General features: G+C 41.6%; 1 protein-coding gene across 5 annotated transcripts; it reads right to left on the reverse strand.

The window, feature by feature from the left end:
- Positions 1-247: 247 nt before the first annotated feature.
- Positions 248-103860, reverse strand: BTAF1 (B-TFIID TATA-box binding protein associated factor 1). 5 transcript variants are annotated; one of them, XM_050959278.1, is made up of 39 exons: positions 103517-103859; positions 94812-94935; positions 93700-93814; positions 92356-92502; positions 83759-83922; positions 83306-83442; positions 82147-82258; positions 79660-79728; positions 72766-72855; positions 70194-70289; positions 69924-70100; positions 69197-69337; positions 68893-69017; positions 63868-63988; positions 63294-63398; positions 62885-63034; positions 61368-61510; positions 61025-61199; positions 60205-60408; positions 55186-55612; positions 53753-53943; positions 51523-51676; positions 51333-51442; positions 49861-50062; positions 40443-40591; positions 28200-28352; positions 21605-21726; positions 21347-21514; positions 21045-21122; positions 20841-20970; positions 20284-20388; positions 19923-20064; positions 19615-19745; positions 19003-19128; positions 17567-17719; positions 15947-16158; positions 12801-12960; positions 2986-3156; positions 248-2639 (listed from the first exon to the last, which is right to left on the reverse strand). In XM_050959278.1, the coding sequence occupies exons 1-39, from the start codon at positions 103528-103530 to the stop codon at positions 2487-2489; spliced, it is 5646 nt and encodes a 1881-aa protein (XP_050815235.1). In that variant the 5' UTR covers positions 103531-103859; the 3' UTR covers positions 248-2486. The 5 variants fall into 5 exon arrangements, with proteins under 5 accessions (XP_050815235.1, XP_050815237.1, XP_050815236.1 ...); XM_050959280.1 differs by lacking the exon at positions 40443-40591 and having other exon boundaries at positions 49985-50062; XM_050959279.1 differs by lacking the exon at positions 20284-20388.
- Positions 103861-126556: the final 22696 nt, after the last annotated feature.

A 126556-nucleotide genomic window follows, 5' to 3' on the forward strand; every position in this document is an offset into this window, starting at 1 on the left:
TGAACATGCAGTAGGAAAAACTGAGGCAATGTACATGAAGATACTTGCTATGCATCTGAGGGAGAAAGATAGATACTTCATTTTTACAGTGATTAACCAATCAGGATCATCCCTACACCAAAATATTCACCACTAATGACCCAACTGTACTTCTCCAAAGGATTGTTCACTATGCATAAAACTGGTCTATTTCTCCATTCATCATTCTTTTACACACACACTCCATGTACATACAACATACATAGAATTACTTATTCCCAATTTTGTTTTTATTATTCTTTTCATGGAATGCTAGTTTAATATTACAATATGGCAGTTTGTAACTACTGAAATATGACAAATTCATTTTCAAATGCAGCAGAACAGTCTTACTTTATAGGATAAGTGGGGTGGGGGGGTTTAAAGCAATCTGTTATTTTACATAGTTGAGGTCTCTAATGGTTTTTAGTCTCTGACGCTTAAGTGCACAACAAACTACAAACTGTAGATTTTGATATCTATACATATATCCAATACATGTATTCATTCAGCTTTGTAAATTTATCTATAATTTAATATATTTATAAAATTGTGTACATACATGCACATCTATAAACATTCATACCACCTTTACTATTGACTCCCTTTTATAAAAAGCTGCTTAATGTATACAGTAGCTGTATACTCACTCCCAGCTATTAAAGCCCTTTAGAACAGGGGTGGGCAAACTTTTTGGCTCAAGGGCCACATCTGGGTATGGAAATTGTATGGTGGGCCATGAATGCTCATGAAATTGGTGGTTGGTGTGGGAGGGCTGAGGGTTCCAGCTGGGGGTGTGGGCTCTGGGGTGGGACCAAAAATGGGGAGTTCAGGGTGTGTGAGGGAGCTCTGGGCTGGGAGGCTCAGGCTGGGGGTGCAAGATCCGGGGTGGGGCTGGGGATGACTGATTGGGGGAGCAGGAGAGTGCTCTGGGCTGGGATGGAGGGGTTCAGAGGTTGGAAGGAGGTCAGGGGCGCAGGCTCTGGGTGGCACTTACTTCAAGCAGCTTCTGGAAGTAGCGGCATGGCCCCCTCCAGCTCCTATGTGGAAGAATGGCTAAGTGCCTCTGTGCGCTGCCCATTCTGCAGGCAGCGCCCCTGCAGCTCCCATTGGCCACAGTTCCTGGACACTGGGAGCTGTGGGGGTGGTGCTTGGGATGAGGGCAACACGCGGAACCCCCTGGCTGCCCCCACATGTAGGAGCCAGAGGGAGGACATGCCACTGCTTCTGGGAGCCATGTGAAGGCACAGCATGCGTGGAGCGGGGAAAGCACCCAACCCCACTCCCCAGCAGAAGTGCCAGAGCGGGGCAAGCACCGGATCCTCCTCCCCAGCAAGAGCTCAAGGTTAGATTAAAACATCTAAAAGGGCCAGATGCAGCCCCCGGGCCGTAGTTTGCCCACTCCTGCTTTAGAATCTTTGTCACATGATTAACTCAAATACTCCATTCCCTCAGATTGAGTGGAGGTATTTCTCTGATGATATGTATGTATATCTATATCCCTAAAGAAAATATTTCCCCATCTTCTGTTTAAGAGGTTTTAATTCATGCACTAGTATAGTAAACAGTCTCTTCAGCATGGATTTTAGAATTCTAAACAGTGCAAAATCTACTTCTGGAAAAGTTCTGTTTGTATATTTGTTTTTAGTTACAAAAAGTATATAAGATTGAAACCTATTGAATACATAGGTCTCTGAATGGGGCTATATTCTAGCCTGATAGATAAATTAAAAAAGCACACCCTCTTAATGGGATGCATAGATGGCCTTAAACAGACCATTACCTGTATTTAGTATAACACATTAGATTAAAAAGTTGAAATCAACTGCTCTCAAAGTGATGTCAAAAGATTGAAGAGCATCATAGATTTATATTCAATATACAGAGGTGGGCACACATAAACCTAGTTCCATTTAGTTTCCCAACACTCTTTCTAGCTTCTAGGGTTTGCCATTGGTGATGTACATCTTGAAATGATCTGAATGAAAGATTATAACTTGTTAAGTTGAATTTTTTTACTTTAATAAATCATAAAAGCAAGTTATGTTTAAAATAAAAAATGTAAACGAACAACCTGAAGTACTCACTGAAACATATTTGTACAAAACTACAGATACAGCAAGAAACAATGGTGGACTTACTTCAAAAGGAAGTAACACTTGTTAGCATATGTAAAACTTGCTGTGTTTTATTCCTCTGCCAATAAGAATTTGCATCTGTTTAGCAAGTAAAATTCAAACCACCTTACGATATGTTTACATTTAAATTTTTATACAGTGCAAATATTTAAGACAGAATAATTCCCCCAGTGAAACATGACACTATTCAGTGTCAGTCTTTTGCTGATTCTTCTTTCAAGAAGTCTATTTACATATTGAGCTATAGGTTCACTATATATGCTTTGAAATTTGCTGAATATCAGCAGAAAAATGTGAACTAGCAGCAATTGAATCAAGAATATAAGATGGTTACTTGAGTGAATGCATAAAGCTTTCTAGACTGTATTCAGAATCATACTGTTCTGGATCCCAAAGTTCTCCCAGATTTTCAAGAACTGATTTCATAGAGGCTTTCCCAGAAGAAGAAGAAGTAGTAGTATCTGCTTTTTCATTTTTTCCATCCTTAAAAGAAAAAAAAGAAGGATATATTTAAACTGTAAGTTTAAAAAAACACAAAGTGTTCTATAATATTTATTAATCACAAGCATCTTATTTATTCCTAGTTTCCCTTTACACACATCAACACAGGAACATCTCTGAAGGATTGATATTGGTGCTTTCTGGAGCATCGGGGAGTCGATTCCAAGAGGATGAGGGTAACAGCTACTTGGGGAACATCTTGGTGTTCATTATTCTATTTCAAATGCTTGTCTGAGCAGTAATCTTAGGATTCACATCACATCATTTTTTATGTTTGCAGCTCTAAATGCTTATTTTTAGTAGATAATTTTGCAAAATGATTCTTTACCTTGTCAAGAGTGAATAGGTCAAGAAGCTGATCTGTTCCCATGCTTTGTAGGCTAGCATTCTCTTGGCTAATCACTGTATTTGCAATATTCATTTTGAACTTCTGCAGACCCATAATTTTCTCTTCTAAAGTTCCTCTTGTTATCAAGCGATACACATTGACAACACGTTTCTGAAAGGAAAAATCATCATTATACAAATATTAAAACGTGTCTAGACATGGTTTTAAAATGTTAATTGCAAACCAGGGCATGGGACAGAGGATTTGGGTACGAGACAGCTTTTAGTGAGTGGAGCCACACAGGTAAAGGCAAAAAAACAGTCTCAAAAACAAAGTGCCAACCTGCTGAGTTAGTGCTTATAATGACAGGAGTTAGATTTCTTAGACTCTTGCTCTCTCCAGCTCACAACACAACACATGGACCAGGCACATAATGTCCTTGAGGGAAAAGGGAGAGAGTCTTGTTTTCAGCAGTAACATTTCTACTTGTTCAGGGCATGATCCTGAACACACAACTCCCATTGAAGTCAACAGGTATTGTGGATGCTTGATACCTCTCAGTATAAGGCCTTTATGCCCAACTTCAGCAAAACAGGTAAGGACATGCTTAAATGCTTTTCCGAATTAGCATCTTTACAAGCAGTACTTCTAGAGATAGCCAGTTTCAGGCCTTTGTTGATACTGGATGCACCAAGGGATGATAAGTCAAGATGAGAAGAGTACATCGTGGAAAAGTATATGAAACTAAACTCCCAACAAAAAGGCAGACCAGGGGAAAATAATGAAAAATAAGTGCTTTACAAGCATGAATTAAACCTTAAGCTCTGTTGCTGCTCTGGTGACGCTTTCTGTGGCTACATCTTGCTGAGGGCCTGAAGTCCTCTCTTGATATGAGGAGTTCAGTAACTCAACCAGAGATTATGGGTCTGCCAGAGGTTACAGGAGTGGGTGATCAAGGGGCTGCACTGTGGCTTGCACGGTGCAGGTCAGACTAGATGGTTATGATGGTCCCTTCTGGCCTTGAAGTCTTCAGAGGACAGCAGGTCCACCTTGTAGTGCTTGATAAAGACAGTAGGATTTGACCAGATGACTGCATTATAAATTTCTGCTGCGGGTGCATTAGCTTTTTCAGCCTATGAGGTCACCAGCAATCATGTAGAGTGTGCTTAGATCCCTTCTGGAACCAGAATCTCCAGTGCCTTGTACGCTTCCACAATATATCATCTAATCCACTGAGCAACAAAGGAGACGGAAGCTCCGAATCCTTGGCTGAAAGGCTACAAACAGGGCACCTGCTCTCCTTGTGGACTCTGTACTTGGAGGTAAATTTTCAGAGACATCTAAAGCAGGGGTTCCCAAACTTGGTTCGCAGCTTCTTCAGAGTAAGTTCCTGGTAGGCCGTGAGACGATTTGATGACCCAAGCATCTGGAGGTACGGCCGCTCGCAGCTCCCAGTGTTCCACGGTTTGCCATTCCCGGCCAATGGGAGATGCAGGAAGTGGCACCGGACGGGCTACCGCTTCCCACAGCTCTCATTGACCAGGAACGGCAACCCCCGGCTACTGGAAGCTGTGAGCAGCCATACCTGCGGATGCTCAGGTAAACAAAGCATCTGGCGGCCCGCCAGGAACTTACTCTGACGAAGCTGCGAACCAAGTTTGGGAACCCCTGATCTAAAGTGTGCCCTCTCACCTCAGAAGGCTATGGCCTTGGACAGAATGAAGGTAGAACCACCTCTTGTGAATCATGGAAAGAGTTCACCTTTGGGATCAATCATTCTGGAGTTCTGAGCACCACCCTGTCCTGATGAAATATGCAGTAAAGTTCCTGCACTGAGAGTACCACCAACTCAGTCATCATGTACAACAGGCAAGTGTCAATCAGAAACCAAGTTTTGATGAACAAATAAAAACAGACACCACTGCTTTGAATGGATGTACTGAGAGCCCTGACAAACAAGTGGCGTGCTACTTAGGAAAGAGAGGTCTAATATCTGGATTGACTAACTGCACTGCCATAAGGAATCTGGCTACCCAAAGGTTCTTTGTCAGAGAACCCACGGATCCTGCAAATATCATATCATGCTACTAAAAGGCAGACACTTGATGTGTAATGGTGTTGAGGTAGAGACCTTTGTTGAAGCCCTTCTTCAAGAAAATCCAAGATAGCTGGAATTCCTGGATTTGTAGGATTGGCTTCATGTTCCCAGCACCAGCCACAAAACATATTCCAAATACAAGAGTATGCTTTCAAGGACGATATTCTTCCAAAATAAAGAAGTGTTCCGATGACTTGAGGGCAGATTCAGTAATATCAGTGCTTCCTTTTCAAGATAGAACCATTTCAGGTCTGGATAAAGCAGAGGACCTTGTGAGAAAAATTGATGTCCTATCTCTTTGGGAGCTATACCAGTGGTCTCAATTTCCATCATCAGATCCAAAAACCAGGATCTTGTTGGTCAATGCGGGGTTATTACTGTCACCTGTTCTCATTTTATTTTCTGAAGCACCTTCCCGTAATGAGAAGGGTGGAAACACATACAGGAGGCCCTGCAGCCATCTGTACGATAGGGCCTCTCTCCCAATGGATCTGGGGTCCACTTATCTGGTGAAGTACTTTGGTCTCTTCACATTCATGTGGTTTATGAATAGGTCAGTTAATGGCAGGCTGGGGGGCATGGTTCAACATTCACGTCACGCTCCTTGTCAGTACCAAGCCGGGGAAATTAATGATCCAACCAGAGGACCAAATTCGGTGTTGAATCCTGGAAGTATGCCACCTGAGGCACATTGCACATACATGAAAAAAAATGGCAGGCTGAATAATTGGATGATTAACATGAAGACTTCCTGATTCATGCACCACCAGGAGTTATTCACTTTGTGCTTGCTGAGCCACTCTGCCTTCTGGTTGAAGTCTCCCTTTATCTGAGCTGCCTTAAGAGAGGAGAGAATGCTCAACTCACTGCACAATTTTTGTTGTTTTAACGTGTAGTGCTGGGCTTCTTGTTCCCCCTTGGTTGTTCACATATGCAACAATGGTCATGTTGTCTGTCTGACTGAATCAGGATGTGGTTCCTCTCTAGGCTGGACTGGAATCTTCATAGCACAAACTTGACCATTCTTAGTTCTAGGAGGTTTCTACTGTGGATCCTTTCCTCCAGGTTCCATATGCCTTGAGTTATTTGGGACCCAGGTGCAGTCCCCAGCTCTTCAGGTTGGTGGCAGCTGCGAGGATTGGGGAGCTGGAAGTGCACGGGCATGCCTTGCAAACATTTAAGGACTTAATCACCTGTTCCAAAACCTTCACTTGATCTTCCATGCATTCTGAGGAGTAGTCCCATACCTTTAAGACAGCCTTAAAAGGGGTCTGATGTGTAATGAAGTGATCTCTATGCATGATACTAGGACATCTAGCAGTTGAAGGCTCAATGTAAAAGTGAGCCTCTTGCAGTTCCAAAACAATGTAGAGATGTTCCAGAAGATTCAAGACATCCTCAGAGATGGATATTATCCTTGTTATTGATGATAATAAACCAATGTGCCTGCAGGAAATTCAAGGTCAGGGACATAGTTCTGCATGTTGTTGGTGGGGATGGAGCTATGATTAAAATGTCATCTCCAGGAAGGGGTACAGGTGGATCCCTTGTGACCTGAGTCTGGCTAGGATTACCACCATCTCTGTAAAGACTCAGGGGGGCTGAGGATCAGCTGAATGGAATGTCATATTGAGCATGCCTTCTGTCATAAGTAAACCTTAGGAACCTGTGATGGCACAGTCTGATTGGGTTGTCAAGGTATGCATTTTCAGATCCACTAAGTCAGGGATGACATTGTAGTGATTAATATCTCCTTCCAGAACTTCATTTTCTTCATCCACTTGTTGAGCCTTTTGAAATCTAGAATGGCTTGGTTTCCTCCTATATGCTTCTCAATGATAAAGAAGATTGAGTAGAACCCCAAGCAACTTTCTTCTGAGGGACCACTATTACTCCCATATCCAGGAAGTCAGAATCACAGAAGGAGTAGGACCGAAAGGGATCTCAATAGTCCCCCGCACTCAAGGCAGGATTAGAATAATAACTAGACCATTCCTGACAGATGTTTGTCTAACTTGTTCTTAAAAATCTCTAACAACTTAGATTCCACAACTTCCCTAAGCAATTTGTTCCAAATCTTAACTATACACAGTTAAGAAGTTTTTCCTAATGTCCAGCCTAAACCTCCTTTGCTGTAATTTAAGCCCACTGCTTCTTGTACTATCATCAGAGCTTAAGGAAACCAATTTTTAAAAAAAGTCTGAGATCTTAAGAGTCCCCACCTGCTGGATCCCACTCCACCAGGGAGTGGGGGAAAGGAAACACTTCCAGAGCCCTCTTGGCCAAATTGGGAAGGAGGAGGGTGCTTATGAGCCCTGCTTTAATTATGGTGCTCAGGACCCATTTTAGGACTTTGGGGGAGCACTTGTAACCCCACAGTTCTGTTCCCTCAATTCTCCACGGGCCCTTGTGTCAGCTGACTGAGGTCTACCTCATCCTTTCATGCTCTGCCCGCAGACTCCTAGTCCTCTCCCCTCTCCCGCCCCTGCATATTGGAGTCACAGCTGCTCCAGTGGGTAGAATCATAGCCTTTAAGGTCAGAAGGGATCATTATGATCATCTAGTCTGACCTCCTGCACAACGCAGGCCACAGAATGTTACCCACCCACTCCTGTATCAAACCCCTAACCTATGTCTAAGCCACTGAAGTCCTCAAATCGTGGTTTAAAGACTTCAAGTGCAGAGAATCCTCCTGCAAGTGACCCATGCCCCACGCTGCAGAGGAAGGCGAAAAACTCCCAGGGCCTCTGCCAATCTGCCCTGGAGGAAAATTCCTTCCCGACCCCAAATATGGCAATCAGCTAAACCCTGGGCATGTGGGCAAGACTCAGCCAGACACTCAGTAAAGAATTCTCTGTAGTAACTCAGATCCCACCTCATCTAACATCCCACCACAGGCCATTGGGCATATTTACTGCTAATAGTCAAAGATCAATTAATTGCCAAAATTAGACTATCCCATCATACCATCCCCTTCATAAACGTATGAAGCTTAGGCTTGAAGCCAGATATATCTTTTGCCCTCACTGCTCCCCTTGGAAGGCTGTTCCACAACTTCACTCCTCTGATAGTTAGAAACCATCTAATTTCAAGTCTAAACTTCCTGATGGCCAGTTTATATCCATTTGTTCTTGAGTCCACATTGGTACTGAGCTTAAATAATTCCTCTCCCTCCCTGGTATTTACTCCTCTGATATATTTATAGAGAGCAATCATATCTCCCCTCAGCCTTCTTTTGGTTAGGCTAAACAAGCCAAGCTCTGAGAGTCTCCTTTCATAAGACAGGTTTTCCATTCCTCAGATCACCCTAGTAGCCCTTCTCTGTACCTGTTCCAGTTTGAATTCATCCTTCTTAAACATGGGAGACCAGAACTGCACACAGCATTCCAGATGAGGTCTCACTAGTGCCTTGTATAACAGTACTAACACCTCCTGATCTCTACTAGAAATACCTCGCCTGAGGCATCCCAAGACTGCATTAGCTTTTTTCATGGCCATATCACATTGGCAGCTCATAGTCATCCTGTGATCAACCAATACTCTGAGGTGCTTCTCCTCCTCTGTTACTTCCAACTGATGCGTTCCCAGATTATAACAAAAATTCTGGTTATTAATCCCTAAATGCATGACCTGCACTTTTCACTATTACATTTCATCCTATTCCTGTTACTCCAGTTTACAAGGTCATCCAGATTTTCCTGTGTATCATCCGCTTTTCGCTGTATTGGCAATACTTCCCAGCTTTGTGTCATCCACAAACTTTATTAGCACATTCCCAATTTTTGTGCCAAGGTCAGTAATAAAAAGATTAAATAAGATTGGTCCCAAAGCAGATCCCTGGGGAACTCCACTAGTAAACTCCCTCCAGTCTGACAGTTCACCCTTTCAGTAAGGCCTGTTGTAGTCTCTGCTTTAACCAGTTCCTTATCCACCTTTCAATTTTCATTTTGATCTCCATCTTTTCTAATTTAGCTAATAATTCCCCATGTGGGGGAATGCCTTACTGAAATAGAGGTAAATTAGATACACTGCGTTTCCTTTGTCTGAAAGCATCTGTTACTTTCTCAAAGAAGGATATCAGGTTGGTTTGGCACAATCTACCTTTTGTAAAACCATGTGGTAATTAGGACAAAATACAATTGACCTCAATGTCCTTAACTGCTTTCTCCTTCAAAATTCTTTCCAAGACCTTGCATACTACAGATGTCAAACTAACAGGCCTGTAGTTACCTGGGTCACTATTTTTTCCTTTCTTAAAGATAGGAACTATGTTAGCAATTCTCCTGTCATACATTACAACCCCGAGTTTACAGATTCATTAAAAATTCTTGATAATGGGCTTGCAATTTCATGTGCCAGTTCCTTTAATATTCTTAGATGAAGATTATCTGGGCCTCCCCGATTTAGCCTCATTAAGCTGTGCGAGTTTGGCTTCTACCTTGGATGTGGTAATATCTACCTCCACATCCTCATTCCTATTTGTCATCCTATCATTATTCCTAAGCTCCTCATTAAAGACTGAGGCAAAGTATTTGTTTAGATATTGGGCCATGCCTAGATTATCCTTAACCTCCACTCCATCCTCAGTGTTTAGCAGTCCCACTTCTTTCTTTGTTTTCTTCTTATTTATATGGCTATAGAACCTTTTACTACTGGTTTCAATTCCCTTTGCAAGGTCCAACTCTACATGGCTTTTGTCCTCTCTCACTTTATTCCTACATGTTCTGACCTCAACAAAGGTAGCTTTCCTTGCTTATCACTCCCATCTTCCACTCCCTGTAGGCTTTCTGCTTGTTATTAATCACCTCTCTCAGTTGCTTGCTCATCCAGCTTGGTCTACAATTCCTGCCTATTAATTTTTCTCCCCTTTCTTGGGATGCAGGCTTCTGATAGTTTCTGCAACTTTGACTTGAAGTAATTCCAGGCCTCCTCTGCCTTTAGATCAACAAGTTCTTCAGTCCAATCCACTTCCCTAACTAATTTCCTTAATTTTTTTAAAGTTAGCCCTTTTGAAATAAAAAACCCAAGTCACAGATCTATTTTTGTTTATCCTTCCATTTAGTTTAAACTGAATTAGCTCATGACCGCTTGAAACAAGGTTGTCCCCTACAACCATTTCTTCTATGAGGTCCTCACTACTCACCAAAACCAAATCTAAAATAGCATCCTCTCTTGTTGGTTCAGCAACTACTTGGTGAAGGAATCAATCAGCTATTGCATCCAGGAAAATCTGAGCCCTATTATTATTACTAGCACGTGTCCTCCAGTCTATATCTGGGAAATTAAAGTCTCCCATGATCACACAATTCCCATTAGTATTTACTTCATTAAAAACATTAAAGAGGTCTCTATCCATATCCAAATCAGATCCCGGTGGCCTATAGCACACCCCAAGCACTATCCCAGAGGAGGCTCTAGTAGTAGCAGCTTTCTTTCTCAATGTGATTTTTGCCCAGACAGACTGTCTTATCCATTCCATCCCTTCTTATTTCTTTACAGTCTACCTCATCATTGCTATACAGTGCTACACCACCACTTTTGCCTTTATTTCTGTCTTTTCTAAACAGCACATAGCCTTCAATACCTGTACTCCAGTCATGACTACTATTCCACCATGTTTCTGTTATCCCTATAATATCCGGTTTCACTTCCTGCACCAGTAACTCTAGTTCCGCCATTTTGTTACACAGGTTCCTCACACTGGTGTACAAACATCTTAGTTTTTGCTGTTTGGCTTCACTCACATTCTTTACCCGATGAGGCCCAGACATTCTACTGCCAGTATCACCTATTAGACAGGTATCTACACTACCCTTCCTCCTTATGTCTCTTCTCCTACCCACAGCTGTATCCTCTCTTACTTCATTTTCTTCCCTCTCAAATGTTAAAATCTGCCGTGGAGATTACCTGGACATCTCCCAACCATCCCCCCCAAATTCCTAGTTTAAAGCTCTCAATCAGTTGTGCCAGCCTCCATCCTAGACGTCTATTTCCTTGCCTACTCAGGTGAAGTCCATTCCAAGAGAACAGTCCTCTGTCCATGAATGCCTCCCAATGGCCATACACCCCAAAGCCCTCCTTATAGCACCATAGTCTGTTGATCGTCATAGTCTTGTCACACCTTTGTTGCCCTTCTGCCTGTTCCTGGAGAATCAAACTGAAGATCACCTGAGCCTCGATTTCCTTAAGTGTTTTCCCCAGCCTGGCATAGTCTCCCTTGATACGTTCCAGCGAGAATCTAGCCGTATCATTTCTTCCCACATGAAGGGCAATAAGTGCATTCTTTCCCGCTCCTGTTAGGATCCTCTTCAGCCTCAGGTCCACATCCCATATCTTAGCACCTGGCAGACAGCATACCCTTCTGTTCTCTGGATCAGCTCTGGTTACAAGCCTGTCTATTCTTCTCAGTAAGGAGTCCCCAATCACGTAGACCTGCCTTTTCCTGGTGACGGTGCAATTCTCCAGCCTGTTTCCTCTGGCTGCAAGTCCTCTTGATTCCTATTCCCCCTTGCAGTCCTCTGCAACCCATCCTGTATCCTCCTGGGACTCATATTTGGTGTTATCTCCATTGACTCTTCCCTTCTTCCTATAGGACTAGTTTGCCCTTTTCTTCCTTGTCCTCTTACCTGCAGCGACCACCTGCTGTGCCCCTACTTTGTTTTCCAACTCTGTAGACCTGTTCCTGAGCTCTATTTCTCCTTCACTAGCCAGTCTTTTCCTCTGCCCGGTTCTCTTAGTCACATGCTTTCACTGTCCACTTTCCTCATCCAGCAGTCTCCCCTCAGAGTTCTTTAGTCCTGCTTCTATCTGCAAGTGTGAGCTTTTCCCTTCAGACTCCTCATGTCTTTGCTCCATCATCTGCTCGAACCCCCTTCTAAACTCAGAGTTTCCACCTGAATCTCTAATCCTCAGATCTTTTCTTCCATCAGCTCTATCAGGCGGCACTTCATGCAGACAATTCTTTTCAGGTACCCCCTCCAGGATCATGTACATGCCGCAGCTTCCACATCCGGTCATCTTCATTGTGTTTTCCACTGCTTGGGTCACTACCACTGCTGCCTCTGTATTTGTCATAGGCTTTTCACCTTCTCCTCCAACAGAAGTCCCACTCAAACTCCCCTGTTTACAGCTGTTTGCTGGCTCCTGTGCCGCTGCAGCCTGTCCAACTCATAGCCCTGGGACGTAATAGAGTTAAGGACAGAAGGCTGGGCATAACTGACCTTCTGCTGAGCCCAGGAGGGCAGTCTCAAAGATGGAGCACTGTTTGGTGATTTTCAGGCTGCTCTGCTGTACTTCCGCACCTTCCAGGTACAGCAGAGCAGCCAGCAGGGAGGCACTGTACCTAAGGCTCTGTGGGTTTCCAACACCTGGCTAAAAACTGGCCAGAGGGGGCGGGGAAGGGGGAGTAGGGAAATCATTGCTCATCACTACCCCAAATTCTGATTAAAAAAAGCCCTCTTAGCCAGATGTGAAGGCAGGAATTGTAAAAACCATTATCCACATGCTGCCACGAAAGCAGAGAAACTGAAATCAAGCAGGAGCTGAGAAGGTGTGGCCAGATTATGCAACTCCAAAACTCTTGTCTGTCCATGAGTTTCCATGAGTTGCAGAGAGAAGAGAGCAACACAAACACCAAAACTTGTGGGAGACCCTGGGCTGCAGGAACAAAAAAAGGTGTCTCTCATAACTCATGAAAGATTAACAATTGGTATTTTACCTGCCCAATACGATGTGCTCGATCCATTGCTTGTAGATCTCTCATTGGATTCCAGTCATGTTCCACAAACACTACTGTGTCAGCTCCTGTTAAGTTAAGTCCCAGTCCACCAACATGAGTGGTAAGCAAAAGAACATCTATGGATGGGTCATTATTAAACCTATGTATACACAAATATACAAAAAAAAGAATCAAGTATTTAGAAGTTCATAAGAGTGACTGCAGAAATGAAATGGAACAAAACTACAATTAATTAATGTTGTATATAATCACTTTTGACATATTTTTCACTGCTTGTTGTAAAGCTTTTCTTTTCTTTTCAATTTTAAGTCACCCGAAAGAGGTTAATTTACACAGGCAGAGATTGTACCTCACCAGAAGAGGAAATAATTCAGTAAAAAATAATTTACAAAATAACACATCCCAAAAATCAAAAATTAGTTAAGGTAAAAGTTAATGTGAATGAAGGCATTTGTTTCCTTAAAATGATTCTCAAATCTGTTTCCTAAAAATCAGAAAAAGATTAATTTTTGACACACTGCTACAATGCCAATAATGCTGCACCAATTCACTTTTGTTAATGTAGAAAAGTTTGCCAGTAGTTGGGGTACAATGGTATAAACCACCTGCAACCTCCATTCTGCTTGGAGATTCAGAATCAACTGGCACAAGCTTTTAATGCAGGTGGGGTTGACCAGGGCATGTAGATACAGTACACTGACTAGGCATAGCTCCTTAGGGATCACTGGCTGGAACTTAAAGCTGCCTTGCCTGCTTGAATTCCCAGGGGATGGTAACAGTACTGCTGCCTGCCCTCTCCATGGGAACTCTTTGTCCTTGGACACAGCTGTCGCTATGGATTGACAAATGGCTTCTATCTGACCTATAGTCACCAGAGACAGCCATCTTGTAGGTGACTAGTGGAGGGTACACTAGTCTAAACAGAGCCTTACAATAGGGTCACACTGCTATAATACCGGGGGGGGGGGGGGGAACAAAGAACAACCACCCCCTCCCCCTGCCATTGACATGGACTGGTGTTAGGCAATTTAAAATTCTAGTGGGTCTAAAAAAGGAAGTCTATATAATACTGCCATGGATTATTTTTTGAAGTACAAATATGGGATCTAGTATACTATTCTAGTGACATTGTGTTACAGGTAAGAATGTTCTTTTCACCAATCCTCCTGCTTGAACCTCCTGACTGGGGATCAGAAGTCCAAAGAGAAACAAGGATAGGAAAATTGGTCGCTGTCACTTCGCTGTTCTCTAAGCCTCCTGGGCTGCTAGTAATACTGCTCCCATGTGTATGATTTACTCTATTCTGCCTCCCACAGAAACTACTATGCATAGTTTCCCAAAAGCAGCAGCAGATTGAAAGTTAGTTTCATTGCTGTCCTCAGTGTTCTGATAAGCAAAAATGAAACAATAGCAGTCTTGATTCCCATGCTAGGTTCTATGAAAGCCCAGTCTTGAGCCAAACAGCTCCACACTCTCAAGTTTAGCCACTGCAGTGCTGGCTTCCTTAGTTCAGAGCCATAAGAGTCAGAAAACTTAATAAAAATAAAATAAAAGTTAAATCCGCAGACACTCTACTGTTTAGGGAAAAGAAAAGCTTTCCTAACTGTCATTGGCAAGTGGGCTACTGAATTTACAAGTCTGTGTTTAAATCTAGGATGAACTGGGTTTATGAGTATTATCTTGTGAAGTTATTGGCTGGTCCTTTCAAAGGCCATGTTAATTGTAACATGCTGTTGGGAATACCCAGAACTGGGGGCCACTGTGTTACTTCTTTGCCTCTGCAAGCGCGAGCTTTACTAGATATAAGACTCTCGGCTCCCTGCCACATCAATTGGTCTTCCTCACCAGCCCAAATCTTGCCTAGCAAATAACAGTAAGTAGTGAACTCCAGCTTCTCCGAGATGTTTTCTTTGCACTATTAAAGTACGCCGCTCTGATAAAGAGACAGTACATTACAATTTATTAAAATAACGGTTAAAAACACCCTTCCCTTCGAAACACAACACTGAATTGGTTTATAATAGAAGCAAAATGCATGGATTAAATGATACTAAGTAAAAGAGATAAAAGGTGGATATGGTTACAAACAAAAGTGAAAATATGCACCTAAAAGTCAAAGAATATGGAGTCTTTGTTCAAGACGGTTTCTCTCACAGCTTGGGGGAGGGGAGATGTCAAGAGTACATGGAAGGCTCCAGTCCTCTTCTTGAGGTGCACCATACAAGGACCAGCAGGTACAATTTTGAACAGAGGGCCAAATGACCTATGGGTATAAGGCTCTGCCAGAGTGACAAAGTACTTAATCTCTCTAGCGACAAAGTACGATAGTAATATTGTAAGTGTTCAAAAAAACAAACCAACCAACCAACCATGAACATTTGGTTATTTTTATTTGCTTTCTGGTTGAGTATCACATTTGTTTCATGTTTTCAAGATTTTTTTTTGCAACAAGGAACAGAAATTTTAATTTTTTATTTTACAGGAAACCTGAAATTCTCCCCTATTCAAGAAAAAACACTCATCACTGCAAGAGTTGGAAACATTGCAATAGATCAAGACAGCAAGAAACCAGGAATTAGGATTGTATCCAGGTCTCTGCATGATGAACAGTGGACAAAAGAGGTAACCAAACCAGCTCTCAAGTAAATGTTTTAGGCTTTACAAAAAAGATCTGTTTTCATACTTCAATTGTTGTTATAAGTATATTCAGTATATTCTGAGTACACTTGAAATTTTAGTATCTCTTTTGTAGTAACAGCAAACTGAAGAAAGCCTATCATATGAAGATTTCCTAACCATTTAAGCCTAGTGTCATTCAGAATTTAATTTAATTTTTTTTAAAAATGCGATGCTTATTTTATGACACATGGTTCCATGCTAATCAGTTAGTATTTGTGAACACATCTTCACACTGGTTCATTTAATCTGACTCAAATTGCAAGATAAATTATGCAATGATAGTCTGCCAGTAGAATCTGATCACACGAGTAGAAATTATAGTACCCTATCTTATTAAAAACTGCAAGAGCTCTCATGAGACAAGAGCCACTTCAATTTTGTATTCAAGCAAGTAATGCCATCCATTGTAGTCTGCCTTAAAACAGGAAAAGAAGAGAGGAACTTACCGTGAAACAATGGAATGCCTTTGACCAGCAGGTATGCTGCCATCTAATCGCAAATATGTAACAGAGGGCAAGTGAGGTTTGAGAAGGTCATGTTCTACTATATCCAACATGCTCTTGAGCTGACAAAAGATGAGGATCCTGTGCTGAGCCACAACAGCTTCTGTGCCATTCTCTGAAGAGCCACTATTTCCCAAACCACAGTCGAGTAGTAGCTTCAAGTAAATTTTAAAATAAAAATTACCACAAAGGATTATCTCTCTCTTGTAAATAGTTATATTTACACTGCTGGCAGAAGTGAATACAAATAATTTACACTCACTCTCTCACCCCCTTTAAATTAACAAATTCCTGCAGGGTATGTAATGAGCTATGAGTCAAATTCTGTAGGAAATAAGGAATATTGACTGTAGATCCTTTCATACTATGAAGGACCTGCAAAATCTGGCAGAACACATTAAATTTCTTATCTTGGTTCCACAAAAATTGGTTTTAAACAAGAAGTTTTCTATCCATACTAGATTAGTAAGAGGGTATAGCTTACTTAAAAATACATAACTATGTGTGATTATATAGAAAATTGAGACAATGTCTTCAATCACCAGAGGTCTCTTCTATAATAAACAGGAAAACAATATTCTGCTAAGAGTAAAAGGAAACAGTAAAGCAACAAAAACAGAAAAAGCCACTTTCATACTTGAGATACCCTAAAGCACTTGGAAAAAAACAATGACTAAGGCCTGATCCTGTACTGTGATTCACATGTGCAGACTGCTGTGCCCACACAGATTACAATGCAGGATTGGAGAGATAATTACATCTCCATGAAATAACTACATAACTTCTGTATTTGTACAAAATCAACACTTCATACATTAGAAAGATGGGACATGTATGTCTATTTTCTTAAGAAATGTATTATTTTCTAAAAAATTAAATTTTAGCAAATATATAGAAAGAGCAGAAATGCCTTGGATTACAACCTGTAGAGATAAGTTATAGCTACTTGCCTGAAAATGGTGGTCCCATGCTAAGAGTGAACACTTGGTTAAAAAAAAGTGCAGTACATTCAATTTTACATGGAAATTGCATTTAACCCCCCCCCCCATCAATTAAAAAAAGTCACTTCTGCCTGAAACTTTTAAACTTGCTATTACTTGTAACATCTTTGCTTAATATAACAAAGATTAGAGGGACAAAATATCTCCCCCTTTTTCCAGATTGTTTGCTAGCACTTTGTTATATAACTGCACTTTGTTTATGATCACCTTCACTGTAAAATCAAATAGTCCTGCCCAAATTCAGCATCACACATTGACTGCAAGGGGTCTGTTTCTTCTGCTTGTGTGGATTCTTTTGCAAAGCAATGACAGAGAAATTATTTAACAGTTTCCTCCTTCCCCATCCACCCCCAAAATAACCAAACACACCAAAACAGGAAAGTGGGACTGTAAAACCAGAAATATGGCAGACACTCAAGGACAGGTTAACTAATTTTTTTAATAAACTAAATTTCTAATTGATTTTTTTTCAGAAACACACTGTGATTATTGTATAACTGTAACTCCAGAACACAGACATTTATGAACTTTGGAATACATAACACGTTTTAAGTATACTTACTTGTTTTAAAGCAGACAGTTTAGGCGCATGCTGGATATCGCGAAGGGATGAGTTATGAGCTGCCAGCTGCTCTGTGGTTCTCTTGTATTCTGGATGCTGGGTTGTTAACACTAATGCTGGATGGTTACATAGTTTTCGTAAATATTGTAATGCCTTTTAAATTTTGAGAGAAAAGTGGTGAGATTAGCAGCAACTAAAGATTATGGAAAATGGGGTGAACAAAATTGATATTTAATGTTGTAGCCCACTTGGCCATAATTTCACAAGTTTAACAGATTTTTAAAGATGTTTGTATCATACACTTATTTAAATAAAAGTTAATTCCAGCTGAAAAAACTTGCCGCTGGCTACTATTAAAACAAACAATCTTAGTTCCAGCTCTGGGGACAGTGCATGAAGCCCTCTCAGAGAGTGTTATGTGACTGGGAAATAAGATTCGGATTTGGAAGTGTGTGAGGCCCTTCAGAGAAGAAGTTTTGCCAAACCAATTTACCTTAAGTTATTTTTGGATCCAAATTTATGAAGGATTGTGGTCATGCACAGTTTCAGTCTGGTGGGGAAATTCCCTCTCCCCAACCCAAACAAAAACATTACCTGCCTTTCCATTAGAGTGGAAAAATAGATACACTGGGATAATTTATATTTCTATATACAGATTTCACTGTTCGAGACTGTTGTAGCGAAACTAACATTGACACGACTAAAATTATTCTTACCTGCACGGTTTTTGATATTTACTTAAATTCACTGATAAAAAGAAGAACTTTTAATACTCCATTTCCAATTTAGAATAAAAACTCTAGCAGATAGATATACATAAATATAGATTAATTCAGCAGAATATGTAAAAATATTTAAACTACAGTAAGTTTTTTAAACAGGAAGTTTCACTCTAAAATAAAACAACACGTAATTTAATCACCATAGCTCTTCACACCAAAGCCAGACAAGTTGATTACAGCTATGGAAATTACTTCATTTAAACCAGGGGTAGGCAACACGTGAGCTGATTTTCAGTGGCACTCACACTGCCCAGTCCTGGCCACCGGTCCAAGGAGATCTGCATTTTAATTTAATTTTAAATGAAGCTTCTTAAACATTTTTAAAATCTCATTTACTTTACATACAATAGTTTAGCTATATATTATAGACTTACAGAAAGAGACCTTCTAAAAACATTAAAATGTATTACTGGCATGCAAAACCTTAAATTAGAGTGAATAAATGAAGACTTGGCATACCACTTCTGAAAGGTTGCCGACCGCTGATTTAAAGAGGAGGTTCAGGATTTAACCAAATTTACTTTAACTATATTTCAACATCCAGTGTACAAAATTACTCTTTTCAGTAGGCTAGGATTTAAGTAGGATTTACTAGAATATAATCTATTAGAAATACATTAACAAGAGAGCAAAAATTATTGAAGAAATCTGTACCTGGAACACATGTCCTGTAGCTTTAAGCTTTGGCCTTTCAGTCTCCTCACTCAGTGAAGCAGATGAAACAGTTTCATCAACATCACATTTGGCACGAGACTTAGCAAAATCTTCATAAAGTTGAACCTGTAAGGCCCCCGCAGGTGAAAGAAAGAAGTAAGTGTGGTGTTTTATATTAAACAAGAATGAGAAAATTTAAAATTCCAGACTGCCTAATAATGCAACAAATGGGAAGGAAACTTTTAAAGTTATAATTAATCTCATTCAACATAATCTTGATATTACAGTTTGTGTGTAAACTCATTACTTGAAAATTTTACTTTTCAAGTTAATATGCATGAATTTGCAAATCTGTCTAAGTAATTCATGCTAGGAAATTATTTCCTACAATGACCCACATTAGTGATGGCAGAAACATACTCCGCGGTGATTTTAAATTTTAAGCCTTATAAGAAAACATTTTCAAATCTGGGTGGTCTAAAATATGTCAAGGCTCACACTGAACTGATCCCAGGATCATGGACCTACAGCTGGCTTCTTTGTAGTCCCAACTAGTGCAGAGCAGATGCCGAGTACCAGAGAGAGATTCTATATCTTGCTTTTTAAACTTACCTGTAGAGAACTGAGAGTACAGTAATAATCTTGAATAATTTTGGGTGGAAGATCCTGTAGTACATCCTCTTTCATTCTTCTCAACAAAAATGGCAATACTTGACGGTGAAGTGCTTCCATTGCAAGAACTCCTAGGTGTCAACAGCAGACACAGCAAATAGTTTAAAAACCACAACAAAGCAGCAAATTACTTCAAACATCACAAACAGAAGACTTTATACTGGGATATTGAAGCATTTGATGTTTTCAGTAGCAATTTTGAGTTACAAAGAAACAAGCAAGAAGACAGATTGGAGCTTGTGCCTTACCTGCCTCTTGTTCTCGACTGGAACTCCGAGCATCTCTACTTGCTAATATTGGTTTGCCATAACGAGCTGCAAACTGGCGTTCAGTACCCAAAAATCCTGGCATAAGGAAGTCAAACAGTGACCACAACTCTAAAACGTTATTCTGAAGACAAGAGAAAGATTTGTTAAAACATTTCCAAAACTGAGAACAGTTTCCTATATTATGGAGTATTTCCTTATTTTTGAATTTTTACCCTACAATACAGTGCAATGAAGCTCTTGACACCAGTTATGATCCTTTAGCTGTTTTGCATGTCTGGGAGACTGACAGCTGGGTGGGGATGAAATTGAGGATTAGGTAAGGGGAAGGCCCCAATGGTACCTTCATAGGCCAGAACCAAAGTGACTTCAGAATGTGTACTCGGTAATTGATGACTAGATTTCCCCAACACCTCCAGGCATCAATCAAACCGTGCCCTCTGGATAGCTGCAGAGAGAGAGAGTGGCAGTACCCTAAAGGCATTGGTGACTCAACTCAATCTGAGGCAGACATCCCGAGGAGAGAGGTCTTATACACCACATGGGGCCTCAAAATGTGAGGGACTTTGAGTTGATATGATGATCATGTGCCACGAGTTTTTGGAATGGAAGCCTCTGGGTTCCATAAAGGTGGAAAACCAACCCACTTTGAAAGAGTTTGGAAAAAAAAATGGAGTGGGAGTACTTCGGTCCCCCCCGCACCACTATGGGTTTTTCCATATGTGAAATGGTGAGCACAAGCCTCAGATGTTCAGGAGAGCAGTCATGGATATTTCACAATAATAAGCTATATACTGAACAGGACAGCTAAGATCATGAAGATAGTGAAGTAACTGCAAAAATAATTTCCCTTTGCCTCTTCCACTCCCACCCTCTTGAAATAGTGTGTGTAGCAATTACCTGGATTGGTGTCCCAGAAAGAATTATCCTATAATTGGCAGTCAACTGCTTTACTGCTTTTGACAATTTTGTTTTTCCATTTTTGATTACATGGCCTTCATCAAGAATACAGTAGTTAAACTTAATATTTCTAGGAAATAAAGGAAGTCTGATTTAGTATTTTAAAAATATTAATAAAGCAAGAAAGCAAACATTAGTTCTTACCTGAAGAAATCAATGTCATTTCGTACAACATCATATGAAGCTACTATGAGATTGTGCCTTTTCACCTGGTGTTGTAATCTTAAAACAGATATGGAGAAACAGTGTTCAGGGCAAATATAAATAAATAGGTCTTCATTTCCACCCACACACGTACTTTAAACATTCTATGATTTACTGTCCACATAAAAAGCTAAGTTATTTTTTCAGCAGTATACAAAGAATTGTGAATCAAATCTTTAATCTTAATCAAACAGAGAATATATTTTCAAGTCAAAGTATTTTTTCTGCAATGCAGTGTTTACCTTGCTCTTTCAGTGGGAGGTCCGGTATAGTGCAAAGGATTGAGATACTCTTTGGAGCAAAATTTACTCACTTCATCCACCCAATGACCTGTAAGCGTTGGAGGACAAACCACCAAGGATGGAAGAGGAACACTGTCTACCAATTTAGTTCTTGCATATTCTTGAGCCCTTCAGAGAGTATCAAACATTAAGAACATAAATGTTACTTTTAGTATCTTAAAGAAAATCCTCAAAGTGCATGATAGAACAGCAGCTTACCTGAGGCAATGATCTCCTGCAAGAATACAAATGGACTGCAATGTTTTTCCTAAACCCATATCATCACAAAGAATTCCATGAAGTTTGTACTTATTGAGAAATGCCAGCCAATTCACACCATCCTTTAAAAAGGAGAAAGTGCAGGAGACAAAAAGTGTAAAGAGTCAGGTGTTTTGATTAGAGCAATCAATTAATCTTTCCTTCAAAATGCTTGTGTGCTGCATATGCCATGCACTGTCAAACTCCAGCCTGATTTCATCAAACTTGTAAACTACTACTATAGATGTCCATGCATTGTTCTGGGTGCCTCTCTCATAATTAACCCCCCCTCCCCACACAGCCCCAAAGGATTGCCCATAAAAGTATCCACTTCAGCTCACCATCTCCTCAACAGCCTTACAGAAAAGAGGGGGAAAAAAATGCTCCTCAGGTGCTGGAATATGGACAAGCAAAAACACTTGCAAAGAAACTCAAATATCCTAGTCAGTTTCCCTTTGCAGTCTTCATCACTGTGTAATGTACAACCACTTGACTATTAAAACACGCAGAGGGCAGAAAACTGGAATATGTTACAGTTGGAGGAAAATCATCAACTAACATCTTCCCAAATCCATGACGGATGACCTCTGCCCTTTGTTTGCTTTGATATTCATTACCACCAAGCCCAAGATTCAAAAATCATGAGTCAGAATCCCCCCAAAATCACAGGATTCATAAATAAATAAATAAATAAATAAATAAAACTATCTATCTATAGGTTTCTAAACCTCTCCCACCCCATGCATGTGACAGATTGAAAATTCAGCCTTAACTGCATATAAGTATATGGCATCACAGACACAAACCCCAACTCACTGACTCAGCCTGTCCCCTCCCCACCACTGGATAAAAGCTGTCCCTTGGACAACCACTATCTGACTCCCTCCTGGACTTTGCAGTCTCTCCACTCTTGCCCCCTTTCTTCAGTTTGCAACTGGGAGGGGAAGGGGAGCCATAAAGCTGGCCTGGGCTCCCACTATCATTAACTACCCTTCCTGGATTTGTTGGGGTGGGAGATTTGAGGGTGACGCTCCTGCTGCCACCAAGCTTATGGGGATGAGAGAGTCTCCACTGCGCATCCCCTTTATATATTAATTATGTCATTAACAGCACAATATTAAGGACAAACAGTAAGTCTCAGCATCTCTAAACTTTACAGTAAACACCAGACTCTATATAGGATAACGCACTACTAAAAAGTGTCATAATTTAAGCAAAATTATACTATACTTGTTTATAGCTGGCTAAACAGTTTAGTTACTAGTATCTTGGAGACACTAGAATAGTTCAAGATTTTGCTTGTGACTTCTCTAATCAGAATCTGTCTGAAAGATTCACAATTTCTGGTCTGCACTTTTGTTATGATCTTCATGTACTTTTAAAATTGAAGATTTGCACTAACTGAAACATGCTTCTCAACCTCTTTCACACATTAGCCTGTTTCTTGATTTTGCATGTTTATTTCCAAATATCAACCAGTCTCTTTTCACGTGCTGCAGAAGATGGAAGAATCGGAACGCAGACGAGAAGCAAGAGGAATCAGAGGTTGTGTTGTATAAAGGCCTTGCCATCACACTGTAGGAGTAATATACTTGGTAGATTCCCAAATAGCACTCCTGGACCACATATATTAAAAAGGTTCTGTAATATGCAACATTTGAAAGTACTGTTCCAACATCTAGTCCTAAATGTGATGCTTGTTTAGTAATGCAGTCAAATGCTATCATCACTAACATAGAATGTTGATTCAAGAGGTTTGCAGCAACATGTACTAGCTTGCAGCTAAAATTCTTCCCATCCATGAATACAGTTTTTCATTTCTTCCTGACTTGTGAGTGGAGATTAACTTAGTTTCTCAAAAACAGTTGAGTTTTATCTTGGTCATAAGCTGACGAAAGTCTGAAAAAGGGGCTTTGTGAGAGTCAATTACAGTGATTGCAGAAGCAACTGGCAATAAAATCTTCAGAGTTCTGCAGGTGAACCCAAAAAGACATCCTCATTAAAGTACAGTGTCATACACTTTTAGCTACTTTAAGATCTTCAATTATCACTGTTTCTTGAAGATTTTTTTTTAAACTGAACTTTCCAAATGACATCACCACACTTCCCAGTCTTATTTTGCTAGAAAGCTTCAGTGCTACCATTATATTCCTACCATGCTTTTCTCCCCGTGTTTTCATGTTTTATAACTTCTTTTGCTCTTTTAAAGATCTGATCCAGTGTACCCAACTTCACATAGTCATTAAGAAGCAGGTTTAGGCCATGGGAAGCACATCCTTTTGCAGTAATATGTAGATTTTGTCCATTATGTCGTCTTAGGCTGCTTTCTTATTACTGGCATTATCACTCAGCAGAGGAGCAAGTATTTTCCCTCTTCCAGTCTTCTCTGGTACTTCACATATTTCACTAATATATACTCTGCTGTATGTCTGTTCTCCTTTTTCAGTGCTCTTGTAAAAATAAAAAACAAACAACAAAAAACCACACACACACACACACACACACACCTGGTTGAGGTGTTATCATACAGTTGAGGATTTCTTCCCCCCCCACATCCCATGTATTCGTCCACAAATCTGTAACTACTGCCAGACAAAGTGCTTCCTTGATTCTTTTTCTTGAAGTTTGCATTAAATGTTCATATTCTGACTGTAGACGAGGCTTGCTCAAAGAATGTCTGCTGGGTGACTGGCATGACTGTCTTAATAGTTTAAATGGTACCTGCCAATAAGTCTTTTCCGTGACTTATAGTGAGGAACTAGAAACATGTATCACCCTTGAGAGAGTTTGGTCAATTTTTTGTTGCAATTCAAGCATCACTTTGTCTGTAATGAAGTCATTTTGGATATATCTGGCTGAAATGCTTGTTTTCCTGATAACTGAAGAGCTGAACTTGAGTGTATAACAATTCCAGATGGTGGTGTGTCAGAAGCAGGACTTCTGGATCGAGGATGATTGTTGCAAGTGCAACCACTGTCAGTGTCATCTCTTCTTCTTGACCTTCATTACCACTCATGAAGGATTTTTTAAATGTCTGCAGGACATTTTAGATGCAAGGATGTGTTTGGCCATCCTCATAGCATTTGAAAATGCGTATTTCACTCGCTAGTATTTGCAAGATACAGATCCCTTTTTGTCTGAATGACTGTCAGTGTGGAAATGCTTCCATGGTCGTGTCATATTTTTTCTGAGGGAGAAGAAAAAGAGTTCCTCCATGCCAGGTGCATTTGGTTCCTCCTGCAGATCTCTGGGTCAGGAATTGGAGGCAGAATCCATTCCAGTCCCCCCCAAATTCTCCCTCAAGGCCCTGGATGCACAGGCCTCTTGCTCTCTAGCCGAGTGACTATGCAGGCATGCTACAGATTGTTAGGTTCCCTGCATGACAGAGGGTGTCAACCTCCTAGTCCGCTGAGAGGTCTCTGGGATGAGTGGGCTGCTCATCAGGGCCAGTCAGGAGGACAGTAGCTTCAGGGTAGCAGCTTCTTCCCCCTCATGCTCACATTGTTTCCACACCAAACTCCACTTCCAGGACAGAAGTCAGAGACAGGCAGGCAGTTAGCCATATATTGTATATAAACCTACAGTATATAGTAATTGTAATTATTTCAAAACTTACAGTATTGGGTCAAGTAACTTCATTTGAAATATTTAATTAGAAGAATTCTGAAGGACGGAAGTGCAGCAGTAAGAAGACTACTCTAAACACTATAACTGTTCATTCTGAAAGAAAATATTTCACACAGAAGTTTCTTTTCAATTTTTCCCAGAATTGAATCAGAAGCATGCAGAGGTCCAGACTATCCAGTCCAGGTCCATTTGGGCATTCTGTAACCGAACAGCTTTTACGTAGTGGATACACTGACTTATTCCTCAGTTTTGAATGGATGTATCCCAGTTTGAAAAGATTAATTTTATGCTTGTTGAATTCGCTGAACACAGATGCAACTGCATCTTAAGTTCAATGAAGACAAACAGAATGTCAGCATTCTTCAGATTTTTTTTCCCATAATGTTAGAGGGGAAACTTTTTCCTTGATAGTGGATGAAAACTGACTTTAGACATGGAGCTGCTTCTATTTTAATTGTAATTAAATATGGGAGAAAGTCAGGATATTTGCTGAACAACCACTACCTTGCAATTCCTTCTTGCTCAGCTGACAGTTTCTTTAGTTGGCCAACATGTGCAAAGGACTAATTGTACCTTTTGTCCTTTTGCTTTTCACTTATCAGTAGATCAAATCATACACTGCATGCAACAGCAACTGGTTTCGACTGACTTATTGAGTTCTTTGCTTCTTGGTAAATCCCTTGATTATTAGTTACACTGATCATTTTATCTTCAAGTTCTGCCTGATGATTAGGGCCCTAAAAAAAATTCGTGACTGTGAAAAAAACATGTCCCGGACCATGAAATCTGGTCTCCACCATGAAATCTGTACTTTTGTGTACTTTTACTCAAAATGGGGGGTGGGAGGGTTGTCAAGATCCAAACAGGGGGTTGCAAGGTTATTGTAGGGGGGCCACCCTGAAGAGCAGCAGCGGCTAGCCAGATGCCAAGCGCTAAAGGCTGTACTGCTGCCAGCAGCAGCGCAGAAGTAAAGGTGGCACGGTATAATATTGCCACCTTTACTTCTGCGCTACTGCTGGTGGTGGCTCTGCCTTTAGAGCAGTGCGCCCGGCCAGCAGCCACCACTCTCCAGCTGTCCAGCTCTGAAGGCAGTGCAGAAGCAAGGGTGGGAATACTGCCTACAATAGCCCTGCAACTCCTTTTTGGGTCAGAACCCTCCAGTGTGAGAAATGCTGACTTAAGGGCTGTGAGTGTTTAGGTTTTTAAATACATATTCATGCCTTGTTACAATACCATGAAATTTAAGATTTAAATATCTGAAACTATGAAAATTCAATATTTTTTAAGTATGACTTCGAAATTTACCAAAATGGACCATGAATTTGGCAGGGCCCTACTCATGATCACTCACAATCTTGAAATAATGCAGCCAATTATGTTTCCAGGCATATTATTTGACTGTTTCTTTGAGTGTCACCAGGAATTTGGGTGTTTACATGCCCTGGGCATTCTTTTAACAAGGCTTCTGGATAATTGTGATTATAAAAATACTTCTGTAAATCTACAATGTTTAATCAACATACTTTGTGCAAGAACTTGTCCAAGTAGATTTAGCCAATGTGACGTACATCCATACGTAACCAAAGTGTCGTCATCTTGTTCCAAATCACTTCTCACATATTGCATCTTTTTCTCATTGTCTGCCAGGTAGCTCTTAGCAAATGAACTTTATGGCTATGGTGCTAATGCCTTGGCTTTTCTTGCTAGTGTAGCACAGTATGTTCCAGGTCTTGTTACTTCCAGTATCAACCACTGACAAATAACCCTCAGTTTCCCCTATCTGCACACAGTTATCTCTGGGTCATTGTGAACATTACTCCAGCCATCCTGTATTAATGTGACTGCTTTGCTTGTAATCCGTTGCATGCTTCTACCCTGAAGTCAGCAGTAACTATGTCTAACAGCTCACCTGCTTTCAAATGACTGCTTTGTAGTCTGGCCTTACGCAGCTGATCATTGCTTGAAAAGTTGGATGCTCAACAGATAAGGGAATATCACAGCCATAAAAAGTTGCAATTTTCAAGTTTCTTTTGCTTCAGTTCTGGAGTTGTTTTTGTTAAAAAACTTCTTTGCTGTATTTGGCCAATCTGGATCCAACTTTCTTTTGACACACTCAGCAATGGCAATGTAGTACTGTCAGTACCTTCATCCTCAGAGTCGGATTCTAATACTCGCATTTCTGTAGCCAAAGCCAGTCATTCTGGTGTTTTTGTTCTTTCCATTGTATTTTGCAAAATATTTCTCAGACAATCTGCCTTCCAACTCACGTTGTCTTTGCAATTTCTAAATGCAAGACTCCTTGTCATCTTCATGAACTTTTTCAAAATTAGCCATGAATTGGATCAAGTGTTTTTCCACCTTTGCTCATGCTGAAATATTTTACTTGAGTCACTGTATTCACCGAGTTCAGTTGCACTATAGCCAGCCAGTTCAAGAGAAAGTACTGGACGGGACAGTTAGTTTGGTAATTTTCCTCAAACAGAAACAGCAGCTTCTGAATCCGGAAATCCCTCTTTGCTAAACATTTTCATTGCTAAACAAAGAAGGGGAATTCCCAGATTCAGAAGTTTCAGTTTTTGTTTCAAGTATCCAAGGCAATAGCATACAGCCTTAAGTTGAGGCTCTTTTTTGTTTTATCGTTTTTAATTAAAATTAGATCATATTATTGCAAAACTATCCTCAAGTTGCTATTTTTCAGTAATTGTCATTAATTTATTCTAATAGTAATATTCTTCCCAGTTTCCAATTAAAAGGGTTTAAAACAGTATTTACTAATGCCTTGTCCTAAACTATTTTTTTCAAGGAAATTATCAACCCTGAAAGTCTGTCAGTTTACTGTCAGAGTTTTAGTGTACAAAATTTGTTATAATTATGCACTATAAGTCATCATGATTTTCTTGTAAAGTAAAGTAAAGGTGGAAGTTTTTACCTGCTGATATTTTCTGAGCTCTGCTTTGATTGGGACCGGAATTTTATAGTTTTCCAATTTTTTTCCATCCAATAGTTGCTCCAGAAAATGGCGCTCTTTGGCTTTCAGTAGGATTAATTCTTCAGACATGTTCGGTGGATCTGGAATGCCAGCCTGAAATGATAATGATTAAAAAAATACAGTAACCTTGTACAAAACCTTATATAGAAAGTGAGCAAATGCAAACTAGAGTCTCACATTCACCAGAAGAGTTAATAAGCATATAGCATTTTTGCAAAGTATTTTTTAAGATTGCATATTCCCAAAGGCTTCTCTTATCACACATTTGAAAAAAGGGCACTTGCTTGATCCCCTGTAGGCTAGCTCATCCAAAGTTGGAGAATTGACAAAAACAGAACATATCCTGAACATTTACCAAAGGAAAACTCCACTAAACTTTTGTACACAAAAAAGAGGAACATAATTATGTGGAAGTTAGATTGTTCTGCCTTTACTTAATAAGGTAGCTTCATCAGTCAGCTGATAAAAAACTGACACCTTTTCTTCCCAAGCTACAACCTATCCCCAAAATCTAGTAGATAACTTTCCAAGGAGTACTCAAATTCCAAACTATAACCTAAAATGAGAACTAAGTAGAAAGGTAAGATTCCAATTGTTGGAGGGATGTGAGAGAGTACTACGACAAACCAATATCAGGACCTTTGATAAGACTGTCAGTTGCAGTTCTTAGGCCAAAAGGCAAAAGCAGAGAATTGAAAACACTGAGAATCTATGGTGAATCAGAGAAATATGTTGAGAGGAGGTTTTAGGTTGAAGGTATGAAAGCCTCCTGGCTTCATGACAGCTGTGATGGACCAATTGCTTGCACACTGCAGGCTCTATATGAGCAGTCCACAATGAATCAAAAGGACTTTTTGTCAGCCTATGAAATTTACACGTAGCCTTAGGAAAGGCAGGTTTTACATCAGATTTCACCTGGATTCTGGAGATTAATGCCCTAATATTTAAGTGAACCGGGAAGCAAACATCAATCTCTGCCTGTGCTTATATGGGGGGAGGGAGAGAGAGACACACACACACTTTGTTTCTTTGCCTCAGAGAGGGTTAGGGTAGATGTCACTACCTCCACTACATGTCTCAGTCTTCTGAAGGAAATTGTCTGGCACACTACTGAGCAGAAGGCTCTGAGTATTGGTTAAATTTCACCTCAGGATAAGGGTCCAAGTCCAGAGAACAATTCCCTTCTTCTGAGCTTCTGAGGATGGTGGGTCTACAAAAAGTGGTGGTTGGGGCCTCTGTACAAGCTTCAGTGTCACTCACCAATGAGTGCAACAGGACTAGTACTAGATAGGGAAATGAAGAATCAAAGAATATGAATGAAGCCAGTCCCAGACCATAGCTTGGCAGTTTCCTGTCTACTCCCCCATTGTTTTTGGTGTAGGGAAAAGGAGAAGGCAGTGATGTCTGTAGCTGCAATGGACAGAATGGAACCCCTCTCTTACTGAGCAGTATGCCAAGCCTACTCATGAAGCCTGACTGCCTGAAGAAGGGAGGAAGACAAGAGATTCCCTTCTGCCTTGGTCTCCTGGAAGTCAGAACGTAAAAGCCACTCAATGTTCAGACTCAGGTGGGGGGGGAGGGGTGTACGCATAATCCCTTCCACAGTCGTCAGTAACCACTTCCCGGATTGATTCAGTGCTGGGTAGGCAGCCCCATAGCACCAAACCTGGGGGCAGAGTGAACTCAGTGGACCTCCCTACTGCCTAGAGGGCGAGTGGCTGTAGATGGCCGGAGAGTCAAGCACCTTAAATATGTTTAAAAATCTGGCCCAAAGGGTCTACTCTGGTCAGTGCCATGTCTGTCACCTATGAAGTGCTTTGAGATTCCTCTTTGACTAGCTGCCTACATCTTTACTTAGCTGATTGGTTGACTCAAGTGTCTGACCTCTGTCAAGGTACAGAAGTGACTGATTAGTGGGGGTGGGGCTGCTAGCTGAAGTGAAAAAGGCTCTGAAGTCTTGTATAAGCCACATGGTAGCGTTATCTAATAAAGGAAAGGCACATGCAACCCAGTTTTCAGATTTTAGTACTCCAATTAGAAAAGTATGCAACTTCATTTTGATTTTTTAAATGCATTACCTGTTCAATCACCCTTTCTATTTTATACTAAAAACAAAAAGAAATGGAAGTCCTGTGTCAACTTATAGCAAAACTATTTATCATGAAGATGTACAATACAGTAATGATAAACTGAATTGTTTACTCTGTATTCTCTCTTCCAAGCATAGTTTCCTAGCCTTATATTTTCATGGCTCGTTGGAATGAATATTTGAAATTAAGTGATCAGAGAAATACAAGAACTGTGCACACTGAATTAACTTCCAAATACAATCTCACAACCACTTAAAAAATATACATTTCACTGTTCTGGTTGATTGGGAGCCAATATATATCAGAAATCCCATGTTTGTTCACAGCTCTTTTACTGACTGGAAGGGGCGGGGGGGAAGGAGAGGAGAAGAGTAGACAGATATCCTACTTTATTTTTAACCGTATAATACAAAATGAAAAGTCTGTTACCCAATTTTCCTTTCTATGACCTCACCTCCTAATTGGAGATATTTGGGTTGCCCTTATATCCAGAAAACACTGGAGGCAGTTTGCACTTGCCCAAGACTTTGATATGCCCCTTCGTCCCTCACACAAAAGGAGTACTTCCAAAGCTATATTAAAACACTGAAGTGCTATTAATAGATCAATTCAAATGCTTACTCAGCTCAAAGCCTTATTCAACTAGAGCTGAGAATATGCCATCACAGAAATCCAAGAATTTAACTCTGATTGGATGCATCGGGAGGAAAAGAAAAGTTGAAGAAAGAAAAAAATAGGTAGCAATCCTGACATCTACTCCAAACAAACATTTGGGATACTAATTTTTCCTTTCCACTCACTGGTACTAATGCCTAGACTGCTGTCCTGATAAAAGGATACTGCTGCTGAAGATTAAAGGTCCATCTTGTAAGTAATCTATCAGCACATTTTGTAAATGCCTAAGTAGCACCTTTGCTTATTTCTTCTGTGGCAGCTACTGACCTTTCTACCCAATCCTTCTAAATCTACTGGGCCCTGATCCCTTCTGTAATCAATCAGTCTGTCTGCAGCTGCATATGCTTCAATGAGGCAGTAACTGATCCACGTAGTTATGTAGGATTTAGATCCTTTTAAGAACAGATGTTTAGAATGGAAGGAAAAAGAAAAAAAGATGTAACCCTGAATTTATCAGTTCTAAGTTAAATCTTAACAGCTTTTTTCCCCCCACTTCTGATACATGTAGCAACTTTTCTTTCAGCTGAGGCCCAAACAAAGGAAGAGAAATCTCCTGTAACATATGAAAGAAATGACTAGAGTATGAAGAACAACCTTGCCCTTGTGTGGAAGGCACATTAAGGTGCATCTTCTAAGAGAGATTTCGGAGTCATCTTGTCCAGTGGTTCTCAACCTTTCCAGACTATTGTACCTCTTTCTGGAGTCTTGTGTACCTCAAGTTTCACTTCCCATAAAAACTGCTTGCTTACAAAATCAGACATAAAAATACAAGAGTGTCACAGCCACTATTACTGAAAAATTGCTTCCTTTCTCATGTTTACCATATAATTATAAAATAAATCAACTGAAATATAAATCTTGTTCTTACATTTCAGTGTATAATATATAGAGAGAAGTATAAACAAGTCATCTGAAATTTTAGTTTGTACTGACTTCACTAGTGCTTTTTATGTAGCCTATTGTAAAAATAGACAAATATCTAGATGTGTTGCTGTCCCCCCTGGAAGACCACTGCGTACCCATGGGGGTACATACACTCCTGGCCAAGAATCACTTTTCTTGCCAATGTATTTATTGGGAGGAAATATAGGGAATTAGGTATCACCAGCATGAGCAGATTGGCTGTTACAATGTATAGCCCTGCAGAGGGGTACTAGATTGAAGAGACAGTCAAAACTGTTCTGTTAGATAGGCACGCTTGCCCAGGCTTCCCCCTCCCCCACAGCTAGATCTCAAATTGACAAGGTAAGGTCCACAGAGGTGCCAGAGCCCTATTTCTTCAGCTTCTGTGATGGTCTCCTCCTAGATAGATTAAATCCTGCCAAAACCCAAGAGGGCTTCTGTTTGGTCTGCTCCACCATTACAAGTAAGGAGTGGTTTGTTTTTTTTAGTTCCTGCTAGAATCCAGTTTTTCCTGTTTGTTCAATTATTTCATGCTACCATGCTGCACCAGTAAGTGTTCACAGACGTTATAATAAATTAATTCAAACTCTTAGAATATTTTAATTAATTTTAGTTAATATTTATTTGAAAAAAGGAAATCAAGAAGGAATTAAGTGCTGAGATAGGAGTTGCTGGGTTCAAGAACCTATGTGAGCACAGTGTCCTTAGTCTTCTTCCTCCACTCCCACAGTTTATGTATTCTCTTTTTCTACATAAATGATGGCTTGCCATCCAGTCATTAACACAGATATCAGACAAAGCCATCTCAGTTTCCTGGGTTTTATATTTTAAACAAATTAAAAATAAAAAGAAGTATTAAAAACTTTCAATTCTAGTCTGAATGCGTATACCATTCAAAAAAATCTTGTCTTTAATAAAGTTTTAATATAAAAACTTAAAGTGCCTTATAGAAGGTCTAGCTTTTAATTTTAGTTCCACCGCTGAGCACAGCAGTGCTGTGCTAATACCAAGGGTTTCAAAACAAACTTGAGCAAAAATAACTAAACAACGTAGGCCCAAACTATTTATCTAGTTATTAAAACAGCTAGTGAGGGTGCTCAAGTTTCTCTATTTTTTAGAATGAAAATGTTGCAGCTTTAGTTTCTTATTACAAGATCTTCCTTTAATTTTTTGGATATTGGCAAATCTCATTCTAAAATGTTTAATGTTTACATTTAGTTAAATTCGACAGGACACATTTGTAGAATTAAAGCAGTTCAGATAGTTTCTTCAAAAGATTTTTCTAATTGAAACTGATAATTGTCCAAAGGCTCAGATATAATTCCTCATGAATTATCGAGACATTTAATTTATTAATGAAGAATTTGGTTTCACTTATTTATAACCTTTACACTGAATATTTAATATGAATACATGCAATTGATACCATTGTCTAACCTTACATCCTTGTACAGTATATTCATTAAATTTCATCCAATGAAGAGTTCCCCCCATACTTTTTCTAAGTCAGAGTGGATTATTCCACTCATGCGACAGTCCTACTTCAAGGTGAGATCAGAATGAATTTTGCTCATTTGTACCGATTTGTGACTACTCAATTTCTGTACCTCCTTTCAAAGCTCCAGGTAGGCACATTTTAAAATGAAAAGAAAAAATTAAAAAAAAAGGTAATTTATACATAAGCATTAACAGTGAATTCTTCTTAGAAGTTCACAGACAAATGGTTCAGAGGAAGAGAAGGAGGAGAGTACCAAGTATAGGGCCCTGGGGAACATCGTAGGGTGGCTGAACCCTAAAGGAAATGCAAATGAATGGCTAGGGATACAGAACCACCCAAATAAATAAAAAATAAATAAATATAAATACAGTACTCCAGAAGAACAAGGAAGAGGAGTTGTGGAGTAAAAGAGTGATGGACAGTGTAGTGCAGGGGTTCTCAAACTGGGGGTCGGGACCTCTCAGGGGGTCGTGAAGTTATTACGGGGGGGGTCACCTCGCTTTGCCTCCAGCTTTTATAATGGTGTTAAATATATAAAAAAGTGTTTTTATGGGGGAATGTCACACTCAGAGGCTTGCTATGTGAAAGGGGTCACCAGTACAAAAGAGTCTGAGAACCCCTGATGTATGTCAAAGACAACAGATAGGAACAGCGGCCGGGGGGGAAGGACTCTGCCAAGAGAAGGTCACTGCAAAATTTTAGTGAAGACAGCCTTTGTGGAACAGAAAGCCTAAAAGCCAAGTCGCGAAAGGTTAACGAATTTTAAAAGGGCAGGACCAGACTACCTCCTGCTCACGGAGTTTAGGAGGTGAAGAAAGGGGCAGTAGTTAAAGAGAAGTCAAGTGAGAGTTTTCTCAGGGCAGGGGAAACCACATTTGTTGTTGTGATCGCTGGAGGGAGCCGATCACACCACTCCTTTCCAACCTCTTTCATAAGCTTTTCCCCCAAGCCTAACGGTTTCTTCACCAAAGGTATCTAAGTCAAACAAACAGTTCTGAATCCCTCTTATATTGTTGGCTTATTTGTTCTGAAAGCTCACACACATTTGGTATCCAACATTCTCTAGGGATGCGCTTTTGGGCAGTCTTCCACATCAGGAGACAAATTCTCTATGGTGCTCATGTGTTGCATTAATATTACAAAGTAATTCATCTAATTCAGAGGGAAAGTCTTTCCAAATCAGAAAAAGTTAAGATATTAAGTTATACAAAATCTTGTTGACAATTCTCAAAAGGCTGCAATTCAGTGATTCATACATCAATCACTAGTGAAAATCCAATGTAAGTGAACTTTGAAACTGTGTTTTATTACCATCTACTGGTGAAAAAAATAAGTTTCACACAAACATAGCATTTTCTAGACTGCAACACTGGGGAAAACCTTAAAATATCTTAAAATATACAGAACTAAAAAGTACATGAGATTTAATGGTTTTAATGATAATTAAAATCAAGATCAGATAAAATGGTTACCTACCTTTTGTAACTTGTCCTTTGAGATGGGTTGCTCATGTCCATTCCATTCTAGGTGTGTGCACACTCATGTGCACAGCTGTCAGAAACTTTTGCCTTTGCAGTATCTGTGGTGTCGGCTACAGCGCCCCCTTGAGTGCTGCACTCATGGGTCAGTATATTAGGCGCCGCCGACTCTACACGCTCTCAGTTCCTTCTTGCTGGTAACTCCAACAGAGGGTAGGAAGGCGGGAAATGGAATGGACATGAGCAACACATCTCAAAGAACAGTAGCTACGAAAGGTAGGAAACAGTTTTTTCTTCGAGTGTCTGCTCATGTTGATTCTATTCTAGGTGACTCACAAGCAGTATCCTCAGAGGTGGGCTCGGAGTTCACAGTTTAGCAACTTGTAGTACTGCCCTACCAAAGCCAGCATCATCCCAGGCCTGCTGGGTAAGTGCACAGTGGGATGTGGATGTATGGAGGGACTATCAGGTGGCCAACTTATAGATGTCCTGGATAGGCACTTGGGCCAGAAAAGCTGCCGAAGAGGTCTACACCCTAGTCGAGTGGGCAGTTACAATTGCTGGGGGTGGCACTTTTGCCTGATTGTAGAAGCAGTGAATGCAGGCGGTGATCCACCAAGAAATTCTTTGAGCAGACATTGGGCAACCTTTCATCCAGTTGGCCACTGAGACGAATTGCATCAACGTACAAAATGGCTTGGTGCTTCCAATGTAGGACAATGCCCTCCTGATGTCTAGAGAATGCAGCCTATGCTCCTCCTCTGACTTATGTGGCTTTGGAAAAAAGCAAGCGTCCTGGCCCATATGAAACAGAAACCACCTTGGGCAGGAAAGTGGGGTGTGGCCTCAGCTGGACCTGGTCTTTGTAAAAGACTGTTTAGAGCAGTTCTGAGGGGGAGCATCCTAATCTCAGAGACCTGAATGGCAGATATTACTGTAATTAGGAAAGGAGAAGAAGAAGAGAGCAAGAAGCCAGAGGTCCGAAATGGGATCTTGTGAGCTGTTACAGCATCAGAGTCAGGTCCCATGGAGGAATGGGGTCCCTGACGTATGGGTAGAGGCGCTCAAGGCCCTTGAGGAACCTGGCAGTCATGTCCTGGGCGAAAACAGACCTTCCCTCGAGCGGTGGACGGAAGGCCAAGGTAGCTACCAAGTAGTCCTAGACAGACGAAAGGGACAGACCTTGGAGACTGAGATGCAGAAGGTAGTCCAGGATTAACTGCAGTGAGCCTCACTCAGGCCGAACACCTTTGTCTGAGATCCAGCAGGTGAACCACTTCGATTTGGCCAGATAGGTTGCTCTGGTGGAGGGCTTTCCACTGACCTGTTGGACATCAGCTGAGCACTGCTGCTCCTGTACATTTAACCATGCAGGAAATTGCCATGGCTCTGGGATAGCAGGTCCGGCCTGAGTAGTAGCTGCAATGGAATGGCCAGCAAGAGGTTCAGGAATGTGCTGAACCAGTGCTGGCGTGGCCAAGTTGGCACTATGGAGGATTACCTTGCCTTGCCCGGCTTGATCTTCACGAGAACTCTGAATTAACAGTACTGGGGTGAAGGCGTAAAACAGAGCCCCCCGACCACAGGAGCAGAAAAGCATCTGACAGGGAGCCTCTGTCGATCCCCCAAATTGAGCAGAAAAACCATGGCATTTCCTGTTCTGTTTGGACGCAAACAGGTCCACCTGGGGAGTTCCCCACTTGTGGAAGTGGAAGCGGAACACTTCTGGATGGAGGGACCACTTGCGGTGAGATGAGAAGGTCCTGCTAAGGCCATCTACCAAAGCATTCCTGGCCCCGGGGAGGTGAGTGGCTATGAGATGGAGGTCGTGCTGCAGACAGAGCCTGAGGACTTCCTGGCAAAGGGCAGATGAACTGGCTCTGCCTCGCTTTCTTGAACTGCAGGGTGTAACCTGAGGATATTACCTCCAGTACCCAATGGTCCGAAGTTAGCCGAGACCAAGCCAGTCAATAGGGGCAGAGGCGGTCAAGGAAAGAGAGGGAGGGTGGATCCACAGGCACACCCTCCAAATGACTGTTTCTGGCCTCCTTGGTTCCTAGGATGGTCAGACTGAGCAGACTAGTGAGAAGATGATGGCTGTCGCTTCTTAGACCCTTTGTCTCTGTCCTTCCTCCTGCAGGAACCCGATTGGGGACATCCTCAAGGCCTAAACCGCAGGGGTGGTGGAGGCAGAGGGTGGAACGGCTTCCTGGCCTGCCAAGGAGTGTGAAGGCCCAAGGAGCAGAGGGTAGCCTGGAAATCTTTAAGGCTCTGGAGCCTGAGTCCGTGAGCTTGGAGAAGAGCCCCCGCTCCCTCAAATGGGAGGCCCTGAATAGTGGCCTGCATCTCCTGGGATAACCTGGCAAACTGCCATCAGGAACTGCATCTCATGGTCACCACGGAGGCGACCACCCTGGCCACTGAGTCAGTAGCATTCCAGGCCATTTGGAGGGACCCCCTTACCAGCGCTGTGCTCTTGTCCACCGAAGCAGTGAACTCCCGGGCTCGATCTTGTGGGACGGCCTCTTTGAATTTAAGGGAATGTCACAAGTTAAAATTGTATCAGCCCAGTGGTTAGACACCCAAAATTGCAGGCTTGCTGTTGAATAAATCTTTCTGCCAAATAAGTCCAGTCTTTTGGCATCTGTTTTTGGCATGCCACTGATTTGGCCCTGCCTGTGCCTTTCATTAACAGCCGACACAACTAGTGACACTGCTGGAGAATATGTATACAGATATTCAAACCCTTCTGCAGAGATGTAATACTTCTGCCAGTTTCTAAGGCAGTGGAATGGAAGAGGGCGTTTGCCACAGCCATTTTGCAATTTTAAGGACTCCTGGGTGGATGTGCAATGCAGCCCAGGCTGCAGTGGTGGAGGATATAATTTTAAAGAGGTCACCTGACTCCTGAAACCTCTTCAATTTGTAGGTTCAAATTAGCAGCCACCCTTTTAAGGAGGGTCTGGTGCTCCTTGAAGTTGTCAAGGAGACTGGCCATTTGGGAGGGACTCGCCCCCACTTTGTCCAGTGACGAAGACTGCACCGCCTATGGAGGAGCAGGTTCCCCCTCCCTCTCTCGGGACAGCTCCTTCGGTGCTGGGGTTCAGTGTGCTTTCTCTGCATTGGATTCGGTACCATGTTCCAATGGCGGTGCCGGTTTGTCCGAGGTGGCCCAGGAGGACTGGTGGGAAAACAGGACCAGCAGTACTAGCATGTCCCCACAGGTTCCAGTACAGCCATTGAGTGGGCCAGTGTCCCTGCTGCCACGATGTCGCCACAAGTCCATGCCAGCCTCACTCATCGGTGGCGAATCATCCCTCCTTGGTGAGGGGCTGCTCCCAGTTTGACTCGAACCAATCCTCTTCTGGTGACCAGGGCGGAGCCATCAAGGCCTGAGTCTGCCAACTGATTCTGACTGGCAACCAGCGAGGCAAGGGCGAGGAACGGCATCTGCCCGACGAACAATACCGGGGAAAGGGGACTGGTGCCATGACAAGGAGTGGCCCCAGCCTGGCTGGGATCAAAGTCTGGGAGATCTGGGAGATGGTGACCTGGGCTGCGGCGATCTTTGACAGAAAGCTCACCGGTACTGATGGTATGGGGACTGGTGCTGCAACTCCTGTGTCTCATGTCTTGTAGAGGAAGAGCATGTTGAGGACCTGGGCCTTCTGGTCAGAGAGCTAGGATATGGTACCAGGGTCCAAGGCCACGGAGATGGAGATCTGAGCCTGCAGTCCGGTGACAGAGGATATTCCACTGCCTTATGAGGCAGTACCATGATCAGCTTGCCCTTAGATGTCGGGGTGTTAGACAAGTCTGCCACCTGGTGTGGCATCTGTGGTTCCAGTTGGCTTACTTTTTCTTTAGCCTCCAGGGCTGCTTCAGGCAATGAGGGTTCTGGGAGAGACCGAGGTCCCCTGCGGCTCCCTGGAGTCAGATCTCTGGCCAGGTTAGGGGTGGGGTCTGACCTCTGCTATACACCATGAAGCCCTGGGAAGGGCACATGGCCTGACATCGGTCATTTGCCCAAAGCCCCTTTCCCTTCCAGTGCTGCAGGGCACTTCTTTTGCCGCTTCTTAGGCACCAGCAAGGGGGACCAGTGCCGAGTGGAGCACTTCGCACTGAAGCGCTCAGCATGGTGTCCAAATGGAAGGGCTCGATGCAGGACAAAGTGCAGCCTACATGAGGAGGGCCCTCAAGCGGATACTCTGCTCCTTTTGGGTTCTAGGTTGAAAGTTTTTACAGATTCAACACTTGTCCTTTCTATGGGATTCCCCAAAACAGTTAAAACAGCTGTCATGGGGGTCACCGATAGGCATCGGCCTATTGTATGACAAAGCAGGGAGAGCAGGGCATGCCCTACTCCAGGGCGAAGTCCCAGGCGGGACTTTAATTACTAAACTAACCTAACACTTAACGGCTAAGTACCTACAAACTATATACAAAAAAGATAAACCAGTGGTTCTCAAACTGTGGGTCGCGACCCCATTTTAATGGGGTTGCCAGGGCTGAGGTTAGACTTGCTGGGGCCCAAGGCCAAAGACTGAGCCCCATCACACAGGGCCAAAGCCGAAGCCTAAGGGCTTCAGCTCTGGGCGGCGAGGCTTAGGCTTCAGTCCCTCCTCTTGGGGTTGTGCAGTAATTTCTGTTGTCAGAAGGGGGTCGCAGTGCAATGAAATTTGAGAACCCTGAGACAAACAAAGGCGGTAAAGAACTGATAATGCTCTTGCAATTTGCAAGACAAGGTGCTCCAAACAACGGGGGGTAAGAAGGAACTGAGAGGATGTAGGGTCAGCAGCGCCCAATATACATGAACATGGAACTCAAGAGGGCGTCACAGCCAATCCTATGGATACCACGAAGGCAAAAGTCTGACAACTGTGCACATGGGCATGCACATACCCCTAGAATGGAATAGACATGAGCATGCACTTGAAGAAGAAAAACTGGTTACTTCTTAAGGTGTCTGCAATATATTTAATATTGTACTTGATTTTCATTTAGATTTTCAGAGAGCTCAGCCCAGGGGCAGCTCTAGCTTTTTTGCCACCCCAAGCATGGCAGTCAGACAGCCTTCGGCGGCACGCCTGAGGGAGATCCCCGGTCCCACGGATTCGGCGGCTTGCCTGTGGTAGGTCTGCCAGTCCTGCGGCTTCAGCGTACCCGCCGCCGAATTGCTGCCGAATCCACAGGACCGGCGGACCTCCTGCAGGTGTACCGCCGAAGGCTGCCTGACTGCTGCCCTTGCAGGGACTGGCAGGGCGCCCCTCCATGGCTTGCTGCCCCAGGCATGCGCTTGGAGCACTTGTGCCTGGAGCCACCACTGAGTCAGCCAGGGATAAAGGACAATGTACACACCACTCACCAGAGTTTTGTTTATTTTCATTACTAGTATCTCATTTTTGCCCTTATTACACAGGTGTCCCTCCTAGTGACTTCTATCTGAACTGAACCTATCTGAGGGCAGAGTTGGTTCCTTGAGGCTAGTGAAGAATAAGAGGACAAAACACAAGCGTATTCAAACATAACTCCAACTTACCTCAAGGGGCATTAGTCTAATTAGAGTTGCAAAGCACTGAGTAGCCATGAAACGTACACTGTCCGTCTGATCGCTCATTCGACCCAAAACTGGGACCACTAGAAGGACAATATATGGAACAATACCAACATCTAGCTGTTCCATTACAGCTGTATTTGTTATTAAGGAAATATTTTAACCAGTTCAGTACCTGCTTTACATTAACACCACAAATGGTATATTTTGTACTTGTGATTACTAGTCAGTCAATCATATCCTGCACATCAGCAAAAAATTTGCATGATCATCAAGTCAACAGGAGTAGAATTTTATACAAACACATTGAGGGAGACAATTTCAGAAATGCGTATATCAACTAGTCATTTAAGGATGATCCTCCCAGAAATGCTGCAATTCTTTGAAAGGGACACTGAAAACAAAATAGAGCAGGGTTTCTCAAACAGGGGTCGCCACTTGTGTAGGGAAAGCCCCTGGCAGGCTGGGCTGGTGTGTTTACCTGCCCAGTCCCCAGGTCCGGCCGATCGTGGCTCCCGCTGGCCACGGATCGCTGCTCCGGGCCAATGGGAGCTGCTGGAAGCGATCTGCGGCCAGTGGGAGCCACGATATGCCAGACTTGCAGATGGGATAGGTAAAACACACCGGCCCGGCCCGCCAGGGGCTTTCCCTACAAAAGCGGCAACCCCAGTTTGAGAAACCCTGAAATAGAGGCTTCATCTCACCATAGGAGTTCCAAAATTAAATTAAACCTAAACAGAAATCATGTTGACATTTTAAGAAGTCAAATGTAGTTTGATGTAGATTACGTATCTCCTGGGGTCTGGGGATGGACTAAAAAAAGTGCTCATACTGCCAACACAATCGTTAGAGCCAGGAAATCGCTTAAGTCCTTGGCCAATCTTTATAACCTACAACCACAGTTGTGCCTTCCCCTCTTCAACAATCCTGCATTCACAATCCACAAAATATGTTTCCACTTCCACATAAGATGTGCAACCTTTGACTCTGACCGCATAGAGGGTTAGAAATTGGATCCTTACTAATTATCTGAAATATACTGAAGTAGGGCGTTAGTGTGTATGATGTAGATTTTTAGTTGATAATTTTCCTAGATTGTTAATGGACGAAATGTTTTGCGTTTGAAAGTAGAACTAGTATTCATCTTATGAAATAATGGTTTGTAGCATTAATACTGTTATTTAGGTGATGCGCTTTGTTTTTGCAATATTCGTGTGGTTGGAATGAAACTTGGTGGGATAATACACATGACTGGAATGTTGGTGTGGATGGGTATAGTTTGCTCAGGAAGGATAGACATGGGCAAAAGGGAGGTGGTGTTGCCTTATATATTAAAAACTTACACACTTGGACTGAGGTGGAGATAGACATAGGAGACAGAAGTGTTGAGAGTTTCTGGGTTGGGATAAAAGGGGTAAAAAACAATGGTGATGTCGTGCTAGGAGTCTACTACAGGCCGCCTAACCAGGTGGAAGAGGCTTCTTTTAAAAAACACTAACAAAGTCATCCAAAGCCCAAGATAAGGGACTTCAACTATCCAGATATATGTTGGGAAAATAACACCGCGGGGCACAGACTATCCAATAAGTTCCTGGACTGCACTGCAGACTTTTTATTTCAGAAGGTTGAGAAAGCTACTGGGGGGAAGTTGTTCTAGACTTGATTTTAACAAATAGGGAGGAACTCGTTGAGAATTTGAAAGTAGAAGGAAGCTTGGATGAAAGTGATCATGAAATCATAGAGTTTGCAATTCTAAGGAAGGGTAGAAGGGAGTACAGCAAAATAGAGACAAGGGATTTCAGGAAGGTGGATTCTGGTAAGCTCAGAGAGCTGATAGGTAAGGTCCCATGGGAATCAAGACTGAGGGGAAAAACAACTGAGGAGAATTGGCAGTTTTTCAAAGGGACACTATTAAGGGCCCAAAAGCAAGCTATTCCGATGGGTAGGAAAGACAGAAAATGTGGCAAAAGATCACCTTGGCTTAACCACGAGATCTTGCATGACCTACAAAATAAAAAGGAGTCATAAAAAATGGAAACTAGGTCAGATTACAAAGGATGAATATAGGCAAACAACACAGGAATGAAGGGGCAAGATTAGAAAGGCAAAGGCACAAAATGAGCTCAAACTAGCTATGGGAATAAAGGGAAACAAGATGACTTTTTAATCAATACATTAGAAGCAAGAGGAAGACCAAGGACAGGGTAGACCCATTGCTCAGTGAGGAGGGAGAAACAGTAACAGGAAAACTTGGAAAAGGCAGAGATGCTTAATGACTTTTGTTTTGGTCTTCACTGAGAAGTCTGAAGGAATGTCTAACATAGTGAATGCTTACGGGAAGGGGGTAGGTTTAGAAGATAAAATAAAAAAAAAGAGCAAGTTAAAAATCACCTAGAAAAGTTAGATGCCTGCAAGTCACCAGGGCCTGATGAAATGCATCCTAGAATACTCAAGGAGTTAATAGAGGAGGTATCTGAGCCTCTAGCTATTATCTTTGGAAAGTCATGGGAGACAGGAGAGATTCCAGAAGACTGGAAAAGGGCAGATATAGTGCCCATCTATAAAAAGGGAATTAAAAACAACCCAGGAAACTACAGACCAGTTAGTTTAACTTCTGTGCCCGGGAAGATAATGGAGCAAGTAATTAAAGAAATCATCTGCAAACACTTGGAAGGTGGTAAGGTGATAGGGAATAGCCAGCATGGATTTGTAAAGAACAAATCGTGTCAAACCAATCTGATAGCTTTCTTTGATAGGATAACAAGTCTTGTGGATAAGGGAGAAGCGGTGGATGTGGTATACCTAGACTTTAGTAAGGCATTTGATACAGTCTCGCATGATATCCTTATTGATAAACTAGGCAAATACAATTTAGATGGGGCTACTATAAGGTGGGTGCATAACTGGCTGGATAACCGTACTCAGAGAGTAGTTATTAATGGCTCCCAATCCTGCTGGAAAGGTATAACAAGCGGGGTTCCGCAGGGGTCTGTTTTGGGACCGGCTCTGTACAATATCTTCATCAACGACTTAGATGCTGGCACAGAAAGTACTCTTATTAAGTTTGCAGATGATACCAAACTGGGAGGGATTGCAACTGCTTTGGAGGACAGGGTCAAAATTCAAAATGATCTGGACAAATTGGAGAAATGGTCTGAGGTAAACCGGATGAAGTTCAATAAAGACAAATGCAAAGTGCTCCACTTAGGAAGGAACAATCAGTTTCACACATACAGAATGGGAAGAGACTGTCTAGGAAGGAGTATGGCAGAAAGATCTATGGGTCATAGTGGACCACAAGCTAAATATGAGTCAACAGTGTGATACTGTTGCAAAAAAAGCAAACGTGATTCTGGGATGCATTAACAGGTGTGTTGTAAACAAGACACGAGAAGTCATTCTTCCGCTCTACTCCGCGCTGGTTAGGCCTCAACTGGAGTACTGTGTCCAGTTCTGGGCACTGCATTTCAAGAAAGATGTGGAGAAATTGGAGAGGGTCCAGAGAAGAGCAACAAGAATGATTAAAGGTCTTGAGAACATGATCTATGAAGGAAGGCTGAAAGAATTGGGTTTATTTAGTTTGGAAAAGAGAAGACTGAGAGGGGACATGATAGTTTTCAGGTATCTAAGAGGGCGTCATCAGGAGGAGGGAGAAAACTTGTTCACCTTAGCCTCTAATGATAGAACAAGCAGCAATGGGCTTAAACTGCAGCAAGGGAGATTTAGGATGGACATCAGGAAAAAGTTCCTGTCAGGGTAGTTAAACACTGGAATAAATTGCCTAGGGAGGTTGTGGAATCTCCATCTCTGGAGATATTTAAGAGTAGGTTAGATAAATGTCTATCAGGGATGGTCTAGATAGTATTTGGTCCTGCCATGAGGGCAGGGGACTGGACTCTATGACCTCTCAAGGTCCCTTCCAGTCCTAGAGTCTATGAATCTACGGTTGCACATTTTGTATGAGAAGGCATATGAACTATGACTAATGGGGATTTGAGAAAGGTATGGCAGGGAAAGCTAAATGATAATTGTGAATTGCAAGGTTTAGATGAGCTATAAACCGTAAGAGGCAGAAAGTTTCTAGCTGTGTCCATCTATATCTCCAGTTACTACCAGGGAATGTCAATAGTGGAGTGGAGCTAGTGATGTACGGGAAAAATATGTGGGAGCAAACTGTGGGAAGCAGGGTGTTGTGAAGGCATGGATGCAATGCAAGAGAGAAGACTAAAGGGGACAGAGTAGCACGGGGCTAGGTCATGTGTGGGCTGTGCAAGAGGGAGATGGGAAAGAAGTGGGGTGGAAGAGAGCTCCAACCAACTGGTTATGGCTCATCAGAATGTAGTACCTATCAGCTCCTCCTGTGTCATCTTAGTCTCCACATACTTTCTCAACCCCCTCAGCTCTCCATGGTATTGCAGCATGGTGCACCAGGAGAGCGGAGGGGGAAAGGTAGTAACAGGTGAGAATGTAAGTTGATGTGAGGGACTGAATGGGGGTCTGCAGCTGTACAGATGTAACCTAGATACTTTTGATCAAGGCATCAGCATTTAAAGCATTCCACCATACTGTCTTATATCACCAGCACATCAGGCAGCAGCATCCAGGAATCAGAATTTCTGCACAGAGGCACTGGTGCATTGGAGGCTCCCCTGGATATGTGACATGGCTGTTTAGCTAGAGAAATGCTAAGAAATCTGAGGACAATGACAAACATCCAAAAGTTAGTAAACTTTTTCCTAAAAAAACTAAACAGAAAATTTCATTTTGCAACAACTAAAATAAATTGGAGACCAAACAAAAATAAGGGATTTTAGCCATCTGAAAATGCAAATTTCAACTTATCCTACAATACAGAGTTGCTTGTAACACCCCCATAATATTTTTTAAAAGTTTAACTGAAGTAGCACAAAAAAAATTCTAGACTGGGCACACAATGGGCCCCCCACACAAAAAACTACACAATCGAAAGATTTAATGTACCACTACAGTGATAAGCACCAGCATACTACTATTGCCAGAAATCTGTCTTGTAGCAGATGCTACAGAGTGTGGGACAGTACATATCATTACTCAGTCTAAGAGCTGAGTAACTCAAAATATGGAAATTACTGCAACCATAAAAGGAGAAAAAATGTCAAGCAGAAAAACAGGGTGGGTGGGTACAACAACACTAATTTTGTAAGATTTTGCATCCTGATTGAAACTAGTGAAGTAATAGCTCATTCTACTGGCAACAGGCTAAAGTTTTCCTTTCTGCTTCAGATCCAGGAATTGCTGTTGGCTCATTTGCTCTGCTACCTCACATGCAAATAAGTCAAGATAATCTGTTTATTTTCAGTCATTTGAAAGTGAAGCTCTCTTTGGTTACGAGACGTTTCGACCAGTCTTCAAGATTGAAATTCTTGTATGAACAATCTTTAAAATGAAGACAAATGAGTTCTTTGAGATGTTTTGTCCCGACGGATGCTCAAATTCATATATGTCCACATGCCTTTGATCAGAGATTTTCAACAGCAGAATCCATAGGTTTGCACCTGCACCCTACATCTCCTTGTGCTCTGGTCTGACGATATGTAGGGAAGGGCAGATCCACTACTGCTCCAGCTCGTTCTCTACCATGAAACTTGGTGAGAGACCAGGACTCAAAAGCAGAGGGGAAGGAGAGCAGCTAGTGAAGCATGCATGGGGACAAAGCACCTCAAAGAACTTCAGTTTCTATATAGGTGAGTAACCTCTCCTTCATTGAGTAGTGATCCCTATGTGTGAGCCACTTCAGGTGATTCCCTACTGAGTTGGGAGCTGAGGGGCAGGGTCTGTACCAATTGGAAGACAGCCATTCCAAAGGCTGTATTTGCTAAGTGCTTGGAAAAATCAGGGAGTGGCCTTACAGATATCTAAAACAGAGCAGATTTTAAGCAGAGCCATAGAAGGGGACTTTTCCCTAGTACAGTGGGCAGTCACCCTAGAAGAAGGGTGCCATCTAGAAGCTTCATACCATGACAAAGTACAGCCCCAAAACCACTTAGACAGTCTAAGTGGAAATATAGAAACAGAGCCTAGGGGAGGCTTTGGTACTATGGAGGTAGAAGCCTACAGCTCTTTTAACACCCAGGATGTGAAGATCAGTTTCTTTCCTAGAACTGTGAGGTTTAGGATAGAACAACAACTGAATATTCTGATTAAATATGGTTGTAGGAAGAGATCTTGGGTAGGAAACGAAGGTATTAATGAAGGGTTACTTTGTCCCAGCAGAAATTGTGTAAGGCAGATCAGCCATAAGGGCACCCAATTCCTCAACTCCTAGCCAAGGTTATTGCTACTAAGCAGGAGGTCTTGAAAGATAAATGAAGGTGAGAGCAGCTCTCCATGGGCTTGAAGAATGGTTTCATCAGAGCATTTGGGACAAGGTTGAATCCCAAGATGGTGCAGGCTCTGACAAAGAGAAAAGACAGGTAAATGGGGTCCCAGACAGATTTTACAGGGATCCTTCCACCAACTGAGGGAAGTGAGAATCTTCTGCAGAACAGACACCATCCTGGCCAAGCTGTGTTTGCTGGGTTCGTAGACTGTCCTGAGCTAGGCTTGGAGATATCTCAAATACAACCCCAATGTTTCTGGGACATAAATATAACCTAACAGCTACAGACAGGTCCGACCTATAGTTTGAGGACTTCTTGGACATTCAGAGATTAGGTTGCTGAATCTATCAGATGGCAAGAAAACTCTATAAACTTGATGTACTGGACTGGCATCAAGATAGACCATTCTGAATTCAGCCTCAGATTGCAGAACAAGATCAGAGCCTTAAAGCCTGTAGACTGAACCTCTATCAGGGACCAGCCCCTGAGAAGCCAGTTGTCAAAGTAGACAGCTGCTGGCAAAACAAACAAAAACAAAAAAAAAAGAAGAATCATGTATATGTAGGGTTGGAAGGAACCTTGAGAGGTCATCTAGTCCAGCCTATTGCGCTGAGGCAGGACCCAAGTAAATCTAGATTATCCCGGACAGGTATTTGTCCAATCTATTCTTAGAAACCTCCAATGATGGAGATTCCATAACCTCCTTTGGAAGCCTATTCCAGTGCTACCATACTTGAAGATTTTCCTAATATCTAACCTAAATCTGCCTTGCTGCAGTTTAAGATGATTACTTATTGCCCTACCTTCAGTGGACATGGAGAAAAACAGATCACTATTTCTCTTTAAAATTGCCCTTAACATATTTGAAGATTTATCAGGTCCCTGGTCCCCATCCCCTCAGTCTTCTTTTCTCAAGGCTAAACAGGCCTCTCTAGTGCTGAGTAGAGCAGACGATTACCTCCAGTGTCTTATCAATGACACTCATGTTAATGCTAATACCATTCTGGAGTGTCTTTTTCACAGCTGCATCACATTGCTGGCTCATATTCAATTTGTGATGCCCTATGTCCCCCACATCCTTTTCCACAGTACTACCACCAAGGCAGTTATTCCCCATTTGTATTTGTGTGTTTGATTTTTCCTCCTTAAGTGTAGTATACATTGCATTTGTCTTTATTGAGTTTCTTCTTAATTATTTCAGACTAATTCTCTAATTTGTCAAGGTCATTTTGAATTCTAATACGGTCCTCAAAAGTGCTAACAACCCCCTTCCCCACCTTGGGGTCATCCACAATTTTTTATCAGCATACTCTCCACTCCATTATCAAGTCAAATAATGAAAACATTGACTAGTACTGTGCTCATGACTAGGGCCCTACCAAATTCATGGCCATGAAAAACAACTCATGGACTGAAATCTGGTCTTGTGCGCTTTTACCCTATACTATACAGATTTCACAGGGGAGACCAGCATTTCTCAAATTGGGGGTCCCAACCCAAAAGGAAGTTGCAGGGGGTGTGTGTGTCACTTCTATGCTGCCTTCAGAGCTGGGCAGCCAGAGAACAGTGGCTGTTGGCCAGATGCCCAGCTCCGAAGGCAGCGTCCTGCCAGCACCACTGAAGTAAGAGTGACACAATGCCATCCTTACTTTTGTGCTGCTGCTAGTGGTGGTTTTGCCCTCAGAGCTGGGCTCCTGGTCAGGAGCCACTGCTCTCCAGCTGCCCAGCTCTGAAGGCAGCACAGCCGCCAGCAGCAGCACAGAAGTAAGGATAGCAGTACTGCAACCCCGACGCCCTACAATAACCTTGTGACCATCTTCCTTTTTTAATTTGGATCCCTACAATTACAACACTGTTAAATTTCACATTTAAATTGCTAAAATCATGAAATTAATGATTTTTTAAATCCTATGACCATGAAATTGACCAAACTGGACCGTTAATTTGGTAGAGCCCTACCCATGATAGACCCCTGCGGGACCCCACTAGATATGGCCTCCCAGTTGAACAACAAACCATTGATAACTATGCTTTGAGTATGGGCATTCAACCAGTTATGGACCCACTTTACAGTAATTTCATCTAACTAAGAGATACCACAAGGCTCTGTCTCAGGCCACAGCTGGTTGAAAAGGAACTGAAGCAGCAGCGAGTTTGCCCTTCCCTATAAACTCTCAGATTGAAGCTTGAGGATGTGCAGGGCACAGGCTTGGACCTGCAAACACTGCCGTAAAAAGTTTCCAATCAAAGGTGCATGGGCATGCATGCATAAGACGAAGTGAAGCACCCACAGGGAAAAAACACTTGAAGAATACTGCATTTGTTGTTCCAACATCTGTTATCACTACAAATCCTGCATTTCAGGACAAATAATTTAACCCACATATTTACTAGATTTCAAAAAAGGACAAACACACACTGAAAGTATCACAACTGTTCATATGTAAAACAGCTCTCTGTCCTAAATACCTGAAGACAAACATGAAATAAAAGGGGTATTTGAACAACCCTTTGTACATATTCTTTGCAATGTGGGAATTGCAACATTTGATCACATCAGTAAGTCAGAGTCTGGAATTCTGCCTCTAACAGGGATAGAGGCTTCAGAAGAACCCTAGGCAGTTAGTGGTTGGCTTATGTCCTAAGCAAGAATGTTCATCCCACCTTAAGAACTTGCAGAGTTATTTATTATCTACTTAATACGTTTAATTTTTTTTTTGATAGTCCAATTTAGCTATGGGCCTTGATGGTATTTTGTGATAGTTTGCCACAGATTCATTACATAATATGCATACAATTTTATTTAAAAACTAGCTGCCTTTCAGTTCCATTGGAAAGATAATCCTGCAATTCTCTTTCACATTATCTCCACTAAAATCTCAACAGGAGCAAAAAATATCTGATGGACGACTGAAGTGATCCAAGAGGAAGCCCAGCATCCTACACTAGGATGATAAAATTTTAATTTCATTTTCTACTTTTCACACTACAGAAATTGTATTTTTTGCTAACAACATGATTTTAGATCATACAAGCAAGGATACAAGCAAGTGCTTCAATTGCACCCTCTTGTTTGGTATTGTCGTCTATTGCTCCCAGCCACGGAATAACCTTCTCTAACAAAATATTCATTGTTTCCATGGTAGCTATTTTGCTCATGACACCTACACAACGAGCAACCATGTGTCTCACAGCAGTGCTCGGATGTTGAAGGCACATATAAAGATGAGGCAAATGCTGTATCAACTGAAAAGAAAAAAAAAAAAGTCAGATCTCTATATTGCCTATATTTTCTATTTTATCAATTATTGTATCCTAGCAAGAAGTCAATTAGCAAGACAGATGTACGAAGTTTTTAAACCAGAATTTAAAATCTAAGAAGTACTCAGATAGGAAAGAAGCTGCAAAAGCATCATCTCAATCTGAGTTAAGTGCTCAGCACTTTTAGAAAAAAACAAACACCACACTATTTAAGTGCTTACATATGAAATTAGGAACCTAACTTGAGGCTCTTTTTTAAAATCTTGGCATTTAAAGTTCAGAAGAGTCTTTTCAGTTAGTCATTTTCTTCCCTGCTGACTAGACAGAGAAATATTGGACCACCTCCTATCCCAATCATAATTGTATTGATCACCCTTCTTTCCATTTTGAATTATTTCACATTCCTGAGTCAACTACAGCAACTCCTTATTCAAAAAAGTAGAATTAGGAAAATATTTAATTATAGTTGTATCTATACTTTAATGCGTTTTAACAGCAAAGAAGAGACAGGCCCATATGACCAGTCACATTCCCATAGACAATTTGGAAACCTCTGAACTAGAACAAAATACATTTAAAAATTCAAGGAGCTTGCTGTTGTCTTTTGACATAACACAATGTACTGCACTATAGCTTGAATTTCAGCTATTACCAACAACTACATTTCCAAATGGCTTTCCTCCCTCTTTAGAGATAATATATGAACAAAGAAGATAATTGATTTTCTTGACCTAACCTGCACCTTGAAGATTAAATTCCATATTTATTTTACTATATTTAAAAAAAGGTGCATGGCATAAAGAAGGGATAGAACAAGCAGCTTTCATATCTAGAAGCTAAATAAAAAAAATGCAGGAAGCAGTCTCTTTTCTTAAGGAGACTAGTACACCTCTACCTCAATATAATGCTGTCCTTGGGAGCCAAAAAAAACAAACACAAAAACCTTACTGTATTATAGGTGAAATCGTATTATACTGAACATGCTTTGATCCACCGAAGTGCGCAGCCCCCTCTCACCCCTGGAGCACTGCTTTACCGTGTTATATCCAAATTCGTGTTATATTGGGTGGCGTTATATCGAGGTAGCGGTGTATAAGCGATCCGAAAAGCAAACTAATAGCAATGCAACTACATACAGAACTGAAATTTTTTTTTGTGGGGCGGGGGGGGTGGTGGTGGAAGGTACATTAAAGAATGGCAATGAAACCAAATTGTCATGTCAGGAAATGGCTTTGAAGTATAACATGCTAATTACCAAAGGGTGAAGCTGAATGTCCATTGAAGCTGCTGTTGTTTCAAACACCTGTAGAGAATTAACCAACTCCTGAGCAGACATATCTCCCTTTTCCAGTAAGGACTTCCGATCTGTTAAAACAAAGATGTCCAGTTTCAGATAACTTCTATGCTACAACACAAAAACAAGAACATAATAGAAGTGTACATACCAAAACTGTTTAGGTTAGTATTATTTCTTAGTGGACCAACCATAGCATCCCAGAGATGTGGCAATCCTAGTACCATTTCAGCACCGAAATGTTTAGCTATAGTAGATAAGGCAAATTCCGCTCCTCTCCTCTGTACAATATATGGCTTCTGAGCCTAGAATTAAAATATGGTTGAGTGAATAAGTAGATGAAAGGAATTTTAAAATAAAGCAAAGCTTGTTACATTCAAGCAAGGTTTGAGTGTTAAATCTGCAAATTGAACAAAAAATAAAACTAAGAATTTCCTCCCCCCTGAACAAATTTGATTGTATAACCAATACTATACACTACTGTTCATCAAGGGGAAGACTCAAGGCTTGTCTATATGGGGAAAAGCCTGAAATAACTAGCGCATGTTAGCTACTCTGCATGAACTCCTCATATGGAGACACTTACTGTGCACCAAGAGTGCCCTGTCCAATTATAAGCTTAATACTCTTTACAAATGTATTAAGTTAAACCACAAAGCCATTGTTAATGCACAGAAAGTATTTGCACAGGGAGCTACTGGCTTTAAATTCACACCCAAACTTGATGCTCATTAACTTCCTCACATAGACAAACTATTAGAGTCCAATCTGAGCTTGCTGCACCTTTGGTGGCAGAAGATACTGAAGAACAGTTGGGGGATGCTCCCACTTTTACACCTTTGGAACCCTGTACCAAGAGAAATGGGAGAGGGAAGGATGAGTAACTTCCATGATTAGTGCTCTCTGGAAGCTCACAGTACAGGCACTTACTTTCTCTACAAGTGATATTATGCAGGAGGCCAAATTGAACTATTTATGGTTACTATGCAGCATCCAGTTGGTAGTTTCTTCTGTTTTAGGTCCCAATTTAACAAGGTAGTTAAGAATATACATAACTCTAAGCAGGCGAGTGAGAAGTCCTACTGAAGTCAAGGTGACTACTCACCTGCTTAAAGTTATGCATGCGTTTAACTACCTTGCTGAATCACAGCCATATCTGCTTATGAACTTTGAGTTACAATATAATAGATTCTGACAGACTTATTCATGTTGAGTACTTAATTGTGTGAGTAGTGAAGGAAATGGGGCTCTTTGCAGAGTAAGCATGGCAGAAAGTGTGTCCTACTTTTGCAAATATCCAGTTAAAGTTCATACTTTGGATTTTTCTACACCAAGGGTTTCAAACTCCTGGCTTGCAGGCCATCTGCGGCCCGTGAGCCTCCCCGGTGCGGCCTGCAGGGCTCCAGCAGTTTTGGGGCTGGGTCTCTCCCTTAGCCCCACCTGCCGCCCCGGGGGCTCCCCCTAGGTGATTTACAATGGCCCAGGAGTCTGCCCGCTTGCTCCAGTGGCTGCCAGCTCCCCCCTGTGGCCCAGGGGCAGGGCTGTGCCTCTGCACTCTGCCCCACCCTGAGTGCCCCTGTGGCCAATGGGATGCTGCGGGGGCAGAGCCTGAGGGCAGAAGCATGCAGAGGCCCTCCAGCCTGCCCGGCCTTGGAGTTCCAGGTAAGCACCACCCCGACCCCTTCCCAGAGCCTGCACCTCCTTCCCCTCCCCACACACACCCTGCCCCCAACTCCCTCCCACAGCCTGCACCCCCTCCCCACACACCCTCTCCCAGAGCCTGCACCCCAGACCCGCTCCCCACCCAAACTCCCTCCCAGAGCCCAACCTCTCAACCCTTCTGCACCCAAACTCCTTCCCTGAATCCCAATCCCCTACCCCAGACACACCCCATCCCTTCTGCACCCAAACTCTGACCCAGAGTCTTAGGCAGGTGGGGGGGGTATGTGAAATTCAGAGAGATTTTTTAAAAAAATCTTCTGGTTCTGTCTCAAATTTCTGTAATACATATTGAATAGTCTTTGGTTCCTCCCCCAACACAGACATCAGGGAAAGGGCACACTTTTAATGTAGTATGTGAGAATTTAACCCTCCATGTCCCATTTACATGAATAGCTGTTTTACTCAGGACTAAAATATTTCCCTTTAGAATTAGTTTATTTTAAATTTAATACCACTACAGATATTTAATTCTTCCTATATTTGAACATAAATTCTTCATGCTGCTTACAACATAAAAAAGAACATGGACTCAGTTTTTAATTAAGAAAAACTATTGCTCCATCATTTTGTGTAACTCCATTGACTGAAATACAGCTACATTTAGGAAGAATATGTCTCATTAAGTAGAATGATAATCAAGATCTAACAAACTTATTTACCTCATCAAGTTCTGTGGTGATGTTCCCACTACTGCCTGTGGGAAGGTCTGCAATTTGGGCTTTTGGAGCCTTTGGTGTAGGACCTCGCCTACTCGTGATGGCAAAAGCAGCTTTCTGATGTCTGTACAGTGTAATTATTCCTCTGTGCTTGGTGACAGTATGGTGCATCCCATCTCTCTCAGTGCTGGGTCCTATTATAGAATAAAGTTAACAATTACTTTAAAGTACAGTACCAGAAATAGGTGGCAGTGCTAACAATCACCTACTTTTTGTGCATCTCTACTCGCTTTACGAAGAAGAGTTAATATCATTATGCGGACAAAGAAAGAGGTGATTTGACTTGTACCAGATTACACTGTGGGTCAGTGAGAGCCAGGAATGGAAGCCACACCTCCCTAACTAGTGCTGGTCTAGTCCATTCGGCCACTATGTGGTGGAAAACCACACACTAAATAGTGAGGAAGTACTTCATAGTAAAATGTAATGTATACTTGCGCAGTCACTCCCCAAACTCTGTTTGTAGAGACTCAGAAGTATTCTACCCTGAAATTTAATATGGGAAATATACTTTGGGCATCCGCATAGCTAAAGGAAGGATTAATACAGATGTGGTTAACTAGCCTTATTTTTCAACTACCTTTCAAGTAGTAGGAGTGGTTTTAAAAAGGTCAATTAACCACATTTTTAGGTTTCATCAGATGTGTGGTACCATATGTATAATATGTTACCTAGAATTTACTTCAGAATATTTTACTTCCAAATCTAAACACACACAAAGGACATAAAACATTAGTCAAGCCTCACAATAGATTTAATATTTCAAAAATTGTGTGTCTTAAATTTTAGGAGTCAGATTGTTCATCTGAGAGGTAGAGATTTACTTTTCAGCCAATGCTGTTCCATTCTTGTGATTTTCAAGACTATTTTTGCAGGTCTGATTTCTTCCATTAACAGCATCATTACATGTATTTGTGAACATTTCATTGTCAGTTGTCCTACAATTAGGCTGCAGAACTACAGCATGCAACCACATTAGGTTTATTCTATGTAAAATTGCACCAGCAATATTTTTCTTCTAACAGAATGGTAACACATCCCTCATTTCCATATAACACCACACTTCTGCTCCATGAAATATTTCAATTTAAAAACCATCCCAGGAGTCAGTTATTTTGTTGTGTTTTAAGAAGTCTTTCCCAAAATACTTCCAGAAAAAAAAAAATCACTACAAACTACACTGCTATGTTCAAAGGCATAAATGTACACAGCGACTAATTTCAGACATCTCTTACAGTTTAACAAGAAGTTAAAACAGCAGATTGATTTTAAATCCATAACAGGTAGAACACTCATGTAGAGATATCTCCTCTATAAAGTTACAAATATTGCATTTATACATTTTTTTTCAAAACTGACAGACTTAGGTAATATACCTTTAGAATTTTCATGGCTGCTTTGAGGTTGCGCAGGACATGCTGCTAAGGGAGTAAGATGCGGGTCCACACAGAGAGAGTTGCAGAGATTTTTTATGATCTTCGAGTTGGGGCATGGAGATCTTGATAAACACTGTTGAAGTAACTTAGCTACACATAAAGCTGCATAGTTTTGTACCAGTGTATTCTCTTCTTTTTTGACAGTTTCCATTAAAGGTTTTATGACAGGATTTAGTTTTTCTGGAAGTCGTTGCAAGCTCACAACAGCACATGCAGCGAAAGTATGGACTCGCAGCTGTAACACTTGCCATTCCTGGTTTGTTTCTGTAACGGTCATTTGGACTTGTTGTCGTTTACTGTCCAATTGTTGTAAAATATTAGGATTTAAATTAAAAGCTGATGTAACTTCATTGAAGACAGTAGTAACCTAATGAAAAAGAAAACCAGAGAGTTACAACAAATTTGTGCTTATAGCACAACCAGATTTCCTATTTAAAAAGCTGGTGGGGTTTGTGCATGCTGAAAGAAATACTGGGTTAAAGACACACAGGTGATCACACTTTCACTTCAACTTTAATACTCAGTGAAATTCTGGCCCCGAGGAAGCCAATGAGAGCTTTGCTTAAAATGTATTTCTTCCCCTTTTTTTTCTTGACTCCCCCTTTTTTTTTTAAACTGGGGAATAAAAAGAAAAAGTACTAGCTGGTACCTATGGTATACATGTAGTGGGAATCCCATATCAAAATATATTTTATATCCTGACTGAAGCTTTCTGTAGAATAAATATTTAATGTCACCTAGGTTTGTGATTTTTTTAAACCTACACTCAACTTCCATTTTCTTCCGTTTGACAGATTTGCACCCCCTCACCAGTGTTTTACCTTACATCTCTCCAGTAGACTTTACCTTTCCTTCTCCCTTTCTAAATATCTCCCATCATTAATTTCTTTGTTTGTCATTCCATTTCTCTCCATTCATGCCAACAGCTCCTTTCTCCCCTCCAGCTTACTTGCAGGACCCCTCTCCCATTATTCCTCATCTGGGACAAGATAAGCGGTTAGAAGGATACCACATAAGTCCTGACTCAAAAGAGTGCTCTTCAGTATCTGCTTAACTCCCGCCAGTCAATTTTGCAGCAAGATGACTGGCAAAGCGGCAAGTCACTGAAGCGTGGGGGAGAGTCTGGGAATTCCCTATATCTAAGTTGTCCTGTGCCCAGCCAGAAATAGCCAGACATTTCTCTGCTTGCCAGCATGGGAGTCTGAGAAAAAGAGACAGGCAAGAGGAGTTGGGCTATCCAGCATACTCGGGGCAAGACATGCAATGCTGCAGTCACATGGAAGTTGAGCTGCTCCTCAGCTTACTCTGTAATAAAAAGATTGCAATGCTCCTGGAACACTCAAGATCTTTGACTTGACATGGGCCTTGTGTCTGCTATTTAATCAGAATTTGCTGACCTTACTATCCTGAAACTTGCTCCAGGCACACAGGTGGGTAGAGAGCAAGAGGAAATCTGGTAGGGACAGTGCTGCACCTACTCTGTGGTACAGAGCTCACGACTAGATGAAAATAGTAACATTGTTAATAATGAGAGCACACACAAGTGTTCACTAAATATTTGGGCTGCATTTGTAAAGAAGCAGAATGATCTATTCATATAGAGTGGAGTGGCCAGCCTGAGCTGGAGTCAGAATTTACCAATATACATTGCCAAAGAGCCACAGTAATAGGTCAATGCCTCCCCCCACACACCTCTCCATCAGCGCCCCCCCAACTCCCAGCACCTCCCAACCCCCCACCAATCAGCGCCTCCCCTTCCCTTACCACACCTCCTGATCAGCTGTCGTGGTGTGCAGGAGACGAGGGGAGGGGGACTACTAATGGGCTATCTGGCAAAAACACACACACACACACACACACACCCCCTTAAGATAGCACTTACAGTAGCAAAGGGGAGAAATTTTAGGAGGCTTTTAAATTGTGTTACTGCCCAAATATGTATGATGTTAACTACAAATGCTTTATGAAAAACCTCTTTCAAGTGAAGTTTCCTTTATCCAGGATCATAAAGTCTACCACCTTGTACTTATGTACAAAAATTATTGGGGGAGTGTTGGGGGGGGGGGCAGAAGAGAGAGAGATTGGAGAATGCAGCCCGGTCTGAGGTTTTTAAATGAAATCCTCAGAGCAATATGTGAGCATCTAACCAAAGCTATTGCATGTTCTTACTGTCCTCATCCTCTCTTTACCAACCCACTAACAAAACAAAAAACAAGTTACTAGCCTGTTCTGTAACTGTTATACTACTTCGAGATGTGTTGCTTATGTCCATTCCGCTTCAGGCGTATGCATACCCAGTGTACCAGAGTTACAGATTTCCCCCTGCTCCAAATAGTACCTTTTGAGGCAGTGCATGAGCCCTCTGCTGCTGAGCAATAGTATAAAGAGCAGAGCCACCACACAGCCCATTCAATTCTTCCTTCCTGACAGACTGATACAAAGGGGAAGAGAGGTGGACTGTGGAATGGATATATGAAATCTTAAAACAACAAACTGTTACAGAACAGGTTAGTAACTATTATTCTTCTAATGATTGCACGTCCCACTTTAGATGACTCACAAGCAGTTCAAATGGGAGGTGGGTTTCAGAGAGTCTATTTGAACAAGGACTGAAGAACTACTCATCCAACCTCGGCATCTTCTCTGGAATGCTGAGATACAGTGTAATGAGTAGTAAAACTCAGCACTGATGGCCAAGTTGCGGCTCTATAAAGGACTGCTATTAGGTACGTAAGCCAAAATGGTGTGGAAACTTCATTAGATCTTTTAAAGTGCGCTACCACCCTCCCAGAAGGGGATACATTGCTAATCTCATATCACAGGAGTATGCAGGGCAAAATCCTCTACAATTAAGATGATGACCTAAAACATCTAGTTCTCTGCAAGCACAAAACCAATAGCCTTCTAACATAAAAAATAGGGAGTCCCTCTTCATCCTTATGAAGGCATTCTTTCCTAAGCCCCATTAAGTATATGGCTTGATTGAAGTGGAATTCCAAAACTATTTTTGTCAGGAATTTCAGATGCGGATGTATGTACACATTTGTCCTCCAACTGCGTAAGAAGGGTCAGCCACCAATACTTTTAATTGTCACCCTTCTTGTGGAAGTCATAGCTACCAAAAGTGCTACTTTCAAAGTGATGCAGAAAAGAGCAGGACGCCACTGGTTCAAAGAGTGGATCCATCAACCTTGTTTGCACCAGACTTTAGTCCCAAGGAGAAATGGGATCCATGACCTAGGAATATGTCCAGACCTTTTATGAATCTAACTGACATTGGATTAGAATACACTGTGGCCTGCAACAACAGTATGTAAAGTGGAGACAACTGTGAGGGGAACCCTGACTGAACTAATCAATAGACCTTGTTGTTTCAGAGGGAACAAGTAGTCCAAAACATGATGTGTTAGTCCTGGCTGCCATCTATCATCCTTCTGCTTTGACTATAAGGAGAACTGTTTCTACTTCAACAGGTAAATATACGTAATAGATAGCTTTCTGCTACTAGGGGATGTTTTGCAACATTCCTTGAACACTCACCTCTTAAGTGTTAACCATGGAGCAACCAGGCCATAAGATGGAGAGCAGCCAGGTTGCAATGTACAGACAATGGTACAGAGAGATCAAGTGTGGTTCTGAAGATCGTGTCAAAAGACCTCTATCTAGTAAGCTCAGCAGAATGGATAACCAAAGCTGGTGAAGGCACACCAGTGCTAGGAGGATCACATGAGTAAAACTCTTGGAAGGAGTGGAATGGGAGGGTAGACATACAATAGTGTCTTTCCAAGACAGTAGGAAAGTGTAGGTCAGATATCCTGGACTGTGATCATGGTATCAAGGGCTGAACCAGTCTTTGTAAGTTTACAGATGAAGCCTGAGATCAAACAGTACACCAGCTAGTTTGTCTACTGCACTACTGGAGAATCCAGCTCAGAGATACAGAACAGGTCCCATGCTGCTGAATAGCCCTCTAGTGTCATCAGTACCAAGATATTTTTTGCACTGAAGGGGTCGGTACTAAAGTGGGAGGCTGGCCTCAAATGATCGTTAATGAAAAGCAGGTGTCTCTATTGGAGAGCATCTCTTCCCAGAGGAAGCTTTACTTTGTCCCATCCTCCACCTCATCCTTCCTTTATACCAGAGGCAGGCAACCTATGGCACGCGTGCTGAAGGCAGCATGCAAGCTGATTTTCAGCAGCACTCTCACTGCCTGGGTACTGGCCACTGGTTTGGGGGGCTCTGCATTTTAATTTAATTTTAAATGAAGCTTTTAAAAAGATTTTAAAACCTTATTTACTTTACAAACAACAATAGTTTAGTTATATATTATAGACTTATAGAAAGAGACCTTCTAAAAACATTAAAATGTACTACTGGCACACAAAACCTTAAATTAGAGTGAATAAATGAAGATTCAGCACACCACTTCTGAAAGGCTGCCGACCCCTGCTTTATATCATTATGTTCAGGGCACATGTAACACCCTGACAGGCTCTGCTAAGAGAAAAATCTCTGGCTTTGGTGCACTGGGTGTGCACACATCTAAGATGGAATGAACATATGCAATCAAAAGAAAACTTACCCTTCCTCAGAAACCTTGATTTGCATATTTCCTATCAACCTCAATTACATTTGACTGTACGTGTTCTTAAAAAAAAAAAAAAAAAAGTTGACCTAAAAGGATTTTGATAGTGAATACAGTAGATGAGCTTAAAATGGTGCCTCTGTAATTTTATAAGATATATATTTCAATGGAAAAAATATCATGCTGCTAATCTTCTGATTCATCTTCTTCTGTGCACATATAATGAACATCCATGTCTTATCTTATGCCTGAGAAAGTGCCCAGTCAAGTCACAAAATATGTCTGGACTTCTAAAAATTACAGTTCTTCAGCATTATTACATAGCACATTTAAAATTATGACTAGAGACTACCTCTTCATTCAGATTTACTCACCAGTTCATTAGCTTGATCTATTGTAAACACACTGTAGTTTACTCTGCTCCCAATGTCAATGTGTGCATCAGCTAGTGAGGAAATGAGCTGTTTACATTCATTCTGCATTCGTGTAAAAGGAACAGCAATTTCATCATAATAGAGGTGCTCAGAAAGGACTCCAAGTAAGCGTGGCTGCACAGAAAGGGCCACAGCTTTACATTCCTAGAACAGAACAAGTCAATCAATTCAGACTTCAAGTGTTCATACTGGCTATTTCGTTCAATTAAGATTAAAGAACAAAATTGAACTCTGCTAATAAATTAGATGTTCCTGAACAAAAATTTGAAGCTTTTAACATAGCAAGACATAAAGCGACAAAAATAAAGAAGAAGAAGAAGTGCATACAAACTTCAGTATACCATGAAAACAGTTAAAGATCCCAACATTTTATGAAAATTCAGCATCAGTACTGTATTAGTGGAAAAGTTTTTCCAAGTAGGTTTAACATCCAATTTTACATAGATGAGGATAACTTACTAAACAATAAAATCACAACAAAAGGAATGCTAGTATATATTTAGGCAAAAAACACTGATATTAAAAACCAGTTAAGTATCCCTCTAGAGAGTCCATATTTGTAGAACTCAAACACATTCACTGAACCACACAGTTGCCTTTTAGCCAACTTGAAAATAATTCAGAATCATTCTATACCATGGCTTCACCTGTCAGATTTCATCATTTAACAGTATAAAAATACACAGTATTAGCGGTAACAGAAACTGTTTTGATTCAATTAGTAAACCATGTTTCATTTTTGCTGTAAAAAGCATCCTACCTTTTGCAAGGCAGCCCATTCACAGATTACTAACGCAACACTAATCCTCTGCAAGGCAGATTTTGAATTCAAATGGAAAAGCAGTAGCTGAGCTAGAGATTCAGCTGGCTTTATTTCTTGAGGTACGGTATTTACACTTGGATCACAAATACAGCAGCAAAGTGCTCCTAACAACCTTGACCAAAGAAGAAAGAAAGTGTTACAGTAACATTCTCACTCCTTGGTTCATCCTTTAAAGACAAAGTTAAATGTCTCAGATAAAGTTAGATTTTAGCAAAAAATTTACAAATAACTTTTTTAGATTATGTATTGTTTTTCTCTCTCATATTTTCCACAAACTGACTTTGCTGCCATCACCCGGGCTCGCATAACAACATAATCCCTGGTTGCCGGATCTTCTGTAATGCTGTCTGCACCAGCAATATACTCCTGTATCACTTCTTTGTTCTGGGTTTGACCTTGACGCAGCTTGCCACCTGCTTTTTCCTATGGAATAAATACAGAAGAGGTTTATTTAGTAGTAAGAAATCTTCTCTGTTTTGCTTTCCAAAGTTTTCTGTAATTCAGATAAAAAAATTCACATTTCCATATTAAATTGTAATTGTTCTATACAATGATGTGACAAATATCCACACCAGATTTGATTGTACATTAATACAGGATCTCTGAATCACTTTGACAGTGACTTCTAAAGGTGCTTAAATCATGGATAGATGACTATGGGCTAATGCTGCACTGCTAAATGTGTGGCCTGCTTTGAATATTAACTAGCTTATCTAATTCAATATGGTGCTAGACCTCCAGTTTGAATCTGAGGCCAACACAACCGGAAAAGAAAAAAACATCAAATGACAGTTTCTCATGAGTAGAGTAATCCTGAGAAAGCTGACTCAGTTCTGCAAACAGAAGTTGGAGAAATGATACACATAGGTACTATAGATCAGATATGAAAACGTTTTGAAATAAGTAGTATCTAGAACCTTATAAAACAGCAGAGCGTTTACAAGCAGCACAGTGCATAGTTTGATCCATCCACAGATGGGTACGGGTACACAACAGCAGCGCAGAGGCATAGACACTTCCTACATCAATGTAAGCAATATCAACAGAAACACTCCTTCCGTCAACTTACAACTCATGTAACATCAACTCTTCGAGAGGTGGTAGCTAGGTCAATTGAAGACTCCTTCCATCAACCTAACTGCATCCACACTAGGGGTTAGGTTGACCTAACTACAGTGCACGGGGCGCAAAAAACTTTTCATAGCCCTGAGTGACAAGTTTTAGGTATAGACCATGTCTAAGGAATATTTATTACATGGAGAATTAGAGTATCTGCCAGACAGGCTTGGAGGCATTTTTGAGTGAACTAATGTTTAAATTACTTTTAGTTAAACAGCTTCTATTAAATTGCACAATAGGCTTTATTACATACATTTACATTTGGCCTTGAAACATTATTTATAAATATAAAGAAGAAGAAAAATCGTGCTATATCTGTAATAATAGCATCAAAACTTACCAAAAGAAATTGTCATTTTAAAGTTCTTATACAGGGCCAAGTTGTGCCATTTAGTTACTGGCTTGTGTCAGGGTGATGCAAAACTGTACTGCTGCAAGTGGAACCCCCGTTGGGACTGTATTTCCTTGAACGGCCACATACACAAGTAGTGGGACTGCCCTGCAGGCTGCTGTGGGGATTCATAGTTCTACTTATGTGGTAATAATGCCCACAGAGTCTTGGAGCCAACAGCACTCTCCTTCCTTTCTACACAGGCCAGTCACAGTTTTGCTACAGCATCTCAGTAATCACTGGTTTCCTTGATTTCCCACAAAGGTTTTAAAAATCGTTTTTTTTACCTTCGATCTGGCTTTTACTTCTAGCAACATATTTAAATCAATAGGCAAGTGAGAAGGCTGCATCATTAAGCAGAGCCAGGCTCCCATCCATGGACAAGCCGCTGCTACCACGTATTGTACTGATGCTTTGTTTAACAGTTCTAGCCACACCTTGAGGGAGAGGAAAAAAAACAAAACACACATTTGTGTACATTATAAATATGTATCATAGTATCTATGCAAACATTTGATCAACATGACATCCAAGATCTAGGAACAGTTAGCAGTGTAGCATGTATAAATGTATAGCAGTACAATACCATGCAATTATGTAGGCTGAAGGTCATGCATCTGACAAAGGGTGGCACATAAAAGAGTCAGACTTATGAACAAGAGAGAGAGAGAGCATAGTAATAAGCTAAATAAATACCTTGTGAATAAGGTCCAGAATATCTTGGCTGCTTTCTAAGATACAAAACTGAAAAATGTGCCTCAACATATCTTGCAGAATCGGAGTTAGCCAGGCTGAAGAACTCTGAAGACAGGGATAGGATGAGTGTGAGAAAATTCCAACATATAATGTAATTTAAAACATACACTATTTTAGGTTCTCACTATTTAAGTGGCAGTCACCTCTACCCAGAGAGAAAGCAGACCACAAATGTTTTCCACATAACATTTAAGAGTTATCAAGTGACTCAAAGACCATACGCAAACTACTTCTGTATTGTAATTGGTAAGTGATACACCTCTGCCCCGCTATAACGCCACCCGATATAACATGGGTTCACATATAGTGCGGTAGCAGCGGGGCTCCGGCAGCGCTTTAAAGGGCCTAGGCTCGCTGCAGCAGCTGAAGCCTGGAGCTCTTTAAAATCACCACTGGAGCCCTGCCGTCCCTACCCCGATATAAAGGCATTTCAGCTATAACGCAGTAGGGATTTTTGGCTCCCCATGACCACGTTATAGCCGGGTAGAGATGTTTTATAATTTTTAGTTCTTACCTGGTCTTGGGTAGATAACAGCGTAAATAAAGTTTCCAATGCTGCTTTTCGAACAGATGATATAGTATGATGCAAGAATGGCCATACACGTGGGACCAAAATGGTGAGTGATTGCTGGATACTGGTACATTTTGGAGGGTGAAGGAGGTGTAAGAGAGTGGGGGGGGGGGGGGGGGGAAGAAGAAGAAAAAGTAAGTTCAATCTATTTATATCCAGTTATAATATTTAGTTAAAAAGAAAGACTTTTCTGAAGGAAAAATAGAAAAGTAACACTGTGTATTCCCCAGGCCATGTTAAGTGCAGGATCAAGTTATAGCTCAACTACAATGGTCAAAATAAATGGTTTGAGTTGTGGTTTTTTTGAAGTGTGTTTACTTATTAATGGCAAAATTCAGAAGCTTGCCCAAATTAGTAAGGCCTATTGTAACTATATCCTTAATTACTATGGCTTCTTCCACACTTAAAGTACATCCCCCCTTTCCCATCTCCACCCCAACCAAGCACATACATAGAAATAAGCACATTTCATTTTAAAGGTCAGTCAGTTTTTTCACTGTCATCAGTTAGGCATTCAGGATGAAACTTTTTCTTAGCTAACTCCTTGTGCCTGAGAATTAAAATAGTTATTACATATGAACTCATCGGCGATACCACCTTCCATGAAATGGAATGAATTACAAGATTTCTGCCTTAACTCTGAATTTTCCTGCTGAGATTTTAACATTGGCATGAACATTATGAGAATATACTAAAATAAAGATAGTTTCCATAATTTATATGAGAACCTTTGACCAAGGCATCTCATTGATGATTCCTGAAAGATTTAATATCATAATTCTATCTAGAGAAGTGATTTATTGTCTTCACCAAAGCCCCAAGGCGAAATATTTCTTCACTTTATTGTTGTGGAAAAGTTAACTGTTTTAGTTCTGACTATTGGATAAGAATAACTAACAATGGGTCTGCATACTTTGTCAATGTAAAAGCCCCCACTGACTTTTAGTGGTGTGAGGCAACCACTAAATTGCAATATGCACACTACACTACAGCAAATTAAAAAAAAACACTTTGATTGAAGCTGCTTGTTACTGTTGTAAAAATCAAACTCCTAGAGTTCATCATATGGGTCTTCCCCATAAATTCCACTGAGTTACTGCATATCATGAAAAGCAGATTATACACCCAAGAAGTGGTACAAATTCCAGATTCACACCCTGGTGTAGTCAAGCTCTGACTAAAAAGGTATCAAAAGGATAGATGGGTGTCCACTTCTAATTCTGGCATTAATGAACTTGCTGTTTAAGTAAGTGAGGGTCAGAGGTTGAGAGAACACATTCGATTTCCTCAGTCTTGATTTACACTTTCTCATTTCCTGTGTCTAGCAAAAAACCTTGGCCCTCTACTAAAGTTGCTTCCCACACATCAGCAGATGAAAGGGGAATCAGCAGCAGCACATGCTAATTGAAAACAGAAGACTGAGAATGCCACTTAGTTTCATGTTTAGAATATTCCCAAAAAAGTCTCTTTATGAATTTATGTAAACTAAACTAGATTATACCTATAGAGTCACATATAATACATACAAAACGGAAAAGTAGGTGAACCCAAACCAATACAGAAGTGTTATAATACATGGCAATAAAGTCACATGTCATGCATTAAATTAATGTTAATAGTTAAATTTTAACTTGTACAACAAACTGGTTTGTTGTGGTTTTTACAATAGCAAAACTATGTTTAACCTTCATGTCCCATCCCAGCTCCCAAAATAGCTAAAGTGATTTACTCTAATGGTAATTCAAGTTTCTACATCACAGTGAAATTTCAAAAAACTTAGGGTTGCTGGAAAGAAAGGAGTTGCAGAATAGCTTGGAAACCTTAAATGAAAGATGGACTTTTACTTAAATTTTTTAAAGGGGGAGGGGGAAGGGATACAAGGACAAGAGCCATATAATACACAACAAAAAAAACTCAGATCAGAGAGAAAGGAAAAATCCAAAAGGCTTAGTATTACTTTCAAAAGGTCATTATGATGTAACTTGAACCCTTGGATTTAATTCATTCACAGTAGCTTCTCATAGAATCTCTCTACTTGGATTTCCTAAAGTATTTAATTATTTGTTTCTGCACTGCAAACAATAAACTATGGGCCTCAATGTGAGATTACTGTAAGTAAAAGCAGCAATGGTCAGAGCACATCAGCTGTCTAGCCATTATCAAGTATTTTGTAGCCATCACAGCAAAGGAAAATTAAGGAGGAGAGAGATGAGATGAATGAGGATACTAAATTGTTACCGGAAACTCCTTTATGCATAAAGGATGGCATGGAAGAACACATGAAGGTGCTTATGAGAAAAATCTGAACAGGCAAAGAAGATTGGCATTTTTGGTGAAACAGAGGTGGGCCTCAATAGTGGATAAATAATGATAACTATGGCAGGACTAAACGATAAAGGAACATAAAGGTGAACCTGAGTAGTGTATTTGATGCAGTGAAAATGGGCAAGGTAGGAGAGGAGTGCTAAGGGTGGATGGTGACATGGCCAGAGCTACAAGTCAAGACAATCTTTGCAGCAGTGTTTTGAATGTATTTTAAAGGGTGCAAGATAACATTTGGGAAGAACAGAGAGGCAGTGACAAGCTACGATTGGGCATCTGCCCCACACTGGCCCATAAGGGGTTAATAGAGCCATAGGGCGGCTGCACAGAAGGCAGCCAATCACAGAAGGGCTTACAGAATCAGCCAATCAGGGCCGGGCATGCCCATGTAAGAAGAGCTGCAGTACAGAGCAGGTTTAATCACTCCCTGGAGCTTAAGGAGGGAGGAGGACTGGCTGCCTTGCAGGTGGAGGGCAGCAAGCACCCTGGACATAGTAGTGCTGCAGGCACTTTTATACCCCAATTTTACCATTTTACAATTGTTTACCCCAATTTTATAGGGACAGTCCTAATTTTTGGGTCTTTTTTTCATATAGGCTACCATTACACCCCACCCCCGTCCCGATTTTTCCATCCTTGCTGTCTGGCCACCCTAGCAGGCGGAGACCTGGAGAGCTAAAGGCAGCACCGGGCAGGCTGCAGGGATTTGCAGGCTAAGGCCCTGAGGCAAGGGCAAAGAGGGTGCTGGGGTCGTGGGGAAGTGGCCCAGGGAGAGAAGTCTGAGGGGATGCAGCAAATGGCGGCCACCCATAGGGTCCCTAGGCCAAGACCCGGAGTAGTGGGCAGGCCCGGGTCCCCCCGACCCTCACTTGCCACCGAGAAAGTGGCTGGAATGAAGAACTGTGAAACTGTCACCCGGAAAGGGGGGGCAGGGGGGAACACCTAGTATGGCACAGCCATGTGGCTATGTCATGAAGAGGCGCCGCAGTCTTGGAAGTGACGTGGGTTCCTGGAGCAGAAGTGATGGTGGTGAGACATCACCAGAAGAGGGTGCACTGGTGTACAGCACTAGTGCCCAGGACAGCCAGCAGGAGGCACCACAGTGATGGACCAAACCCCATCACACAAGCCCAGGAACTAGATGAGAGCCACATCAAGAGTTTTACTTGTATGAATTGATCATAAAGTCTGGCTCTGAAGGCCCTGTCTACATGAAGGACATCAGCATAGCTATTCCAGAATAATTCCCATATCCAGACATTATTCTGGAATAATGTCACTTATTTTAGACTAGTGTGCAGAGAGCAATTCCAAAAATAACTAAATTATGCCTGAAGAGCTACTACAGAATGGCTCTTCCAGAATAGCCATGCTACTCAATTCCCCAATGTAAACAAGCCCTCGGACTTAGGGCAGGAAGAGACAACATTTAGACACGGTCTAAATGCAGCAGCCTAGAAATGGCTCAGTCAAAGACAACACCCAGATTGAGTGTCAGTGAGAATGATGGTGGTGTTCACAGTGACCAATAAAGCGAAGATAGAAGATTTGGGGGAAAAAAACTTAAGAGCTTGAAATCCCTTTAAAATTTTTTTTTTTCCTCCTGCTGACAGCATTTTAAAGCAGTATTTTTTGCCCCCTCCCTCTCTCCACCCCACCCCTCCACCAGTTAAAAAGGGCCATGACAGTATAGCTAAATACATTTGAGATAGTGGAGACCAAAAAAAACCCCCAACTATTAAATAATGGATTAGAGATTTAAAAAATGAATCTCCCTGATGCATGAGTAGGGATGATAAAAATATAGTGAGATGTTCTCATCCTTTACAAAAGGTACACACTGGTAACATTTAATCAGGTAGACAAGACAATTAGAGGAGACATAAAAGAAAAAAAAAATGGAGAAAAGAGGGGACAAAAGGTAAGTTTACTCAATGTCTGCCTAAGCTTTAAGTGAAAGTTTCAGTATGCAGAGTCAGGTGGGATTTTTTGTTTTGTTTTGTTTTGTTTTTTTTGTTGGGGGTGGTGGTGAATTCTGTTTACTGAACAGAAGTAAACATGGATTTGTCCAGTTTGTTCTATTTACTTGCTTCCTTGCATCAATGATACAGCCAGTGGTTCTGTGAATAAGATGGGCTTATTCCTTTGCCTTTTGCTTAGGGTCTGACCCCAAAGCCCTTGGATGTGTGTTGCATCTGTGTAACTCTCCCATTATAGTCAACAAGGTTTGTGTATATGAAGTCTTCAGGATGTGGCAGTTTAGTGCAGGATAACCGCTCCCACTTAGCGCAACAGAAATAATTAAGGGTCATGCATAAGTAGCGGCTATTGCTTTTTAACTTTTAATTTCTTAACAAAGACTGGTGCTAAATCTAGTGACAAAGTGTGTTAAATTTTGGTACTAGATTATTAGTATGTCCTAGAAGAGAAAGTGCACTGCCCTTTAACAGCCTTCAACCGACTTATAAATTTGAGGACAAATTTTGTACCAGCATCCATTTACTGCAGAATGACGATAACTTCCCATTATGCATTATCTCCTCCATATAAAGCATCATTTGCTATGAATTTAGATTATTCCAGTATGAACTTCTTCAGTAACAAATGCTTAGATCTGCCTCTTAAGTAGTAGCTGGAAAGAGGTACCTGCATTTTTGGACTTGAGGATAAGTTAGAAGGGAGGAAAGAAGGATCATGATGCTGTTTGTAGAAGCTGTCAGATCATCCAATTCCAGAAGGGCATCCCACAATGTATTAAGAATAAAGGGCACCTAGAGGAATAAGCACAAGGGCAGAAGTTATTTATTTTCTCTCTTCGTGTAAGATAAGTCAGTCTTCTATATAACAAAATGAGGAATTAAAATTTGTATACTACACTATAAATACTGCTTTTTTGTTCAGATCCAAGATGAACTTTTCAAAGTCAAAATGTAGAAAATAAGTCATTCACCTTTTGCGATTGAAGATGAACAAGGCTTTCCACTACTGGTACTAAAGATGCTGCAGCAACAGCTCGGACATCGTCATCTAGGTCTTGGAGACCTTCAATTATTGCAGGCAAGACTTCAGGCAGTAAAGTATTAATCATATCCTAAAAAACAAGTTTAATTCATAAAATGAATAAGGAAGCATTTATTAAACTGAATATCTTTTCAAAATCTCTGAGTCCTCTTCCTTCTCTTCTGAAAAGCCAACAATAAAAAAAAACAACCACCTCTTCCTTCCCCACCCCAGCAGCTGGGTCAGATAAAGAGAAATAGAAACCATTCTGAATAGTTAAAACGTTACCACCCATGAAGGAAAGCTAATCTATCTTATAAATTAGAGTGAATTTGTCCTACAAATATGCCTCACTCAGAACCTGCAGTACACTTTTGTTATTCCACTATTAGAACCTCTAATCGGCTGTCTTCAATTGTACCAAGCCATAATGTTTTACCACAGGGGGCGAAAGAGTCACCACTAGATATGGTTTCATTTAATATGCCATATATATTTTAAACATGTCTTTCTTGACAACAAATGACAGCATCAAATTCATATACCACCTTCTACTCTCTTCACTCCTGTTTCTGGATTTTTACAATAAGTCTCTGTGAAAGCAAAATTTTTCTAGTGTTAGTGACTTTTGAATAGAAAACAAAACAAACCCAAAAACAACCACAGAAGGTTATTACCTGACGAACTGCCAAAGCATACTTTATTCCTAGCAGACCACCATGTCTCACTTCCCATTGATCTTGTGTAAGCAACTTCAGGAGAATATCCACAGTTTTATGAACTCCAGTCTCATTCATATGTTTCAGGACTACTCCCAAAGTCTGAGCACAAGTCTCACGTACTGGTGCTACAACCTAGGACACAGTGAATAATGGACATAAATCAAAGCATTTCTACATAAAGTCTGACATGGAAATAGATTAGCAAGTCTAAGAGTTGACACTTACTTCATCTGAAACAAAGTCTCCAAATCTGTCTAATGCAAACACACAAAGGAGTCTAATAACTAAGTCTTCCAGCCATTCCTGATGCTGCTGAGCCATCTGTTAAAAAAAAAAAAAAAAAAAAGGAAATTAAATACCATTTGCTAAATTAGTTCATAGAAAGATTCTCAAGATTCCTTTGCTTTATCTAAATTCATACTAAGAAGATTGTATCACAGTAGTTAAACCTGTGACTAATTGTGTATCTGCATTGCAAACAGATTCTCTCCCCCCACCCCACAATCACCTAAGTCTCCAGCAGTGACGTTAATCCACTGTATGGAGGGGCAGCACAAGGTCACAAGCACCATTTAAGTCTTGCACAGAAGTTGAGCAGCAGGCCTACAAGTGGAGCAACTGTGCATGTGCACCACTCTGTGCTGAGGAAAGGGTCTCCACATGGGCCCCAAATGGGCATCTTATGGCAGGCCTCTGTGACATGTGGAATCACTATGGTTCTGATATCTACAACTGGGCACAGGGCACAGTCTTGGACTCTAGCCTTGGGTTTGGAAAGAGGTTGGCTTCATTTCATCAGTACCTCTGTGCTCTACCCATATAACAAGAACACTCAAGCTTTTATGGGGTTGAACCATATATGAGGGGTTAAGTGGTAACATCAAGAATTTCTTTTCGGTGGTGGGAGGAGAGCCAAACCAGCATTTAGGAACTTTTCCCTTATCCAAATAAGAAGTGAACTACTTGGAAATTTCTGCCTCACTTTTAGAACTGGAAACATCAGCCAAGATTCATTGATTTTAATCTGAACAAACAAACTACTTGGGCAATACAAGCACACTGCAGATATTAAACATAATTTTGTCCTTCTCCGCATTGGTCAAAGTGAGCAAATTGTGACACTATGCGGATGTTTAAAAAAAAAAAAAGGACAGCTGTAACAGCTGATATTTTATGCACTCATCTACTTACTAAGGTCCAGTTTTGTTACTATATACCCATCTCTAATGTGTATTCATACTTCTAAATATTATGAAATTTTAGAAAATCTTAAGACTTGCGAACACTAAGTAATATCCATTCCCTACTATACAAGTCAGTTACTGAACCTTGTAATAGTAGTTTGAACACATTTACAAATAAAAGTCTAAAATAAACCATCCAGTATTGTTTTAGTCTAAGAAAGAGAGAGAGAGAATGAAAGCAATCAATTTCTGCTAAGTCCTGTGCTAGTTAAGGTTTCCTCCATCTCTATTTAGACTAAGCAGTAAGTCATGTTCACTAGACTCGAGAGACTGAACACTATACAAATACTAAAAGACATTACCAAAACCACCTTCACCCCAAAAGCCCCCTTGAATTATCAGCTCTCCACCACTCCCCCCAAAAGCTATCACTTTAATATTCATGAAATTTATGTAGTTTTATTGCTATAATTGTTATTTACTTTATTCTTCCCAGTTCTGACAATGAATTGCAATCTCCATCGGACAAGTGCATTTTCAAACAAGAAAAGTAGTAAAGACTATACAATTTAGAATTCTGTCAATGGCTAAATATTTAGGTTCATGTTCTCCCATCCTAAGTCACAAGAAATATTCTGCAACAAGTTCCAGTGGGGCAAATTCATCCTTGCATGGATGCAAAAGGGAGAGATGGCAGCTTGTACCTCTCTGCCCACCTCAGTCCCCCCTCACAGGGTAATGGGCTCCCAGTGCTGGGTAGGGCAGTCCAACTTGCATTTCTATGGCAATGGCCTCTCTGGGCCACCACAGAGGTGCAGAATTGCTGGGCTGTAAAAGTAGGTCTCTCACATGTGCCCTTACTCCCAAGGAAAAAAAAAAACAAAACAACAAAAAACCCTAAACATCTTCTACAGCATGTGCTCTTATAGACCTGACTACTTTCCACTTGTTCTGCAATTGCGGTGAGGCATTGACGCCTTCCTTACAGTCCCTTTTGCAACAGCCAGCTCAGAGGATTGTAGGGCAACTATGTGAACAAGGGTGGCAGAAGTTAGCAAGTATTTCTAAAAACTTACTAAGGCCCACTATATCAATAGCCCACTCAAGTGCTTTTTTAAAATAAATGGGGACTGCCTTCTAAATACTTCTTCCTGGTTTAGTCATCCAAAGCAAGCCAATGGACTCAGTTTCCCTATTAAAAAGCATTATACAACTTGCTTTATAATCTAAAAGCCATTTTAGCTAAATTACGTTTATTAAATTAGCCAAATTTTTTTAAGCTGTAGAATTTGCCTTGTCACAACTTTGGAACATACTGATTCCAATACTTTCTAATGGCAAAGCTGATTCTTGAAATCCAAGTTTGCACTCAATTGTCAATGCAGAGGCTCTTTGTTAAAGTTTTTTTTTTTTTTAAACCAAAGGTGATTTACATTTTGTTGTTAGATTACTCTCTTTACGCCACTCCCACACTCCTAAATTGCCTCTATCATCTGTGTATCCCAATTTTAGTATTTGAAGAGAAGAGTTCTGCAGGTTGCAAAAGAAGCTACACTTAAATAGTGCTTGGCCTGTATTTCAATAAGCTGGTTATCATCGATTTCTAATTTTACCTCTTCTACAGTACTGTCTCCCATTTTGCCACCACTTTTCCCATGTGCTTTAAGTATTTCCCTCAGCGCAGTGCCTGCACCATGCCGAACCTAAAACATGCAAAAGGGGGAATAAAAAACAGACCAATTATTTTTTTTTAAACATCTAGAAATGCTCAGTATCAGCTGAAGAAGTTGGAAAACATTCAAATAATATAAATTGCTTTTCCTTCCAGTAACAAGTTCTGAATGCTACAGATTTGGTGACATTTTATAACATTTACACATACGTAGAAAGTTTCTGGGCAAAGGTGATGGAAATCAGTAATGAGATTTCCCTGATCATCCCCAGACGTCTTCAGTGTTTCTCTAAAGTCTGATTATGAAGAAGGATGTCATTTTTATTAGGTTTTAATTTTCTGTGTTATGAGTGCCCGATAATTCTCAGAAGAGGTTCATTCAGAGACAAGTAGAGTTATTATACCAAAGCTCCTTTACTGATGCTGAATGAAGTTCTAGAGTGATCGTGCAAAATCTTTCTAACCATATAAAGGGATTGTAATATTTCTTAGTAGATTAAAAGCAGCAAGCATCTCACGGCAGGTAAATGTGGGTTACTTAAAGGTAATTTTGTTTATCCTAGATAGCATTATATAGGCTCTTGGATGCCTGCATAATAGTCAAGCCAGATCTTCCCTCCACCTCCACAAACATTCCAATCTTAATTATCACTGCCTTAGCATCCACTAGACCCCTCTCAGTCAGTTCCTAAGTTTTTACTGTTAAACAATGAGGCAGAAGACAGAGCCACACAAGTCATCCCTTAGAATAGCAAATTATAGGTGAGAGTTAGGGGCTACCAACAATCTGAAATACAGGCACTGGAGATCAAAATCCAGAACTAAAGAATCTTTCATTAACACTAAAACCAAGTATTAGCACCAGTACAGTAGACTATGTGAGCTCCAAGTACAATTAGTGGTGGAGACAGAGGCATAGATCTAAAATAAAATAATAGTAATAAAGAGTCCTGCTCCCCAAGGAATCAATTCACTGGTGGTGGCTTGCAACAATCAGCCTTCTAGGCTCTGATGGTCTTCATGGTTCTATTAACCAAAGCAAGAACCGATGGAGATCCAAATCCCTTAAAAATGCTCTGGGAAGTCAGTATGTGACAATATAAATGATTCACTATGATTCCATCTGTACATGCATATCAGCTTGCATAGTAAAATTAAGGAGCTATGTCAAACAGCTATATTAAGGAGCAGAGGTATTAAAATTTACCTTTCAGGTAAATAAGAATAAAATATTCCCTCAATGGTCTGGGAAGCCATTCAGCCCTAAATTTTGTGAGGTTACATGAAAGGTAGGAGTGAAGATTCCCAAAGCCCTCCATTTCAATCCTAATGTATAGATGCTGAAGGCACTAAAGTGTGTAGTTCTATACAGAGCCAAATGACAAGGTACTGAGGCAGAGACTACACTCACCATTTTTAAATCTGTAGTTTCACTACCGAAAATATTTTGAAAGTTATAAACAAGTAATTATTCAGATTTTTTTGTCTGAAATGCAAGTTATTCTTTCCAGATTGTTTTTTATATATTCTCATGGAGTCAAACTCTGGAAAGATCTGCCCACCTTCAAGAAGATATGAAAGTATCTGTGTAGATTTTTCCTTCCCAGCTATACGTCCAAAGAGAAAACACCCACATAGATTTCAGACAGTCAATTCAGAAAACAGGAAAGAAAAAAAAAATACAGGAAGCATCATATTGGCAGTTTAATTCCTATGAAAATGCTAATTTGAAGGTAGCACAAAAAACTGTCAGACTCTTGGGTAGAATATATTTATCAATTCAGAGTAAGGATCAGCTCTTCAGCTGCCTTAAATTGGCATAGCTCCATTTTTACATCAGCTGAGGATCCTGGCACAAAGTCTCTATGAAATAACAAATAGGAGCGTCAAAAGAAAAGTAAAAAGCTGGGGGGACCCAAAAAACACACACAACTTTTGCCTTCCTTTATTCTTGTGTCTCCTCTTTTCTTCTCAGTAAATAAGACTAAAAACAGGATACACTCCCTCCAGCAAACCAGAAGCCACCACAAAACAAAAATGAAGTCCAGTTTCTGCTGACTAGAAAGGGGAATGAAAAAAATGTATCTTTGTATGTACCTTTTATAATATTCTACATAGTGTGATACAGGAACCTAGATTAGATTGCTTACAGGAGTCAGACTGAAAGATGCCTGGAGGATGTATGAATAGAGTAGCCTTTGTAATTCATTAAGGGCTTGGCTACACTAGTGAGTTAGTGCGCAATAAAGAAGCCCCGTGTGCACTAGCTCACTCCCCATCCACACTGGCAAGGAACGTAGAGCGCTCTGACTCCACGGCTAGAGCGCTTCTGGTACTCCACCTCGGTGAGAGGAACAACATTTGCTGCGCCCCTGCTGGAGCGCTGCAGTGCCAGTGTGAACGAGGTGTTGCATTACTGCGCTCTGATCGGCCTCCAGAAACATCCCATAATCCCCTTAAGTCAAATGGCCACTCTTGTCATTGTTTTGAATCACTGCAGGAATGCAGAAGTGCCTTTTGAAAGCTCTGTTTCTGACAGCTGGCTGCTTACCTGCTTCCAGACAAATCAACTATTACTCTTAAATGCTGTGTGAGTGAGAGTGTGAGAGAAAGAAAGAAAGGGAGGTCTGCTGCTGTCTGAACTTACAAGACAGCATGGCTGACATGCTCTCTCCCACCACATACACACACACACTCCGTCACACCCCACCCCAACCCCATTTGGGAAGCATGTTGCAATCACTTGCATGCTAAGATAGTGGCCCATAATGCACTGCTCCCAATGCTGCTGCAACTGCCACAAATGTGGCCATGCCAGTGTGCTTTAAGCTGTCAGTGTGGACAGACTGCAGCACTTTCCCTACTGCACTCTCCGAAGTCTGGCTTAACTCAAGGCGCTCTACAAGTGTAGCCATGCCCTAAGTGAAACACCCTGTTTTGAGTTGCTCACTGAAGTAGATTGTGGAAACAAGCCTGCATCTATCTCAATGGATATCTTGAACTGAGGGGACAGTAGACACTAAGGGTTTTTTTTTGTTTTTTATTACTGCTACTAGTCTGCAGAACAAGGAGAATGTTTGACTTGTAGGAAGTGCTGTCTTAGGTAAGTGCGTTTTACCATTTTAGTCAATACCTTCTCACTTCAACAAAATATAACAAGATTAGTGATTTTGACTCCAAAAAGGGAGATGCAGTCTACTTGAGAGACCACTAAATGACAGATTTGCAGGCGGGGGGTGTGTGTGAGTGTGAGAGAGAGAGAGAGAGAGAGAGAGAGAGAGAGAGAGACTAAACTGTTTAGGATACGAGAGACCACTAAATGACAGATTTGCAGGCTCTGTGTGTGTGTGTGAGAGACTAAACTGTTTAGGTGACTACAGAAGAATGAAGTCACAGTTCTTTATGACAAATCAGAGGATTGAGCCAAAAGAAATCTGATGAGGTTCAACAAGAAGAAGTGCAGAGTCCTGCACTTAGGACGGAAGAATCCCATGCACTGCTACAAACTAGGGACCGAATGGCGAGGCGGCAGCAGTTCTGCAGAAAAGGACCTAGGGGTTACAGTGGATGAGAAGCTGGATATGAGTCAGTGTGCCCTTGTTGCCAAGAAGGCTAATGGCATTTTGGGCTATATAAGCAGGAGTATTGCCGGCAGATTGAGGGACGTTTTCGACATTGATGAGGCCTCATCTGGAGTACTGTGTCTAGTTTTGTGCCCCACACAGAAGAATGTGGAAAAACTGGAACATAAGAACAGCCATACTGGGTCAGACCAAAGGTCCATCTAGCTTAGTATACTGTCTACCGACAGTGGCCAATGCCAGGTGCCCCAGAGGAAGTGAACTTAACAAGCAATTACCAAGTGATCTCTCTCCTATTATCCATCTCCACCCGCTGACAAACAGAGGCTAGGGACACCATTCCTTACCCATCCTGGCTAATAGCCATTTATGGCCTTAACCTCCATGCATTTATCCAGTTCTCTTTTAAACGTTGTTATAGCCCTAGCCTTCACAACCTCCTCAGGTAAGGAGTTCCACAAGTTGACTGTAAGCTATGTGAAGAACTGCCTTTTATTTGTTTTAAACCTGCTGCCCATTAATTTCTTTTGGTGGCCCATAGTTCTTGTATTATGGGAATATGTAAATAACTTTTCCTTATTTACTTTCTCCACACCATTCATGATTTTATATACCTCTATCATATCCCCCCTTCGTCTCCTCTTTTCCAAGCTGAAAAGTCCTAGCCTCTTTAATCTGTCTTCATATGGGACCTGTTCCAAACCCCTAATCATTTTAGTTGCCCTTCTCTGAACCTTTTCTAATGTCAGTATATCTTTTTTGAGATGAGGCGACCACATCTGTAAGCAGTATTTAAGATGTGGGCGTACCATGGATTTATATTCTCCGTCTTATTCTCTATCCCTTTTTTAATGATTCCTAACATCCTGTTCGCTTTTTTGACCGCCACTGCACACTGCGTGGGATGTCTTCAGAAAACTACCCATGTTGACTCCAAGATCTTTTTCCTGATTCATTGTAGCTAAATTAGCCCGGCACCCCCCAATCATATTGTATGTACAGTTGGGGTTATTTTTCCCCAATGTGCATCACTTTATATTTATCCACATGAAATTTCATTTGCCATTTTGTTGTCCAATACCTTTGTTTTGTGAGATCTTTTTGAAGTTCTTCACAGTCTGCTTTGGTCTTAACTATCTTGAACAGTTTAGTATCATCTGCAAACTTTGCACCTCACCTTTTACCCCTTTCTCCAGGTCATTTATGACTAAGTTGACTAGAAGTGGGCCTAAGACTGACCCTTGGGGAACACCACTAGTTACCCCTCTCCATTCTGAGAGTTTACCATTTATTCCTACCCTTTGTTCTCTGTCTTTTAACCAGTTCTCAATCCATGAAAGGACCTTCCCTTTTATCCCATGTCAACTTAATTTACGCAAGTCCAGTGGAGGGCAACAAAAACGATTGGGGGCTTGAGCACATGACTTGTGAGGAGAGGCTGCGGGAACTGGGATTGTTTAGTCTGCAGGAGAGAAGAATGAGGGGGGGATTTTATAGCTGCTTTCAACTATACTTCTACCTCAATATAACATTGCCCTTGGAAGCCAAAAAATCTTATCACATTATAAGTGAAACCGCTTTACATCGAACTTGCTTTCAGTAGCCAGAGCGCACAGCCCCGCCCCCCCAGAGTGCTGCTTTACCGTGTTGTATCGGGTCGCGTTATATTGGGGTAGAGGTCTATTGAACTTGCTGTGGCCTTCGATTGACACAGATCCCCAGCTCTCTGATCTCCAGCTAGTTTTCAGAGCTCTTACAACCCCTACTCTAGGCTGAGGGGCCAGTATGGCAGCAGCTGTGACCACAGCAGGTCTGAGTTACACAGTGGCTACCCCCAGGCTGTTTGCAGCCATCTCGCTCTAGGCAGGGAACAGGGAAGTCCTGTTTTCCCATCCCTGGCGATCCCCCTCTCCTCCCCCAAGCAAGGGCTCAGTCTCTGTCCTCTCTCCCCTCCCTGCTGGGTGAGGTGGCTCCTTGCTCCTGCCTCCCTGCTAAGGGCTGAGAAGGCTGGCCGCAGCCTTTGCTATGTGGGCAGCAGGGACCGTGTGGCCTGACTCCTCAATGGGCAGCAGGACCCTGTGGGGTGGGGCGAGGCTCGGGCGGGGTGCTGCGCCAGCGGCTCCCATGTCTCTTGTGTGCCCTTCTGCTGTGACCTGCTGCTGCCGCCGCCCCAGATTGCCGGTAGATGCAGGAGCCAGGTGAGGCTGGCCCTGGGGGTGGCTGCTCCAGAAGCGTGTCCGACACGGTGGACAAAGAACGAGCTCTGTGCAGGTAGAGACAGGTCCGCTTCTGTGTTCTGGCACCTTGCCCTTGGGGGCTGACGAGCTGTTACCTAGAGGACTCCACTCCCAGCCATCGCGGGCTGGCCAGTGCGTCCTGAATCTTGGCTGCATCTCTGATTGTTCATTGTGGGGGTATGGAAGGGTTGCTGCCTTGCACACTGGGAGTTGTTAGCTCAACTGTGCTGCCAAGCAATGCCGTTGTCTCTCTCTCTCTCTTAGCCAACACTGGCACAGCCCCATCCCCACAGAGCACTGCTTTACTGTGTTATATCTGAATTTGTGTTATATTGGGTTGCGTTATATTGAGGTAGAGGTGTACCTGAAAGAGGGTTCCAAAGAGGATGGATCTAGACTGTTCTCAATGGTAGCAGACAACAGAACAAGGAGTAATGGTCTCAAGTTGCAGTGGGTGAGGTTTAGGTTGGATATTAGGAAAAAAACTTTTCACTAGCAGAGTGGTGAAGCACTAGAATGGGTTACCTAGGGAGGTGGTGGAGTCTCCTTCCTTAGAGGTTTTTAAGGTCAGGCTTGACAAAGCCTTGGCTGGGATGATTTAGTTGGGGATTGGTCCTGCTTTGAGCAGGGAGTGGGACTATGATTCTATGAATTAAGACACTACCAAATGTCTCTCTAGAATGCTACCTTGGAGTCTGAATAAAAACAGATGTTATTTAAAGAAACAAAGCCTACCTAAAAAGATATTTAAGCCATCCCACATCAGGGAAAACTAATACAGACATCTACACCTGTGCCAAGTTCATTCACTTCAATGGGACTCCAGGATCCACTATCAGACCTCTGGGCATCTGTGTTGAGTCCTAGTGGAGTAGATGGAAAGCAGCACAAGTGCAGAAAACTGCACTTGCAGGATCATGGCATAAGCATGAAATGTAAATGTAAGTCCCAGTTTCTAATGGCATCAATTCCTTATTTGTACAAATTAGATATAAGGCGGCTATGCATAATTCTTACCTCCCAGGATGGGTTAAAAAGATCATTGCATACTTCTTCACAAAAGCTTTCTAAAGGCCATTCATTTGCCTAAAACAAACAAAAAATACCCAATCAACAATACAGAGACTATCTGAAGTTAAGAGTTCCATGTCAGACAGACTTACAAACACAAGATAAACTGGTGATGTATCCAACAGATAAAAAATTTAATTACTTTGACTTTAGTATTTTTTCCCACTATCATTTGTCTACACAGCAAATTAGTTGCACAGCAAGCCAGGGTGTGACTGTATAGCATACCAGCTTGCCAGACTTGAACTTGCCATGTAGAAAAGCCTGTAGGGAAGGAAAAAAAAGGCTTCCCACCAGTAAGCTGTTTTTAATGGAAATATATATTGAAGGAAATTGTCTAGTAATTTAATATACTTTGCCACATCATACTGAATAGAAAAAGTCCAGATAATTGACAGGAATTTCCAAGTTTCTACAGAATACCATCTATTTTAAATTTCCAGTCTTGTTTAATAATAGAGCATAAGTTTTCCCCAACACAAATGCAACATTTAACAGCCTCAAACTTCTTAGGACTCCAGACACACAACACACTAAAAAGTGTTTATGAGGAGGTTTAAATATGGGGGGGGGGGGCCACGCGCGGAAGAAAAGAATAAAAAAACCAATTTTCCTTCTGGCACCCTCTTCATGTGGTCTTTTAGAGTGTACACACGCGTGCGTACACACACACACACACACACACACACACACACACTCTCTCTCTCTCTCTCTAAAAGGCTGGGACATCTCCCAGTTAATGAAAGGAAAAATAAGATACTGGAGGTAAGAGGGGGTTGGTGAATTCATCAGCTCTAAATCTTTTGGCCTCTTCTGGCATAGAAGTTGGAACTGTGATGAGAGAGTCACATGATGTTGATAACACCGCACTTCTCACCTTGGGTACAAGACGACTGGTTAAAGGCTAGCATAACCTGTTTATTATGCTGGGACTTCCTCCTCCAGAGGTGATCAATCTCAGAGTTCGGATCATCAGCCTTCTGTCAAGCGTCTCACTGACACAAAAGGTAAGGAAGGGTTCTTGGCCTTACTGATTCTTATGGTATGCAAGCTTTGTCCTAAGACAAAGCAGGGGAGTCCTACCTTAGAGCCATACAACTTAAACCTATACTGCAAGCTAGGGATGTGATTCCCAGCTCACATATGCATATTCGCACTACCTCAGTGAGAGCGTGCGCAAATATAAACGTTAGTGTAGCTGCCCAGGCCTTGTAAAGTTCAGGCCAGTTTGTACTTGGCAGAATACTACTGCCTGTGCTTCCACAGCTACACTACTGTTTAGCTTGATGATAGCTAGTGCAGGTATGAACAGTAATGGCTGAGAATCACACCCTAGTTTGCAGTGTAGACACAGCAACAGCCCTGCCAGGTTTGAGTTAAGCATTAGCTACAGATGACCCAAGCCAGCAATTTTTAGAAGGTATTGGATTTCATACACCAGAGGCAGCATTGTGTGTAACCCCCAAAATTATCAAAGATACAGAACAGAAACCAATTTTGAACCAACTGTGACTTTGTACAGATGAAGAGGTTTTGAGACAGCAGTTTACAGTTCAACCCAAAGTCAGATAAAAATAACCAATTTATATGATCTTAGCAATCAGCCACTCATCATTTGTCCATCGGAAAAAGTAAAAATAAGATGAATCAATTATGACAATGTCATCACAGTCTCGCAAACAAGACTGTTAGTAAACTTTGTATTTAGGAAGTAGACTAAATCTCATTTTTGATGGAGAAGATACTTCAAATCTTATAATGATAAAGCCCACTTTAAATAAAAAAAATTGTGGAGGACACGCGAAGTCTGTTTTCCCAGATGCTATTTCCCACTTCCAAATACAGCTACTCTACAATTTTCCAAGCTTCAGTCTTTCCATAAATTGTGAATTTCTTCAAAGTCTTTGTGATACTGTTTAATTCTTCAGTAATTAACTAGAAATTTTAGTCTAAATTAGGTCTGATTAAAAAGGTTCCCTTAATCTGTGTCTCTTATCAGCATTTTCGGAACAGATTATTTATTGGTCACAGTGATCTTTTATTACCTTTTACCTGCTCTAGCCTAGCTTTGCAATTTAACACCCTAAAGGCACCTACATTTAAGACTACAGCCACCAGCAGTGTTAATCTGCCTATTGGATAAGAAGCCAGATGGTTCTCAAGTGAAGTTCACTGAAGTCATAGATTACCACTAGTCAATTAACAGTGATCTCAACCTCACATGCAGTGTCAGAGGGGAAAAAAAAAAAACAAAAACAAACCACTGCTCTTGTAGTTGTAGATGAGTTGCAAGTGAAATTCCTTCCTCTTCTGGTTTTGGTAAATTAACGGTAACATAAACTGAAGAATTTGGGAGCACGACGCAGTTTAAAAACAAACATTGGCCCACATCACCAAGTTATCAATCCCTTAATAAAAGGGGACATATTGTACCTCTTCTGGTGCATTGTCTACCAGAACTTTTGAGTCAGTGGCAGGCTGGTTGATGACAACATTTGCTACTTTTCTGCGCTTTTCTTCTGGTTCCCCATCAGTGCTATCGTTGCTAAAAAGGAAGTTAAAATGTGTCATGCTTGTGATTAGAAACATTATGCACTGTAGCAGGAATAATCACTTCCTCTGAGTGTCTTGAAAACATTCCTATCACATTTTTATTTGTTTTCTTTAGATGACTTCAGTAGAAAATGGAAGTGTCTTCTTAAACTGACCCATATAAGACATTAGCTACCAAGTTACATTTAGGTGCTAAATATGTTGGCATGTATTCCTTGTATGTAACAGTTACCATGAGCTTTATTATTCAGCAAATTTACCCAGTGAAGGATCAGAGACAAGATTACTCAATGCCATCCCACTTTCCAACCTCTCCCAGCTATTTGAACAGGGAAATGCAAGAGGAGGAATTTTCAAACAATATCTAGAAGAAACTCATTTTGTTTTTTTTGACATAACAGTCGTGGACAATTCATATGGTAGAAATCAGAGGAAAACATACTATACGAATGTTGGAGAAAAATACAGATTGAGAAAAATTTAGCCATACTGATCTTCATTAATCCATGATTTTAATTCTAAGTACCATCAGGTCCTTAATAACCACCATGAATGTCAAATGTAATATATTATATACGGAAAAGGTTCCCAGCTAAAGGGTTAACTAGAGACCTGGATTCATCGTGGTTTTTAAAGTAAAGCACAAAATTCTTAAAACTGAAGTTTTACTGTTAGGGCTATTGGCAGAGACCACTTGAAAGACTGAGTTCTGTTTCACTGGAGAGTTTTACCACAATTCTAGGATAGCTAGAAAGGTACCTGAAGTCTAGCCTGCTTCTCAACAGGAGAACTGAATTTGTGATTAAGGTTGCTGTTTATCCTATCCCTGTTGCTATTGTATTCTCACTGAAACTATCTTTATTATGCAGAAATAAAGAATGGTGTATTAATAGTTTATATATTTACTGGAATTATTGAAAGGAGGAACCAAGCTTCATTGAAGGAGTTCTCAGAACCAAGCCAGAATGGGAATTTTTGGTTATGTAGTAAGTGATCAGGCCAGCTCAGAAAACAAACAAGAAAGCAATTGCTGCAGTACCTCTTCTCATTGGTCTCTACTGCATCTCTGGATCTTTGCTTTGCAAATAGCTTAGCCATTCTTTTAGCTTTATTCTTTTGTCTACTGCTCATACCAGCTCGAAATTCTGAATCAATCAACTCAGCAGCCTGAAGAGTCTGAAAAATAAGAATCCATTCCATGTCAATCCTGCCTGTACCTAAAGTTCACCCCACCCCCTCAAGCACAAAAACAGAAACACTCTTGTTCTCACTTCCCCCTAGTACCCATGCTACTTGAAACCCAGAGCAGTAGTTTGGCAGTGTACTGAATATGACTAATATGAAACTTATGAAATTTAAGTGTTTGAAACACAGAGCAAAATTACAAGAGAAGCTTAGTATTTAAATATAATGATTTATAATGGCAGAAGCACAAATGAAGCAAACCCACTGTATTATTCCTTGCAGTCAAACAGCCCAAGGTTTTACCTACAGGTTGTTTGTTTACAAGTGAAGTTGAAGTAGGAGTATAGTCCAAATCCTCATCATTGAACAGGTCTTCAGTGTTCATTCCAATTGCAGCTCCCATATCAAGGCCAAGTTTCTTTTGTAACAGTTTCCTTTGTCGTGCTATCCTCTCTTTAGGATCAACTTCACCTAAAAAAGGTCAGCTTTTATATTTCATTTCAAAACACACATGTCCAATAGATTTACTGCTTAAGCCTTGATAAAAATTACAGTAAAACTAAAATATTCTAATTTATGAGAACAAAATAGAGGTCAACTGTACTTTGATTAGATATATTAAATGCCACAGAAGCTTTAAAGCTTTGTAAAATTTCTTTTAACCCAAAATATTGACCCTTATAAAGAGCTGTTTTTATAACCATAGAGCTTTCACTAGAAAAGTTCTAGAATACTTTTAAACAGCTTCCATGAGACTTACTGAAATGCATTATATGCATGGGATTTTAAAGTAACATTTTTCTAGATTTTGTGGAAAAGCACTTTGGAGGAAAGGAACAAGCAGTTACCATATTGCACAGAGGACTCTGTCAATAACTGGAGCCTTGCTAAATAAAAATTAATATTGTTATTTTGCACACGCATCATATTTTTATGGAAAGAATTTTCCCCAAAGAGAAACAAAAAACCTTGACAAAAATGCAGAGAATGAGACATTTCTAATATCATTCAGAATTATTTTTTTTATGTTAAGATGACTCAGACCCATACACAGTATGTGAACATCTTTACTTCCCTGTTGGAAGCCCAAAAGCCAAGTTTGAATAGGTTTTTGGTTTTTTTAAAGTAACAAAAAACCATGCACAAAACCCCAAGCCCTCCCCCTCACTCCCAACACTGTATCCAAGCCTCTTCTGTACTAGTTCCCCCAAACTAATGTCTCCTGACGGAGAGCTGGATTTGCTAGGCGGGGAAGGATGGTTTTATGGCTGGGTTTAGAACTGGAGTCTGCTCAGAATTTAGTCCCAGTTTTGCCACAAACTTCATGTGCTAAGTTGTGCAAGTCTCACCTGTAAAGTGAAGATTATGGTACTTGCCTACCTCTCAAGAAACTTGCAAAGCTTAATTAAAGCTTGTGAAGTGCTTAGCAACTAGATACCAACCAGACAGTTAGGCACTTCAAGATTACATGCAAATGAAAGGATTTCAATTAAATTGAATAAGGCCATGAGCTACAATAAGCCTAGAAATCTAGGTGGTAAACTTTGTACATTCTATTAATTTCTTGATATAGGATACAGAAACCAATCTGAAGTGGTGTCATCCTTTGGTTTTTGCCACTGCTACTGTCAACTAGGGATGGACAAGTACCAGCTGAAGACAGCAAGGAGAAAGGAAGTGACTTATCAAGCAGTGAGATCAGATTCGACACCCCCTTTCAATGTTCATTTTAACACTGAGTCAAGTGGCTCATACCGCCAGGACCTTCGGGGGAAACTCAGATGGATTATGGGCATGGATATAATTAAATCCATACCCATAATCCTGTAAATTCATACATTTAATGTGTGATTACAAAAGCCAACAAAATAAAAAGAGAAAGACAAACAGCTGCCACTACCTAGAATAGTCCATTTTCCTTGTCCTGGACCATCCTGAAGTCATCTAGTGACTTTGCCAAGACTATAGAGCCACTATTTGTGTTTGTCCAACAAGAGCATAATGTTTGATGTACTTTACATATCAATTCACAGAATATTTTCTTTAACATAGAATCATAGGACTGGAAGGGACCATGAAAATTCATCTACTCCAGTCCCTTGCACTCAAGGCAGGACTATGTATTAGACTATTTCTGACAGGTGTTTGTCTAACCCAGTGGTTCCTAAACTTTAACAGCTTGTGAACCCTTTTCACTAGCACGTCAAGTCTCATGAACCCCCTCTTAAAAATGAATATTTCCAGGGATTTTCTCCTTTACCCAAGTATAAATTATAAAAGCAGTGATCTTGGAAATATAAAATTTGTTTTATGACATGATTACACATCATTACAGTATTTTTATTACTGTATGAAAACGGCACTCTTCCAAGATCTCACTTTCGTAGCTTGTATTACTTTGAATAAGCCTGTTATAAGACAAGGCTCCTATGTCGCATCAAGGAGTATCAGACGTGAAACCGCATGAAGATATTTAAGAAGTCAACTCTAAAAAAAGAGTTCCTCCTACACAAGCATTCAGGTCTTGAGCAGTCCAGGCAAACAGCGCACGTTACAACGAAGCTTAAACTTGTTCTTCATAATAATTTTTAAAACAATACTAGCTGCCTATTTAATTTTAACAAACAGCAAAAAATATTCACCTCCCTTTGTTTCTTAAAAGAAGTCTTGAAGTTTAAATCTCCTCAGCGTGGTATGTTTTTGATCTCCTTAGCTCTTGGAAGTCCAGGGGCTGCGGGCCCCCCGTGTTGCCCAGGGTCCCTAGGGACAGCTCTGTCCGCCATTAGTGATTCTCCCTGCCCCCCCCCAAACCCCCTGTAACATTTCACAAATCCCCAGGGGTTCATGAACCCCAGTGTGGGACCCACTGGTCTAACCTGCTCTTAAAAACCTCAAGTGATGGAGATTCCACAACCTCCCCAGGAAATTTGTTCCAGTGCTTAACTACCCTAAGTTAGGAAGTTTTTCCCTAATGTCCAACCTAAACCTCGCTTGCTGAAATTTAAGCCCATTGTTTCTTGTCCTATTCTCAGAGGTTAACAAAACAATTTGCCATCCTCCTCCTTGTAACAATCAAGACCCTAGTCTTCTCTTTTCTAGGCTAAACAGACCCAATTTTTTTCAAATCTTTCCACATAGGTGATGTTTTCTAGACCTTTAATCTTTTTTGTTGCTCCCCTCAGAGCTCCCTCCAATTTGAACACATCTTTCCTGAAATGTGGCACCCAGGAATGGACACAATACTCCAGTTGAGGCCTAATCAGCACGAAGCAGAGTGGAAGAATTACTTCTCATGTCTTGCTTACCACACTCCTGCTAGTACATCCAGGAATGGATGTTTGCTTTTTTTGCAACAGCATTACACTGTTGACTCACTTGGTCTGTGACCCAATCCATTATAACCCCCAGATCCTTTCTGCAGTACTCCCGCATGGCAGTCATTTCCTATTTTGCATGTGTGTAACTGATTGTTCCTTCCTAAGTGGAGTACTTTGTATTTGTCCTTATTGAATTTCATCCTATTTACTTCAAAATGATCTGGACAAACTGAAGAAATGGTCTGAATTGTAAATCATATCCTCCAAAGCACTTGCAGCCCCTCCCAACTTAGTGTTGGCTGCAAACTTTACGTGTACTCTCTCTGCCATAATCTAAATCACGTATGAAGATACTGAACAGAACCAGACCTATGACCAATCCTTGGTTTACGTAGTAGATAACACAACAGATAGCTGAGAACCCTTTGCACATTAATCTACAAAATTTAAAGAAAAAAAACCTAAGAATCACAGCTACAATTCACTTTTATTGGCAAGAATATTAACATTCACCATACACTGTACATAACTGTCTCATTAGAATGGGTGCTCAATTACTTTAAAACAACTCATTCAGACACCTATATTTTTCTAAGAATGGGTACTCTGTAAATACCTGACATTTATTTTTTAGAAATCAGTGTTTAATAGAGGGAATAAAGAAGCATATTTTATAAGACATCCAGATGCTCTACAAATTTCTTACTAGCCTAATATCAATGAAGATCAGATAAACAGAAACAATGAGAAGGCAGCAAAGTTGATGGATAGGGTACTGGCCTAGAAGTGAGAAGTCCTGGATTCTATTCACAGCTCAGCCACGCTGATCTGCTGTGTGACCAGGATAGGATATATTTGCACTGTAGGGATGAATCAGGTTGTACACTGAAGTAGGGTGTTGTCTGTAGGACTCACTCCACCCCATCTCAATTGGAGAAGCTAAAAGGTGTGTAGAGAATGAGGCAAGGGACTGCAAGGAGAGAAGGGATGTTCTTATGCTTGAAGCAGCTGAATGCTACCCTAGAGAACTGGATGTTACGTTTGTCTCTGCCACAGAGTTTCTATAAAATGCTGGACAAGTCATTGTAGACAAATGTTTCACAAGTGGATACTAATTGTTTCTTCCTTATTTTCTGAAAGTCCAATCGGCGGCCTGGAGTTGGACTTGCAAAGTATTGAGCACTTGCCATGAGAAAGCAACATCAATGAAAGCTATGCTTTAAAGTGCTGTAAAGACGCTCAGTTTTCTGAAAAATTAGGTCCCTCGCATCTCAAGTTGGGCACCCAAAATTACTGGATACTTGACATTTTGGCTTTAATTTCTGGCCATCTGTAAAAAGCAGGTAATTACTCAGATGCTAAACTGATAAGCACCATAAAAGCTGTAATAAATAAGTTAATTCTTTATTCAGTGAAGGGTTTGAATGGCACACAGTAAAACAAGGCTGGGGTCACACACTGAAGGAGTTTAAAACAAAACATTGGACAGCTGCTCATTCAGTGAGTACTCTCTCTCCTGTACACTGAATGAAGTCAAGGTCCTGGGGAAAAAGTGATCATGTAGATAAAAATGTATAATACTGCATATGCACAAGGGGTCAAATTAAGTGTGCACAGGAAACTTTAATTCTGGTATTTCATAACTTTTGAGTGCCTGACTTCTCAGGCTTAATAATCTTCTTTTAATATAGTATTTTATATGTAATGTTCAGATAGCTTGAAAAGAGAGTGCACTTATCAGAAAATTGGTTTGCCATTTTAATTTAATATAGCACATGCTGCAAAAGACAAAAACTTTGGACATAATCTTACCAAGATTAAAGTAGCTATAGGTTCTGGCGTAACATTCCCTGAATAGCTGAAGAATGGTATTTACATAGGAAAGTAAAGAAACTGTCATTACCCTGCAACTAGGAGAAAGCAGATTTTAAATTTTGCCTTTATGAAGAATTCTGTAAAAATCTGCCATGACAAGTTGGGGTGCTCAGATTTTCTTTTCTTAATTTTATATAGAGCTAGAGGTTCACTTTTCAGGACTAATTTCCTCTGACACAATCTAATCCGATACTGCCTGCTAAGATATTTAGGGCCCAAATTTCTAAACTCGGAACAACTTTGCAGAAAGTTAGTGCACACATTTACCACTACTGTGCATGCAAATAAATTTGTGTACACATTATTTGTTACACAAATTTATACACTTCTTCATTTGTTCATCCAACTGTGGTAACTCTGCATATTTATTGGGCATGCAGGTGCACACACTTGTGTGTCTACAGTTTTGAAACAGTTATACATCCTTACTTACCAAATTAGAAGACTTTATTTCATAAAGGGTATTTTGTTTACTAACGGGAATTCAAGGAGACTAAAAGGTCATTGTTTGTCTACTCCAGATAGACAAAAATATTGGATTTCACATTCTAATTGATTTCTGGAAGTAAACAAAAGTGCCTTTTGTATGAAGATTTAAGCTTAAAATAGAAGAAATTACTCTGAATACTACACTTAATGTTAATGTAACAAGGACCAACAACATTATGTCACACCCATCATGCAGCACCCATAAAGGAAAGTTGACTCTGAGAAAATAAAATTGAGATTTCTGGTTCTGAGGAACATTAGTATGCAGAATAACTTTTTTTGCAATGCAAATGTATTAGCTAAAAGTTTTACAACGTACACACTTAAAACCAAAAATATAGATGCTACGTAACTGATAAATTCTGAGAATCTACCTGTTAAGTAGAGACAGGAAGCAATTTACCAGAAGTTTCCAAACGTTGGTAACTAAAAATTAGTCACTTAAAATCTACGTCATCTAACTTTAGACACCCAAAAGTTTTACCAGAATTCCTTTTGCTGGTACCAAATATTACAAGAAAGTTAAAAATCCTATCTAAAATCTCCCGCACTCTATTTTCTAATACACTTCCACCCCAATATAATGCGACCTGATATAACACGAATTCGGATATAACGTGGTAAAGCAGTGCTCCGGGGGAGGGGTGTGGAGCTGCACACTCTGGTGGACCAAAATCAAGTTCAACATAATGTGGTTTCACCTGTAACGCAGTAAGATTTTTTGGCTCCCGAGGACAGCATTATATTGAGGTAGGGGTGTACTTATGTGAAACTGTAGTAAATGTAGAAGGGTCACTGTTGCCCAATGTTGATCAATAAGATATAAACATCAACGCCTAATTAATACCATTTAACTAACATCACAAACTATAAAAATTCATTTTTCCTATAGAGCAAACCCACATAAGTGCACAAGTTCATTGCCTTTCTACCAATGAGCACTCCACGCTCCCTCCATCTAATCCAGTTCCTTTGCCTATTTTCCTAACATTTATTTGTTGATGTCCAGTCCTCTCAAATTCACAAAGGCCAAAGCTGAGCTACTCATGTTCTCTAAAACAGTGGTTCTCAAAGCCAGTCCATCATTTGTTTAGGAAAAGCTCCTGGCAGGCCAGAACGGTTTGTTTACCTGCCACGTCTGCAGGTTTGGCCGATCGCAGCTTTCACTGGCCGCGGTTCTCCGTTCCAGGCCAATGGGGGCTGTGGGAAGCGGTGCAGGCTGAGGGATGTGCTGGCCACCCTTCCTGCACACCCCAACTGTTTCTCTCTTTCACTGTGGAAAACATCATGCTCCCAGGGTCAAAACCTGGATAAAAATCTTTGACTCAGCCACATCTGTAGACCCTAATGTTCAGCCCATGTCTAAATTTTATCCCCTCTTCCTATACAATCTCTCTAAAGTCTGACTTTTCCTCTTGTTCCATATGGCTAATACTCTGTTTAAGCCCTCAACATTTGCATCTTTATTATCCTCCATTCTGGCATTGATTACTAAAACCTTGCTTCTCTCAAGTCCATTCAAAATGCTGCTGCCAATATCACCTTCCTAGCTCATTGCTCTGATGACATTCCTCTTAGCTGCTGTGTAGACATGCCGTAGAGGGCTTAAACTGAGTACCAGCTATGTGGAACAAGAGGTAGTACTAGGATGAGGAATGGGGAAGTTAATAAGAGTAAGGGGAAAGAGGCCAGTCACTGCTCATTACTTGCCTGACCATTGTCTGCATCTTGGGTTTGGTAGGCATCGTAAAAGAGGTGAGTGTTGAGGAGGGATTTGAAGGAGGAAAGGCAGTGGTTGCACATTATATTAGTGAGTTTTTCTTGAGTATTAGGGGTGGCATGAGCATACAAGATGCTTAAGGAAGGAAGCTGATTGGTGCACAAAAAAAGCTGGGAGTTGACAGAGTGAAGCTCGGAGTTGGTGTCATGATACATTACTAGATCAGCTAGGCAGGGAAGGGCAATGTTGTGAATACTCATTAAAACAGACTTTTGTCTTTACCTTTGAAAACAAAGGACAGAACTAATGGAGGGTCTCTAAGGGTATTTCTACACAGCAAAGAAAAACCCATAGCTGGCAAAGGGCCAGCCAAGTTCGGCTTGCAGGACTGCTTAATTGCTGTGTAAACGCCTGGGCTCTTTGACCTCAAAATTTAAGACTCCTTTAAATTCTACACAACAATGAAACAGCCCTGCAGCCCAAGCCACATGAACCCCCCCTCCCCCCGAAAAGTCACATGAACCTCACAAAGCAGAACTGTTTCTTCAATGTATTTATTTTCTCAGACATTAAATACCTATCTCCTAATTTGTCTATTTTGTGCCATTTAAACTGAAGCTGTCTGGGGCAAGGATTGTCTCTTATCTGCATCTGCACAAAAAAAAAAATAGCACAGTAGGGCCTCAATTCCAGTTGGTGCCTCTGGATACTACCATAACATGTTTACTACCATCACCAGTCTCTGGACCATGAAAGTCCACAGAGCACCTGCTGGACAGCTGGCCAGTAGAATGGTGCTGCCTCCTCTCAGTTACTTCCTGCTCCTATTCTTCACTAACAAAACTAAAACAGAGCTTTCCTGATATTGTTTTTCCATGTAATCAAATGCTGTGGTTGTCATAGGAATATTACATATGAGGTCTGCAAGACCTCATTCACAAGTTCTGTTAAAATACAGTCCACCCTATGAAAACATTTGAGAATCCCCAAACTATGCTATCCAACATTAAGATTGAGCTGTTAAAATCCACAATTTTATAAAAAAAAGACAGGAAAAGCAAGCACTTACAACATATACAGGAAATGCAAAGAGATATTACAATAGACTTAGGCCAAAAATAGAAAACCTGTACATGCACAATGTGGCTGAATTACTGTTGCTGTAGAAACCTTATTTTTTTCCTTCTCCTGTCATTTTCCCTCTGAACTCAACTGCAAAATCTTATTTCATTTTTTTCCCCCTGCATTTAATCACAGCTCTGCTGGGACAATGACTAAAATCAATTCCACTATTTTAGTGGAAAAACTATTTTTCCAAGCAGAGACGTGCAGTAATAATAATTCATTCCTCTACCCTAAAGACAGAATTCAAACCAAAAGATAGTTATGATTTAGCAAGTTCTCCACACCTACTTCCCAGCAGTATGGAAGATCCTCAACTGTCACCATCTGCAATATGGTCACACACTGATAACTGGGAAATTCATCAAACACAACACATACCTGATTTGTCATCTTGGACCTCAAACTCTGCACCAGCAGATCCAAGAAGAGATGCTCCATGTTTTAACAGTCGACTGATATCAAATCTATCAAAATGCAGCCGATCACTGGCACATGAATCATCCATAGGAATTTCTGAATCAGATTCTAGATAGAAATTAAAAATACAGCTTAAGAAAACAGTCAATACCAATGCTTTCTCACATGAGAAGCAGGGGCAAAGGTGGGAAAGAAGGAAGAGTCTCTCAGAAAACTAAGAAATGCATGCATTTTATTTTGCGAGTTTAAAGGCCTCATGGAAGGAAGAATCTACGTACTGCAATCCATCTGAGTCAATAAAAATATCTGTCTTGACACGTTGCCTTGATGAAGATGCTTATGGTTGATTTTCAGACCACAGGCAGCTGTGCATTTACATGCCTACTTTGTGCACAAACTGATTTGCAGGCTCACCGAGCTGATAATCTTTGAGCATGTCAAGATTCATGTACTTCAAACATAAATGTGGATCTACCCAAGGTCTAAAAAATAGACCAATAATCTGCTTTCCTAATCGAAATATACAGAATCTTGCTCATTTATAGCCTAATGTGCCTTATTAGGAAGTCTATGTACCCAAATCAAAATTAATACAGCCTATTCTCTTCACTTTTACAAAAGCACAAGCGTTGTGTGTAACATACCTAAAAGACAGAAGGGAGAACTAACTTGTCCAATAATTTTATTTAGCATTCAGGGAACAGAACCAGGATAATACAGCAACATACACTGGGCCACCAAACATTGGTAGGATCAAATGGCTTCACTAACTCCAAAATTAGAAACAGTACATACAGACCTTGTTCTTAGTAGTTTTAGCCTTACAGGGCTTTTATAGAAAAGTAACTGGAGATATTCAGGAAATATCTGGGCAAAGCAACACAATAATATCACATGACTCCATTTTCTAGTAGGCAGACATGTGCACTCTTATACCACTGAAAAGTGGGGAGGCAGAGGGGGAAGTGTTTGCAGTAGGCTTCAAACACCCAACTCTGACAGTAAAGCTTTAAGGATTAATGGAATTCTGCTTTTCATTAAGGTAGGCACTTTATTATCCCACCCGTTTTATAAAAAGAGGGAAGGGAGGGTGTTTTCTGGGGTCTAGAAGATTTGGTGGAACCTTATGTTGTATTCTTTGTTAATAAAGCCAAACCCCATTAAGAGGCTGAGTATGGATTCTACATATGCAGCGTGCAGATGGGGCTTGTAAAGCAGACTGGGAAGGATTGTCTGACAAGTTTTATACCAGAGTAAGAGTACATTAGAGTGATCATGAACTGTATATAGTTAACTTAAAAGCACCTTGTTTTGGTCTTGGAGTTGGCTTCCACTCGGGTACATTTTTCACTATTGCTTCAACAGCCTGACCAGCTGCAATGCGAGTATCCCAATTTGTACTCCTTAAGTATATTAACACCTTTAAAGAAAGATTTGAAAATGAATTGTTATCTAAACCTTTCAATAAATTTTAATTTCACGAGTACAGTAGCCATCCAGTGCTCTGATCAAAAAAAAAAAAAAAGATAATTTTAAATGCAATGGGTCAAAAGGCTCCATTTAAAAGACAGCTGGGACCTGGAAGAAACAGTGAGAATACACATTGCTTTATTATCAATAGCATTCGTGCTGCCTATCAAGAAACACCATTAATAAACTGGTACAATAAGCTCAAACAAGTAGTTAGGACACAAAACTTTGTTTCTTATTCTAATTCAACTTGCTTCTTTTTAAAATCTAAACTATTTTCTCAGAGCACTCTTTTGGTAAAAGTGGCATAATATTCATAACTCTGGCCACTCAGATGATAGCATCAACTGTGGTATAAATACCCATTCAATAAGAACAGAGATGAGACCATTCTGTTGACACTGCTGTCTGACAAATTAGTTTTGGTGGTTCTGTTTTAAAAAAAAAAAAAAAAAAAAAAAAACTGGATTTGGCCAGATTAAAATCTAGAAGTAATGAAAATCTCTATTTCATTTCCAGTCCTTTAAAATCATCTCGGCGTCACCCTTCTATTAATCACTTTTAACCTTGCAACAAGTAGCTCAACGAAGTTTTGAACTAATGAAGCAACAGCAGGAAACTGAAAAGAGTTAAATTTCTCTTTCCAGATTACAGCAGATGCTGAACAAATTAGAATTTAATCATATCTAGAATACACAGTGAAACCAGTCTTAAGTGACCATCCCAAAGGCTGATAATTAGCTGTTTAACGGAAGTGGTCTTCTAATTAAGAGTGAAGCAGAATAGTACTCAATATATTTAGGGGATTGTTTTAGGTGGTCTCCTAAAAACAGGAGACTGCCAAATAAGGCTTCCCTGTAGTATCAAAAAAACAAATCTAGTTTTATTCTCATTTCAATTCTCTATTTGCCAAAGCTTTAATGTTACATTAAGAAACAAATGCTTACTTTAGATAAGAGATTATTCAGTTCATGAGGATGGAGTTTCACCACCCCCCCAAGTTGCTGTGCAGCTGCTTTTCTTGTTACCGGTGTGGTACCAGTGTCCAGTAAAATGAAGAGACGATCAAGCCTATACAGATGAAAAAAATGCTGAATGATTATACTTGCAGAATTTCATTGGCTCACATCATTAACATAATCCCATCAAACTGTCCAGCATACCTGACAATTTGAGGGGAGTTGGTTGCTTGGGGACTGACAAGACATAGACCAAACAGATCTGCAATTATGGTTTTTAGTAATAAAAGCTTACTCATTCTGAAAGAATTTCTAATTGAGAATAAACCAGAACATTGATCAAATCCAAAATGGAGTAAAAATCTTTCATTACGGAAGTTACAGTTTACCCACTTTTTATAAACCTGCAGAGAATTAAAAGGGAATTCACAAAGTTATTATAATCATGATCAACCAGTTGCTCATCTCAGAACAGGACAGAAATTCTCTATTTCAGGATAGAAATGCCTTTGAACTTCAGTAACATTTTATATCACAGTGACATGGAGAAGTGCTATTACACTAGTGCATTTGGACAAGACTCCAGCAGAAATAACCCTAATATTCTACATTAAAATTTTTGCTTGAAATACAGATTTATAATCTATTATGTCAAGTTCTGCCTTTCTTTTGGATGACAGTTTTGTCATCAATTCTCATTCTTCCCCTAGCTGAGTAGTCAGATGTGTAAGCATCAAACCAATATAATCTTTGAGGTACTTTTATCAAACAACAAGTATTATAAAACATGAGGTCTTCTGTGTAATACTTTACCTCAATGTTAGCTGAGGCATCATGATGGCAACATTTAAAGGCAAAAAGATTGGACTCTAAGAATAAGTAGTTTCTTTATGAAACTTTCCTACAGTAATTTTTTAAGAATGGAAGTATTTGTGATTTACTAATAAAAAATTCTAATTGTGGAGCACATCAATGGCTCTCTTTGCCAAGGGATGTGATAAACACTCCATCACCACTTAGAGTCTTTAAATCAAGATAAGAAGGCTTTTTAAAAATATACACTTTAGTTCATCTAGACATTGAGTATAATTCAGGAATTATTGGGTGAAAATCAATGGTCTGTACTACAGAGGGGATACGCAGACTAGATAATAGTTTTTTTTGCCCTTAAAAGATTTTTTTTTTTTTAAATCTGAGTAAATCACTAAAAATACCTGTCGTAAATTACAAAACATGAAGCTTGCCTACATTAGCTTGTCAAGATGAAGATCCAAAACATCTTCCACATCCTCAAAAAGTCTGTCATTTAACCCAATCTGTCCTTCCAGCTACCAGCCTATTTCCAAAAAAACTCAAAGAATGTTTAGCCTGGTCACACCACTTCCTCCTTCAGGAAAAAAGAAGAATTCGTCAAATCACTACACAAGAAACCACTATCATGACCCAGCATCCAAAATTCTAAAGCCCAATTCCAATCTTGACTACCAAGAGTCTACTGCCTCTATGTAACACCTATACCTCTACATCCAGAACTAGACCCCTGATCTCATAGCTTCAAGAACACAAGTCTCTCACTGGGAAGGTCTATGACAGGGGTAGGCAACCTGTGGTACAGTGCCAAAGGCAGCACACAAGCTGATTTTCAGTGGCACTCACACTGCCTGAGTCCTGGCCACTGGTCCAGGGAACTCTGCATTTTATTTTAATTTTACATAAGTTTCTTAAACATTTACTTTACATACAACAATAGTTTAGTTATGTATTATAGACTTATAGAAAGAGACCTTCTAAAAACATTAAAATGTATTACTGGCATGCAAAACCTTAAATTAAAGTGAATAAATGAAGACTCGGCACACCACTTCTGAAAGGTTGCTGACCCCTGGTCTAGGAGAATAATGTATTTTTGCAAGCTGCAAAACTTTAACAAAGGGGGAAAACATTCTCTCTTCCCCCTCCAACCCCATTATCCTCTTCCCAATGGCAAATCTCTTCCTCTCCCAACCCCCCCAATCAATTGAAGATTGCCACTAACAACTCCCGCTGAAATCAGTGGGAGTAGGACTGATCCTGAAGCTAGACACCACAGTTAATAACAGTCTGATTACATCTGGCTTTCTACTTTGATAGCACCGAGGCATTTCTGAGCTAATGGACAGACAAAAATTTAGAAGCTGATGCTACTGAAAATTTAAAATCAGAGTAATCAATGATTTGTAATGCAAACTGAAATTTGAAAAGTTCTCTCGAAACTGCGAACATTTTTTCCCCTTCAGAATAAAGGAGGCAATGGAAAGGCCAAACCAATTTTCCAGGCCAATGTTGTAGTGGAACTAGAAATACAGCTATCTAATGGAATCTGGTTGTAACCTCAGCTACGGAGATGCAACCTCCTATCTACAACACCACCATAAATGTACAATAGGACTTTCCCCTAAAACAGGTTACAGTTTAAATGGACAGGTACAACACAGAAACAAGACCACCACTTGAGATTATAGCTGAAATTCTCAACCGGACAGGAGGATATTGTGTTTTTCCTCAGAAAAGAAGCCTTGAGTATGAGCAGGCAAGAGAGAAAGGGAGTGCTTGGGAAGTAAACTTAAGTGTCACAGAGAGAGAAATAATAGCAAAGATATCTCTTAACTGCTTTGAAAAAAATAGAATATTACATGCTAAAGTGAATTTTATATATAAATATAAAAAGAATAACGGAACTGGCCTCCCTCTACAGATATCTTAATTTTAATGTAATCACAGTCCATCTGCCAAATTCACCCACAATTTAATCATTTCCTTTATTTGCCATCCCTAAGCAATTGTTTGTGCAACTGTAATGGCTGCTACTTTCTTCCCCAAAGACATCTGCATTTCAATGGTAGAGGAACAGTCATGATCCATTTATGTGTTTGCGCTTACATTGTTTATATCACAGTAAAGCTTTTAACTTTAAGTCAAGTCCTTGTTTACTTCCCTGAACTTGTCAGGTACCTCCATTTGTTCTGCAACTGCTGATTTAAGGCTTATTTAAAAGTATCAATAAGAAAGGAGGATGTTCAAATGTTAGTAAAATAGAGGTTTTATCCATTCTGCTTTTTCTCCTTCTATAAACACATTCTGAGGAAAGAAGCCCACAATCTTTCAAGTACTTTGTTTTTGGAACTGTATGCATCCCCTTCTGTGCTTTTTTGTTGCTTTTTGCAGTAGATGGCAACTTAAGTAGCTTCTAAAACGGTATAATTTTAGAGAAATGTGTAGTCACATAAGGGCATCAAGCAAAAACCAAAGGAATCAACAGGCCTCCCGCAAAAAATAAAATGCAGGATATGTGGCTCAGCACATATGGCAAGTAATAAACATATTTAGAGTAAGTGTTAAGCAGTTGCCTTTTAAAAACTTAAAATATTGAGGGACACAAATACATCCACTATGCATGCTGCCTAGAAATAACTGATTGCAGTGCCTATATTTAATGTTACACGGCTGTTAGTCATGTCTTACAAACACTGCTGAAATTTAGTATGCTTTTATGAGACAAGGAGCACTTTCTCTTCCTCTAAGTTTCACCCAAACAAATTAAGCCATTTTAAGTATAGAAGGAGTGGGGAGAAAGCATGTTTTTTAAACTGACTAAAACACAGGAAGGAGATAGAAACTTAAGTTTGGCAGGAATACAGTCTTGAGGCTATAAACGTGCCTTGTGTGTCCTGGTGAAAATTTGATATGGCCAAGTTAAAAAGTTTTAAGAAGTCCTATGTATCATCTAATATAATCTGATGTACATATGTTAAAAACAAATAACCTTCCAACGTACCAGCATCAGCAAAAGAAAGTTCTCACAAAATTGATGTCTGCACATTCAACGTAATTCTGAGACATGTACATGAAACTGATTGGAATTTCATTTTTCATAGGTTGAGGGATTGTGGAACATAAATGACTATTTGTACAGAGAGAAATGGAAATGTATGGAATGAGGCAAGCCTCCTCACTTCACTGCTTGCACATTGTGTCATAACAGAACATATTCTGTTGCTGTCTATCAAACAGTTTAACACAACTACATCAGGCACAAAGTCATCAATTTTATGGAATGAATCAGGGATCATGTGTTTAAAAAAAAGAGATAACAATTAAAGAGTGCTGTATTGCATAAGCACAGGCAGCCTTACTTTTTACTATTCCACTGTACAACCTTAACTTTATTTAAAATATTTGTATAACTATAACTTGTATATTGCAGACATGAATATATAAAGTATATCCCCAAGCTAGCATGATGTTTTGCAATCAAATAAGTAGGCAAGGTCCCTGCCTCAAGAAGCTTATTTTAGGACTTTGAGCCAGCTCCCATTTAAGTGACTATAATTTGTCCCCTTGCCTTAATGAGAGATGAAACAGGCCCTTACGCTCAACTAAATGAAGCATATATATGACACAGAAAAGCAACAAAATGGCAGAATAGTCATTTGACCAGGGCTTCAAAAATGTATGAACACCTAGTAGCCAGATACTGATACAAAAGATATACCACCAAGATCTATGAAAAACCCTGGTGAGAATCCCAGTTCCAGCTGCTGGAATTCCTATCAGGGTTCTAGCCTTGGATCCTGTTCAGGAGTTTTGTCTTTCATATCAGTCTTTGACTATGAGATGTCTGAGAACTTTCACATCTCCTTGCTGCTATATTAAGGGAGGAGGTACTTCCACTGCTCTATCCTTTTACCAACTGCCTGAAGCTAGTGCCAGGCAGTAGTGTTCTTCCAAACTTTGGCATTCTCCATTAGTAAGATTTTAGTACTAGAGTGACTGCCTATACTGCTGTTTAACTTTTCCAAGCAGCAACTGTAGTAGAGCAGAACTGACAAGACTCAGGTCAGTTTCATTGTTATTTTAAAGTTTGGGGTATTGATGAAACAAGAATCACATCAATACAACTTTCACCAATACTCACAGGCTCTAAAATGGCAATTAATCTGACCCCAGTCTGTCAATTCCACTCTACTACTGTTGATGCTTGGAAAAGTGAAGAGCAGCAGCAATGGAAAGTCAGCAGTCTATACATTCGCCATTTGGAATGTTCTCTGAAATCACACAGGCTAGAATTTTTTTTTTTAAGTAAATTTATGTTCTGCCAGAACTGATAATCCCATCAACACAATGTTTCTACAAGCATATGGATTTTTCAGGCCTTTACTGGAGGTTTTGGGTTACCTTGAGAGGGACAGACATACTGTTAATGATATACTAAGTTTGAAATTTTAGATGTTTATGAGCCCACAACAAGGTTACCTATTCTTAGGAACTTTTATATAACACAGCCTCACACCTTATAAAGGCTTGCCAGGACCAGCATATGAACCATTCTCAGGAACTTTACTATCATGATCATCCTTTGTAACTATTCAGAATATGGGTCCTGCATTATGGTCCCAGTTTGGGGATGTGCAACTGAAGTATGCTATATTGAAAACCCAGAAACTGGTGTCTTATTTACTGACCAGGTATAGTACAGGCAGCGGCAGCTTATGCTTCCCCAGTGAGGTAAGAAAGTATTTCAAAAGAACACAACTAGAAATCTTGTCAATTACATGGAGTTAAAGGTAGGGGCAGGTATTATATCTGTAACTAAGTCATTCTGCTACTTGCTCTGATTTTACTATCACATTTTCCTATTCTAAAAAATGTCTCTTCTCCCCTCCCAGTGTAGTGCAGATTTTCCCATTATTCTGAGAGGTAACTGACTGACTAAGCAGAAGAAAAAAAGTGTTTTTGAATATACAAAAGAAAATGAAAAATAGGTTCCCTCTAACCTCTTTAAATTATAGGCTTATTCTTGGAGATTGGAGAAGGGGGCACTGTAGTAATATGTGTTTGTCTCCTGAGAGGAAGATTACTCTGCCTAAACACCCATTTGTATTTATTCTTGGAGATGATATTCACTGGGTAGCCCCTACTTGTGTGTGTAGTATTGCAGGAGATCTGGCACATAATCTGTGCTTTACTATCTACCAAGGCCTTTTGTTATGGGGCTTCTGCTTCTTTGTTTTAAATAAAGAAACCCCAAAAAACCCCATGACAATGAAATAACCAGCAGACTCTAAAAATAAGATTCTGCTACAAGCAAAATTTCTAGAAGACAGCAGAGAGTCTGGTGACACACACCACCCCTCATCCAATAGCATGGACTAATATCCACAAATCCATTTCCTTCATTCCATAGCCATGTTTTAATTATTTTTTAACAAAGCAAATGCATCTTACTATAGCAGCATAAGATCCTAATCTGGTTTTGACAAAAAATGTTTACAGATTCTCACCATCTGTCCAGAGCTTGGCTTGTCAGAACTAAAATTTTAGGAAGGTTTTTCCATTCAACCACTAATCAAAGCTAATCTTCACATGTAGAGCAAGGGACTTGACAATCTTTTGATTTTGAAGTATAGGAAAGTATAAAAGCAAATCAGCTACGAACACAGGAATAGGATTTCATTTGTGAAATAAGGTTCTAACACTAAGTTAGCCAGAAACTTCCCTAAGGCTAATATCGTGTATTATCCTAGACTGATATTAAGTTAGCTAGACTTGTTTCTCCCCTCACCCCGTTTATAGTTAAAATTGAACATTAATCTTGGCTCTTTAATACATCTGTAAAAACATATTTTTAACTACAACTACCCACAGAGAGAGTTCAGATCTTTTAAGATAAATGAAGCTTGTAAAGACAATAATGTTAAGCAACCAAACCTAATTTAATCAACACCAACGATTTATATATTCATGCACATTTGAAAGGAAAGCATTCTGAAACTTCTGGGTTCAGAAGTAAGAACTCTTGGAAACATGGTTTTCTATTGTCAGGTGTAATACAGACTGCTACAATGTTCCTGTTCGTATATTTAACTTCAAGGAAAGGTCACTTGTTAAAAACCAAGAGTTACTGTATATGATCTGCATTGTGTGATGTTTCTGCTGTATTATTGTAAGAATGTGCTGAGGCCAAACTTATATAGTATCACTTTTGCACGTAGACTGAAACATTGGAGACAAAAGGAACAGCCAAACTGTTACAAGTGTTCAAAATATGTAGTTCCTTTACACTACTTGGCTCTTGAAGTGATTTCTTACTAACTTGTCTGGGACTGTCTCTCACAAATATTCCACTAATTCTCTGGAATTAATGTCTTTTTACAGCATACAAGGGATAAAACTGTGAAACTAATTGAACAATACCATACAAAGTTTTGGAAATAACTGTCCAGCTTTCCATTGGAACAAGTGTGTCCCACAAGTGAAACTACATGACTAATAGAACAGCCTTTCCCCCCCCCTTTTCTTTTCTTTTTTTTTTTAAGTTAACACTGAAATTACAAAATAGGCCTTGTCTATACAGGGAACACATTCGATTCCAAGCATCTGAAGTTTGGAACAGAAGCAAATCCTCATTGTAGACAAGGCTTTAAAATATGTAACAACTGTTCAGTTAATTCAGTTAATTCTTAATATTCCAGTGATCTGCAACATTGCAAATAAAGTAATTAGAGAATTTGCGTAACAGAAGAATTTACAGTGACTGCCTCAAAAATAAAGGGATAACATTGCTGTGTTGGAAATGACACGTAGCATCTGATAGCAGAATTTAATTGCAGAAAGGTTGGTTGTTAAAACATTCTCCTAGTGCTTTAAATTCATATGGCCAATTTAGGACAAAATCCCAATACAAAACCATTGTTTTGAAGGGAACAGTAGAGAACATAATCAAAAAAAAATTGTCATGTGTCACTGTCAACCTCAAAGCTTCTCATGTCAAATCAATTGGCCTCACTGCTGCTAGGGGAAGAAACAAACAACAAAAATCCATATTGCAGGACTGAATTCATGTTTCACAACAGCTTTCAGTGATGAATGAAATTCACATATTCTAATAGATCAGATGATATATTGACAAAGATATGAACCTCACTACCTACTTAATGTAGGTCTTTGGATTAGGATCCACTTTTGTTACAGAAGTTTTAAAACATAGAGGGGTACCACCTATGCAGATTATCCCCAAATCTCATCACCACTGTCACAACATCTAGGCAATGGTTAGATGGGGGCAGAGGGGAGCATCCCATTGTGAAGTTTTTCTTGTGTTCAAAGGATTCCCTAATCCTGCTCTGTGTGGAAGTCTATGATTTTATTATTAGCATACTAGCAGGCAGACAAAGCAAAGTGGTTCCTGTCACCTCCCAAGGTGCCAGTACACTGGTACCTTGATGTAGCAGGATTCCACCAATCTTTGGCATGAACATTTAACGATGGCCTGCAATCCTTTGACAGTGTCTATAAGATGTTGGATGGGGAAAAACCCTTATCGCAGGAAGGAGGGGTCGGGGTTCACACACCCTCTACTGAGCTAAGGGTGTCTGTCTGCTCCTGGGGCTGCAGTTACCCCGGCCAGTGGACATGCAATGGTCTGAGCCCGCTCTCAGGGCCATGCAGCAGCACCAGAAGCACACACGGGAGGCCGCAAGTGGCACATGCTGCTGGGCAAGGATAACACCCCAGTGGGCCCTCAAGAGGTTAAGGAGGCTATTAGGAAAAGGGAGCGAGTCACCTCTTCAGCCTCACACAGCAGAGGCTGCCTTGGGGGCTGTGGCCCATGGGCTGCCGCCCTCTTCCCCCACCCCCTCCGGGCTTATACCGACCTGGAGACCGCCATAGCCAGAGGGAGCCTGGGCCCAGTTGGATAAGAGCAGCAGGGTGGCAGGCGGGGGCCGCCGTTGCTCTCCCAGGAAGGAGGATGCAGGGGCCTGGCCTAGGCCTCTCAGGCTCCACACTCCGACCTCGGCCCCAGCGGATAAAGATGGGGAGCGGCTGAGCGCGTTGATGGCCGGCCGAGTCCCACTAGCCCCCGGGGATGGCGGCAGTGCGGGTGGTAGCAATGGAGCGGCCTCAAAGCACGGGTTAAAGCTTCTATTCGCCCATCACTGGGGAGAAGCCCAACGCCTGGTTTTATAGGAGCAGCCATCTTGTATTTATTCCCTTCCTCCATGATAGCCGCTTCCTCATTGGCAAAAGCTCCGAGCCGCAGCCAATGGGAGCAGTGCTTCTAAGATGCGAGAGGGAAGGAGCGTAGAGTTGGGGGATGGGGCTGAGCAGACTCTACCATGGAACTTGCCGCGCCTGCTGGGGGAGGGGGGGAGAGAGAGGGGGCGGGCCGTACCATTTACACAGCTGTAGAGGGAAGCCTAGTCAACGGATCGTACCCGCTGTCCAGGGAAGGTGGGGGGAAGAGGAAATCCCGCAAAATGTGTCAGGCAGTTTACATCCACCCCGTAACTTCAACCGCAGCGTTCTCTGTGGGGCTAGAGCGGGAGAGATCACTCCCCCCTTCACCCGCAGTTGCATTAGCCCTAGTCCCCACAGCTTCTGCTTGCAAACCACTGCCTATGGCGCACGCTGAGCGGCAGGAACGTGGTAGGCCTACCGGCACTACAACTCCCAGCATACACTACGCCCGCCTGAGCTGGTGGGCCGCGTGCGCACGATGTCATCACGGCCCCCTCCTGAGGGAGAGCGGGTGCGCGGCTCCGCAGCTAGGCAGACCACGTGGCCCGGGGCCCTGTGGGGTAGTGTCGGGCTGTCTGGGGTGCGATTGGGCTTCTGCCTGCCTATCCGCCCTCTGAGGGCGGTTGCTGAGCAAGTGGGCCCTAGCCCTGCGGCATATTTCAGCAACTGTCTTCCACTCGTGTCCTGGCACGAGGAGCCCGCCTGTCACCCGCACGGTACCTACTGCCCGCCCTTCGTTGGCTGAGCAGCTTCAGCAGGGTTAGGGGAAGTAAATCCTTCCCCCCTTCGACATTTAGGAAGCTGGTGGCTACAGGAAAATCAAACAGTTTATAGAAGGACATCCAGCTAATAGCAAGACGCTGGTGTATGCTCACCCCACCTCCCACATATAAGTGGGTATTACACTGAAAAATAGAGGCTAGGATACAATAACAAGACCCGTTGGATTTACTTACAATTATTTATTAACCTGCATCTCAAAATAGCCAGGCCACGACTGAGTTTCCACATCTGTAGCTCATTCCACTCCCTTTGCAAAGAGGAATTACCTTCTAAATGCCAGATAGAAAATCAGAGCTGTATTTGATAGTCAGCTGTACTAAACTGCATTTTTCTTCCATCTAACACTGCCTCACACTCCCCCACCAACTTTCTTTTAGCAAATTAAGGAGTGAAGCAGAACCAGTTTTAAAGGCCCCTATGACTCCACCCAACAATCTGTTGCACCAATCATAGCTTTCTTTTTTTTGCCTGTTATAGTTTATTTGTCTTAATATCTGTGGTAAATTACTAAACCTTTCATCAGGTGCCCACTGTCAGCCTCACATAAGGTTTGCTAATTTTTAAGATCACCACCCACAACCTCTTTTCTAAAGAGAGAGATAACATTTGCTACCTTCAATCCTCTGGTATAGAATATGATTTAAATAATAGAGTGCATATTTTTCTAGCAGCTCAGTCACTTTGGCCTAGGTCCTCAAAGGTACTTAAACACCTAACTACAATTGAACTCAATGGGAATTAGGCACATGAATACTAGTGTGGATCATCTGGGCCTTTATTCCTGGATTCCATCAGGATAAGACTGTCAGAATACCATCCAGTCCTGGTGACTTAGTGCTCTCAATTTATCAGTTGTTCTGGCACTTTCTCTATTGATATCACAATCTCTGATGATACTTTATTAACTGAAAAGACTTGGTCTGAGATAGGTATCTGCAGTGTAGACTGATACAAATAAATCATGTAGCATTTCTGCCATGTCCTGATCCTCCTTAATTGTTCCCTTTACTCTCTGATAGTCCAGCAAGCCAACCCATTTTCTCACAGGCTTTCTATTTCTGACATACATAAAGAAATCTTGTTATTCATGTTTATTGTCAGATTGTATGCTCTTAAATTACCACATAGCATTCCTAATTTTTATTTTATATTTTATTTGCTGTAGGTTATGCTCCCATCTATTACTTCACTAAAGATGGATTTCCATGTTCTGAAGAACATCTGTTTAGTTTAAGTAACCTTTAGTTATGGCTATTTAACCAAATGTTTTTCTAGTCTTTCTGCTCTCTTTGTTTAGAGGTATGTTTATCTGCTATCACTCAGCTGGGCTACCTGCTGAATCTATAGCCAAGACTACACCAAAAAGTTAAGATGACCCAGCTGTGTTGCTCAGAGGTGTGAAAGCTGACCTAACCTCCAGTTTAGATAGTGCTAGGTTGATGGAAGAATTCTGTTGACCTAGCTATGCCTTTTCTGGGAGATGGAATAACTACAGCAAGAGGAGAACGTCAGCGCTGCTGCAGTGTTGTAAGTGTACACATAGCCTAAGAATTTTACTTGCCTTATTTTTGACTTAAGGGACTTTTTGAATAGTTTCATAATTTTTTTTAAATGCCCTTTTTAAAAGTACAGTGTAAAAGTGCTAGTTTCTGGTGCATTCCATCCTTTGAGGATATGGAACTCGTATTGTGGTCACTGTCATTTAGTAGCTTATCTATGGTTACTTCTGGAACAGACTTCAATGTGTTACTTATGACTAGGTCAAGAATAGCCTCTCTACTTGTATGCTGTAAAATCACCTGTTTCAAGAAGTAATGTTTTAATGTGCTGAGAAATTGCTTCACTAAATCATGTCTGATTGGGATGTTTGATCAGTTTATATGCAGTAAATAAAGTTATTCATTATTGATATTTCATTAGCTATAGTTGCCTCTGATCTCCCCCTGCATTGTGCATTCAACAGGCTTTTCCTGATTAGGAGATTGTTAGTGTAACCATATTTGTAGAGTTCTATTGTTTAGAATTTTACTGCATGAGCCTTGCCAGTCAGAAATTTTATCTCATTAGATTACATGAAATTTTTTAGGAATCACGCTGCTCCCCCACTTTTATTGCCTCATCAGTCCAATTTGGGATTATAATAATATATTCCATCATGTTTTAATGTATGCCTGTTATGTCAAGGTTCTCTTCCATTGCCAAGCATTCTAGTTCACCTGTTTTTGTATTTAAACTTCTTGTATTACTCTATAGGTATTCTAGGTTTAATTTTTGGCCATAAGCCTCTTTTTATTAAATCTCTTAATATGTTATTTTTCCAGAATTTACCTCCTTGGTCTCCACCTGTTTCCCTTCCAGCTCATCTCTAATTTCTGTCCTATTCTTTACCAGATGCAGAAATACCTTTTTTGTTGTTGTTTGTTGACATCCCTAGCATGTCTTTGTATGATCCACGTACTCTTCCACTGTCAGGCTTTTACTCCAGCTCCTAATTGAAATAATATCCCCAAACATGTTCAGAGTTCTGTGCCAGAAGTCTGGTTCATCTCTTGTGTATAGGTGTTTACGTTAATCAAGCATGGTTTTTATGAACTCCAAACTTTTATGAGCCTGACAATATCAGTTCACATGGATAAGCACAAGATCATGGAACTTTATTACAACTGGTTTGGAGTTTTTTAATTAATTGTTTTTCATCAAAAATGTCTAGTTGTCAAAACCAAAACTGTTCATGCAACAGGGTCAAGTTCAATAAATTCCCCAACTCAAAATAATGTTGAGAAAAAAAGTTTAGAAATTGTCAACATGAAAAATTATGGTTTTCCAGATAGAAATGACTTTTTGATTAGACAATGAAGTAAATTAGACTGAGAAAAGATTTTTTTAAAAAAAGGGCAAAATAAAAGATCAAAACAAAAAAAAATGTTGGGTCGAGGATGTTTTTGGTTCACAAATATTTTCAAGATTTCTACTTTTTGTCCCAATTTGAGATGGGGAAAAATATTTGAATTCTTTAAAATATTTGCAGGATAGGAACACGGTGTTTTCCACCCACCTCTAAACTGTATTTGGAGTGGATGGCATGTATGAAATGAGGGAACTCCCCATATGAAAACAAATTAATCAGTTTAATATTGTGCATATAGGAAGAAGCCTGGGGAAGAAGAGTTCCCCTCACCTTTTTCAGTGTTTACCAGAGCTATGTAAGAGGCAAAAATGAGCAGAGAGAAATGGTACCTAATTTCTACTCCAAGATCTTAAAGCATATGTTCAATATAAATACAATATTTCTTAAATATTATTTGTTCGTGCATCTTACAGTGATTTTGAACTTTGACAAGTAAGTTATCTACAGAAAGCTCGTAACGTTAGTCTTTACAGATAAATATCCTATAAGATGTTCCTGATGTAGTGAGTTCGTCAGGTCTGAAGTGAAAGATGTTTGCAAAGAACAGGGACCCTTTGCAGGGGTCGCTATATCATGCAATTCTAGTTCACAGCAATTAAAGTGGATGTCTTTTTATTTTACAACATACTAATATTATGTAATTACTAGGGCTGTCAATTAATCACAGTTAACTCATGCAATTAACTAAAAAAATTAATCATGATTAAAAAAATTAATCACACTGTTAATAGAATACCAATTGAAATGTATTAAATATTTTTGAATGTTTTTCTACATTTGCAAATACATTGATTTCTATCAAAACAGAATACAAAGTGTACAGTGCTCACTTTATATTATTTTTTATTACAAATATTTGCAGTGTAAAAACGTTAAACAAAAGAAATAATATTTTTCTATTAACCTCACACAAATACTGTAGTGCAATCTCTTTGTCATGAAAGTGCAACTTACAAATGTAGATTTATTTATTTATTTGGTTTCATAACTGCACTCAAAAAAGAAAACAAAACTTCAGAGCCTACAAGCCCACTCAGTCCTACTTCTTGTTCAGGCAATCGCTAAGACAAACAAGTTTGTTTACATTTACAGGAGATACTGCTGCCTGCTTCTTATTTACAATGTCACCTGAAAGTGAGAACAGGCATTCGCATGGCACTCTTGTATCCAGCGATGCAAGATACTTAAGTGCCAGGTATGCTAAACATTCATATGCCCTTTCATGCTTTGGCCACCATTCCAGAAGACATACTTCCATGCTGATGATGCTTGTTTAAAAAAAAAAAGTGTTTAATTAAATTTGTGACTGAACTCCTTGAGGGAGAATTGTATGTCTCCTGTTCTGTTTTACCCGCTTTCTGCCATATATTTCATGTTATAGCAGTCTTGGATGATGACCCAGCACATACTCCTTTTAAGAACACTTTCACAGCAGATTTGACAAAACGCAAAGAAGATACCAATGTGAGATTTTTGAAATTATCTACAGCACTCAACCCAAGGTTTAAAAATCTGCAAAGCCATCTAAAATCTGAGAGGGACAAGGTGTGGAACATGCTTTCAGAAGTCTTAATAGAGAAACACTCAGATGTGGAAACTATAGAACCCAAACTACCAAAAAAGAAAATCAGCCTTCTACTGGTGGCATAACTCAGAAAATGAACATGCATTTCTGCTCTGCTATGGATCGTTATCAAGTAGAACCCATCATCAGCATGGACGCATGTCCTCTGGAATGGTGGTTGAAGCATGAAGGGACATACGAATCTTCAGCGCATCTGTCATGTAAATATCTTGCAGTGACGGCAGGGGCGGCTCTATGTATTTTGCCGGCCCAAGCATGGCAGTCAGGCTGCTTTCGGCGGCATGCCTGTGGGAGGTCCACTGGTAACGCGAATTCGGCGGTATGCCTGTAGGACGTCCGCTGGTCCCGTGCCTTCAGTGTACCCGCTGCTGAATTGCTGCCAAAACCATGGGACCGGCGGACCTCTTGCAGGCATACCACCGAAAGCCGCCTGACTGCTGCTCTCATGCCAACTGGCAGGCCGCACCCTGCGGCTTGCTGCCGCAGGCACACGCTTGGTGCGCTGGTGCCTGGAGCCGCCCTTTGAATGCCAGCTACAACAGTGCCATGCGAACACCTGTTCTCACTTTCAGGTGACATTGTGAACAAGAAGTGGGCAGCATTATCTCCTGCAACTGTAAACAAACTTGTTTGTCTGAGCAATTGGCTGAAGTGGGACTGAATGGACTTGTAGGCTCTAAAATTTCACATTGTTTTATTTCTGAATGCAGTATTTTTTGTACATAATTTTACATTCGTAAGTTCAACTTTCATGATAAAGAATTTCCGCTACAATACTTGTAATGGGAGAATTGAAAAATACTATTTCTTTTGTTCTTTTACAGTGCAAATATTTGTAATAAAAATAAATTATAAAGTGAGCACTGTACACTTTGGATTCTGTGTTGTAATTGAAATCAATATATTTGAAAATGTAGAAAACATCCAAAAATATTTGAATAAATGATATTCTATTATTGTTTAATAGCACAATTAATCGCAATTAATTTTTTTAATCGCTTGACATCCCTAGTAGTTACATAGAAATGGTAGATTGTAATTGACATGGTTACTTAAATCCAGTACTGTATTACAATTACACAGATGTTCCATTATTCTTTCCCCAATAATAATTGTGCAATCTGCAGTTTTTGGATATAGATAAAACTTTAGGGAACACTAACAACATTGCAGAGTAGTGTTACTCAGACTGTGTTATATTTATATGTGCTATTCCTAAACAGGAAATCTTACATAAAGTTACTTTTAAATTGAAAACAAACTTTGGGGCTGTCTTAAGTTGTTCAGTCTGGAAACTGAAGTTCAGAGGTAAGGCTTAAACTCCAGACTTCACCCACTGCTAGTGCTCCTGAACAGATGGTGATCTTAGAAGAAATATAACATATTGGAAGTTTGAGTAATTTCAACATAGCATTTAGTAAAATAGCACCAAATGGGATGGAAACAAAGATAAGTGAAGCTTTAAGGATACTGAGTGTGTTTCACACTAGCAGCAGCTTCAGTCATCGAAAGGTGCCAAAGGGGAGTGGAGGCCACTGTTCCTTTATATTAATATATAATAATATATTTTGAAGGTTGAGTAAGGGAGGATAGGGAAGTTGTCCCAACAGGCACTACTTTCTAGAAGATGCTGGAGTTATGCTTATTCCAAGTGCATGGATCCACATGGACAGTTCTTGATGGAGAACTCTTGTTTCTCTTGTCATACTCTAAAATCTTCAAGAATTAAATCTTGATTCTCTCCACTACCTCCCATAGTTATTACACAGTTTACATAGGCTTTTAATAGTTCACATATAACTGCTCAGCAATTCCTAAACAAAGACTAATAAGCTTGTGCTCTCCCATGATAGAAACACTGTAGTGAGAACATGGTTAGGCCTGTGGTTAAAGGAAATGATCGTCTTGTTTGTTTGGCAGTGACACTGGAGAGGCAAGATAGTTGGCCTGCTCAATGTGGAGTGGAGGATAGAGAGAATAAGTGGGGGACAACCAGCTAGGATCCTTGAAAGTTCCTCTAGGGGGTATGGACTGCACTGAATATTGTGGATTTGGATCCTGAGTTAGGAACAAATGACTTACCTCATTCCAGAATCCCATAGGGCAGGTGACTGATGTCTTCTCAGTTACATGGAGGAGTATCTGAGTGGGAGTTAGAGGTGTCACTATATCCAAATATTAAGCCTGGTGTTGAATAACTGAGTGTCTAATGGGCAACCTCTTACAGGGTGAGTGTGATATGGCTTTTGAGTCATTTGTTGTTATAATTCAAGTAAATTGAACGTTTTTGTAATAAAAAGTGGTTACAAATTCATTTCTACAAAATAAATATGTTCTAAACTATATTCTAACAGTACAAAACAATTCGCAGGCATAGGAATTTATAGTGGAGATTTGTTTTTCCAATATCTTTCTCTACAAATAATAGGTCTATTTTTATAATTCAAGAGATTCTGTAGGCTGAGCCCGTTGCACACACTGGGGATTCCTTGCATCCCCCTGTTCCCCCTCCCAAAAAGCTGCAAGTGGGCCACCTTCCCATCCCTCTCTATTTCAGGAATTCCTTGCAATCTCCTTTACCGCCCTCCCCCATGCCAAGGGCTCTGTGTGTGTCCCATTTCCCCCTCTGGCTCATGCCAGGGACTCTGTTTCCCTACTTCCCCCATAGCCTGGTTCCTCATTCTCCCCTCCTTGCTAGGGGCTGCATGCACCCAGTGCCCCTTGGGGGAACTGTACTTTCCCCACAAGAGCTCCGGCAAGAGAACCCCATTCCCTTCCTCTGCTCCATGCTAGGGCTCTGTGTATCCTCACCATTCCTCCCTCCCCCATACCAGGTTCCCTCCATCCTCCACCCCTATGTGTGCCCACCTACCTGTCTCCCTTCTGTCTTATTTATTTTTTTCTAACTGTATTTGGACCATTGGCAGAGCTGAGGTAGGTGATATTGTTATGCTGGAAGATGTTAATGGCTGCCATCAATGGTTTCTTTGATCTACAGTCAATTATGGAGCAGGTTGAAGCAGCTGGGTCTGCTAATCAGACGCAAGGGGCTCCACGTGTCCCCCATTTTCCCCTTCTAGTTTTTCAATTTTCACCAAAACCCCAAGCTTGTTAGGGTTCTGCCCACTGATGCCTGGAACATTCCCTGAAATGTTGGAATTGATCACATGCAGCATTCAAAAGTTATGATATTACATCCAAACAGATAGAGAATTGCCATCAAATTGAGTATAGGACCTTGCTTCACTCAGCCAATAATTTACATTCCCTATAAACCTTAACAGCTGAATTAACCTCAGATTAGTTAATTCACCACTAACTATCATTGATATATATATATATTTGTTCAAAGCTAATACTTAAAAAAATATGTGAAAGTTTTTGTACGAGGATCATTACCTATTTCGTTTACAAATCATGGAAATGTAGGGCTGGAAGGGACCTAGAGAGGTCATTGAGTCTAGCTTCCTGCATATATCTAGACCATCCCTGACAGGTGTTTGTCTAACCTGTTATTTAAAAGCTCCAATGATAAGGATCAATTTATTATTAATACCAATATATTAATGTTAGTGTTAATAATAATTTATATTTTCAAGTATTTTCTCTTGCTTTTCGAAACTGATGTCGGGCAACTTATTTGAAATAATTCAAATGAATATAGAGATACTAACCAGAGATAATTTTAAACATTATATGGATGCCTCTGAGAGAATGTCTTCTTATCAGCCAGAAACATAACATCATATTTTGTAAGTGTGATCATCATGTCTTCTTCTGTAACACATACAACACAGTTAATTCTAGCCAGATCAAGCTGTGATATGTTTTGCCATTTGTATCTTGATTTATCTGATTGACTAATTACAAGAACCAAGATTTTCTTGTGATTTTGTTTTCTGATACCGGTTATATCTCTATCTCTCTTAAAATATTAAACAACAATGACAACTCCCAACTATGTAATCTATGCCTAGGGAGTGGAGTCTGTCCAGACTGGCCCATGATAATGTGGCAGAGAAAGTGAAAAACCTGGGGGTGAAATCCTGGCCCCACTGAAGTCAGTTCTTCTATTGACTACAGTAGGACCATGCTTTCATCCCTAATCCTGATGTCTATACCCAAGTGAAACACCCATTGAAATCACTGGGAGCATGACCCCATATGTGAGTACAGGATTGACCTCAACCCAGAAGTGCTGAAATTTCATGTCGTGTCCCAAGGTATTAGAGATTCTTAAATCAAAACACAGACTTCATAGTGAGTTAAACTGAGGCTATGTCTACACTACAGCAGCAACAGTGATGCAGCTGCACCTATTCAGCAGTGCTGCTGTATCACTTCTGGTGAAGATGCTCTAATATCTCCTGCCTCCTCTAGAGGCGGTAGCTATGTCAGCGGGGGAAGCTCTCCCACTGACAGCGCTGTCCATATCAGCACTTAGGTCAATATAACTTACGTTGTTCAGGGGTGTGGATTATTCACATAAATTGTACTGAAGTAATTTGAAGTGTAGACATAGCCTAATCTGCAGTGCACAGGAATTCACTAGAGCTGATTGAAACTTTGAACAAAGAGGTATTTTTATTGAAAATTTTGTCTTTTTTTTCAAAATTGGAAATTTTCTTGAAAAACATTGTTTTTTTTTCTATTTTTCAAACTAACCTGGAAAATGAAAGTTGATTTTTTTGCTTTATAATTCCCACCTCCCTCTTTTCAGTGGGAACAGGAAAGGGGAAGGAAAAGACAACAAAAACCTGAAACATTTCAAAATAAAAAATGTTTGTTGGTACACATTTTCACAAAAAAACTTTGAGTAATGAAAAAAATCATTCTTGTGTTAAACTTGCAAAAAAAAATTACCTCATAACGTTTCTCACTTTTGACCAGCTGTGGTATTCACACAGAACTGATTTCAGTGGGCTTTGGATCAGGCCCATAAGTCCTAAAATCTGGTCCCAACATGCACTAGGTTCAAGGTAAATTATGAGGTGGATTCTCTGGAGTCCTGTTTTGGTTTTTGAAATTTGGGTCAGGAATGTGGAGAGAATATCTTCACTACATGTAGACTAGATATTGCACTACATGTAGACTGGATTTAAAGATTAAACGGAGGCTATTCTTATTTTTAATCCCCCCACATGACTTTGTTGTTGGAGGGGTAGAAGTCAGAATTGCTCCTTTATTCTTTTGATAAAAGACGGTTACTCACCTTTGTAACTGTTGTTCTTCGAATGTGTTGCTCACATCCATTCCAGTTAGGTGTGCGCGCCGCGCGTGCACGTTCGTCGGAAACTTTTTACCCTAGCAACTCCAGTGGGCCGGCAGGTCGCCCCCTGGAGTGGCGCCGCCATGGCGCCCAATATATATCCCTGCCGGCCCGCCCGCTCCTCAGTCCCTTCTTGCCGGCGACTCCGACAGTGGGGAAGGAGGGCGGGTGTGGAATGGATGTGAGCAACACATCTCGAAGAACAACAGTTACAAAGGTGAGTAACCGTCTTTTCTTCTTCGAGTGATTGCTCACATCCATTCCAGTTAGGTGAATCCCAAGCCATACCTAGGCGGTGGGGTCGGAGTGAGAAGTCGCGGCATGGAGCACTGCAGTTCCGAAGGCCGCATCCTCTCTTGACTGCTGGACCAGGGCGTAGTGGGAAGCAAAGGTGTGGACCGATGACCAGGTCGCTGCCCGACAGATTTCCTGGATGGGCACACGGGCGAGGAAAGCCAGCGACGACGCCTGCGCCCTGGTAGAATGCGCAGTCACATGGCCCGTAGGGATATGGGCCAAGTCATAACAGGTCCTGATGCAGGACGTTACCCAAGAGGATAACCTCTGGGAGGAGATAGGAAGCCCTTTCATGCGGTCCGCTACCGCCACGAAAAGCTGGGGGGATTTGCGGAAGGGCTTGGTCCTCTCCACGTAGAACGCGAGAGCCCTACGGACATCAAGCGAATGGAGCCGCTGCTCCCTGCCTGAGGAGTGAGGTTTCGGGAAAAAAACCGGGAGGAATATCTCTTGGTTGACGTGGAAGGCTGAGACCACCTTGGGGAGAAAGGCAGGGTGTGGTCTCAGCTGCACCTTATCTTTGTGGAAGACCGTATATGGGGGGTCTACCACAAGAGCCCGGAGTTCCGACACCCGTCTAGCTGAGGTGATAGCTACTAGAAAGGCAGTCTTCCAAGATAGGTAAAGCAGGGAGCAAGTAGCCAACGGCTCAAAGGGGGGTCCCATGAGCCGGGATCCCAGGTTGGAGCAGGGGGACGGACGTTAGGGTATAAACGTTCCAGCCCCTTAAGGAATCTAGACACCGTTGGGTGAGAAAAAACAGAGCGACCATCCGCACCCGGGTGAAAGGTGGAGATAGCTGCCAGGTGGACTCGCAACGACGATATGGCCAGACCTTGCTGTTTGAGGGACCAAACGTAGTCTAGGATGTCGGCCACCGAAACTTCCATAGGGCGGAGATTTCTCTCCACGCACCAACAGGAGAAACGCTTCCACTTGGCCGAATATGTCGCTCTCGTGGACGGCTTCCTGCTGCCCAAGAGCACCTCCCTCACCGGCGTGGAGCAGCGCAGCTCGGAGCCAGTCAGCCACGCAGGAGCCACGCCGCTAGGTGCAGCGACTGCAGGTCCGGGTGACAGAGGGTCCCGTGCTCCTGGGTAATCAGGTCCGGATGAAGGGGCAGGGGAACTGGGTCGGCTATGGTCAGGTCCAGCAGCATGGGGTACCAGTGCTGTCTGGGCCATGCCGGGGCTACCATGATCACGTGAGCCCTGTCCCTGCGCACCTTCAGAAGGACCCTGTGGACCAGAGGGAACGGGGGAAACACATAGTACAGGTGGGTCGACCACTGAATAAGGAAGGCATCCGCTATCGACCCGGGCTCCCTGCCCTGAAAGGAGCAGAACGCTTGGCACTTCCTGTTCCCCTTGGACGCGAAGAGGTCCACCCGGGGATAACCCCACCTCCGGAAGATGGAGAGGGCGACGTCCGGGCAAAGGGACCACTCGTGCGACAGGAAAGATCTGCTCAATCGATCCGCCAGCATGTTCCGTACTCCGGGGAGGAAGGAAGCCATGAGGTGAATGGAGTGGGCTACGCAAAAGTCCCAGAGTCGCATTGCCTCGTGGCACAGGGAGGAGGATCTGGTGCCTCCTTGCTTGTTGATATAATACATGGTCGTCGTGTTGTCGGTGAACACCGCGACACAGCGACCCTGAAGCTGATGACAGAACGTTTGACAAGCAAGGCGGACCGCTCTCAACTCCCGCATGTTGATGTGTAACCCCACCTCCTCCTGGGACCACAGGCCCTGCGTCCTCAGGGCCCCTAGGTGGGCCCCCCAGCCTAGATCCGAGGCATCCGTTGTTAGGGACACCGAGGGCTGAGGTGGGTGGAAAGGGAGACCCGCACATAACACGGACTGGTCTAGCCACCAGCCGAGAGAATCTAACACCCTCTGGGGGATTGTGATTAACATGTCTAGCGGCTGTCTTGACGGCCTGTAATGACTGATGAGCCACAACTGGAGGGGCCTCATGCGGAGCCGAGCGTAACCGGTCACAAAGGTGCAAGCCGCCATGTGGCCTAGCAGGGTTAGACATGTCCGCACTGACGTCAAGGGGGCTGTCCGCAGTCGTTGAACGATCGCCGACAAGGCCTGGAACCGCTGTAATGGCAGCAAGGCCCTGCCCACAGTGGCGTCCAGGACGGCCCCGATGAATTCCACCCTCTGTGTGGGAATCAGGGTGGACTTGTCCGTGTTTATCAAGAGGCCCAGAGTGGCGAACATGCCGGTGATCACGCGGACATGGCTGCAGACTTGTTGTTCCGACGTGCCCCGAATCAACCAATCGTCCAGATAAGGAAACACGTGGATACGATTGCGCCGAAGATGCGCTACAACAACTGCCATGCATTTTGTAAACACCCTTGGGGCCGTGGACAGGCCAAATGGAAGGACTGCAAATTGATAATGAAGGGGGCCCACCACGAAGCGGAGGAAACGTCTGTGGTGTGGCCAAATGGCAATGTGAAAATACGCGTCCTGCATGTCGAGGGCGGCGTACCAGTCTCCCGGATCCAGGGATGGGATAATGGTCCCCAGGGATACCATGCGGAACTTCAACTTCACCAGGTATTTGTTGAGCTCTCGCAGGTCGAGGATAGGCCTGAGGCCCCCCTTGGCCTTGGGGATCAGAAAGTAGCGGGAATAAAACCCCTTGCCTTTCTCGTTTTCCGGAACCGCCTCTATAGCTCCTTTGCTGAGGAGCGTCTGCACCTCCTGTCGAGGGAATTGCTCGTGAGAGGGGTCCCTGAAGAGGGACGAGGAAGGGGGGCGGGAAGGAGGAAATGAAACAAACTGCAGGCGGTATCCCGTCTGCACCGTGCTTAAGACCCAGCGGTCCGATGTTATTTGGGACCACGCCGGGAGGAAAAACGAAAGGTGGTTGGAAAACGGGGGGGAAGGATCCATGGGGGAAACTGTTACTGCGCCCTCGGGCGCACCTTCAAAATGAAGGCTTAGGTCCAGGCGGGGGCTTAGAGGAGCCTTGGTTCTGCCCCCCTTGGTTCCCCGAATGCCTGCGCCTTCCATTCCTGCCGCGGCGCCTGTTAAGGTCCTGCCGCTGGCGGAATTGGGAATACGGCCTGCGCTGTTGTTGTTGCTGCGGCCGGAAGGGTCTGCGTTGCGTCCCCGGTGTGTGCATCCCGAGGGACCGCATAATGACTCGGTTATCCTTCAGGCTCTTGAGCCTGGGGTCTGTCTTTTCAGAGAACAGGCCCTGGCCTTCGAAAGGGAGGTCCTGTATGGTATGCTGGAGCTCCGGCGGAAGGCCAGAAACCTGCAGCCAGGAGATGCGACGCATTGTTACTCCCGACGCGAGGGTACGGGCAGCCGAGTCTGCAGCGTCCAAGGAGGCTTGCAAGGACGTGCGTGCAACCTTCTTGCCTTCATCCAAGATGGCTGCAAACTCTTGGCGAGCGTCTTGTGGCAGCAGCTCCTTGAATTTGTCTGCTGCCACCCAGGAGTTGAAGGCGTATCTGCTCAGCAGGGCTTGCTGGTTGGAGACCCTGAGCTGCAGCGCCCCAGCCGAGTACACCTTACGGCCGAGGAGGTCCATTCGCCTGGCCTCTCTGGATTTGGGGGCTGGAGCCTCCTGCCCATGATGCTCTTTATCGTTCACCGATTGAACCACCAGGGAACACGGTGTCGGGTGCACATGGAGGTACTCATAGCCTTTGGAAGGGGCCACGTACTTCCTCTCGACGCCCTTCGCAGTAGGAGGGATGGAGGCCGGAGACTGCCAGATGGTGTTGGCGTTGGCCTGGATGGTTCTTATGAAGGGTAGGGCGACCCTGGTGGGAGCATCTGCTGAGAGGATGGTGACGATTGGATCCTCTATTTCCGAGACCTCCTCGGCTTGCAGACTCAGATTTTGAGCTACTCGCCTGAGGAGGTCTTGGTGCGCCCTGAGATCCAGCAGGGGGGGGCTGTTGGAGGAGGTACCAGCCACCGCTTCATCCAGGGATGAGGATGAGGAGACCCCCGGCAAGAGAGTGTCGAACGGCGGGTCTCCTTCGGCCCTCGCTTCTGCCTCAGGAGCCAAAGCGGAGTCTTGTTGCTTGGACCCTTCCTCCCCATCCGGGGAGGGAGGGGGGCGAGATAATGAGGCTTCAGGTGCTCTGCGCTCCGCCGTCGCCGGCCTAGCAGGGAGCTGTTGGGGGCCCTGGGCCTGATGGTATGCCCAGGGTGTCCAGAATCCCCATTGCTGCGGGCCTTGGTCTTGTTGTGGCGGATCGCTAAACAGCGCCGCCTGCCGGTCGGTGCCCAGCGCATACCCACTGTCCATTTGGGAAGATACGGACGGCTGTCTAGAGGGCCATGGTGGGGCTGACCCTGGATGGTAAGGGTCTGCGCGGGTCGGCACGGACGAACGTCTCGGTGCCGGGGACCGGTGCCGGGAGTCATATCGGTGCTGGGATCGGGACCGGGACCGGGTTCTGTCACGGTGCCGGGATCTGGACCGGTACCGGGCGCCGCTTCGGTGCCGGGATCGGGACCTGCCACCAGCTCGGTGCCGGGAGGTCGACCGGGACCGGGACCTGCCACCAGCTCGGTGCCGGGAGGTTGACCGGTGCGGCGAGTAACGCCGGGACTGGCTCCTGGAGTCGCGGTGCCGGTATCGGCGGCCGGAGTCCGACCGCGATCGTCTTGATGTCGACCGGCGCCGCGAGTGCGACCGGTACCGCCGAGGGGAGCGGTGCCGGGACTGCGAGCGGCGGCGGGATCTGGAGCGACCGTGGCGTCGGGACCTGGATCGTGAGCGTGAGTCCCGAGACGGTGCCGACATCATGGGCTTGCCTCTGGACACGACCCGCACCGGAGGTACCGGGGGAGGCAGCTGAGTGGACTCAGTCAGAGCTATGAGGTCCCGAGCCGAGGCGAAGGTCTCCGGTGTGGATGGGACCACTATCTCAACCCCAGATCTTATGGGGGAGCTTGGCGGCACCGGACTCGACGGACCCGCCGGGCCCGGAGTCGACGGTGCCGGCGGCGCCGCGGCCGATATTGAGGCCGAGCGCTCCAGTCGGGTCTGCCTGGCCGGAGTAGCAGACTTCGACGGCCTCGGCTCTGTCCCCGGTGCCGGAGAAGGTCGGTGCCGGGGAGTCTTTTCGGTGCCGGCGCGATCCGGTGCCGGCGCCGAGATCACGGCCTGCGAAGCCGCCGGGTCAAGTGCCGCCTCCATAAGGAGAGTTCGGAGTCTTTGATCCCTCTCCTTCTTTGTTCTTGGCTTTAAAGCCTTGCAGATGCGGCACTTGTCCGATCTGTGCGATTCCCCCAGGCACTTCAGGCACGTGTCGTGGGGGTCGCTGGTGGGCATAGGCTTCTTGCAGGCCGCACACTGCTTGAAGCCCGGCGAACCAGGCATGAGCCCGGTGCCGGGTGCCGGGAAGGGCTAAGCCCCCGGCGAAGAACTATTTACAACTTACTTAACTTAACTACTATTATCTACACTTAACAATCTAATTAACAACTATAATAGTACTAGAGATAATCGAGAGATAACGAGAGAGCTAGGGACGTGGAGGACAGCTATGCCGCGCTCCACAGTTCCAACGACCGACACGGCGGTAAGAAGGAACTGAGGAGCGGGCGGGCCGGCAGGGATATATATTGGGCGCCATGGCGGCGCCACTCCAGGGGGCGACCTGCCGGCCCACTGGAGTTGCTAGGGTAAAAAGTTTCCGACGAACGTGCACGCGCGGCGCGCACACCTAACTGGAATGGATGTGAGCAATCACTCGAAGAAGAACCAGTGTTTGCATCAACATGGTATTTAAAAACAAAGCCACAGTCAGATTTATGAGGCCCATGACATATTATATTGTCCAGCCTGTAACCTCTTCTTTCCGTCTACACCCATCTGTCTTACATATTAACACTCCTTACACACACACACACACAGCTTTTTCACACTCTGTCTCCTTTCACACATTCTCTCTTTCTACTTTAATTCCCTCCGCCCTCCTTTTTCCTTTATCACTTTCTGTTCATGTTACTTCCTTCCCTTTGTCCCTCCATTTTTGTTTCTCACTTGAGAAGAAAGGGGAAGAGCAAATGTTAAGAACATAAGAACGGCCATACTGGGTCAGACCAAAGGTCCATTTAGCCCAGTATCTGTCTTCTGACAGTGGCCAATGCCAGGTGCCCCAGAGGGAATGAATGGAACAGATAATCATCAGGTGATTCATTCCCTGTCACCCATTCTCAGCTTCTGTCAAACAGGCTAGGGACATCATCTCTGCCCATCCTGGCTAATAGCTATTTTTTGAACTCCATTATAGTCTTGGCCTTCACAATTTCCTCTTGCAAAGATTTCCATAGGTTGACTGTGCCTTTGTGTAAAGAAATACTTCCTTTTGTTTATTTTAAACCTGTTGTCTATTAATTTCATTTGGTGACCCCTAATTCTTGTATTATGAGGAGTAAATAACACTTCCTTATTTACTTTCTCCGCACCAGTCATGATTTTATAGACCTCTATCATATCCCCCTTTGGTCGTCTCTTTTCCAATCTGAAAAGTACCTACATGTACCACAACCAACAGCTCCTCCCCAGCACTACATGTAAGTCTCTCTAGATGTCTCCAGAGATCTGCAACCTTCTCACCAAGCAGGCACATCAACGTGCAGTTTTCCCAGTCATCACAAACCCAGCTATTTATGTTTCTAATGATGGATCGCTCCTCTGGTCACTTAGGAGTGGGCTCTTTAAAGCCCTGGTCTTCCTGAGTAGCCCCATCCTCTGGTTAAGGGTTGATGGGTGCTAAAGAGCTTAGGGATCAAAGCCTGGTTAAGAAGCTCTCAGCCTTGCCTAGCAGGGCACTAGGCTCAGCACAGGTCCCCCCAAACAAACAGACCAGACACAACAAACTTACTCGAAGGGTCACATAATCTCTCCTCCTTCACCCGAAAAACTCCCTCACAAAACTTGGAGCTTGTATCAAGGTGGCCTCCTCCCATGGTTCTCTTTGTGTCTGTGGGTCTTCTCTAACAGTCCAGAGGAAGAAGAGGTGGCCTTTAGGTTTGCCTCAGGCTGCCTTGTGCGAGGATGTCCATGTATTAGCCCTCAGAGCAAGCAGCAGTCTATTTGGACAGGAACCTCTGAGAAGAGGCACACAGTGTGGGCTGCATACAAGAGCTTCTCTATTAGCCACTGCCTCTGTCTGTATGTACTGCAGGCATCTTAAATGAATTGCTGTTCACTCTGGTGAGAAGTGGTAGGTCCCCCTGATGAACCAGGCCTGGGGCAACATTCCTAGCTGCCTCTATCCAGTGATAAAATGACCAATACAAAGTAAAGTCTTCATTTTTAGAAGTGGCTAGCGATTTTGTGTGCTTCAATTTCTTCTTGCCCAACTTAAGACATCTTAAAGGGGCCTGATTTTTCAGAGGCTGAGTGTTCAGCACTTCTGAAAATCAGGCCCCTTTAGGGTGCCTCAAATCACTAGTTAGTTTTGAAACTGCATGTTGAATCTGCAACTTGCTAGTAAATTTGTTCTAGATGCTAATAGGGACAAAAGGGATCCTAATTGGGACTGGGGCTTTTGGGTACAAATAACAAAAAATAATAGAAAGGAAAAGTGCTATATAACTGCAGAGTTTAATAGTTACTGGATTATTTTGATTGCAAATAAGTTGCCTTAAATTAGCACAGTAAACAGGTCTGCAACTCATGAAGTTGTAATTCATTTGTATTTTCCTATGAATGTTACATAATCTCTAAAGCAATTAATCGGGATGGGGGGAAGAATCTGGTGGTTTTTAATAGAAGTTCAGTCAAAATTATATTGTACTCTTGGGAAGATGTATGATCCAGTGGTTGCAGCTGAGGCCTGGGAGTCAGGAACGCTGTCACTAGTTTGCTGTGAGACCTTGAGGAAATACATTTAATTTCTCATTCTCTATTTGCAAAATGGATATAAATATTACTTTTCTATCTCCCAGAGATGTTGCAAGGCTTAATTAAATAATGTTAGTAAAGCAGTATGAGGCCTGTGATGCTGTATGGAATCTGGGGAACACTTTAGGATACTATGAATACCAATATTGTAAAATTGCAATGAGTTATGCCAGATATGCCATGTAAGGTATGCCATGTAAGGTATCTGCAAAAATGTTATCATTTTCCAAGTATGATAATCTCATTTAAGTGTTTGTATCACCTTTTTACTACAGTGATTCCTTGCTTAATATTGTAGTTATGTTCCTGAAAAATGTTACTTTAAGTGAAACAATGTTGAGTGAATCCAATTTCCCCACAAGAATTAATATAAATAGGGGGAGTTGGTGGAGCCAGAGGGTGGGATATTTCCCAGGGAATGCCTTCCTGCTAAACAATGAACTAGCACTTGGCTGAGCCCTCAAGGGTTAACACGTTGTTAATGTAGCCTCAGACTCTACAAGGCAGCACGAATGGAGGAGACACAGCATGGCAGACAGAGACAGAGACACACACCGTATGCATGAGAGACACACACTGGCATTGCCTTTTTAAGTATGCTCCCACTTTAAGTACACTGCCTTTTTAAGTAGATGGGCAAGTTGAGACAGCTGCTGCTGCCACCAGCAAGCTCCCTCCATCCTGAGCCCTGTCTTGTTCCACTCCACTCTCCGCTCTGTGGAGATGGGGTACAGGGGGAGGGGGACACACTGACATTAGCACCCCTCTTCCCTGCCCCCCCTCTGCACAGCAAGCAGGAGGCTCCCGGGAGCAACTCCAAGGCAGAGGGCAGGAACAGCACAAGGCAGTGGGGGGAGGGACAACTGAACTGCCCAGCAATTGAGAGCCTGCTGGGCGGCTGCGGCACAGGGAACTTAGGGAGCTGATGGGTGGGGGGGGGGCGCTGCCAATCCACCCTGGTTCCAAGCCCCCACCAGCTAGCTCCAACGGGCTGCTCTTTCTGCAAGCAGTGAACAAAGCAGGCGGCTGCCAAACAATGTTATAAGGGAGCATTGCGCAACTTTAAATGAGCATATTCTCTAATTGATCAGCAATGAAACAATGTTAACCAGGACAACATTAAGTGAGGAGTAACTGTATAAGTTATGTATGGTATGTCTGTAGGTCCAAACTTGTGCTGTGCATCTGAGTGATGCCTCCAGACAGATTGGTATTAGCACTGCCTAGCCTGCTTGATGGCCCATCCAGAAACATCAGCTATACAATTGTCCCACTGAGAGAAGGCCAGGGATGCACCTTATGACTCAGCAAGGTGGAAGTTTCTATTTAATTTCAGAATATTAAAAATGATGCAGAAGAAGTTTATCACAAACTAATCAAAATATTTGTCTCCTTTCTATCATGAAGAAAGGGCCAATAAGATGTTTTTAGCAAACTCCATCGTGAAAGTAATGATGACGTATTGAATACAGATGAGGAAAAAGAGAATGTTCAATACTTTAAAAAATGAACTGAGCCATGAATTAAGTCTCTTTTTGTCTTGTGTTAGGTGAAAACAATCCTTTCTTACAGTACCAATGCAGGCTATAGCTGTAATCTGTTTTGTAGGATATCCAGCAGGCCTACAAAGCAATTTGTGGAAAGCATTTGTTATTAGGAAGTTACGTTGTATACTACTAGTGTGATTGTTGAGCAATTATCAAACATAAATAAGCACAATTTAACAGGTTTCCTTTGGAGTAAGACATTTAAAGGATTTAAAAAAAAAAACTACCTAAACAAATTTAAATTTTTTTAGTTAGAGACATTATCTTTCCAGTTAAAAGGGGGTCTTGCAGCCAACAGATGACTGTCCTTGAGTAGAGGAAACCTCAGTTGGTGCAGACCCATCCCTCCTGCACCTGGTATAGGGGGAATTGCCAGCACAATACAAGAGAAATCTTTAGGGTGCTCAAAAATATGCACTGGAACAGCCCAGTTGAAGATCAAAGGTTGCAAAGATAGCCAAAAGCAACCTTTGTTTCCCTCCCCTTCCTATCTTGTGCTGAGCACAGTTCAACCAGTCTGGAGAATCTGACCCATAGTTAAATATCCAGGGAGAAAACTTGGCCCTGCTGAATCAAGAGCAAAATTCCTATTGACTTAAATGGGGACAAAATTTCTAGAGCCCTGAGTGAATACAAAATGTGAATCCGCCTCCATCTGCAATCCACAAAAATGAGTCTGCGATCCAAGTGACCATGGATTTGAAGGGATCTAAAGATTTCACCCTTTTGTCCCTTTTGCAAATATTTGCTGCATTTAAATTACTCATAATATTGTTATTTCACAGCTTCAGCAATTTGTCAGTGTTTGCAACAGCACTGTGAATGACAACAAACTCAAGCCAGAAAAGTTTGAAGTCATACTTTTATGTGACATAGTATACCCTACTAGCAACCCAACCAGGATGTCTGCATCACTACGTCTTTCCAAGAGATTTCATATTCAGCACAGTGGGAAACTAGTGGTGTTCCCCAAAATGTGTTGCAGTATATTGCAGATATTTCTAGTAGTGTTGAGAATTTGCAATGAAATAAGCCAGGACCATGTAACATTTTCAAAAGTTATGGAGGAAATAGGAGAGAACCTGACATTTATTTTGACAGTTGCATTGATCTACAGTATGAAGATAAGAAGTATTTTAATTAATTTGATTTCATATTCTACCATCTGGCTAACTTAGAATACTACAGATGCTAATGTGCAGTGATGATTCAGCTGCAGAAACATTTCAAGACAAGCCAATAACTGTTTTAATGAATTGTGTGGGCTTATGTTTGCATAATTCTATTCTGAACAGAAATTTTTTTTAAAGAAACTAAATTCTGGGGAAAGAAATATGAGAACACCCAAGCACATTTCAAAGCCAGTGTCTAGTAATTTTGCTTCAACCAAAACTGCAAAAGCAAAATATGTTTTGTCAAACTGGAAACATCTGGCTCTTGGAAAACTGTACCTAGGGGTGAGTATTGAGCTCTAGAGTACTCTACCTTTGGATCTGGGCATAGGGGCTGTATTTCCCTATTCAGATTATGATCTCATTTTGAATCTAACAGTGTACTCCAAAGCACTTCCTCCTCTATGTCCCACAATGTTGCTCTTTACTCCTTTTTTACATATAGCAAGTATCTAAACATTGCAAAAACAAAGCTAAGACATTTATATTTGCAATACTAATGCCAGGGCCAGCTCTAGGTTTTTTGCAGCCCCAAGCAAAAAAATTTTTGGCGCCCCCTACCTTTTTTTTGGCTTTTACATGTTTGCATTTGACAATGTTTTTTGTTTTGTTCTGACTGCTTAAAATAAAAATAAATGAAAACAGAGAATTTGTAGTTTGTTTTATTTCACTATTTCCTAGTAGTGTACTCATTTAATTTTAACAAAATCACAATTACAAACAATTTGGGTTCAACTGTACACTGTAATGAAAAACGCTAGTGTCTTCTGTTGCCCCTAGTTTCTCATAAATTAAAAATGTATATGAACTGAATTTTTCTGGTTTTTATACACGTGTAGTCTTTTAATAATTCAGTAAAATCCACATTTTTTGCAATGGTATTTTCAATTGAAATTAATGCGAGTCCTGACAAACTATTTTGAGACATGGTTGACCTCAAACAATTTTTTAGTAATTTCAGTTTTGAGAAACTGCACTCACCAGAAGCCACTGATACTGGTCCTGTCGACTTTTTAAAAATACTTATTTGAAGTACAAGATAGTTTTTCTAATTTTTTTTTCCATTTCTCTCTTTGTTGCCAGTAGGCAGCACCGGAAAGTCGTTTTTGTTTTTGTCCCAGCATTTTAGGCCTCTAACCACTAGCATTGATGCGACATGGAAATTGGTGCGAATTGTGCCAATAGGGCAGCACAGTACACACAAGTAATTG

Source organism: Gopherus flavomarginatus, chromosome 6, assembly GCF_025201925.1.
Source record: "Gopherus flavomarginatus isolate rGopFla2 chromosome 6, rGopFla2.mat.asm, whole genome shotgun sequence".
NCBI classification, from domain to species: Eukaryota; Metazoa; Chordata; order Testudines; family Testudinidae; genus Gopherus; species Gopherus flavomarginatus.

What these genes read in the sequence shown, in the direction of transcription:
- BTAF1 (XM_050959278.1), bottom strand. An exon ending in GAGACTTTGTTTCAGATGAA is followed by an intron (nt 70,101 to 70,193) that starts GTAAGTGTCAAC and finishes ACTGTGTCCTAG; the next exon opens with GTTGTAGCACCAGTACGTGA. An exon ending in GCCCGGGTGATGGCAGCAAA is followed by an intron (nt 61,200 to 61,367) that starts GTCAGTTTGTGG and finishes TCTTTGGTCAAG; the next exon opens with GTTGTTAGGAGCACTTTGCT.